The 142,330-nt window shown below is 49.1% G+C and overlaps 1 protein-coding gene and 1 pseudogene across 1 annotated transcript; one reads left to right on the forward strand and one right to left on the reverse strand.

The window, feature by feature from the left end:
• Positions 1-5,297: 5,297 nt before the first annotated feature.
• LOC140385832 (inositol monophosphatase 2-like) lies at positions 5,298-71,056 on the forward strand. The gene is given in 10 exon segments (XM_072468403.1): positions 5,298-5,484; positions 12,689-12,746; positions 12,749-12,775; positions 12,778-12,820; positions 33,642-33,746; positions 34,865-34,910; positions 40,114-40,222; positions 63,800-63,908; positions 66,242-66,393; positions 69,301-71,056. Coding segments are annotated over 10 exon segments (867 nt in total). The 5' UTR covers positions 5,298-5,397; the 3' UTR covers positions 69,432-71,056.
• A 345-nt stretch (positions 71,057-71,401) lies between these two features.
• Positions 71,402-99,701, reverse strand: LOC140385960 (cathepsin Z-like; annotated as a pseudogene).
• Between the last annotated feature and the right edge of the window lie 42,629 nt (positions 99,702-142,330).

The raw sequence follows: 142,330 nt of genomic DNA on the forward strand, positions 1-142,330 counted from the left end.
TTCTCACTGGAACGAAGGAGGTTGAGGGGAGACCTGATAGAGGTCTACAAAATTATGAGGGGCAGAGACAGAGTGGATAGTCAGAGGCTTTTCCCCAGGGTAGAGGGGTCAATTACTAGGGGGCATAGGTTTAAGGTGAGAGGAGCAAGGTTTAGAGTAGATGAACGAGGCAAGTTTTTTACGCAGAGGGTAGTGGGTGCCTGGAATTCGCTACCGGAGGAGGTGGTGGAAGCAGGGACGATCGTGACATTTAAGGGGCATCTTGACAAATACATGAATAGGATGGGAATAGAGGGATACGGACCCAGGAAGTGTAGAAGATTGTAGTTTAGTCGGGCAGCATGGTCGGCACGGACTTGGAGGGCCGAAGGGCCTGTTCCTGTGCTGTACATTTCTTTGTTCTTTGTTTGTTTATTAACACTCCGACTTAAGACAACAGGTGTATACACCCCCTCAGACCCCCCAGTGTAAATAACATAAACAAAAATAAAGTAAACCCCCCCCCCACCCCCCGAGCTGCTGCTGCTATTGACCAATGTCTATCGTTCTGCCAGAAAGTCTAAGAACGGTTGCCACCGCCTAAAGAACCCTTGTACCGACCCTCTCAAGGTGAATTTCACCCTCTCCAATTTAATTAACCCTGCCATATCGCTGATCCAGGATTCCACGCTTGGGGGCCTCGTATCTTTCCACTGAAGGAAAATCCTTCGCCGGGCTACCAGGGATGCAAAGGCCAGAATTCCGGCCTCTTTCGTCTCCTGCACTCCCGGCTCCTCTGCCACCCCAAATATTGCGAGCCTCCAGCCCGGTTTGACCCTGGATCCTACCACCCTCGACACCGTCCTCGCTACGCCCTTCCAAAATTCCTCCAGCGCTGGGTATGCCCAGAACATATGGGTGTGATTTGCTGGGCTCCCTGAGCACCTTACACACCTGTCCTCACCCCCAAAGAACCTGCTCATCCTTGTCCCGGTCATGTGTGCCCTGTGCAGCACCTTAAACTGTATGAGGCTGAGCCTCGCGCATGAAGAGGAAGAGTTCACACTCCCTAGGGCATCTGCCCACGTCCCCTCTTCGATCTCCTCTCCCAACTCCTCCTCCCACTTACCTTTCAACTCCACCACCGAGGCCTCCTCCTCCTGCATCACCTGGTAAGTTTCCGAGATCTTCCCCACTCCCACCCACCCCCCCGAGAGCGATGCTCTCTTTCTAATGCTCCCTGTTATTCTGGATGAAGCGCAGTTGAGTTAAATTGATTTATTCCTAAGCTATTCATAACTTCTCTCAATATAAACTTTGATCTTGATCTGATTGGACTTCCTTTGGTAGTCCGTATCTGGTAACAAATTTAGTTAACTCCTCTACAATCCTCTTAGCTCTCATATCTGGGAATCTAGTCGACACAGCCATTATAGTTAACAAATACTGATTCTCAGTTTTTGTCCCACAATCAATTATGACCCGAGTAAAAGGTTCCACAGATACAAGAATGGGTATTAAGAGTGGTGATTTGATTATCACTTGAGGTTTTCTTATCACCTGACACGTGTGATATATACGACAAAATTAAACCACATCCTTATGCAGACCAGGCCAATCAAAATGTTTTTTGAATTTTCCTCACTCCTAAATGCCCACACCTGGAATCTCAAGCGCTACTCACAAAACCTCCTTTCTATAACCCAGAACCTTGGTCTTTATCCTCTTTCCCCATTTTGTTGAGGCCCACCAGCATGGTGACCAGCGCTTCCATCACTGCCACCCTGACTGCTGCCTTGAATTCAGTCTTTATCTCCTCTTTCACCTTTTTCAGTTCCCTCGAGAGGAACATCTCCCATCCAGTCTCTGACTTGTTTTGTTGTTGGGGGGGAGCTTGTTTTACATGTCGCTGGTCCCCCCCCCGCCCCGTCTCGTGGGCCCGCTGACCTGCTCGTTCGCGCACCTGTCCTTTAGCGCGATTTCTGATGTCTCTGCGGCCTCTGGAGCTGCTGATTCCTGGCACCTCTGTTGATCCTTGTATTGTTGAAGGTGAGTGGATGTTTAAGTCTGGTTTATGTGGGTTAATTTCAGCCAGAAGTGCCTATTTTCTTGTCATTCGGAGGAGAGCAACCTGATGTGCGACTGCTCAGCACATCCTTGTCACCGGAAGCCTGATCTATCACTTTAATTACCTCTGCCTTCCTCATCCCTGCAGGTAAATACAACTGCAACTTGTCCGCCAATTCCAAAAGTTTTGTTTTAAGCACCTTTTGTAAACCACACGGGGTTATTTCTTCAACACCCAGGAAACTCTTTGCCTCTGAAAGAACCATTTTACACGCCACTCCTTAGCAAACTGATGGAGTATCAACACCTGAAACCAGCATCCCTTACATTCACTGGGCGCCATTCTCCACTCCCACGCCGGTTGGGAGAATCGCCTGGGCCGCCAAAATTTCCGGGGACGCCGGTCCGACGCCCTCCCGCGATTCTCCCAAGCGGCGGGAACGGCCCGGTCGAATTTCGCGGGCCGCAGGCCGGAGAATCGCTGGAGACACCCAAAATGGCGATTCTCCAGCACCCCCGCTATTCTGAGGCCCGGATGGGCCGAGCGGCCAGGCCAAATCGGCGGGTTCCCCCCGGCGCCGTCCACACCTGGTCGCTGCAGTCGTGGGCGGTGCGTGAACGCTGGGGGGGGGGGGGGGGCGGCCTGTGGGGGGGTGAGGGGGGATCCTGCACCGGGCTTCACCTGGAATGTGGGGTGGCCCGCGATCGGTGCCCACCGATCGTCGGGCTGTCCTCTCTGAAGGAGGACCCCCTTCCTTCCGCGGCCCCGCAAGATCCGTCCCCCATCTTCTTGCGGGGCGGACTTAGAGAGGACGGCAACCACGCATGCGCGGGTTGGCCTCGTGGATGACGCCCGTTATGCGGCGTTGGCTGCGTCATCTATGCGGCGCTGCTTTTACGCGGGCGACAAGACCTGGCGCATGTAGATGACGCGGCCCCGATCCTGGCCCATTGTCAGGGCCTGAATCGGTCGTGACCGGGGCCGTTCCGCGCCGTCGTGAACCTCGACGGCGTTCACGGCGGCGCGGCCACTTCGGCGTGGGAGTGGAGAATCCCGCCCCCAGTCTTTAAATTCAATAATCCCAAGAAAAACAAGGATTACACTTTTTAAATGTTGTTAGGTTTCTAAATGAGAATCCAACTACTTTCAATTTATAAAACTGTGAGGAAATGGTACTGTACTACAGGAGTGATAACACTGACCAATAGGTATCATTTATGTTAAAACAAACTTTGATTAATCACATTAGTAACAAGAAAATAGCTTTACAGTTAATAGTTACAACAGTTCTTAAGTGAAAGGAGAAACCTTAACTTATTTCCTAAATCTGCCACTATACTCCAATTAAGCAAAGCAATGTTTTTAAATACCATTCATGAATAAAGTTAACAGCCAGTGTTTTACTTACTTTACTCTGTGCTGAATCTTTGGTGGGAAGACTAAACTGAAACACCTGTGTTCAGATTAAAGTTCTAGGACCTACTAACTCTTCAGATAGACCTGACTCCTCCCATTAACTACATCGTCTGTACCCAAAGCATAAGGCATTATTTTGTCTCTTCTTACGAGATGTCCTTTGATTTTTTTTTAGCCAGGACCAAACACAATATTCCACATAGATTATCTACACTCCATGGGTTTTTAAACCTAAACAGTATTCTATTAGCTAGCTATCTGTAAAGAAGTAAATGCTTCTCAAGGTCTATTTGCAGAATATTTCATCTGAAAATCAATGATTATCTCACTTTTACAACACCTTGATCATCATTCTAGCAGTCATACTGTCTGTATGCAGCTTAGCCCACATTTTAATGACGTTATTGAAAATAAATATAAAATATGTCAATTTCTTCCATTCATCACAGTTTTTAAGAACTCCGCTGATGTAAAAGGCGAGGGTACCCCAAAACTCAGAAGGGTAACGTGGAACACCGGTTCTTAGTGGTGTGTATTTTCGATATAGTATAATGTGAGGAAAGATATGCAAACCAGTGAGGAAAAATGTTGTAATTAATAGATAAAAAAGTATTTATTAACTTAAAAGAACACATAACAGTTTCATGCACTGCAGCGCCCCTAGACGCAAGCAAAATGTCTTAAGTACATTAATGGCTGTACATACATTATATCTCATGAAGTTAACCCCTGTTATGGCAGCACGGTGCACAGTGGTTAGCACTGCGGCCTCACGGCGCTGAGGATCCCAGGTACGATCCCGGCTCTGGGTCACTGTCCGTGTGGAGTTTGCACATTCTCCCCGTGTTTGCGTGGGTTTCGCCCCCACAACCCAAATGATGTGCAGGCTAGGTGGATTGGCCACGCTAAATTGCCCCTTAATTGGAAAAAAATGAATTGAGTATTCTAAATATATAAAGAAAATGTTAACCCCTGTTCCCAGCTATCCACATTCCTCAATTCTGAGAATTGCCCCTTGCCCAAACAACATTCAATATTATATAATTCTATCAGCTAAATCCAGGTACAGTCACCATGGGATGCACTGTAAATTCTATAATTCTATGCCACTCTATCTTAATAACACCTTGGACCAGGCTTTCAGTATTTAGGTATGAATCATATTCAGTATTTAGATATGAATTATATTCTTATCTCACACTTTGAACTCGCCTCTTGTACAGTTTTCACACCTACTCAGAAGATCTGGCAGCATCTGTGGAGAGAGAAAAAGAGTTCATGCTTGGAGTTTGTGTGACTTTTTCAGAGCCTTTATTCACTTAATCCACTTGATCTGCACACAAGCTTTGTTTTGTTCATATGATAATTGCATCAAATGAAGCGTAAATTGACAGATTTTGCCCTTTCATGCACTGCAGCGCCCCTAGACGCAAGCAAAATATCACCACCACTGTCGCTCCATGTCCATGCGTTTTATTTTAGGTTCAGTTTTTGACACCAGGCAGGATTATGTTGAATGCCACCAGACAATCCTTTTGACGAGGGACCAGGGAACTCAAGAGTGTCCTTACTGAAGGATTGTCTGGCATGGATTGACTCAGCAGTGAGCTGAATTGAGCCTGCAGTAGTGCAGGAATACAGCGGCCTTTGCACTTTCTGTTCGAAGTGGCTCTGCCGGACAGATTACTCAGCGATTCCCGCAGATTTTAGTGGCGGTAAAATGCAAAGAGCTCTGTGTGTGTGTTTGGAAAGAGGGCAAACAGCAGAGTGCTGCAGGAGAGGAAGCTGTTAATTGTTCTGACTGAGAACACAGGCTGTTATTGGGATGCACACTAGAGAGCAGCAGAGAGAGAGTGCGTGAGAGTGAGAGAGAGCTGGGTCAGACGTCCAGATATTATCCACTCTAACCAAAGTGTGAGCGGAGGAAAGGGGCGATGGCTGGGTCGGAGGAGAGGAGCAGCCAGCAGCCGCTGGGAGAATGTCTGGACGCGGCAGTGAAGGTGGCGCTGGAAGCCGGCAAGGTGAATGAGCAGATTCCCGAGGTGATACTTATTCAGTGTGAGAGAAGGGGGTGAAGGACAGTCAGAGCTGACTCCCCCCACACACAGACACACACACACACAGCACCAGGCCGATCAGCAGGGCAGGCAGGACAAGACGCCTTGGTTGTTTAATCTGTTTTTATTTTAGTGGCACTTTTGAGGTCCTGCTGCTCTGGGGGCAGGTCCAAAACCACTCTTCCTGCATCAGGCGGGTTGTTCCTGTCTCTTTTTTTAAACACTGAAATGTTAAAAGGTCTACCACGTTGATAAATTAAATAATGTTGGGCGTCTGGCCAATTACCCAGTCGATCGATTGCTTAATGTAAACGAGAACTGGATTGTATCGCAAAAGTATGGGATGTGTAACCAACTGTTAGGCCAAGAAAAGGGAGGGGGGAGTTTGTTAAAGGAAATCGGATTTGTAAAGATTTGGAAATCAGTACTTGGTTTTTCACAATGCTCCTGTGAATCACCTTCAAATGCAGCTTTGTCACATCTGCAGCTGACCCCCAGTGTCTGTGTTTCCCGTAAATGTAATTGCAGATTGTCATTTCAACAGGAAGGAAATGGAATGAGCAGGTTTGAGAGAGAGAAAACATCCTGGGCGCCACAGCCTGAGGTTGAGAGCCCGGTGGGCTCACTGAGGGCTTGGTGAATGTCAGCGAGACCTTGAGATGAAACTGCAGCCTCAGATAGTGTGGGTTTCATTGATGTGCCGCCGGACAGCAGTGACGTTTGGAAAAGGCTGCATTAAATATTGGTAATTGGAGTGTGAGTGCGGAGAGCCAGGTCTCCGCATTATAAAGAGATCAAGGTTGTGGGTGAAAGTGCAAAAACAAACATTTGCAAAGATAACATCAGAACTGAGAGGCTAAAGCTTCAGGGAAGACGGACAGGCCCAGGGAAGGAGGAGGTACAACCTGACCCAGGCCTGCAAGATTATGCAAGGCTTTGATAAAGTCGACAGGGAGAATCCTCAAAGTGCTACAAATATAAAATGGTCACCGCTTAATCCAGTATAGAATTCAGGAGACATGGTTAGATTGTGGAATTTAGGACCTCAAGGAGCAGCTGAAGTGGATAACATATTTGAGTGGATGTTAGGGAGGAAGGTTATGCTGACAGTGCTGATGTAGGGGGTGGAATGAAGCTACCCTGGAGCATAAACTTTTATTTCTCTTTCTGGAGGTGGTTTGACATTGAACTCACCCACTCTAATTTACACTTCCTCCTCTGTCCCTTGTGCTGTTTATTCATTCATTCTTTAATCTGATTGCTTAAGGAGACACGTAGTTACGTGGCCCTGTCCTCCCTGGCTCTTTTACTGTGCTTTTACCAGCATCTTGTCATTTTAAAACTCTTGTCACAATAAAGATATCCCTAACTTTCACGATACAAACTTTAGTCAATGTGGACTCTTTGAAAGTGTCCCCTTTTAATAAGGAAACGTCAGTGTGCTGCAGTGATTACCAAATAATTCACTCAGGTTTCTGGAAAGTTGTTAAAATAGAAGTAAACATGGATGGAGTGCCCTCCCTTGAATAGGCATTCTCAGGAAACAGTTTAAAATAATCTAGATTCGTATTTGTGCACCTTAGAATAATTGAATGTTGGCTTTCTGTGTAAGAAAGGGGTAAAGCTAGTTAGCTTCATGGGTTTTGGTTTCATTTTAAACTGTGCCTACATTGTAATTAAAAATAAACAAGGTTTAGACCATAAGACAGAGGAGCAGAATTAGGCCACTCGGCCCATTGAGTCTGCTCCGCCATTCAATCATGGCTGATATTTTTCTCATCCCCATTCTCCTGCCTTCTCCTCATAACTCCTGATCCCCTTATTAATGAAGAACCTATCTATCTCTGTCTTAAAGACACTCAGTGATTTGGCCTCCACAGCCTTCTGCGGCAAAGAGTTCCACAGATTCACCACCCTCTGGCTGAGGAAATTCCTCCTCATCGCTGTTCTAAAGGATCGACCCTTTAGTCTGAGATGCTGTCCTCTGCTTCTAGTTTTTCCTACAAATGGAAACATCCTCTCCACGTCTACTCTATCCAAGTCTCGCAGTATCTTTAGATACGTTTAAAGAAAGGGTGTTGCTTAGGAACCAGGCGCCCACACTGAAAAGCGTAAGGACTTGTGATTCAGTTGGAACCAGGTATGTGAGAAGAAAGCAGTTCTCAGAAACTGCCAGCACAGGCAGCACAATGGAGTGAGGGGCAGAAAGCAAATTCCTAAAGCTAAAGAACAGACCGTTCTGAAATGGAAGAGGAGGCTTCTTGCGTTGGGGCGCTGGTCCTTGCCCATCTCCCATTTTCCCAGGCCAGGTATACAGCGAGCCCGATGATGGTGGCAAGCCTTAAAATTTGGAATCAGCTGAAGTGGCACTTTGGATTGGGGGGGCATGACGGTATTGTCGCCGATGTATGGAAACCATAGATTTGCACTGTTGGGGATAGACGCAACTTATAGGAGCTGGAGGAGGGAGGTGTTTGAGAGGATCAGGGATCTGTTTTTGGAGGGTAGGTTCGTGGGGCTGGAGGAGTTAAAGGAGAAATACCAGCTCCCAAGGGGGAGCGAATTTAGATATATGCAGGTGTGGGACTTTGTTCGCAAAGAGTTTCCTTCATTCCTTCAGCTGCCGGGGCATACATTGATGTATTGATTGTTATCATGCGATTAACTTGGGGAAGTGACAATCTCAGATGTATATGAGTGATTGCTGGAGACGGGGAAGGCTCTGTTAAAAGAGATAAAGGGGAAGTGGTAGGTGGAGCTGGGAGTGGCACTGGGGGGAGGTGTCTGGAGTTTTCGGGTGAACTCGACCTCCTCTTGTGCCAGGGTGAGCCTGAATCAATTTCAAGTGGTTCACAGGCCTCATATAACTAGGGCGCATATGCATGGGTTCTTTCCTGATGTGGAGAACAGGTTGAGAGGTGCCTAAGTGGGCGGCAAATCACGTGCATATGTTTTGGTCCTGTCTGAAACTGGGCAAGTTCTGGGCATCAGTGTTTGAGACTTTGTCGACAAATGTGGGGGTGGGGGGAGATTGGAGCCGATGCCTTTGGTGGCAATTTTCGGTGTATCAGGATTTGCCAGAGCTGCTGGAGGGGAAGGGGGCCGATGTCTTTGGCCTTCATCTCTCTGATTGCCCAGGAACGAATCCTACTTTGATAGTCTGGTGATGGCACCACGGGCTTCGCCGTGGTCGGGGGATGTGGCAGAGTTCCTGCAAATGGAAAAAAAATAGTTTTCCCTTAGTGAGTCAGAGGACGGGTTCCATTCGAGGTAGAGGCCGCTCATCTCTGTTTTCAAAGATCTGTTTGTCACCAGCAGTTAAAGGGGGGTGGGGGGAGAGAGGTTGGGGAGAGGGGAGAGTTTGTTTTGGGGGTAAAATTAATTTGTTTAATAGATATGAAAATGACATTGTCTGTAATATGGTTGTGTGTCTTTAAAACGATTGTGGAGAAGTTTTGGTATTGTTTGGAATAAAATACATTTTCAAAAGAAGAATAGAAACTGAAATGAAAGAGAACATAGAACATACAGTGCAGAAGGAGGCCATTCGGTCCATCGAGTCTGCACTGACCCACTTAAGCCCTCACTTCCACCCTATTCCCGTAACCCAATAATCCCTCCTAACCTTTTTGGTCACTAAGGGCAATTTATCATGGCCAATCCACCTAACCTGCACGTCTTTGGACTGGTGGGAGGAAACCGGAGCACCCGGAGGAAACCCACACAGACACTGGGAAAACTTGCAGACTCCGCACAGGCAGTAACCCAGCGGGGAATCGAACCTGGGACCCTGGCGCTGTGAAGCCACAGTGCTAGCCACTTGTGCTACCATGCTGCCCCAGTTGCTGGAAGACTGAAGTCAAAGGGACAAAGAACTGAAATCTGAACAATGCACTGTTCACTGAAGTTAAACAAAGAGGAAGGGAGAGGCACCCAGTTAAAATCCGAGATGAAATGTGCAGACCTGGTGAAGTTGGCTAGCAAGAAGCGAGATATCTGAAGTAATCCTAAGGCTGGTGATGGCTTAATGCACCTGTAAAGCAGTAGTGGTCTGTTGGCATGGCTGGGCATCTGATCGGTGGTGTGGAAGCTTGAAGGTGGCAATTCAAGACAGAGGAATACTGAAAGGAGAGATTGAAATTCTGGAAGTGGATCCTTGGTGAAGGTGTCTGAGAGAAAGCGATGTTTTGGAGAATATTCTAAGGCTGCTTTTTGGAGAGTGGAGTTTGGAAACACTCATGTGGAAGCCTGAGTTCCAGTGAGACCAATTGTTTGGTTTCAGAGTGTGGTGTGTCGGACCACAGTTGGCCTGTTGGCTTACAGAGATATATTTTGTAACTTGTATTATCCTTAAAAATCTGTGTACATCTGTGAAAATGATAGGTGGGGTGAGGGAGTATTATATTATTGTCAACATTTAATGTCTAATGTTTTATTATTATGCTAAACGTTAATTGGGAGCCCTGCGATTCTGTTCATTCACATCTTGAAACAAAATATAGAAGTTACGGTCTATTGAACTGGGGTTCCATTCTGGGGGCTGACTGTCTAGTAGTAACACCAGCTGGGATTATAACAGCATGCTGAATATGAAACCACTTGTGAACTTACACCTGTCTAAGTATGTACAGGAACTGAATTTCAATGGTTCTGCTGTTCCCGACCCCCACCCCACCCACGACTCAGTGTGGAGAAACCTGTTTATCACAAGCAGATGTGAGCAGCCACCATTGGTCTCCTATTGTGTAGCAAAGCAGCGACTTCTAACTTTAAATAATTTGTGTGGACAGCAGAAGTATTGTTTATGTGACTGCATTATTGGATTGGATTGGATTTGTTTATTGTCACATGTACCAAGGTACAGTGGAAAATATTTTTCTGCGTGCAGCTCAAACAGGTCATTTAGTACATGAAAAGAAAATACATAATAGGGCAACACAAGGACCACAATGTAAATACCTCGGCATCGGGTGAAGCATACAGGAGTGTCGTATTAATCAGGGCAGTTCATAAAGAGGGTCGTTTAGGAGTCTGGTAACAGCGGAGAAGAAGCTGTTTTTGAATCTGTTTGTGCATGTTCTCAGACTTTTGTATCTCCTGCCCGATGGAAGAAGTTGGAAGAGTGAGTAAGCCGGGTGCGAGGGGTCTTTCCCAAGGCAGCGGGAGGTGTAGATAAAGTCAATGGATGGGAGGCAGGTTCGTGTGATGGACTGGGTAGTGTTCACGACTTTCTGAAGTTTCTTGTGGCCTTGGGACGAGCAGTTGCCATACCAGGCTGTGATGCAGCCAGATAGGATGCTTTCTATGGTGCATCTGTAAAAGTTGGTAAGACTCAGTGTGGACATGCTAAATTTCCTTAGTTTCCTGAGGAAGTATAGGCGCTGTTGTGCTTTCTTGGTCGTAGCGTCGACATGGGCGGATCAGGACAGAATGTTGGTGATATACACACCTAGGAATTTGAAACTGTTAACCATCTCCACCTCAGCCCTGTTGATGTTGACAGGGGTGTCTACAGTCATTTGCTTCCTGAAGTCAATGACCAGCTCCTTAGAATTGCTGGCATTGAGGGAGAGATTGTTGTCGCTGCACCACTCCACTAGTTTCTCGATCTCCCTCCTGTATTCTGACTCGTCGTTGTTCGAAACTGACTTCAGATAACAAATCAACTAAGGCATTGAGAGACGTGCTAATTTGTCTTTAGCGGCAAAGATTTGGCTCTACACAAATTTGGTCACAACTCCATGTGGTATCCAGAAACCTTCAACTTTCATTTTTAGCTTCAAATAATCATGAGAAAGACTCTATCCAGGTCTTTAAACACACAATTTGTTAAATTTTCTAAATGCATGCTTCATTTCTAAAATTCATCCTTTCGTGTGTGTGCGTGTGTGCATGCTTCAGGGAGTGAGTGTTTACATTTCAGGGTGAATAAACGTTTCTCTGTACTTCTGAGTTAAACTTATCAGGAAATGTGTTTCACTCCTATTACTAAAAGTCACAACACTCAAAAAGGTTTTAAAACGCTTCCTCCAAATATGCATCTTATTGCGAACAACTGAGAGGTGAGGGAAAGGTCATCCCACCACCACCCCCCTTCTATCCAAAACGAATGAGACACACCATCAGAGTCACTCCCCCAGCAAATCATGGCCTAATATTTTCTGACAGATAGCAAGCAACTTCAATGGCCCAGATTTTGCTACCGCGTGACATCTAACAGCATCTCCCGTTAGATCGAGTTTCCCTTCCATGATTACAACTTTTTACAAGGAGGTTGATGAAAGTGCAAATCTAATAATGACACAGTGAGGATTGATTGTGAAATTAACATTACCAGCACGAGAAGGAAATATAAATTCGACGTGAATTCAATGTCAAATCAGGTACAGAAGAGAAATAGAGGGACAGGAAGATTATGTTGAGGTAGAGGCAGGAAAGACAGAAAGGAAAGGTATTTTTTCATTACCATTTTAACTTTAACAATCTCCATCAGCAATTAAAATCTGACAGAATGAAAGTCCACATTTGTGATAGCTTTCCATACCAGAGAGGTTGAGTAATGGTAATTAAATGTATCATATATTTAAAAAGGTACAAGACTTATATGATGAGATTAGTTTATATCTACCATGTAAATGCAGCAACTTCACACTGTTCAGTGCTGAATCTGACAGTGAGATCCTTTTCTCTGTGAAGCTAATGGTTGAGGAGTGCATCTCCGACAGGAACCTTTGGATTTCCATGTTTAACCTTGCATCTGCCCTTGCCTGCGAGCCACTGTAACAATTGTGCAGAAATAACAGCAAATGCCATTAGCCTCATTGTTCTTTTTCAACAAAATATGACCCATTCATACTGATAAACCTTATTTCCTCTTTTGAATGTTCCATGGTTTTTGACATGGAGGGTTCGACATACATGCTATCCAGCATCAGTAGGTTCATTTCAAACGAGCCTGGGGTCAGTCAAGAACTACTTTACTTCGAGAAAAGACCTGTCGCGGCTGGCAACGGAACGTTGAGTGCTGGTGCCCATCAAGAAAATACACTCCAACGAGAATCTTCAGGGGTGGGGGAGGAGTGGAATAGGAGGAAAGTAGCAAATATAACTTAATGTAACAGTACAGAAAGTGTCTGCAACAATGTTCATGCATTATTTTTATCCACAGATAATCAGGGAAGCATTAAGGATTGAAAAACGAGTGCAGACAAAATCCTCAGCAGCAGACTCGTAACTGAAACAGATCGACTTGTTGAAATCTAATTATCTCGACTCTAAGCGAGAAATTTCCTTCACACAGGTAGGTGTTTCTGAATGGCCGCCACGTACCCCATAGACATTATAATTTGGGTGGCACGGTAGCACAGCTCCAGGGTCCCAGGTTCGATTCCCGCTTGGGTCACTGTCTGTGCGGAGTCTGCACGTTCTCCCCGTGTCTGCGTGGGTTTCCTCCGGGTGCTCCGGTTTCCTCCCACAGTCCAAAGATGTGGATTGCCCTTAGTATCCAAAAGGTTAGGTGGACTGGGTTACGGGGACAGGGTGGAGATGTGGGCTTGGGTAGGATGCTCTTTCCAAGGGCCGGTGCAGACCTTATGGGCCGAATGGCCTCCTTCTGCACTGTAAATTCTATGATTCTATGATAATCTTCCCCACTTCGATACAGATCATTCTGACCAATGGCGATTAAGCATGGATTATCTGATCTCCTGCCCTTTACCCATGGAAATAAGTGGCTGGTAAATTTGAAAATGGCTGAGATAGTTGCCAATACCTAAATGCTGTGCCCCATTTCATGCTTCTATCCCATACTGGATGGCAATAACCCCACAGGACAACCCTCTCATGTCAGAAATGAACCTAAACGGAGATAGAATGGCAGAGGGATGCAATACTCTACTGTATTGCATAATATTTTCAAAGCAATAGAGTAAGCTTTCAGTACTTTATTGTCTGCTTGTTGCTGCTTGATGCTGGATTTAACAAATGACAATTGAAATGACCAATCCCAAATTGGTGTGGAATGATTTAGTTAGTACTTTCGGTGCGTATGTAGCGAAGCGGGTGCACGTGAGGAGCTCCCCCCGGGGATCGCATCTTTTCCCGTTTTTAGCTGGGAACTTGCACCCAACTTTTACAATTTGTTTGTTCAAGCCCCCCCACCCGAAGGGGATGCGGAACAGGTGTCAAACCAGACGCCAAAAGAAGAAATAAATAACTTCAAATTGGAGACCTCAGGTGCATCAAAGGAATGCAAAATGGCGGCGGAGGCGACCGCAGTGCCGGGGGCAACCCCCTAACCATAGAGATTTTGGTGGCTGAGTTACAAAAGCTGCGCTAGAGGTTTCTGGGGTCACGGAGAAAGCGGATGGAGGCAGCGATTTCCTCGATCCAAGGGGCCCAGGCCAAAGTAGACGAGGTGGTGCAGCAGCAGAGTGTGAGGCTGCAGGAGGTAGGCGCTGCTCTGCCGAGGCAGAGCGACCAGATCGTTTGCTTGGAAGAAATGGCGAAGGTGGCGACCGATAATAGGGTGTGCGGGCTAGGATGGATGGCCTGGAAAATCGGCCAGGAAGACCGGATATGAGGGGGGCTGGATTGCGGAGGGGGTTAGAGGCCCAAACCCGGTGAAATTCATAGCGCAGGTCTCTGGAGGATGGTGGGTGAGGAGGTAATGGCGGCTCATCCAGAGCTGGATCGTGCCCTTAGGTCTCTGAGACATCGGCCTTGAATTGGGGAGCCGCCTCGTGCTGGGGAGCTGCCTCGTGCTGGGGAGCCGCCTCGTGCTGGGGAGCCGCCCTCGTGCTGGGGAGGCCGCCTCGTGCTGGGAGCCGCCTCGTGCTGGGGGAGCCGCCTCGTGCTGGGGAGCCGCCTCGTGCTGGGGGGGGGGAGGCCGCCTCGTGCTGGGGGAGCCGCCTCGTGCTGGGGAGCCGCCTCGTGCTGGGGGAGCGGCCTCGTGCTGGGGAGCCGCCTCGTGCTGGGGAGCCGCCTCGTGCTGGGGAGCCGCCTCGTGCTGGGAGCCGCCTCGTGCTGGGGGAGCGCCTCGTGCTGGGGAGCCGCCCTCGTGCTGGGGAGCCGCCTCGTGCTGGGAGCCGCCTCGTGCTGGGGAGCCGCCTCGTGCTGGGGAGCCGCCTCGTGCTGGGGAGCCGCCTCGTGCTGGGGAGCCGCCTCGTGCTGGGGAGCCGCCTCGTGCTGGGGGAGCCGCCTCGTGCTGGGGAGCCGCCTCGTGCTGGGGAGCCGCCTCGTGCTGGGGAGCCGCCTCGTGCTGGGGAGCCGCCTCGCTGACCCTCGGGGGACCGCCGCCCCTCGTGCTGGGGAGCCGCCTCGTGCCGGGGAGCCGCCTCGTGCCGGGGAGCGCCTCGTGCCGGGGAGCGCCTCGTGCCGGGGAGCCGCCTCGTGCCGGGGAGCGGCCTCGTGCCGGGGAGCGGCCTCGTGCCGGGGAGCGGGGGAGCGGCCTCGTGCCGGGGAGCGGCCTCGTGCCGGGGAGCGGCCTCGTGCCGGGGAGCGGCCTCGTGCCGGGGAGCGGCCTCGTGCCGGGGAGCGGCCTCGTGCCGGGGAGCCGCCTCGTGCCGGGGAGCCGCCTCGTGCCGGGGAGCCGCCTCGTGCCGGGGAGCCGCCTCGTGCCGGGGAGCCGCCTCGTGCCGGGGAGCCGCCTCGTGCCGGGGAGCCGCCTCGTGCCGGGGAGCGGCCTCGTGCCGGGGAGCCGGCTCGGGCTGGGGAGCCGCCTCGAGTCTTCGTGGTCCGGTTCCACAATTATCAGGAAAAATAATAATTTTAAGATGGGAAGGCAACGGGTTGCAAATATATCGAAGCTTGCCAGGAGGCGCGCAGCTCTCAATGAGGCTAAGGTGGCACTGTATCACAAGAAAGTTCGGTTTGGAATGACTTACCCCCTGTCTTTGGGTGACGTATGAGAATGAACATCATTATTTTGAGATGCCAGAAAAGATGAGGTTGTCAGAATTGCAATAATTGTTGCAATAATTGTATCGGAATTGAAGGAAACTTTTTGGGAAAAGGGGGAAGGGTCGTTTGGGAGGTTTTTTTCTATTTGTCTGTACATTCTTGTTCATGGTTGAAGAGATTTGGGGTGATGTTTGTTGCTTTATATGAAGAAGTTTACTGTTTTTGCTGTTCTTACTTGGAATTTACCCCTTGGGCAAAAGGGCTTTTTGAAATGTTATGGTTATTGAAGTTTCTCTGTGCGGGGTCTACTCTGCAAGTGAGATTAATTAGTTAGTTAAAGGAAATGAGGAGTTGGGCTATCTGTGGCTCATAGCAGAGGGGTTCATTTAGTTTAAATTTAAGGGTTTATTAATGAAGTGCGGTAAGGGAGAGGGGTGTGTATTTGGGGTTTTGTCTATAGTTTATTTGGTTGTATGGATGTGGTGTTGGTGGGTGGCAGGGAGGGGGGGGGGGTAAGTTCTCTGGTGACTGGGGATTTTCTTTGTTGATTTGTGCTGGGAAATCTGGATAACTTGAGACCTAAGGTGTTATGACCTGGGATGGCGAGGGCCCTGTTGACCTTCATGGATCACATGGGGGTCTGACCCTTGGATATTTTTACACCCGGGGGGAGAGGGATTTCTTGGTCTTCTCTCTGGTCCACCAGGTCTGTTCTAAGAGTGACTTTTTTTGTGGTCGGTAGGTCCTTGCTGCCGGGGAGGGGTTTGACATTTCGCTGTTGCCGGATTAAAGCTTTTGCGACAGGATCTCCTCTGTCATCAAGACTTTAAAAGGAGTGAGGAGATTTCTCCCCCTACGCAATGGGAGGGGCTGAAGGTGGTCGTTAGAGGGGAGATTATCTCCTTTAAGGTGCATAAGGAAAAGAGCGAAAGGGCAGAGAGACAAAGGTTGGCGGATGCCGTCTTAGAGGTGGACCGTCAATACTCGATCAATCAGACACCAGAACCGCTGGCGAGTAGGAAGAAGCTGCAGTTGGAGTTTGGGCTTCTATCCGTGGACAGAGCGGTGTGCTTGCTGCAATGTTTATGGGGGACTCTTTATGAACACTGAGAAAAGGCTAATTGCTAGCTGGAACATCAGCTGGGGCAGGCAGCAGATGGCCTCTCGGGAAATAGTGCATATCTGGGGGGTGGGAGGTGTTTACGGGGGCGGGGCGGGGGGGAGGTTAGGTAGACTGGTCTCCCCACCCCTACCATGGTTAATGGGGCATTCAAAGCGTTCAATCAGAACTGTATGAGTCGGAACCCCCAGAGGATGAGTCCTCAATGTCAGAGTTTTTAGACGGTTTGGTCCTCCTGGTAGTGGAGCAAGAGGAGAGGGAGGAATTGGAAGTTCCTCTGACTCTGGAGGAGATTAAGGAGGGTATGGGTTTGATGCAGTCGGGGAAGGCACCAGGACCGGCTGGGTTCCCAAGTTAACTTGACAAAACGATTGGCGGATTGCTGACCCCAATGCTGCTCGAGATGGTTGAGGACTCTCTGATTCGAGAGACCTTGCCAGCCTCGACGGTGCAGGTGGCAATCCCCTTGATATTGAAAAAGGATAAAGACCCGGTGGAGTGTGGGTCATACCGCCCCATGTCTTTGTTGCAGACAGGTGCAAAGTTGCTAGCAAAGATATTGGTGACCCGCCGCCCAGGGATCATTTTGGAGGAGCAGACAGAATTTATCAAGCGGAGACAACTGTTGGCTAATTTCCGGCGACTGCCCAATGTGGTTCTGTCCCCTTCTCCATCTACTGAAGCAGAGATGATCATTTCTCTGGATGCAGAGAAAGCATTCGGTAGGGTGGAAGGGAGCTATTTATTTGAGGTCTTGGGCAGGTTTGGCTTTGGACTTTGGTTCATAGACAGGATATAGCTTTTGGACAGACCCCCCACTGCAAGAGTCCCTACAAATTAATTAATCTGGAAATACTTCCGACTGGGAAGAGGCACAAGACAGGGATGTCCATTGTCTCCTCTACTGTCTGCCCTGGATATTGAACCTCTGGCTATCACACTGAGGTCATCCACAAAGTGGTGTGGAATAAATAGAGGGGGTAGGGAACACAGGGTATCCTTATATGCGGATGACCTGTTACTGTATGTGACGGACCCTCTCTCCAGTGCAGAGGAGATAATAAAACTGTTTGAGAGGTTTGGCTCCTTCTCAGGATACAGATTGAACCTGGGTAAAAGCAAATGTTTTCCGGTGAATCTCCCAGGAAGGGGAGCCGACCTGAGGAAGTTGCCTTTTCGCCTGGTCAGGTTCAACTTTAGTTATCGGGGAGTCCGTGTGGCCCATGACTGGGCTTTGTTGCAGAAGCTAAATTTTGGGGCCTGGTTGAGTGGTGAGGGAGGATCTGAAGAAATGGAAGAGACTTTGGCTGGAAGGATCCAATCAACTAAAATGAATATCGTCTCAAGATTTTTGTTTTTGTTTCAGTGCCTTCCAGTTTTTTTCAGTCTGTTTTTACAGAGGTCAATAAGATGATTTCATCATTTATTTGGGTGGGTAGGACCCTGCGGATCCATAGGTTTTTTTTTACTAAGGAATAGACAATCTGGGGGCCTTGCGTTATCAACCTGTTATATTATTATTGGGCGGCGAATATTGAGTGCGGGGTGGTATAGAGGTACGGAGTCGATGTGGGGGCGGATGAGAGTAATGACTGTAAAGGTACCAGCTTCAGGCCATTGGTTATAGCTTCCTTTCCGTTTTACCCGATGAAATGGCTGCCATCTTGAAAATATGGGACAATTTAAACGGCACTTCAAACTGGGTGCTATGTCGATGTTGGCCCCAGTCTGTGGAAACCATTGTTTTGTGCCTGGGGTATTGGATCTGTCCTTCAGGGTTGGAAGGGGGAGGGGTTGAAGAGGCTTGGTGATCTGTTGTTGCTCAGGGGCTGGGGAAGTGTAAGTTCTCAGGAGCTAACCAGTTTTAATATTATCAGGCACGAAACTGCGCGCACAAGGAAATTGTTTCCTTCCCTTTGACTCCCCCCCCCCCCCCCCCCTGTTGATGGACAAAATTATTTTGGCAGTAGGGGAGAGGGATGGGTGTCGGAGATCTACAGTCACCTGATGGTGTTGACAGATCAGATCCTGTTGGACAAAATTAAAAGAAAGTGGGTGCGGTTGGGCCAGGAACTTGAGGATGGGGAGTGGAGCAAGACTCTATATAGAGTCAACTCTACCTCTTTGTGCGCTAGACTCAGCCTGATACAATTCAAGATAGTGCATAGGGTGCATTTGACCAGGGCCCGAATGAGTGGGTTTTTTGTGGATGTAGCGGCCTGGTGTGATTGACCTCCGGGAGCCCTGCCCATCACACACATATGTTCTGGTCCTACCCTGGGGTCATGAACTTTTGGGTCTCCTTCTTCAGCACCATGTCGGGAATTCTTGGGGTTGACTTGAACCATGCCCTTTGGTGGCTATTTTGGGGATCTCAAACTTGCCGGAGTTACAGACTGGAGCGAAGGCAGCTGCTCTTGTCTTTGCTTCCTTGAGAGCCCTTAGGCGAATCTTGTTTAGCGGAGGTCCTCGTCCTGGCCCAGTGCAACAGCCTGGCTCGGCGACCTGATGGAATTTTTACACTTGGAAAACATCAAGTCTCTAATGAGAGGCTCGGCTGAAAGGCAGCCGCTTATTGCCTTTTTTCGAGAGTTGGTCACCATCAGATGCTGGGTGGGGGGGGGATATTGGTGATCGGTTGTTGTTTCTTTTGGGTTTGTGGGGGGGTGAATGAAAAAGTTGGAATACTGTCAACTGTTGTACATAAATGGTTGTAATGATGGTATTCTGGAAAATTGTTCACAAAATATATATTTTTTTTAACTGAAGTGGGACGGGTTGGGCGGTGGGGGATTGTTTTGTATATTGTATGAATTTGGTTGAATATTTTGTATGTTTGCAATCTGAAAATTTGAATAAAAACATATATTTTTTAAATGTTGCATTTATATATTCCAGTTGTAATAACCCTCACAAGACCCACCGGGACACCCTAATTGATCTCCCTGTGGGACTTGCGGAGTACGAGGACCCCTGCTAGTGAGTGGAGGACCATCAGTCGGGGTTTGTAAAAAATCGCCTCATAAAAGCCGCCTGGACTGAGTCCGGTGCGACCAGTATCCCGATGACCGTGGGACTGTAAGCCATGTTGCGGCCTTTACATTTGTTGTCGAATTAAGCTTCTTTTGGATTTACCTTCTCGGGGCTTCTGAGCTTTTACAACAGTGCTGGCTAGAAAGTCATGAAGTGACTAAATGAGGCGCTGCTGCTGCTTCTGAGGTGCTAAGACCCATCTTGCAGGTAAATTACAGCTTCTGATGGCAGAGGCTGCTGCTAGCCACCATTATCCCAGCTACTGCAGCCCAGAGCTATCATCCAATGAGTACAGGAATGTGGTGTGTTTCGTTTTCAAGCAGTGTTGGCAACCATGGAGCTTCCTCCAACATGGGTTAGGCTCACACCAGGGAAAGAAAAGTGTAAATGCGACTTTTGGGCAAAGCACCATTCATTCATTGACAAAGAGTCATCGGACTCAAAACGTTAGCTCTTTTCTCTCCCTACAGATGCTGCCAGACCAGCTGAGATTTTCCAGCATTTTCTATTTTGTTTCAGATTCCAGCATCCGCAGTAATTTGCTTTTTACCATTCGTTCAGTTCTTGTTTCAGTATTACTCCTGGTGATCTACAAAGTCCGTGAGCAGTGGTAGCCTCACTATACTGTGGTAAATCCTCCACTGGACGTGGTTCTGCTCGCAAATGTGTGAAACAAGTTAGTGATAGAACAGGGGGGGGCAACTAGGGAGTTAAGTTAGTGAGACATGATCTCCCCTTCACAAAACCATATTGCCTCTCGCTAATACATGTACTTATTATTCACTCAATGGGGCTCTACAATAATATTATTTTAAGTTTGCCTTCTTGTCTTAAGTGCCTTGTACAAAACAAAGTCTTGAAGCAGCTTGTTTGGATGTTTAGTGATCTGTCATTTGTAATTTCCAATTCTGTCAAGATGTGAATGCTGTGAACTTCCATATGCCCTTTCATTCCCAAGCATCATGTCTGCTTAAAAAAAAATATTCTCAGGGTACAGCTGGCACTGGCTAGTGTCTGTTGTACTTCTCTAGTTGCCCCTGAGAAGGTGATTGTGCTCCTTGCCATTGAAACACACAGTCCATGTGAAGATTATACACCCATTAGGAAGAGTTTTAAATGGGGAATAGCAAATCAGTAGCCTGTTTCATCTCTCTTCTCGTTGATATATCCAGTCCCTTCAATAGAAATAAAAAGTGGGAGAAATATGAAACCATCCCTTACGACAGTGGTAGGGAAATTATCAGAGAGGATTCTTCGAGACAGAATTTACTTTCACTTGGAAATAAGTGCATGTATTAGCGAGAGGCAATGTGGTTTTGTGAAGGGCAGATCATGTCTCACTAACTTGATCGGGTTTGCCGAGGAAGTGACAAAGATGATTGATGAGGGTAGGGCAATGGATGTTGTTTACAGGAACTTCAGTAAAGCTTTTGACAAGGTCCTCATGGCAGACTGGCACAGAAGGTGAATTTGCACGGGATCAGAGATGAGCTGGCAAGATGGATACAGAACTGGCTCGGTCATAGAAGACAGAGGGTAGCAGTGAAAGGGTGCGTTTTTGAATGGAAGGCTGTGACTAGTGGCATTCCTCAAGGATCAGTGCTGGAACCTTTGCTGTTTGTAATATATATAAATGATTTGGAGGAAAATGTAAACGGTTTGATAAGTAAGTTTGCAGATGACACAAAGGTTGGTGGAGCTGCGAATAGCAATGAGGACTCTCAGGATACAGCAGGATTTAGATTGTTTGGAGACATGGGCGGAGAGATGCCAAATGTGAGGTAATGCATTTTGGAAGGTCTAATGCAGGTGGGAAATATACAGTAAATGGCAGAATCCTTAAGAATATTGATAGGCAGAGGGATCTGGGTGGACAGGTACATAGGTCACTGAAAGTGGTAATGCAAGTGGAGAAGGTAGTCAAGAAGGCATATGGCATGCTTGCATTCATCGGCCGGGGCATTGAGTTTAAAAATTGGCAAGTCATGTTGCAGCATTACAGAACCTTAGTTAGGCCGCACTTGGAATTGTTGCTGATTTTGCCTTAGTTCAATTGCTCTGTTTTATTACCTTTGCTCTCGAGTTGCCAGGTAAGAGCCGTGAGGTGATGATGCAGCTGTACAAAACTTTGGTAAGGCCACATTTGGAGTACTGTGTACAGTTCTGGTCGCCTCATTTTAGGAAGGATGTGGAAGCTTTGGAAAAGGTGCAAAGGAGATTTACCAGGATGTTGCCTGGAATGGAGAGTAGGTCTTATGAGGAAAGGTTGAGGGTGCTAGGCCTTTTCTCATTAGAACGGAGAAGGATGAGGGGCGACTTGATAGAGGTTTATAAGATGATCAGGGGAATAGAGTAGACAGTCAGAGACTTTTTCCCCGGGTGGAACAAACCATTACAAGGGGACATAAATTTAAGGTGAAAGGTGGAAGATATAGGAGGGATATCAGAGGTAGGTTCTTTACCCAGAGAGTAGTGGGGGCATGGAATGCACTGCCTGTGGAAGTAGTTGAGTCAGAAACATTAGGGACCTTCAAGCAGCTATTGGATAGGTACATGGATTGCGGTAAAATGATATAGTGTAGATTTATTTGTTCTTAAGGGCAGCACGGTAGCATTATGGATAGCACAATTGCTTCACAGCTCCAGGGTCCCAGGTTCGATTCCGGCTTGGTTCACTGTCTGTGCGGAGTCTGCACGTCCTCCCCGTGTCTGCGTGGGTTTTCTCCGGGTGCTCCGGTTTCCTCCCACAGTCCAAAGATGTGCAGGTTAGGTGGATTGGCCATGATAAATTGCCCTTAGTGTCCAAAATTGCCCTTGGTGTTGGGTGGAGGTGTTGACCTTGGGTTGGGTGCTCTTTCCAAGAGCCGGTGCAGACTCAAAAGGGCCGAATGGCCTCCTTCTGCACTGTAAATTCAATGATAATCTATGATTAATCGAGGTCAAAGGTTCGGCACAACATCGTGGGCCGAAGGGCCTGTTGTGTGCTGTATTTTCTATGTTCTATGTTCTATGTATCTTTATGATACCGCCACGAGGTTCAAGTCCGAGTAATGATCAATAATTCAATACACAAATTTATTATTTAGGTACAGGGGGGGATGGGTTTGGGGGGTTGCTTTTTTAGATTGTGTTTTGTACTTAACCCTGTTGGGTTCTTGTTTCTTTCTCATTTTGTTATTGATATTTTATGAAAACCTTTAATAAAAATTTTTTTTTTTTTAAATCCAATACACCGATTAGTAAGGTTTAAATCAAAGCACATTTATTATACACAGTAATCGCTACTCATGCACAAATTCTACGTCTAAGCTACTTCTGCAACTAACAGGCCTATACTTAACTTTGGACTGGCCCACCAGGTCAGGGGAACAAATGGCCTTTCGCTCGGGTTCTGAGCCTGCGGGATTCGAAGTTGGTACGGCTTGGTAGCTAGGAGCACCTATCTCGTAGCGAGCGTTGAATTAAGACTTATGATTTTGATCTTCACTGCTCCGGTCACGGTCAATGTTGGTTCGTTGTTGCTGGGTGACCCGGGCAAGAAGAAGAGCGTGAAGAGAGCGAAGAGGTGGAGAAGAAGAGTGAAGAGAGAGCGATTTGAACTTGGGGCTCAACTCTTATAGTCCCCAGAGGCTTCCCGCCTTTCGGGCCGGACCCTGTACCCGGTCCCAAGTGATTGGACTTTGTCCCAATCGCTTGGTTCGATTTTCTCCAATACTGGAGCGGTTCCCTGATCGATGGGCGGTCTTGAGGTGCTCGTTCACCTCCTTTGTGTTGGCTCCTGCTGGCGCCGGGGAGTCTGGCTTTGCTTTGTTTGTCCCAAATGTTACTTATTGCTCCTGGGGATTGCTCATCAGTATGCAGGTGGCTGTTCACTTTGTTATGCTGATGGTCGCTGGTATTGATGTTGTCTGGTTTTTTGCAGAGGTAAATACACAGCAAACCTGCAGCTGCTGGTTATTGTCTTGTTGGCTGACTTTCCCATCAGCCTTTGCCGTTCGTCATTTTGAATCGGGAGTTGGCCAATTTAAGTGGCTACAGAATAGTGTTCAATTCTGGTCGCCACACGACCAGAATGATGTGGAGGCTTTGGAGAAGGTACAGAAAAGATTTACCAGACTGTTGCCTGGTATGGAGGGCATTAGCTATGAGGAGAGGTTGAATAAACTTGGTTTGTTCTCATTGGAATGACGGAGGTTGAGGGGCGACCTGATAGAAATTTACAAAATTATGAGGGGCATAGACAGAGTGGATAGTCAGAAGCTTTTTTCCAGGGTGGAAGAGTCAATTACTAGGGGCATAGATTTAAAGTGAGAGGGGCAACGTTTAAAGGAGATGTACAAGGCAAGTTTTTTTACACCGAGGGTAGTGGGTGCCTGGAACTCGCTGCCGGAGGAGGTGGTGGAAGCAGGGACGATAGTGACATTTAAGGGGCATCTTGACAAATACATGAATAGGATGGGAATCGAGGGATATGGGGCGCGATTCTCTGCTCCCGCGACTAAGTGCCCACGCCGTCGTGAACGGAGTCGAGGTTCACGGCGGCGCAAAACGGCCCGGATCTCGACCGATTCAGGGCCCGAAAATGGGCTAGGATCGGGGCCGCGAGAAACCTGGGGGGGGCGTGTCGCTAAAGCAGCGTCGTCAGCGCGCGCTGGGCATTGGCGCCGCATTAAACCGGCGCCATGTCATCCGCCACCTAACTGGCGTCACTCGCACATGCGTGGTTGCCGTCCTCCCCGAGGCCGCCCCGCAAGAAGGTGTCGGATGGATCTTGCGGAGCGGCGGAGGAAAGGAGGTCCTCCTTCAGAGAGGCCGGCTCGCCGATCGGTGGGCACTGATCGCGGGCCAGACCCCTTTTGAGTGCAACACCGGCAAAAGTACCCCCCTCGCCCGCCCACAGGCCGCCCCCCCCAGCGTTCCTGCGCTGTTCCCGCCGGCAGCGACCAGGTGTGGATGGCGCCGGCGGGAAGCCGTCGCTTTGGGCAGGCCGCTCGGCCCATCCGGGCCGGAGAATAGCGGGTGTAGCGGAGAATCACCATTTTGGGTGTCCCGGGTGATTCTCCGGCCTGCGCTGCGCAGAACTCGACGGGGCCGTTCCCGCCGCTTGGGTGCATCGCGGGGAGGGCGTCGGACTGGCGTCGCGGTGAAAAATGGCGCGCCAGGCGATTCACCAAACCGGCGCGGGAGCGGAGAATCGCGCCCATGGTCCCCGGAAGGGTAGGGGGATTTAGTTCAGAAGGACAGCATGGTCGGTGCAGGCTTGGAGGGCCGAAGGGCCTGTCCTGTGCTCTAATTTTCTTTGTATGAAAGCTCATTCATTTTGTTCCAGTTCTGCTATTATGGATCATAAACTCATGGGTTCCAAATGATTACACAAAGTGGCTATATTTTTTGAAGGTATTTAATTTTCTGCCCTTTGTCTCTGTGGTGCTACATCAAATATTATCCTTTGCCACAAGTATGGGCTTGAACACTACCTTCGCCCCAATGCCGCAGTGTTAGTGACTGCCACATGGTGACTAAAAAAAAGTCCATTGTGATTGGCTGTAATATGTTTATCTGTCTGGTTAGTGTTTAGCACCAATCCTAGACACATGGCCTGGGACAGTGCATTGAAACGTCACTCTATTTGACATATTGAACCAACTCCTACTCTTTCTTTGTCAGGACCTCAAAATTCCCAACTACTATCTCCCTCTCTGTTTACTTCATCCTGCAATACTCAAAAACCAATCCTATTGACATTGAATTATTGATATGTCTTTTCTCATCTTTGGCGATCATAACTCTTCACCCTCACTGCTCCTCCACCCAAATGTTCAGTTTCAAAGCACCACAAGCCATTCTTTACACTGAGAACCTTGCACACCTGGGTGGTCTACAAAGAGGAAAATGAAACAATGGGCGGGATTCTTCGGCCACGCCTGCTCAGCGACCGGGAATTCCCGCCCGAGGTTCATGGACCTTTACGTGGTCTGTGTCCAGTCTGTGGCGACCTTGCAGCAGGCGCAGCCAAAGAATCCACCCCAATTTCTTTGTGGGTAAATACACACAGCTGGTTGGCATGTTACTGAGCCATTCAGAGAAAATCCATGCTTTAAGTTGCAGTCTTTGCTACGTTAGCTGGTCTAAGCCAGAGAGGGCTTCATTTGGCCCCAATTCCCTGGGCTGGGGAGAGAAAATCAGTGAAGGTTTCCATTGCTGAATATCATCAGTGACCCCTGCTGGCAGTCTCGATGATAGTGTAAAATAGCAAGAAGATATTGACAGACTAATTAAATGGGAAAATTTGTGACAGATGGATTTCAATCGAAGCAAGTGTGAGGTTATCTATTTTGGACCAAAAAAGGAGAGAGCAGAATACTTTCTAAATGGGAAGAGGTTGGATACAGTGGATGTCCAAAGAGATTTGGAGGTTCAGGTGCATTGATCCTTAAAATGCCACGAACAAGTGCAGAAATTAATCAAAAAGGCTAATGGAAAGCTAGCCTTTATATCTAAAAGATTGAATATAAAGACACCGAGGTTATGCTGTAGCTATGCAAACCCTGGTTAGACCCCATGTGGAGTACTGTGAGCAGTTCTGGGCACCACACCTTAGGAAGGATACTTTAGCCTTGGAGGGAGTGCAATGTAGCTTTACAAAAATGATACCTGGACTACGGAGATTACTAAGTCATGAGGAGAAGGGCAGCACGGTGGCTTAGAGGTTAACACTGCTGCCTCATGGCGCTGAGGACCCAGGTTCAATCCCGGCCCTGGGTCACTGTCCGTATGGTGTTTGCACATTCTCCCCTATCTGCGTGGGTCTCACACGCTGATGCACGATCAATTACACAAAGACGAGAATAGGATGTAATCGAGGCTTTATTACACTGAGATGTGTGGCCTCCTACAGCAGCTGACGAAATGGCTGCTGTACTGGGAGCACACATATTTATACTCCGCCTACTGGGCGGAGCCGGCAGGCAGGGATCTACCCCTGTACCTGTAGTACAGGGGCCTTACTGTAAAGCACCTATATATACAATATATACATCAGTGGTGACTACCACATTCACCCCCTGTTAAAAAATGAGTCCGGTGGGGGTGGTGGCGAACTATATACAGAAAGTTGTGTTTTAAAAGTACAGATAATATTACAAATTCAGGCGGTCCGGAGCCTTGATCTGTCGTTGAGAGCGCCGCAGTGCTGGTGGCGCGGCGGCTTGGTCTTCGGTGACTCCGGGAGCGTGTCGAAATCCTCTTCATCCCCGGGTGTGAGCAAGAGGAGGACAGATTGTCCCAGAGCGGAGAATGCGGTGGGGTGCGCCGGGGGGGGGCGGGGGTGGGGTGCGCCGGGGGGGGCGGGGGCGGGCGGGGGGTGGGGTGCGCCGGGGGGGGGGGGGCGGGCGGGGGGGCGCCGGGGCGGGGGGGGGGGGGGGCGGGGGGAGGGGGGGGAGGCGGGCGGGGGGGGAGGGGGGGGAGGCGGGCGGGGGGGGAGGGGGGGGAGGCGGGCGGGGGGGGGGGGGGCGCCGGGGCGGGGGGGGTGGAATCAGCTGGTGCCAGGTCCCTGAGGGAGACTGCATCTTGGCGGCCGTCGGGGTATGCTACGTAGGCGTACAGCGGGTTGACGTGAAGTAGCTGTACCCTCTCAACCAACTGGTCCGCCTTGTGGAGTCGAACGTGTCTACGGAGGAGAACGGGCCCTGGAGCTGCCAGCCATGTCAGGAGCGAAACCCCTGAGATGGACTTCCTGGGGAAGGCAAAGAGACGTTCATGGGGGGGGGGATTCATTAGTCGTGGTTCACAGGAGCGACAGAATGGAGTGAAGTGCATCGGGGAGGACCTCCTGCCAGCGGGAGGCCGGGAGATTTCTGGACCGTTGGGCCAGCTGGACAGCCCTCCATACCATACCATTTTCCCTCTCCACCTGCCCGTTTCCCCTGGGGTTGTAGCTGGTCATCCCGCTCAAGGCAATGCCCCTGTTGAGCAGGTACTGGCGCACCTCATCGCTCATGAATGAGGATCCCCGGTCGCTGTGGACTTAGGCAGGGAAGCCGAACAGAGCGAAGATGGTGTTGAGGGCTTTGATGACGGTGGCAGACGTCATGTCGGGGCATGGGACGGCAAAGGGGAATCGGGAATATTCATCGACCACACTGAGAAAGTACGTGTTGCAGTCGGTGGAGGGGAGGGGCCCTTTGAAGTCCACGTGAAGGCGTTCAAAGGGGCCGGTAGAAGTGCGGTTTACACTCCGCGCAGGCCTGGCAGTCTCTGGTGATCGCCCTGACTTCCTCGTTGGAGAACAAAGAACAAAGAAAAGTACAGCACAGGAACAGGCCCTTCGGCCCTCCAAGTCCATGCCGACCATGCTGCCCGACTAAACTACAATCTTCTACACTTCCTGAGTCCGTATCCCTCTATTCCCATCCTATTCATGTATTTGTCAAGATGCCCCTTAAATGTCACTATCGTCCCTGCTTCCACCACCTCCTCCGGTAGCGAGTTCCAGGCACCCACTACCCTCTGCGTAAAAAACTTGCCTCGTACATCTGCTCTAAACCTTGCCCCTCAAACCTTAAACCTATGCCCCCTAGTAATTGACCCCCCTACCCTGGGGAAAAGCCTCTGACTATCCACTCTGTCTATGCCCCTCAGAATTTTGTAGACCTCTACCAGGTCGCCCCTCAACCTCCGTCGTTCCAGTGAGAACAAACCGAGTTTATTCAACCGCTCCTCATAGCTAATGCCCTCCATACCAGGCAACATTCTGGTAAATCTCTTCTGCACCCTCTCTAAAGCCTCCACATCCTTCTGGTAGTGTGGCGACCAGAATTGAACACTACACTCCAAGTGTCCTAACCAAGGTTCTATACAGCTGCAACATGACTTGCCAATTCTTATACTCAATGCCCCGGCCAATGAAGGCAAGCATGCCGTATGCCTTCTGGACTACCTTCTCCACCTGTGTTGCCCCTTTCAGTGACCTTTGGACCTGTACACCTAGATCTCTCTGACTTTCAATACTCTTGAGGGTTCTACCATTCACTGTATATTCCCTACCTGCATTAGACCTTCCAAAATGCATTACCTCACATTTGTCCGGATTAAACTCCATCTGCCATCTCTCCGCCCAAGTCTCCAAACAATCTAAATCCTGCTGTATCCTCTGACAGTCCTCATCGCTATCCGCAATTCCACCAACTTTTGTGTCATCTGCAAACTTACTAATCAGACCAATTACATTTTCCTCCAAATCATTTATATATACTACAAACAGCAAAGGTCCCAGCCCTGATCCCTGCGGAACACCACTAGTCACAGCCCTCCAATTAGAAAAGCATCCTTCCATTGCTACTCTCTGCCTTCTATGACCTAGCCAGTTCTGTATCCACCTTGCCAGCTCACCCCTGATCCCGTGTGACTTCACCTTTTGTACCAGTCTACCATGAGGGACCGTGTCAAAGGCCTTACTGAAGTCCATATGGACAACATAAACTGCCCTACCTGCATCAATCATCTTTGTGACCTCCTCGAAAAACTCTATCAAGTTAGTGAGACACGACCTCCCCTTCACAAAACCATGCTGCCTCTCACCAATACGTCCATTTGCTTCCAAATGGGAGTAGATCCTGTCTCGAAGAATTCTCTCCAGTAATTTTCCTACCACTGACGTAAGGCTCACCGGCCTGTAGTTCCCTGGATTATCCTTGCTACCCTTCTTAAACAGAGGAACAACATTGGCTATTCTCCAATCCTCCGGGACATCACCTGAAGACAGCGTGGATCCAAAGATTTCTGTCAACCCTTCAGCAATTTCCTCTCTCGCCTCCTTCAGTGTTTTGGGGTAGATCCCATCAGGCCCTGGGGACTTCTCTACCTTAATATTTTTCAAGACGCCCAACACCTCGGGCGTCATTCTCCGACCCCCCGCCGGGTCGGAGAATCGCCGGGGGCGGGGGGGGAATCCCGCCCCCGCCGGTTGCCGAAGTCTCCAGCACCGGATATTCGGCGGGGGCGGGAATCGCGCCCCCCCCCCCCCCCCCCCGCTCGATTCTCCGGCCCGGATGGGCCGAAGTCCCGCCGATAAATTGCCTGTCCCGCCGGCGTGGATTAAACCACCTTTTGAACGGCGGGAGAAGGCGGCGTGGGCGGGCTCCGGGGTCCTGGGGGGGGGGGGAGTGGGGCGATCTGGCCCCGGGGGGGGGTCCCCACGGTGGCCTGGCCCGCGATCGGGGCCCACCGATCCGCGGGCGGGCCTGTGCCGTGGGGGCACTCTTTCCCTTCCGCCTCCGCCAAGGTCTCCACTATGGCGGAGGCGGAAGAGACTCCCTCCACTGCGCATGCGTGTGAAACTGTCAGCGGCCGCTGACGCTCCCGCGCATGCGCCGCCCGGGGATGTCATTTCCACGCCAGCTGGCGGGGCAACAAAGGCCGTTTCCGCCAGCTGGCGGGGCGGAAATTCCTCCGGCGCCGGCCTAGCCCCTCAATGTTGGGGCTCGGCCCCCAAAGATGCGGAGCATTCCGCACCTTTGGGGCGGCGCAATGCCCGTCTGATTGGCGCCGTTTTGGGCGCCAGTCGGCGGACATCGCGCCCTTTCGGGAGAATTTCGCCCCTCGTCTTTTTGGATCTCAATGTGACCTAGGCTATCTACACACCCTTCTCCAGACTCAACATCTACCAATTCCTTCTCTTTGGTGAATGCTGATGCAAAGTATTCATTTAGTACCTCGCCCATTTCCTCTGGCTCCACATATAGATTCCCTTGCCTATCCTTCAGTGGGCCAACCGTTTCCCTGGATACCTTCTTGCTTTTTATGTACGTGTAAAAAGCCTTGGGATTTTCCTTAACCCTATTTGCCAATGACTTTTCGTGACCCCTTCTAGCCCTCCTGACTCCTTGCTTAAGTTCCTTCCTACTTTCCTTATATTCCACACAGGCTTTTCACCTAACCTTTTTGGACACGAAGGACAATTTAGCATGGCCAATCCACCTAACCTGCACATCTTTGGACTGTGGGAGGAAACCGGAGCACCCGGAGGAAACCCACGCAGACACTGGGAGAACGTGCAGACTTCGCACAGACAGTGACCTAAGCCGGGAATTGAACCTGGGACCCTGGAGATGTGAAGCAACAGTACTAATCACTGTGCTACCGTGCCGCACTTGTGCTAACGCGCCGCACAGAAGGAGGCACAAGACGAGGCCATTCAGTCCATCATGTTTGAACTGGCCAAGTGAGAGAGATGCAGCCGAATCGCACTTTCCAGCTCTTTGGTCCATAGGTGGCAGCACTTCAAGGGCATTTAAAAACTAGTTTCTTAAATGCAATGAGAGTTTCTGCCTTTACCACACATTCAGACAATGGGCGGGATTCTCTGGTATCCGGCGGGGGGGGGGGCCATACCGGCGCCAAAGAGGGGCGTGAACCACTCCGGCATCGGGCCACCCGGAAGGTGTGGAATCCTCCGCACCTTCGGGGGCTAGGACTGGCGCTGGAGTGATTGGCGCCGCACCAATTGGCGCCGCGCCAACCGGCGGCGAAGGGCCTCCGCCAGCCGCCGCGAGTTGACGCATGCGCGGGAACGCCAGTGTTCCCAGAATCGCTGGCGTGATCCCTGCGCATGCGCAGTGCGTTTCTGCTCCGCGCCGGCCATGGTGGAGCTTTACAGCGGCCGGCACGGAGGGAAAGAGTGCCCCCACGGCACAGGCCCGCCCACAGATCGGTGGGCCCCGACCGCGGGCGAGGCCACGGTGGGGGCCATGTCCCCACGCGCCGCCCCGAGGACTCCGCAGGCCGCCTGCAGAGCCAGGTCCCACCGGTAAGAACCTTGTGTAACATACGCTGGCGGGACAGGCCGAAAACGAGCGGCCGCTCGGCCCATTGCGGAGCGGACAATCGCCGGGGGGGGGGGGGGGACTGCCGGAGAATTCGGCAGCTGGTGTTGGGGCGGGATTCACACCGCTCCCCGGCGATTCTCCGGTCCGGCGGTTGGGGGGGGGGGGGGGTCGGAGAATCCCGCCCAATGAGTTCCAGACCCTGACCGCCCGCTGGTTAAAAAACACAAATTCTCCTCAATTCCTCTCCAATTCTTTGTCAATAGCCTTAAATTTGTGATCCCTGGTTATTGATAAGACCATAAGACCTAGGAGCATAAGAAGGCCACTCTGCCCATCAAGTCTGCTCCGCCATTCAATGAGATCTCGGCTGATCTGATATAATCCTCAACTCCACTTTCCCACCCTATCCCCATAACCCTCGATTCCCTTACTGATTAAAAATCTGTTTATCTCAGCATTGAACATACTTAATGACCCAGCCTCTACAGCTCTCTGCGGTAAAGAATTCCACAGAGTCACTACCCTCTGAGAGATCAAATTCCTCCTCATCTCTGTCATAAGTGGGCGACTCCTTACTCTGAGAATATGCCCTCTGGTCCTAGTCTCTCCCACAAGGGGAACCATCCTCTCAGCATCCAACCTGCCAAGCCCCCTGAGAATCCTATATGTCTTAATAAGGTCACCTCTCATTCTTCTAAATTCTCATCAGTACAGGCCGAACCTAGTGAACCTTCTGTAGATTACCTCCAATGCCAGTGTATCTTTCCTCAGATATGGGGACCAAAACTGTTCACAGTATTCCAGGGGTGGACCAGGAGGATCACTACGCCTCAGGCAAGGGACAGGGTTGAGGACAGGGTCATGAATAACCTCCGCCGGTACGGGAATTGAACCCGCGCTGCTGGCCTCACTCTGCATCGTGAACCAGCTGTCCAGGCGATTGAGCATTTTATACAGTGCGGTAGTGTCTGTTTTGGACATAATCCGGAAATTTTCAGGTGCCTTTTTAGTCAGCGTCCAGTCATATACCTGCAAGTAACCCCGTTTCAAATAATTGAAAATGACTTTGGTAAACTATACTGAACCATTTAACAGCTTCATTGGTGTAAACTAGTCAGAGTCTTAGGAAGTTAAATACTTTTTTTGTTATGGAAATCATAAAATGTGCAGGTGGGGAGTGGGGAGGTGGGGGGGTGTTGACCAGTTTTGCATGCGAGACCTGATCCACCAAATTCAGTCTTAAATCAGTGGAAAATATAAACAGAAGTGGATTTGGGCACAATGCACTTGCATTGAAAATTCCCAAATCTTTTACACTGGTTCAGGTGGTTCTGTCCACCGATTGGTGTAAACCAGCATAAATTAGGGGCCCATTATATTTGGAAAGTGTGGCACTACTGACTGGCGTTGAAAACATTTAAAATTGACCAGCCGTCCAGGCGACTGAGCATTTTATATAGTGTTGTAGTGTCTGTTTTGGACATAATCCGGAAATTTGGTAGGGCAGAGCGCAAAGCTATTTGCTGCAAAATGGTCATGTGCTTATCTATTTGCCTTGGAGTTATAGATGCAGTATCAGTACAGTCCCAGTGTGTTTATTGTTTATTTTCCCTTCATTACTATTGGATCATATTAATAACATTAGGTGATTACTGGACAGAATTTCACTTGACCATTTCTGGCTTAATTATTGAGCTGCAGCTTTGCTGAAAATCATCAAGGAAACTATACATTGTTCATTTACTGTTCTGATTTAAGGAACTCTACCTGTTTTAACCTCAATATTGAACATCTGTATCATCCTGCTACAGAACTGATCAATACTTATACTGTTGAATGAAAGATATAATTATGTAATAAATTAATTTAGAATTGCGGCTTGACTTGGTGGCTCAGTGATTAGCACTGCTGCCTCGCGGCGCTGAGGACCTGGCTTTGATCCCGGCCCTGGGTCACTGTCCGTGTGGAGTTTGCACATTCCCCCCGTGTCTGCGTGGGTTTCGCCCCAACCCAAAAAGATGTGCAGGGTAGGTGGAGTGGCCACACTAAATTGTCCCTTAATCGGGAAAAAAAGAATTGGGTACTTTTAAATTTAGGAAAAAAAGAATTTTAGCTTGACTTAAATATTCAATTTTGGTGACTAAGAAACGGTGGTACATATGGTTTGTAGTTAAATGCTGCGGTGTGCAGCTGAATGACCACATGTTGGCTTTTCTTTCATTGAAACAAATTTGTCATTGCAGATTTATTGGGGAAGAATCAGTTGCAGACGGTGAAAAGTGCTTTCTAACCGATGACCCCACGTGGATAATAGACCCCATTGATGGAACGTGTAACTTTGTACACGGGTATGATCTGTGCTTCATAAGATTATTTCCAGCCCTTCTCGACGATGGGAAGTCTCCTTGTATACAAAACTGGATTATGCATCCTTGCTTAAATTGTACAGGAATATTATGTTATTATGCAATGATCTGAATTCCACTTAAATGTTTTGTGTTGTTATTGTCCTTTGCTGGAGGAAATGCTTGCTTTTCAATGGTGGCAACAACAAATGTTGGCTGCTTTTTAGGGGTGAGTCTTTTTGCTTTCTTAATGGAGGCTATGGCGGCAAACGCCTCGGAAACAAGTTTGGGAATTTTAAAGCTACATTTTCTTCCCACTTTGTTGGATGCTGTTTAATTACACAGCCAGAAAACCAGCATTTCCTCATTTTCTATTGAGATGAATTTCATGGCCTAGGTTTTGGGTCCAATTTCCTCACCAGGCCAAGCAATTGTTTTTCTCTCTTTCAGTTTCTAAAGTGTGGGGATGCCGGCAATGGACTGGGGTGAGCACAATACGAAGTCTTCCAACACCAGGTTAAAGTCCCAACCAGTTTGTTTTGAATCACTAGCTTTCGGAGCACTGCTCCTTCCGTAGGTGAGTGGGTTCCAGAAACATTGATATAGACAAAGTCAAGGATGCAAGACGATACTTTGAATGCGAGTCTTTGCAGGTAATTAAGTCTACAGGTCCAGGTGGAGCAACTGGAGAGAAGGATAATCACAGGTTAATGAGGTGTCATCGATGTATCTGGTGTATAATGTCAGTTGAAGGTCCTGTGCGGTGAGGAGGTCTTATTCAAGACCTGGGCTTGCAAAATCCTACCAACTGCCTGGCTTGAGACAATTCACACCTCTTTAACCTGTGATTATCCCTCTCTCCAGTTGCTCCGTCTGGACCTGTAGACTTAATTACCTGCAAAGACTCGCATTCAGTGTATCGTCTTGCATCCTTGACTTTGTCTACATATATGTTTCTGGAACCCACCTCTTCATTCACCTGAGGAAGGAGCAGTGCTCCGAAAGCTAGTGATTCGAAACAAACCTGTTGGACCTTAACCTGGTGTTGTAAGACTTCTTTCAGTTTCAAAAGTGACATTGCTACATCAAGCAGAATAATGACACTGACTTCTCTGTTTTAGAGCACCGGTGGTGGCAGTTTCTATTGGACTTTCTGTCAAAAAAGAGGTAAAGAATATTGTGTGATGAACTGGCCTTCTGCATTTCAATTTCTTCAGTTGCCTTCCCCTCCTTGCTTTCCGCCTCTCATTCAGAAATTAACTCATCCCTGGGTTGCGATTCCAGATTCACAGCTTACCTGCCCCAAATAACCAGTTATTGAGAATGGATGGCGAGTGTTCCAAGCGGTCATTTGACTGCGCCGAGCATCACAGCCAGGCCTGATCTGAAAACTTGCCTGCTATATGTTCATTGGATAGCAATGAGGAGCTCTTCCCCCCCCCCCCCCCCCCGCCTCTCGGCCAGAGGTACTGAGGCTAATTGTGGCAACCATCTCCCCAAATTAGCTGAAGCCAACTAAGGAAGCACTCTGAGATAATCAAACAGGGACCTTCAGGCACTTGGAGTGGAATGAGATTTTGGTTAAGCATGAAATCATTAAGAGAGTTGGAGCTGTGTCAGTATAGAACTGAGAAATTGCTCTAATTTAAAGCAAAACATTCTTTGCCTTAGATCTGTGTCGAGATGGCTTTAATGGATGCGAGGCTTACAGTGGGCGGGATTCTCCGGCCGTGCCGCCCAGCAACCGGAAATTCCCACCCGAGGTCAAAGAACCTTTACATGGTCCGCGTCCCGCCCGTAGCGATCTTGCAGCGGGTGGGGCGGGAAGAATCCAGCCCAATGTGTGTGACTTGAATAATGTGGACCATCTTGGGCGGTTAATGATGGAGTATGTCTGCATGAAGTGCTGACCAGTTGAATTGCCAGGCTTGAGGAGCAACTAATTACACAATACTACATGCAATGAGAAAAAAGACCTTTCTAGAATTTGTGACCATTGGGATCGAGGGCCACAGAGCTGCAAAGATTGAGAAGATGTTGGCAGCAGCTTCTAGAGCATTTGGGAAGTGTTGAGGAGGATGGAACTTAAGGCTGTGGGAACCACGAGCAGGGCGACTGACACTAGGCCACAGCTGGATGTTGAAGGAGAACAGGGAATGGCTGAGAATGAAGGTAGGCTTTTAGTTGCCCAGGACTCCATGGTTATAAGGATTGATAGCAACTTTGGAAGCTTGTGTGGGAGGTGACAGCGTTTGGGACAGGACTAAGTGGGTGGGTAAAATTGATGCCAAGAAGATAAGAAATCTGAGTTCATAGTTCATGTGAGAACCAGCCACATAAATTAAGTGTAGAATAGAGGCCCTCACAAAGGGAATTTCAGAAGCTAAGATTGGACAAAAACAAAACGACTTTCAGTAATCTGGCTGCTGTCGTGTGCTAAACCTAATGTTTAGGCTATTCTGTGTGTGGCTGAATGCATTGTGTAGGCACAAAGATAAGGTGGCAGCTTCTAGAGCATGTCAGCACTGTAGTGAAATCCTTGTCCCACAGTGGAAAGGGTGTTTAGGGGGTGGAGGGGATAAGTTAGTATCAGTACTGGTGACTGCAAAGCTATTGCACTGTTGTAAATACCCAACTGGTTCCCTTCAGGAAGGCAATGAACTGCCCTTTGCCAGTATGGCTCATGCGTGACTTAAAAATGTTTGATTCTTGACGTTCCTCTGAAATGGCCTAGCAACCACTCCACTTTTGCTGCAAATCTCAGTCTGTGTCAGAAGGTTCAAAATGCCCCACAGTTACATCTTGGGATGTAGCAATAGTCTTTATGATGTCCCATAGTTCAACATTTTCAATTTACAGTGTTTTGTAACATATGCCTACAACTCTCTATTTCCTAGATGCCTACAAACAGACACTATGTCGATGCCTAGTTCCTTCCCGAGCCCAGTTTAAACCGTCTCTCATTTGTCAAGAAGGCAGCTTCACTGATTTTTTAAAAAAGGGACAGTGCCAAGTGAAGACAGCAAAGGGAATGAGGCATGATCTAAGATGTATATATCTGAACACTGGGAGTAATAAAGTAGATTAGACATGATAGTTAGGGAAGTAATATCAGAGGAACTTCTGAAACCTGTCTTCAGCAAGAGAATACGATTGAAGCACTGAACTGCAAAGTTACATAGAATTGAACAGGAATGAATGGAGATGAAGTGATGTTGTTTAGAAGTGAAGGTTTAAATGTGGCTCAAAGGAAAGAACTCAGCATCGTCAGAGTCTGTTTGCAATATGTTACAAACCACTGTAAATTTAAAATGTTGTACCTCCGGGTGTTGCAGTTTGCTCCCACAGCACCACAAGGCCGTCCTCCATTAAAGGTTAGGTTGAAGAATAATGCAATAACTTGCATTTCTATCGTGATCCTTGTGGAAAAGACAGCTCCTCAGAGTGAAAAAGCTGGTGTGAAGTGGAAAATGTAAATGGTAGAGCGTCCTGGATGAAGGCAAGGTCACTTAGAAATCCATTCAGGAGTGTTTTCAAAGCAAGGTGGAATGTGGCACAATATAGATGTTTAAGAATTTAGGAGAGCCAACATGAGCACATGATTGGTGTATGATGGCTGAACTGCCGTCGACCTGTCTTTTATCGACCCTCTTTCTGAGTGTAGTTTACTGACTGGAAGCACAGGATTGTGGAATCACCTCAATATACTTTTACTGATGGGAAGAAAAAGTAACATTTTATCAGGAACAGGTGCAAATTACCAGGCCAAAAGTGCAATAATGAAAAAGAAAATTTAATCCACAAGAGGCCATTCAGCCCATTGTGCTGTGCCAGAAGATTATAGGTACGTGTCTGGTAAAAGGATTAAAAATTCTGAAAAAGCCAAGAAGGATTGTTTTGCTGTAGTACACAGAGGGTAGTGGGTGCCTGGAACTCGCTGCCGGAGGAGGTGGTGGAAGCAGGGACGATAGTAACGATTAAGGGGGATCTTGACAAATATATGAATAGGGTGGGAATAGAAGGATACGGACCCCGGAAATGTAGAAGATTGTAGTTTAGTCGGGCAGCATTGTCGGCGCAGGCTTGGAGGGCCGAAGGGCCTGTTCCTGTGCTGTACTTTTCTTTGTTCTTTGTTCGAAACAGAGTTGAGGAGAGGCCGACCTGGGGGTGAATTTACTGCCAGACCCCATCGGAGGCCCCCCCCCGGTGAAGGAGCGCTTTTCCCCGCCCCACAGGCTGCCCCCCCGACCCTTCGTGCAGAGTTCCCGCCGGCAGCGACCAGGGGTGAACGGCGCCGGTGGGACTCTGCCGTTTCCGTGTGGCCGCGCGGAGAATCGGCGGCCCCCGCCAATTCCAGCGCCGCGACGGCGACAATGGCGCCGATTCTCCGCGCCTCGGAGAATCGCGCGCCGGCGATGTGGCGCGGTTGCGGCGATTCTCCGGCCCGGCTCGGAGAATCGCTCCCCACATTGCTGTTTGCAGAACTTTACTAGGTAAAGATTGGTTGGCACATTTTCTACATTATAACAGTGATTACAACCAGTCTTTGGCAGCTTGTACAGACATTTGGAACCATCAAGCTTTTAAAGACTGGCTCTAAAGTGCTCTGGGATATCCTGAGACCAGGCGCTATATAAATGCAAGTCCCTTCTTTGTTAAGAGTCAGTTCTAAAATGTTGGGTTGCGAAATATACACGAGTATATATGCATGTTCCTAAAGACTTTCGCAATGCTGAGAGTTCAGGAGTGACATTTGGGAGGTACCCTGCATCTTATCTTTCCCTCTCCCGCTCAAATTTATTCATTCATTTTCTAAAATGTTTAATTTTTCCGAGTAGTTTGATATTAAATAACTCCTTCTGCCTTCATTCACTTCTGAAAAGAAAACTCCAAATTTCAATGACAGCCTGTGGTTTTTGCACAATATCAAAGCACCATTGGGCGTGTGCAGAAACTGCTCACTTCTCCAGAATCATCTTAGATTGCGAGAGTGATTGCAGCTGCTTTACTCCGCAAACCGTCATCTTAAACCCCCGTCGACTGCCTGCTCCACCGCCTAGCATTCTGGCTTCTGAGTCACAACTTGGAAGTCCCACTCCAGGGCTTGAGCACACAGGTCAAGGCTGCTACTCCAGTGCAGTACCAAGGGAGGGAGCACTGCACTGTTGGAGGTGAATGGGTGAGATGTTAAATCTAGGCTCCATCTGCCTTCTCGGGTAGATGTAAAGACCCCATGGCTCTGTTTCAGAATGTAGCGTCCCTCAATCAAAATCAGAAAAGACAGTTTCTCTGGTCATTATCTCATTACTGTCTTTGGGAGCTTGCTGTGCACTGATTGGCTGTCGTGTTTGCCACATTATAACCATGAGTCACATTTTACTTTAAAAATTGTTCATTGATTGTAAAATGCTTTGGGACATTGGTGGTCATGAAGAGCATTATATCAATGCAAGTCTGGCTTTCTTAGTGTGAGGAGCTCCTGGGTATTTTTGTTGCTAAGATGAAGACTATCTGATCAGCTGCCCCTACCACTTCCTTCCCTTCCCTTGGCACACCGGGCAAAACGTCTTTGGAAACTGGCCTCTGCCTCAGCCCTGGACTTGTGTCTTTCTCTCGTTTCTCTCCTATCTCCCAGCATGCCCCCTCTGAGCTCACCTTGTTCATGAGATCCATCTCCAGCTCTCTCGACTAGACTGCTGACCATCCAACTTCCCTTCCTAGCCCCCCACCTTTGCTGATATTGTCAATGATTCCGTCTCCTCAGGTACTGCCCCCATTACTTCAAAACAGACTCAGCCCTCTCTTCAAAAAACCAACATTGTCCTTGGAAACCACAGCCCTGTCTCCAACCTCTCTTTCCCCTCAAGTCCATGAACATGTTGTCGCCTCCCAAACTCCTGTCCATCTTTCTCGGAACCCCATGTTTGAATTTTGGCTCTAAAACAATAACTAAGCGGTCTTGTCAAAGTGATCAACTACATCCGTTGTGACTGTGACAAGGAGTTTACCCCAGGTCCTTCTCGACCTGCCTGTTTGACAAGGTTGGCCACATCATCCTTCTTACAACACCTCTGCGTTGACTTCCAGCTGCATGGGACTGCACTCACTTGATTCTGTTCTTATCTGTCTAATCATAACCACGCAGTTTAAGGGTGATTGGGGATGGACAACAAATGCTGGCATTGCCAGCGATGCCCACAGCTCATGAAATATATTTTTAAAATGTTTGTCTGATCTCCTATTTTGTTTTATAGTGCTCCTATGAAGCACCTCATTATGTTAAAGATGCTGTATAAAACTATATTACTGTTATTGTCGAAGGGCTCCAGATTGCTGGTGACATTATTTTCCCCCATTTCTTTCCCAATAGCTTGAACTTGGTGTAATATATAGCTGTGTTGAAGAGAAGTTATATACTGGCAGAAAAGGTCACGGAGCATTTTGTAATGGGCAGAAACTTCAGGCATCTAATCAGACAGGTTTGTTCATTTTCTCTGTCTCCTATTTTCAGATGTAAATGTGAAACGGCGATTTGATAAGAGTTTGAATTCATGGCACAAGAAAAAGGAAATTCATTGAATTGCTTTTGACAATGGTTAGTTACTGCTAACTTCATTCCTTTCCCAACCCCATTCACATGGATTGCTCCCAGTTGATGCAAGATAGACAGTTGCATCTTTGAGCACCTCACATCTCCGAGATCTTCACTGGGGCAGAGGCAGAAGGATCGGCAACAAAAATGGTTTTCCTTAAGGGGCTGTTAGAAAGGGTGTCGGTTTAGCTCAGTTGGCTGGACAGCTGGTGTGTGATGCAGAGCGAGGCCAACAGCGCGGGTTCAATCCCCGTACCAGCTGAGGTTATTCATGAAGGCCCACCTTCTCAACTTTGCCCCTAGCCTGAGGTGTGGTGGCCCTCAGGTTAAATCACCACCAGTCAGCTCTCACCCTTAAAGGGGAAAGAAGAGGCCTATGGTCACCTGGGACTATGGCTACTTTACATACTTACTACAAAGGTAACATTGCTTTGAATGTGAGTTCTAACTACCAGAGGACCTGGAGGACCAACATCTGACAGTGGGGTGCAGGATGAGTAATTAATCCTGAGTTACAGGAGTGGTGAGTACAGGTTAGAGAGGAAATTGGCAATGGCGTGAGTGCAGGGTGTGCAGGTTTCTGTACAGCAGCCTGCATCTATCACCCTTAACATAGTAAAACGACAGGACCAGTATCCAATTAAATCTGACATACTGAGCGATTAGATCGAGTGACCAAAAACCTGGTCATTGATGTATGTTTTAAGGAAAGTCTTTAAAGGGTCAGCAGAGAAGCAGAGAGATTTAGGAGAGAGCTCCAGAGCTCGGGGCCTAGGTAACTGCAAGCAGGCAGCTGAAGACAGAGCCACGAATGGTCTAGTGATTAAAATCAGGGGTGGCAAGAGGCCAGAATGGGAGGAGTATCAAAATCTCGGAGGATTGTAACTCTGGAGGGATTATGGAGATTGGGAGGAGGTGAGGGATTTGAGAACAATGATCAGAATTTTAAAATGGAGGCTTTTAATTTATTCTTTCACAGGGTGTGGGCATCACTGACTAGGTCAGCATTTATTGACCATCTTTTTATTAAATTAAAGGGCAGTTCAGCATGGCCAATCCACCTAACCTGCATATATTTGGGTTTTGGGGATGAAACCCATGCAGACACGGGGAGAATGTGCAAACTCCACACGGAGAGTGATCTGGGGCCGGAATCGAATCCGAGCCCTTGGCAACTTGAGGCAGCAGTGCTAACCACTGAGCATCTCTTTCATCACCTGGCCCATTCCCAATAATTACTGATTAACACAGCCACACCATCATGGTATAACCTGTAATGTTTAACCTGCCAATCTTGTCTGCAGCCATGTTTCCAATATCCCTCTTACATCTAAATCCTCACTTTAGATTATTAAGACTAATTTTATTGTTGATTTTGTGTCGATTGCTAGACGGGTAATTTAATATGCCATGTTTTTCATCTTCCTGTGTTTTACATCAGTGTTTTTATTGTTTTTCTTTATTCATTACATTTAAGTTAGACAACGTATAGATAGCAGATTTCCTTACCTCAATGACAGAAAGAAAAGGAAAAATTGTTCAGCAGGTCAGGCAGCAATTGTGGCGAGAGACTTGATGTTTCAGATCAATGACCTTAGTGAATCAGATGGGATTTTACGAGAATCCACTCGTTTCATGACTATTTCTAACGAAACTAGTGCATTATTCTGGATTTATTAACTAATGAGATTTAAATTTCCTCATGGTGGGATTTGAACTTAATTCTCTGGAGTGTTAGACCAGGCCTCTGGATTACTAGTCTAGTAACATAGGGCAGGATTTACCGACCACCCCGCTGTGTATTTTCCGGCAGCGAAGGTGGCCCGCCAGTGGGATCTACCAACCCCGCTGTTGTCAATGGGATTTGCCAGTGACAGCTCCCCTCGACGCTGGGAAACATGTGCGCTGGCGTGGGATGGAATTTCCCACCGGTAGATCCCGCCCACAGTCACTATGCTACTGCCTCCATGAACCTAAACTCCTAAAACCTTTGTTCCCCGAATAGTTGTTATCTTTTCTCTTCTTATGACCTTTGCTTTCAACATTTTTCTTGTTGTTAGGTTGCCAGCAATTCCACCAAATTCTACACACTCCCAACCCCTTACTGGTTTAAAGTCCTTTTGAGACCTTGTGTCGGCTAGGGCTTTGGTCCCAGCCTGGTCCAGCTGCAGTCTGTCTCAGCTGTATAGCTCCTTCCTGTCTGTCAGCAGTACACACGGGAAGATCCCTCCTCTGTTGTAAAATGGCCCCTATCGGGTCCGATAATTGTGTAATTGGTTGCCCACCTTGTTGGAGTGTGTTGGCAATTTTCTCCCCCACCCTCTCCTGGGAAAGTTCCTTGGAGGTGAGAATCCAATGCCCTTGCCTCAAGTGCCATCACCTCAAGTGCCATCGCCCCAAACGCCATCGCCCCAAACGCCATCGCCCCAAACGCCATCGCCCCAAACGCCATCGCCCCCATCGCCCCCAGCCCCATCGCCCCCAGCCCCATCGCCCCCAGCCCCATCGCCCCCAGCCCCATCGCCCCCAGCCCCATCGCCCCCAGCCCCATCGCCCCCAGCCCCATCGCCCCCAGCCCCATCGCCCCCAGCCCCATCGCCCCCAGCCCCATCGCCCCCAGCCCCATCGCCCCCAGCCCCATCGCCCCCAGCCCCATCGCCCCCAGCCCCATCGCCCCCAGCCCCATCGCCCCCAGCCCCATCGCCCCCAGCCCCATCGCCCCCAGCCCCATCGCCCCCAGCCCCATCGCCCCCAGCCCCATCGCCCCCAGCCCCATCGCCCCCAGCCCCATCGCCCCCAGCCCCATCGCCCCCAGCCCCATCGCCCCCAGCCCCATCGCCCCCAGCCCCATCGCCCCCAGCCCCATCGCCCCCAGCCCCATCGCCCCCAGCCCCATCGCCCCCAGCCCCATCGCCCCCAGCCCCATCGCCCCCAGCCCCATCGCCCCCAGCCCCATCGCCCCCAGCCCCATCGCCCCCAGCCCCATCGCCCCCAGCCCCATCGCCCCCAGCCCCATCGCCCCCAGCCCCATCGCCCCCAGCCCCATCGCCCCCAGCCCCATCGCCCCCAGCCCCATCGCCCCCAGCCCCATCGCCCCCAGCCCCATCGCCCCCAGCCCCATCGCCCCCAGCCCCATCGCCCCCAGCCCCATCGCCCCCAGCCCCATCGCCCCCAGCCCCATCGCCCCCAGCCCCATCGCCCCCAGCCCCATCGCCCCCAGCCCCATCGCCCCCAGCCCCATCGCCCCCAGCCCCATCGCCCCCAGCCCCATCGCCCCCAGCCCCATCGCCCCCAGCCCCATCGCCCCCAGCCCCATCGCCCCCAGCCCCATCGCCCCCAGCCCCATCGCCCCCAGCCCCATCGCCCCCAGCCCCATCGCCCCCAGCCCCATCGCCCCCAGCCCCATCGCCCCCAGCCCCATCGCCCCCAGCCCCATCGCCCCCAGCCCCATCGCCCCCAGCCCCATCGCCCCCAGCCCCATCGCCCCCAGCCCCATCGCCCCCAGCCCCATCGCCCCCAGCCCCATCGCCCCCAGCCCCATCGCCCCCAGCCCCATCGCCCCCAGCCCCATCGCCCCCAGCCCCATCGCCCCCAGCCCCATCGCCCCCAGCCCCATCGCCCCCAGCCCCATCGCCCCCAGCCCCATCGCCCCCAGCCCCATCGCCCCCAGCCCCATCGCCCCCAGCCCCATCGCCCCCAGCCCCATCGCCCCCAGCCCCATCGCCCCCAGCCCCATCGCCCCCAGCCCCATCGCCCCCAGCCCCATCGCCCCCAGCCCCATCGCCCCCAGCCCCATCGCCCCCAGCCCCATCGCCCCCAGCCCCATCGCCCCCAGCCCCATCGCCCCCAGCCCCATCGCCCCCAGCCCCATCGCCCCCAGCCCCATCGCCCCCAGCCCCATCGCCCCCAGCCCCATCGCCCCCAGCCCCATCGCCCCCAGCCCCATCGCCCCCAGCCCCATCGCCCCCAGCCCCATCGCCCCCAGCCCCATCGCCCCCAGCCCCATCGCCCCCAGCCCCATCGCCCCCAGCCCCATCGCCCCCAGCCCCATCGCCCCCAGCCCCATCGCCCCCAGCCCCATCGCCCCCAGCCCCATCGCCCCCAGCCCCATCGCCCCCAGCCCCATCGCCCCCAGCCCCATCGCCCCCAGCCCCATCGCCCCCAGCCCCATCGCCCCCAGCCCCATCGCCCCCAGCCCCATCGCCCCCAGCCCCATCGCCCCCAGCCCCATCGCCCCCAGCCCCATCGCCCCCAGCCCCATCGCCCCCAGCCCCATCGCCCCCAGCCCCATCGCCCCCAGCCCCATCGCCCCCAGCCCCATCGCCCCCAGCCCCATCGCCCCCAGCCCCATCGCCCCCAGCCCCATCGCCCCCAGCCCCATCGCCCCCAGCCCCATCGCCCCCAGCCCCATCGCCCCCAGCCCCATCGCCCCCAGCCCCATCGCCCCCAGCCCCATCGCCCCCAGCCCCATCGCCCCCAGCCCCATCGCCCCCAGCCCCATCGCCCCCAGCCCCATCGCCCCCAGCCCCATCGCCCCCAGCCCCATCGCCCCCAGCCCCATCGCCCCCAGCCCCATCGCCCCCAGCCCCATCGCCCCCAGCCCCATCGCCCCCAGCCCCATCGCCCCCAGCCCCATCGCCCCCAGCCCCATCGCCCCCAGCCCCATCGCCCCCAGCCCCATCGCCCCCAGCCCCATCGCCCCCAGCCCCATCGCCCCCAGCCCCATCGCCCCCAGCCCCATCGCCCCCAGCCCCATCGCCCCCAGCCCCATCGCCCCCAGCCCCATCGCCCCCAGCCCCATCGCCCCCAGCCCCATCGCCCCCAGCCCCATCGCCCCCAGCCCCATCGCCCCCAGCCCCATCGCCCCCAGCCCCATCGCCCCCAGCCCCATCGCCCCCAGCCCCATCGCCCCCAGCCCCATCGCCCCCAGCCCCATCGCCCCCAGCCCCATCGCCCCCAGCCCCATCGCCCCCAGCCCCATCGCCCCCAGCCCCATCGCCCCCAGCCCCATCGCCCCCTGCCCCACCGCCCCCTGCCCCACCGCCCCCTGCCCCACCGCCCCCGGCCCCACCGCCCCCGGCCCCACCGCCCCCGGCCCCACCGCCCCCGGCCCCACCGCCCCCGGCCCCACCGCCCCCGGCCCCACCGCCCCCGGCCCCACCGCCCCCGGCCCCATCGCCCCCGGCCCCATCGCCCCCGGCCCCATCGCCCCCGGCCCCATCGCCCCCGGCCCCATCGCCCCCGGCCCCATCGCCCCCGGCCCCATCGCCCCCGGCCCCATCGCCCCCGGCCCCATCGCCCCCTGCCCCATCGCCCCCAGCCCCATCGCCCCCAGCCCCATCGCCCCCAGCCCCATCGCCCCCAGCCCCATCGCCCCCAGCCCCATCGCCCCCAGCCCCATCGCCCCCAGCCCCATCGCCCCCAGCCCCATCGCCCCCAGCCCCATCGCCCCCAGCCCCATCGCCCCCAGCCCCATCGCCCCCAGCCCCATCGCCCCCAGCCCCATCGCCCCCAGCCCCATCGCCCCCAGCCCCATCGCCCCCAGCCCCATCGCCCCCAGCCCCATCGCCCCCAGCCCCACCGCCCCCAGCCCCACCGCCCCCAGCCCCACCGCCCCCAGCCCCACCGCCCCCAGCCCCACCGCCCCCAGCCCCACCGCCCCCAGCCCCACCGCCCCCAGCCCCACCGCCCCCAGCCCCACCGCCCCCAGCCCCACCGCCCCCAGCCCCACCGCCCCCAGCCCCACCGCCCCCAGCCCCACCGCCCCCAGCCCCACCGCCCCCAGCCCCACCGCCCCCAGCCCCACCGCCCCCAGCCCCACCGCCCCCAGCCCCACCGCCCCCAGCCCCACCGCCCCCAGCCCCACCGCCCCCAGCCCCACCGCCCCCAGCCCCACCGCCCCCAGCCCCACCGCCCCCAGCCCCACCGCCCCCAGCCCCACCGCCCCCAGCCCCACCGCCCCCAGCCCCACCGCCCCCAGCCCCACCGCCCCCAGCCCCCCCCAGCCCCACCGCCCCCAGCCCCACCGCCCCCAGCCCCACCGCCCCCAGCCCCACCGCCCCCAGCCCCACCGCCCCCAGCCCCACCGCCCCCAGCCCCACCGCCCCCAGCCCCACCGCCCCCAGCCCCACCGCCCCCAGCCCCACCGCCCCCAGCCCCACCGCCCCCAGCCCCACCGCCCCCAGCCCCACCGCCCCCAGCCCCACCGCCCCCAGCCCCACCGCCCCCAGCCCCACCGCCCCCAGCCCCACCGCCCCCAGCCCCACCGCCCCCAGCCCCACCGCCCCCAGCCCCACCGCCCCCAGCCCCACCGCCCCCAGCCCCACCGCCCCCAGCCCCACCGCCCCCAGCCCCACCGCCCCCAGCCCCACCGCCCCCAGCCCCACCGCCCCCAGCCCCACCGCCCCCAGCCCCACCGCCCCCAGCCCCATCGCCCCCAGCCCCATCGCCCCCAGCCCCATCGCCCCCAGCCCCATCGCCCCCAGCCCCATCGCCCCCAGCCCCATCGCCCCCAGCCCCATCGCCCCCAGCCCCATCGCCCCCAGCCCCATCGCCCCCAGCCCCATCGCCCCCAGCCCCATCGCCCCCAGCCCCATCGCCCCCAGCCCCATCGCCCCCAGCCCCATCGCCCCCAGCCCCATCGCCCCCAGCCCCATCGCCCCCAGCCCCATCGCCCCCAGCCCCATCGCCCCCAGCCCCATCGCCCCCAGCCCCATCGCCCCCAGCCCCATCGCCCCCAGCCCCATCGCCCCCAGCCCCATCGCCCCCAGCCCCATCGCCCCCAGCCCCATCGCCCCCAGCCCCATCGCCCCCAGCCCCATCGCCCCCAGCCCCATCGCCCCCAGCCCCATCGCCCCCAGCCCCATCGCCCCCAGCCCCATCGCCCCCAGCCCCATCGCCCCCAGCCCCATCGCCCCCAGCCCCATCGCCCCCAGCCCCATCGCCCCCAGCCCCATCGCCCCCAGCCCCATCGCCCCCAGCCCCATCGCCCCCAGCCCCATCGCCCCCAGCCCCATCGCCCCCAGCCCCATCGCCCCCAGCCCCATCGCCCCCAGCCCCATCGCCCCCAGCCCCATCGCCCCCAGCCCCATCGCCCCCAGCCCCATCGCCCCCAGCCCCATCGCCCCCAGCCCCATCGCCCCCAGCCCCATCGCCCCCAGCCCCATCGCCCCCAGCCCCATCGCCCCCAGCCCCATCGCCCCCAGCCCCATCGCCCCCAGCCCCATCGCCCCCAGCCCCATCGCCCCCAGCCCCATCGCCCCCAGCCCCATCGCCCCCAGCCCCATCGCCCCCAGCCCCATCGCCCCCAGCCCCATCGCCCCCAGCCCCATCGCCCCCAGCCCCATCGCCCCCAGCCCCATCGCCCCCAGCCCCATCGCCCCCAGCCCCATCGCCCCCAGCCCCATCGCCCCCAGCCCCATCGCCCCCAGCCCCATCGCCCCCAGCCCCATCGCCCCCAGCCCCATCGCCCCCAGCCCCATCGCCCCCAGCCCCATCGCCCCCAGCCCCATCGCCCCCAGCCCCATCGCCCCCAGCCCCATCGCCCCCAGCCCCATCGCCCCCAGCCCCATCGCCCCCAGCCCCATCGCCCCCAGCCCCATCGCCCCCAGCCCCATCGCCCCCAGCCCCATCGCCCCCAGCCCCATCGCCCCCAGCCCCATCGCCCCCAGCCCCATCGCCCCCAGCCCCATCGCCCCCAGCCCCATCGCCCCCAGCCCCATCGCCCCCAGCCCCATCGCCCCCAGCCCCATCGCCCCCAGCCCCATCGCCCCCAGCCCCATCGCCCCCAGCCCCATCGCCCCCAGCCCCATCGCCCCCAGCCCCATCGCCCCCAGCCCCATCGCCCCCAGCCCCATCGCCCCCAGCCCCATCGCCCCCAGCCCCATCGCCCCCAGCCCCATCGCCCCCAGCCCCATCGCCCCCAGCCCCATCGCCCCCAGCCCCATCGCCCCCAGCCCCATCGCCCCCAGCCCCATCGCCCCCAGCCCCATCGCCCCCAGCCCCATCGCCCCCAGCCCCATCGCCCCCAGCCCCATCGCCCCCAGCCCCATCGCCCCCAGCCCCATCGCCCCCAGCCCCATCGCCCCCAGCCCCATCGCCCCCAGCCCCATCGCCCCCAGCCCCATCGCCCCCAGCCCCATCGCCCCCAGCCCCATCGCCCCCATCGCCCCCAGCCCCATCGCCCCCAGCCCCATCGCCCCCAGCCCCATCGCCCCCAGCCCCATCGCCCCCAGCCCCATCGCCCCCAGCCCCATCGCCCCCAGCCCCATCGCCCCCAGCCCCATCGCCCCCAGCCCCATCGCCCCCAGCCCCATCGCCCCCAGCCCCATCGCCCCCAGCCCCATCGCCCCCAGCCCCATCGCCCCCAGCCCCATCGCCCCCAGCCCCATCGCCCCCAGCCCCATCGCCCCCAGCCCCATCGCCCCCAGCCCCATCGCCCCCAGCCCCATCGCCCCCAGCCCCATCGCCCCCAGCCCCATCGCCCCCAGCCCCATCGCCCCCAGCCCCATCGCCCCCAGCCCCATCGCCCCCAGCCCCATCGCCCCCAGCCCCATCGCCCCCAGCCCCATCGCCCCCAGCCCCATCGCCCCCAGCCCCATCGCCCCCAGCCCCATCGCCCCCAGCCCCATCGCCCCCAGCCCCATCGCCCCCAGCCCCATCGCCCCCAGCCCCATCGCCCCCAGCCCCATCGCCCCCAGCCCCATCGCCCCCAGCCCCATCGCCCCCAGCCCCATCGCCCCCAGCCCCATCGCCCCCAGCCCCATCGCCCCCAGCCCCATCGCCCCCAGCCCCATCGCCCCCAGCCCCATCGCCCCCAGCCCCATCGCCCCCAGCCCCATCGCCCCCAGCCCCATCGCCCCCAGCCCCATCGCCCCCAGCCCCATCGCCCCCAGCCCCATCGCCCCCAGCCCCATCGCCCCCAGCCCCATCGCCCCCAGCCCCATCGCCCCCAGCCCCATCGCCCCCAGCCCCATCGCCCCCAGCCCCATCGCCCCCAGCCCCATCGCCCCCAGCCCCATCGCCCCCAGCCCCATCGCCCCCAGCCCCATCGCCCCCAGCCCCATCGCCCCCAGCCCCATCGCCCCCAGCCCCATCGCCCCCAGCCCCATCGCCCCCAGCCCCATCGCCCCAGCCCCATCGCCCCCAGCCCCATCGCCCCCAGCCCCATCGCCCCCAGCCCCATCGCCCCCAGCCCCATCGCCCCCAGCCCCATCGCCCCCAGCCCCATCGCCCCCAGCCCCATCGCCCCCAGCCCCATCGCCCCCAGCCCCATCGCCCCCAGCCCCATCGCCCCCAGCCCCATCGCCCCCAGCCCCATCGCCCCCAGCCCCATCGCCCCCAGCCCCATCGCCCCCAGCCCCATCATCTCAAGCGCCATCATCTCAAGCGCCATCACATTAAGCACCATCGCCTCCAGCCCTATCACCTCTAATCTCATCTCACAGGGGCTGGGAAATTTGAGTCCCACATAATTACTTCATACGGCATTTATTTATTCTAGTGTTAACTGATTTGCCTTTTCTGGGAATTCTTTAGCTCAATTTGGTTCGATGGTTAAAGCATGTTGCAGAATGACAGCAACAGCACGGTTTCAACCCTCGTATCGGCTTTGGTAGTTCATGGAGGCCTGTTTCCTCACCAGATGTGGGGCCCCTCAAGCTATCTAACCACTCTCTGTAATGGAGAGAGATGTTTTTGGTCCTTCATGGACTATGGCTGATTTCCGTGATTAACAACAGACATAATTTGATTTCTATTAGTTACTTTGGGTGCTCAGTTTATTTATATTTTGTTTGTCATGTATCTAATTATTTATTTATACCTAATAGTTAGATACTGTTGGGTCTTGTTCGCTAGTTAGATTTTAAAAGAAGTGGCCACTGAGGTAGTAGATGTTTTGATTTTGCAAAATTCCATAGATTCTGGAAAAGTTCTGTCAGATTGGAGCATGGTGAATGTAATTCCTCTATTCAAGAAAGGAGGGAGATAGAAAGTGGAAAACTACAGGCCAGTTAGCCTAACATCTGCCTCAGGGGAAATGCTAGAATCTATCATTAAGGTGGTTATAGTGGGGCATTTAGAAAATCTCAATCCAATTGGGCAGAGTCAACATTGTTTTGTGAAAGGGAAATTTATTTGATTTCTTTTGAGGAAGTCACAAGCAATATGGATAAAGGAGAACCTGTGGATATACTGTATTTAGAATCCCAGAAGGCATTTGACAAGGTGCCGTATCAAAGATTAATATACAAAATAACAGCTCATGGTGTAGTGGCTAATATATTAGCATCCATAGAGGATTGGTTAGCGAACAGGATACGCAAAGTAGGCAAAAATGGATAATTTTCAATTTGGTTGACAAGATGTTATCAGTAGAACAGTGCTGGGACCATAACTGTTTACAATCTAGATCAATGAAATAGTTGAAGGGACTGATTGTATTGTTGCTAAATTTGCTAATGATACAAAGATAGGTAGGAAAGTGAGTTATGAAGAGAACATTGGAGTCTGCAAAGCTAAATAGATAGGATAGGCAAGGGGGCAGAAAATTGGCAGATGGACTGTAATGTTGAAAAATATGAACTTGTCCACTTTGGCTGGGAGAATAGAAAACCGGCGAATTACCTCAATGGAGAGAGATCGCATAACTCTACAATAAAGAGGCACCTGGATGTCCTGGTGTATGAATCTCAAAGTCGGTAAGCAAGGACAGCAAGTTATCAGGAAGGCAAATGAAATGTTGTTGTTTATTGCAAGGGCAATTGAATATTTTGGGGATATTTTGCTAGGTTGTACAGGGAGTTGGTGAGGCCACTGTAGAGTACTGTGTACGGCTCAGGTTTCCTTATTTAAGAAAGGACTGAATTGCATTGGAAGCAAATCACAAAAAGTTCAACTTGACTGAGGGGGGAGGGGGGTTGGGGTCATCTTATCAGGAAATATTGGACAGGCTGAGGCTTGCACAAGTGGGTAGCACTGTGGCTTCACAGCGCCAGGGTCCCAGGTTTGATTCCCCGCTGGGTCACTGTCTGTGCGGAGTCTGCACGTTCTCCCCGTGTCTGCGTGGGTTTCCTCCGGGTGCTCCGGTTTCCTCCCACAGTCCAAAGACATGCGGGTTAGGTGGATTGGCCATGCTAAATTGCCCTTCGTGTCCAAAATGTTAGGAGGGGTTATTGGGTTACGGGGATAGGGTGGAAGTGAGGGCTTAAGTGGGTCGGTGCAGACTCGATAGGCTGAATGGCCTCCTTCGGCATTGTATGTTCTATGTTGAGTTTAGAAGGATGAGATTGATCTTATTGAAACATAGCAGATCCTGAGAGGGGCTGACATGGTGGATGCTGATTTATCTTATGGGAGAGTTTTGAGCGAGGGGGCAGTGTGAAAATAAGGGGTCTCCCATTTAAGACTGAGATGAGGAAAAATACTTTTCCCTGAGGGTCATGCGTGTGTGAAATCCTCTCCTTCAGAGAGTGATAGAGGCAGGGTCATTGCATATTTTTAAGGCAGAAGTAGATAGTTTCTTGACTAACGAGGGAGTGAAGGAGTATTGGTGGTCAACAGGAGAGTGACCTTGAGGTCATGGTCACATTGGCCTTGATCGTATTGAATGACAGAGCACGCATGAAGGGATGGATGGCCACCTCCTCCTGATTCGTATGTTCATATGTATTGCTCTGGAATATTAATTTCTTCAAATTTAAACTGCCTTTGATCTATTATTAATCTAAATATTAAAGTGCCAGGAAGTCACTGAATAATTAGCTTTTATTTCTCATATTCCGAAGTTTCCTGTGCCTCCGCTATGAAGACAAAATATCGAAGTCTTCCCATTGTTTGTTTCAGTCTATCGCTGCTCCTGAGTTCCAGCAGTGTTCCAATCCCTGGGGTGAATTCTCCGCTGGCGGGATTCTCTGTTCCGCTGGCAGTGCACCCCTGCCCGCGAGACATTTCCCAGCGGCATGGGGTGGCTATATTGGGAAGTTACATTGGCCGGTGGCGAGAACGGAGAATCCGCTGCCAGCAATGGCGCGCGGCACCGAGGAACACGCGGCTGGGGAGTTTTTTCATTCATTCATGGATTCTGGGCGTTGTTGGCAAGGCCAACATTTATTGCCCATTCCCAATTGCCCTACGACGAAGGTGGTGGTAGTGAACCATTTTCTTGAGTTGTTGCTGTCCATGTGGTGTAGGTACATCTACAGTGCTATTACGGAGTTACAGGATCTTGATTCAACAACTGGGAAGGAACGGCGATCTATTTCCAAGTCAACATCGCGTGTAGCTCCGAGAAGAACTTGGAGATGATGATGTTCCCGTGCATCTGTTGTCATTGGTTTCTTTCACAAAGTACCAGGTAAAAGGCTTATTAACAAAATTGAAGCTCCTGGAATAAACAAGATCCTTTTGATTAAAAAACTGGCTTAAAGACAGAAAGTAGCGAGTAGTGGTAAATGTTCAGACTGGAGGATGTTAGACAGTGGTGTTCCCCAAAGACCAGTGCCAGGACTGCTTTTTAAAAAATATCTATAAATGATTTGGATTTCAGAATACAGAGTAAAATTTCAGAATTTCCTGATGATACTAAACTTGGAGAAGCGGCAGACAGACGATGATATCAATCAACTGCGGTCAAGACTCGCAGAATAGGCAGACGAGTGACGGATGGAATTTAATACAGAGAAGGGCATGATCTTGGGCAGGGGCAGCCATGCGAGCAGGTTATGCTGGTGAACGGAAGTGAGGTGGCGGGGAAGAAGGCCAAAAGGGATGGCTGGGGGAGGGGGAAAGGGGAAGTGGGGGGGGAAGAAGGAGAAGGGAAAAGCGGGGGGGTGGCGGGGGGAGGGGGAAAGGGGAAGTGGGGGGGAAGAAGGAGAAGGGGAAAAGCGGGGGGTGGGGGGGCGGAGTTTTGCAACGTGGCAGGGGGTGAGATGACATGGTCAAGGGGGAAGAAAGGGGCCATCTGGGATGGGCTAGGTACAGGGTGGAATTAAAGGGGCAGGAGTTAAGTGGGGAAGATGACGGATGGTGGAGGGGATTGGAGGCGCAAGCCTCCGGTAAGGTTGGTAACGTGGAACGTCCGGGGACTGAATGGGCCGGTTAAAAGGTCGCGGATATTTGCGCACCTCAGGAGCTTGAAAGCGGGGGTGGTCTTTTTGCAGGAGACACACCTCCGTGTGAAGGACCAGGTTAGGTTAAGGAAGGGGTGGGTCGGGCAGGTTTTTCACTCGGGGTTTGATTCAAAAACGAGGGGTGTGGCAATTTTAATGAGGAAAAAAATGGGATTTGTGAGTGCGAAGGAGGTGAGGGATCCAGGTGGGAGATATGTGATTGTGAGTGGGGTATTGGAAGGGGCACCGGTAGTGTTGGTAAATGTGTATGCCCCAAATTGGGATGATGTAGATTTTATGAGGGGGTTGCTGGCAGCAATCCCGGATTTGGCCACGTACCAGTTGATCATGGGAGGAGATTTTAACTGTGTCCTGGAGCCGAGGGTGGATAGATCGAGCCCCAGGTCGATGGGTAGGGTACGAATGGCAAGGGTGCTGGGGGGGTTTATGGATATGGTGGATCCTTGGTGCTTTCAGAACCCAGGGGGAAGGGAGTGTTCCTTCTTTTCACACGTCTGTAAGGTGTATTCGAGGATTGATTGCTTTGTAGTGAGTCGGGAGATTTTGGTTGGGGTGGGGGGGGGCAGAGTATGCGGGGATAGTTATCTCGGACCATGCACCCCACTGGCTGGATATTTGGTTCAGTACGGGACGAGAGCAGAGGCAGGGGTGGAGGTTTGAATTGGGGTTGTTGGCGGATGGAGCTTTTTGTGACCAGGTGCGGTTGGCGAATGGGGATTGTGTGGGGTTCGGTCGGAGTGGGGAGGTGACGGCGGGCATTTTTTCCAAGGTGCTGGGGGCAGTGGTCCGGAGAGAAATTGTCTCGTTTGCGGTTCGTGCAAGTGGGGGGGGCGGAGAGGGGGTACATGGCCATCTAGTGAGCGAGATGGTGGAGGTGGACAGGGAGTGTTCAGGGATGCCCATCGTGGAGGGATTGGCGGGGGGAAAGGGTTGCAGGGGCAATTTGGCGGGCTGGCAACAGGGAGGGCGGTGGGGCAGCTGTGTGGCGCAGGAGGGGTGCAATACGAGTATGGGGAGAGGGCAAGCCGCATGCTGGCGGAGACAGGCTGCACCCGGGGAAATATTGGGGATCCGGACTGGGGCTGGGGATGTGGTGTAGGAGCCAGGGAAGATAAATGAGGCATTTAGAGAGTGTTGCCGGGGACTTTGTGGAGCAGACCCAGGGGGAGAGGAGTGGGACATGGGGTGGTTTCTGGAGGAGCTGAAATTTCCCCAAGTGGAGGAAGCAAAGAGGAAGGCGTTGGAGGAGCCCCTGGGGCTGAGGGAAGTGCTGGATAGTATCAGGGGTATGAAGTCAGGGAAGGCCACAGGGTCGGATGGGTACCCGGCAGAATTTTATAAGGAATTGGCACCACATCTGTTGGGGGCGTTCAATGAAGCACTGGAGAAGGGGGAGTTGCCGGAGACGATGAAGCTGTCAGTAATCACACTAATCCCCCAAAAAGGGAAGGATCCGGTGGAATGTGGGTCGTATAGACCCATATCACTATTGAACACGGATGTGAAAATATTGGCTAGGTTGTTGGCGGGGAGGATGGAGGATTGTGTCCCGAGGGTGGTTGCAGAAGATCAAACTGGCTTCGTGAAGGGCAGGCAGCTCGCGAGTAATATAAGACGGCTGTTGAATGTGGTGATGAATCCGTCAAGAGCTCTGGTCCCAGAGGTGGTGGTGTCCATGGACACGGAGAAAGCATTTGATCGGGTGGATTCGCGGTACTTGTTCAAAGGTTTGGGTTTGCGCCGAGATTTGTGGCATGGGTGCAATTGCTGTTTGTGGCGCCAAGAGCGAGGGTGAGGACTAATGATATGAGCTCACGAAGCTTTGACTTACACAGGGGTACGAAGCAGGGATGTCCGCTGTCGCCGCTGCTGTTTGCGCTGGCCATAAAGCCATTGGCGATGGCTCTCGGGGGATCGGCAGAGTGGCAGGGGATAATGAGGGGACAGAGGGAGCATCGGGTTTCGCTCTATGCCGATGACCTCCTGCTGTATGTTTCGGATCCGTTGGAGAGTATGGGAAGGATTATGGGCCTGTTAGGGAGGTTTGGAGGGTTCTCGGGATACAAGCTGAATGAAGGGAAAAGCGAGGTATTCCTGGGGAATGAGTTGGCACAGCGGGCTAATTTAAGGGGGATGCCATTTACAGTAGCGAAGGAGAGGTTTAGGTACTTGGGGATTCAGTTAGTGAGAGAATGGACGGGGCTCCATAAGTGGAACTTACGAAGCTGGTGGAGGAGGCCAGGGAGGATCTTAAGAGGTGGGATACACTGCACTTAACATTGGCGGGCAGGGTCCAAGTGGTGAAAATGAATATTCTGCCGAGGTTCTTGTTTATTTTTCAGGCTCTCCCGATCTTTATATCAAAGGCCTTTTTTCGGAAAGTGGACACAATCATCTCTGACTTTGTATGGGTGGGGAAGGTGCGGAGGGTGGGGAGGACCCTGCTACAGAGGCAGAGGCAGCAGGGGGGGTTGGCGTTGCCAAACTTGCTTCATTATTATTGGCTGGCGAATGTGGGAATGAGAAGGGGTAGAGTGGGTTAGGATGGAGGAGGAATCTTGTAAGGGGTCTAGTTTGAGGGCTATGGTGATGGCCGCATTGCCAATGGCTCCGAGTAGGTATCCAGGGAGCCCAGTGGTGCAGTCCACGGTGAAGATATGGAATCAGCTGAGGAGGCATTTTAGGGTGGAAGGGATGTCTGTGCTAACGCCGCTGTGCGAGAATCATGGGTGTGAGCCGGGGGGGATGGATAGTGTATACAGGAGGTGGAAGGAAGTGGGGCTGGTCAAGGTGAGAGATCTGTATTTGGAGGAAGGGTTCGCCGGTCTGGAGAAGCTAAGGGAGAGGGTAGAGCTGCCGAGGGGTAGTGAGTTCAGGTATCTGCAGGTTAGGGACTTTGCACGAAAGGTCTGGAAGGGGTTCCCTAGGTTGCCGGGATACACCCTGCTGGAGCAACTGCTGCTTCTGGATGTGGAAGGGGAGGGAAGAATTGGGGATATATATAAGTGGCTGGCGGAGCAGGGAGGCGAGTGGGTGGTGAAGATCAAGGTGAAATGGAAAGTGGAATTGGGACGGGAGATCAATTGGGGAGTATGGAGTGAGGCACTGCGAAGGGTAAATGGGACCTCCCCTTGTACAAGGATGAGCCTGATACAGTTCAAGGTGGTGCACAGGGTGCATATGACTCGGACGAGAATGAGTGGGTTCTTTCAGGGGTATCAGATGAGTGTGAGAGGTGTGGGCGGGGGCCAGCGAATCATGCGCACATGTTTTGGGGTTGTGCAAAATTGGGAAGATTCTGGGCGGGAGTGTGTGGTGATATGCATCACTGTAAATACACAAGGGGTTAATGCAAATACACATAGACTAGATAAACACTAGAGGGGGCACCAGAGACATCATGACACACAGACATTCAACCAATAGGTCAGGTAAGATAGGGCATGACCAATGGGCATTCAAGACACATCCAGACATGACACTACCACAGGGATGCATTACACCAACCCATATAAAAGGATACAGCACACATGCTCAGTCTCTTTCCAGTGGAGACACTTAGTGAGTACAGACAGGGTTCATTGAAACATATCACACCCACCACGTGGATTGTAGCAGACTGGTTAGTCAGTCTGAGTAGCTATAGCAGGATTAACAGGAGAGTCGAATCCAAGTACGAGAATTGTTAATAGTTTAATAAATGTGTTAAAGCTATCTCCAAGTCTGAACCTTCCTTTGTCAGAGTGCACATCAAGGAAGCAGCTTTTGCTACGACAAGAGCATAACAAAACAGTGTTCGCGGTCTTAGCCAGGATAGTGGAGGAGGGAGTGGACCCGGACCCTTTGGTGGCGATATTTGGGGTTTCAGAGAAGCCGGAGCTCATGGAGAGGAGGAAGGCCGATGTCTTGGCCTTCGCCTCTCTGATTGCACGGCGACAAATTTTGCTGGCGTGGTGGTCGGCATCGCCACCGGGGGTCGCAGCATGGTTGGGTGACCTGTACGACTTGCTGCGGTTAGAGAAGATAAAGTACGAGTTAAGGGGCTCTGCAGGGGAGTTTGAGAGAAGGTGGGGGATGTTTGTGACCGTGTTTGAGGAGCTGTTCATCGCGGGGGGGGGGGTTAAAAAGGTGGAAAATCTGTACAAACTGTATAGTTGATTGTTGGGAAGAATGTTTCCCGGAGTGTTTATTTGCTGTAACCTACTTTGATACAAGTTTGAATAAAATGCATTTGTATCGAGAAGGGCGAGGTGATGTGTTTTGGCAGAAGGAATGAGGACAGGTGATACTGTAAAGACTCAATAGCACAGTGTGCAGGGACAGAGAACCCAGGGCTGCGGGTACATAAGCCTTTGAATGTGGCAGGATATATTGATGGCCTATTTATTTGCGTGGCTGAGTAAGCAGTTACAGTTTGATGTTAAGATAACAATTTATTCAAAGGCTTCAGCTGACGCAGTGTGAACGGTTGTGAGGCCTCCAGGACTGATTGGGAATAATATTCCGACACTTACTCTAATTGCTGGCTCGGGTGAGGAAACCGTTGTGCAGCTCCCGGGCAGCACAGCCCGATTTTCTCATCAGATAATGGAGCACTAAAAAATCAACAGAATGACAGAAGTGTACGCTGGTAAGAGAGCATTTCTTCATGTTTTCTGCTCTTAGTTCAGATATACCCTGTGTTAGATTCTGGGTGAAATAGAAGGAGATTTTCAAACCACTGCTCTGGCTTGGATTTCGACCCAAGCCACAGAAGTGAAATGGTCAGTGCTTACGTTCACAGTGATCGCCAGGTCCCCCGTCACTCCAGAGTTACACCGGACGTTTCGACAGGACAACTCACTTGTCCCGAGACGAGCGGACCTGTGCCAGCAATGTGGAGAGGACACTTCAGTGCAAAGGGACCTTGGGCCTGTCGTGTTGGGTGTTCTGCTATACAGACGAACCAACTCGGTTGTAGATGGTACAACTCTGTTTTATTACTCTTGATAACAACATCTGTAAACTTATGACTGTGGTTCGTAATTTACCCGTTAACCTGTGGACCCAGCCCTAACACTATCTTAGAGAGGCACTCAGCACATGGTGTCTGTCTGAGTGGCACGCTGTGAGCTCTGTGCCCTGAGCTGTCTCCTGCTGGAATGAGCGGGAACTGTGGCGTTCCCCGTTTTATAGTGCGTGTGCTGTCACTGGTGATTGGCTGTGATGTTGCGTGTGTGTTGATTGGTCCATTGATCTGTCCATCAGTGTGTATGTGTGTTTGCACCATGATATGTTTATCTGAATATCATGATCTCCCCCCTTTTTACAAGAATATGTGCCTTTGTGGTAATAAATATTGGTGTGTACTGAGTGCAGCTGAATATGTGTGTGCAATATCTACAACATGTACATGAGGCTAAACTATGTACATAGGAAGGTGTCAGGTGCAACAGAGCAACGAGGTTGTACCATAAACAAAACAAGTGCAATCATCAAACATCGAAAACGAACTCCTGTAACGACAAAAAGAGAAACACATTAACATTGCGGCAGAACATTTAGTGTGTCCACTGTGCAAACAGGCTCATAAGTCCAGCCTAGCAGGTGGGCGACGAGTTCGGGTTGACCGCCTCAAGGGTGGGTCAGGATCCACCGGCTGAGGAATGGGCATAGTGGCAGGAAGCTCCACGAAGTCGACATCAGGGACAACAGGAGGGCGTGACACCGGTGCACGATCACGTAGCGAGCACGGAAGCAGCCGAAGAGCCCGGCGATTACGCCGGCGAATGGAGCATCAGGCATGCGAACCAGGAACGAGCGGGGAGCCACGCGGCGGAGAACTTCGGCAGTTGCCGACCAGCCACCCTCTGGTAGGTGGATACGGACGTTGTCTCCAGGCGCCAAGGCAGGAAGATCAGTTGCCCGAGTGTCATGTGCCACCTTCTGCTGAGCACGCTGCTGTCGCATTCTCTGCAGTACTGGAGCATGGCCGGGTTTAGGAACATGAATGGACGGTACATTGATCCTGAGGGCGCGACCCATCAACAGCTGGGCTGGTGAGAGGCCAGTGGACAGTGGGGCCGAGCGATATGCCAGCAGGGCTAAACAGAAATTTGATCGGGCATCAGCAGCCTTGCAGAGGAGCCGCTTGACGATATGGACGCCCTTTTCCGCCTTGCCATTTGACTGGGGATGCAGAGGGCTGGACATCACGTGTGTGAAGCCATACGAAGCGGCAAAAGACCATTCTTGGCTCGCAAAACAGGGCCCGTTGTCAGACATGGCGGTGAGCGGAATGCCATGGCGAGCGAAGGTTTCGTTGCATGCCCTGATGACAGCTGATGATGTCAAGTCGTGCAGGCGTACGACCTCTGGATAATTTGAAAAATAGTCAATTATAATGACGTAGTCCCTGCCGAGCGCATGAAAGAGGTCCACACCCACCTTCGCCCAGGCACCGTTACCAACTCATGGGGCTGAAACGTCTCAGGGGGTTGTGCCGGCTGAAACCTTTGGCAGGTGGGGCAGTTGAGCACCATGTTAGCGATGTCGCCACTGAAGCCCGGCCAGTATCCAGCTTTTCGGGCCCTCCGCCTGCACATCTCGACCCCGAGATGGCCTTCGTGTAATTGTTCGAGGACCAGCCTGTGCATGCTGTGTGGAATCACAATCCAGTCCAGCTTTAGGAGGACACCGTCAATGACGGCCAAGTCGTCCCGGACATTGTAGAATTGCGGGCACTGTCCTTTGAGCCACCCTTCCGTCATGTGGCGCATCACACGTTGTAGAAGGGGATCAGCCACAGTCTCCCGGCGAATACGGGCCAGACTTGCATCATTAGCTGGCAGATTGGCCGATGTGAAGGCCACATGCGCTTCGACCTGACATACAAACCCCCCCGATTCGGGCGGGTTGCTCACTGCTCTCTGGACAGGGCATCCGCGATGATGAGGTCCTTTCCCGGGTTGTAGACCAGTTGGAAGTCGTACCTCCGGAGCTTGAGCAGAATGCACTGGAGGCGAGGGGTCATCTCATTCAGGTCCTTATTTATGATGCTGACCAGGGGGCGATGGTTGGTTTCCACGGTGAACTGAGGGAGACCATACACGTAGTCATGGAGCTTATCTATGCCGGTTAACAAACCCAGGCACTCCTTCTCAATCTGCGCATAGCGCTGATCTGTGGGGGTCATGGCCCGCGAGGCATAGGCGACCAGGGCCCATGATGCAGTGTCGTCTCGTTGCAGGAGTACCGCCCCAATGCCGGACTGGCTGGCATCAGTCGAGATCTTCGTATCTCGAGAAGTGTCGAAGAACGCGGGGCTGTGGTGAGCTTAATCTTGAGCTCCTCCCATTCCTTCTGGTGTGCGGGCAGCTACTGAAACTCTTCACCAGGTGGCAAAGAGCCATTGTGTGGGAGGCAAGGTTGGGAATGAACTTCCCCAGGAAGTTGACCATCCCAGGAAAGCGTAGCACTGCCTTCTTGTCTCCCGGCTGCGGCATGGCTGTAATAGCTGTCACTTTGTCTGCATCCGGACGCACTCCTGACCGGGATATGTGGTCCCCCAGAAACTTTAGCTCAGTTTGGCCAAAAGAACACTTGGCTCGGTTGAGGCGCAGGCCGTGTTCTTGTATCCGAGCAAAGACGCGCTGGAGACGACTGATGTGCTCCTGTGGTGTGGTGGACCAGATGATGACATCATCAACATAGACGCGCACCCCTTCGATGCCCTCCATCATCTGTTCCATGATTCTGTGAAACACCTTGGATGCCGAGATGATGCCAAACGGCATTCTATTGTAGCAGTACCTGCCAAAGGGAGTGTTGAAGGTGCACAGCTTCCTGCTGGACTGATCCAGTTGAATCTGCCAAAAACCCTTTGAGGCATCAAGCTTTGTAAAAATTTTAGCCCGGCCCATTTCGCTTGTGATCTCTTCCCATTTGGGTATAGGGTAGTGTTCCCCCATGATGTTGTTGTTCAGGTATTTCGGGTCGATGCAGATCCGGAGTTCGCCAGAGGGCTTTTTTACGCACACCATGGAGCTGACCCATGGCGTGGGCTCTGTGACCCGGGCAAGCACTCCTTGGTCCTGGAGATCCTGCAGCTGCTGCTTGAGGCGGTCTTTGAGTGGTGCTGGGACTCTACGAGGTGCGTGAATGACCGGGGTGCCATCCGGTTTGAGCCGTATTCTGTAAGTGTAGGGCAGTGTGCCCATGCCCTCAAAAGCCTCCTGGTTGTGGGCGAGGAGCGAGTGGAGCTGTGCCCTAAAGTCTGCATCCGGGAAGTCGGACGTGCCTTCTGGAGACAGAGTGTGTACCCGCTGAACGAGGTGGAGAACCTTGTGCGCCTAGCAAGGAGTCCTTCGATGATCCAACTATCTCAAAGGACACTGTGGCTGTGTATGCATTGTGTGTAACTTCGAGCTGGCAGGATCCCATGGCCGGGATAACATTTCCGTTGTAATCGACCATCTGACAGCGGGATGGCTGAATCGGTGGTTTGACCTTCAAGGCATAGAAGGCTGACCATGCAATAAGGTTGGCGGAGGCACCAGTGTCTAAACGGAATGTGATTGGTGATCGGTTCACCATTACGGTGGCACACCATTCATCACCCGGATTAACCCTATTCACTGGCATCAGCTGGTGGGTCCTACTTGGGGACATCCGATTCCTGTCAATGACCGCAATGCGGAAGGCTTCCCGGTTGTCAGTATCACCGGTCTGTACATCGTCAGGGTATGACTCGGTGTATGGAGGCTAAATGGCCCGCACGTCCCTGCAAGGCTGGCGGAATTGGGGAGCGTTGGCAGGTTGAGCTGCTCGACAGCAGGCAGCGTAGTGGCCCATCCTGCCACAGCGGAGGCATTGTCGATTCTTTGCTGGACATTGCCGCTTTAAATGTGCGGATCCACAGTTGCCGCACGTCGTGACGTCATGGCGTTCGTTGCGCCACCGCGCATGCGCAGCTCGGCCCTGCGTAGAGCGCGCTTGTGCATCATGTCCCTCTGCGCCGACGTCTCTTTTGGCGCGTACAAGCGTGGGAGGCCGCGGAAAGCGCGCGAAATGGCCGCCCTCGTCCGGGCCGCAGGCCGGGAGGAACTCGATCGACTGGACCCGCTCGGCCTCGTAGGACCCCTGCCGTGCCGATTCGGCCGCCTGGAATTGGGAGTACCGGCTGGTCGCTTTTTCATGGATGACGCAGGCTTCGATGGCGGTGGCTAGGGTGAGCCTCTTAATTTTGAGGAGCTGCTGGCGTAGGGTGCCCGAGGTGACCCCAAAAACTATCTGGTCCCGAATCATGGAATCGAAGGTGGCCTCATAGCCGCAGGACTGCGCGAGGATACGGAGGTGTGTCAGGAAAGATTGAAAAGACTCATCCTTACCCTGCAGGCGCTGCTGGAAGAGGTACCTCTCGAAGCTCTCGTTCACCTCGGCGCTGAAGTGTTGCTCAAGTTTTAGAAGGACCATCTTTTACTTTGTCTTGTCCTCGCCTTCCGTGAACACCAGGGAGTTGTAGATGTGGATGGCGTGTTGCCCTGCCGTGGAGAGGAGGAGGGCGATGTTCCTGGTGTCCGATGCATTCTCCCTTTCTGTGGCTTCTAGGAAGAACTGGAAGCGCTGTTTAAACAGCTTCCAGTTGACGCCGAGGTTTCCAGCGATTGGGAGCGGCTGCGGCGGGCTGATGGTGTCCATGGCGCAGGATGGCGGATCCCTGAAGATGTGCAGGTAGGTCTCACAGTTGCTGGGTTCCAATCCTGGTACTATGTCGTGTTGGGTGTTCCGCTATACAGACGAACCAACACGGTTGTAGATGGTACAACTCTGTTTTATTACTCTTGATAACAACATCTGTAAACTTATGACTGTGGTTCGTATTTTACCCGTTAACCTGTGGACCCAGCCCTAACATTATCCTAGAGAGGCACTCAGCACATGGTGTATGTCTGAGTGGCACGCTGTGAGCTCTGTGCCCTGAGCTGTCTCCTGCTGGAATGAGCGGGAACTGTGGTGTTCCCAGTTTTATAGTGCGTGTGCTCTCACTGTGGCTGTGATGTTGCGTGTGTATTGATTGGTCCGTTGATCTGTCCATCAGTGTGTATGTGTGTTTGCACCATGATATGTTTATCTGAATATCATGACAGGGCCCGCCTTCTCAACTTTGTCCCTCGCCTGAGGTGTGGTGATCCTCTGGTCAAATCACCACCAGTCAGCTCTCACCCTTAAAGGGGAAAGCAGCCTACAGCAAAGGGGCCTTGGAGCTAATTCCTGAAGTGCTCTTTTGTTGGCAATGCTGTTTCTGACTGGGGTCAATGTAAGTTCGCTGAACAATTTGACGTCTTCTCTTACAGACTTGTCAAAGGCTCTGATATTAACTGAACTTGGCTCAATTCGAGATCCTGTGGCAGTAAAGAAGCTGTTTAACAACATGGAGAGGTTACTGAAGGTGCCAGCACATGGGTGAGAAAGTCTAAATCTTCGAAAAAGCTGTAAAATGATTTGTTTTTTCCAATTAAGATGTTACTTGCTCCTAATGCAATGATTTCCAGATGATCACAGAGCCCTATACGTACAGTGTAGATTCTGAGATGTTTAGATTGAATAATAAAATGATAATTTATTCAGGGGAATTAGAAAGTATAAACAGAAATTAAGCTCTTTTGTTCTGAATATCACTTAAATAGGCCCCAGGTGGCAGAGTGGTTAGCACTGCTGCCTCACAGGCAATGGACCCAGGGTCGATTCCAGCCTTGGATGACTGTGTAGAGTTTGCACTTTCTCCCTGTGTCTGCATGCATGGGATTTCCTCCTGGTGCTCCGGTTTCCTCCCACAGTCCACAAATATGCAGGTTAGGTGGATTGGCCATGCAGGTTAGTTGGGGTTATGGAGAAGTAGTGGACAAGGTAGGGTACTTCTTAAGAGGGTCGGTGCAGACTCGATGGACCGAATGGCCTCTTTCTGCACTTTAGGGATTCTGTGGATTAAATTCTACATTTTTACTGACCACTATTTATTGTTTTTCTTCTGTTGAACACTAGGATTTTACCACACACAAATCAGCCATTGAGTGTATCACCTCCCTATGCTCTAACACTTTTTTGTGGTGTATTTTCACACACAGCATAATCAAGCCAGATTTAATAGAAATAAAAATAAATGGCAGATATTAGGCGAATGGTTTACCGACCTCGTTGCCATTGACTTGGTGACGTGACAAGGCTGGTGATTTGCGACACCGGAGATGTCTTGTGAGATTCACCGAACCCTGTGAGACATCACGATGTGGATCTCGCTCCCCCCCCCCCCCCCCCCACCCTCCCATGGCGGCCCACCCCTGAGGAGGGTCCCCCCAAACCTCACTGATCACTGGGGTGGCAAGTCCGGCACCCCCGGGCTCTTTGCCTGTGAGCAAAGAAAGCTACTCACCTCCTCGGCTCCCCGCAGAAGCCCTCCCAACAGGTTCACGTTTTAAAAGGGCGTACTAATTGGCACCAGCGTGACCACTTGCTGGGGAGGCCGATGAATCACAGGAGGCCGTTGGATATGGGGTGGCTCCCGTTAATTGCATGGAAATGGGGCTTAAGTGGTGATAATTGGTTTTTCGCCACGCTACGGCGAGATCCCGATTTCGCCTACGGGAGTGGGCCGGTTGCATCGCAAACCGTTTGGCACCAGGCGCAGTTCTTGTTTTCAGTCTCTCCCGCTATTCACCAGCCTTGTTTTGCTTGAGCAAGAGCGTAACAAGGCCGGAGAATCATAGAATTTACAGTGAAGGAGGCCATTCAGCCCATCGAGTCTGCACCGGCTCTGAGAAAAATCACCCTACCCAAGCCCACACCTCCACCCTATCCTCGTATCCGTACCTAACCTTTTTGGACACTACAGGGCAATGTATCATGGCAATCTTCCACAGACCTGCACATCTTTGGACTGTGGGAGGAAACCGGAGCACCCGGAGGAAACCCACGCACACACGGGGAGGACGTGCAGACTCCACTCAGCCAGTGACCCAAGCCGGGAATCGAACCTGGGACCTTGGAGCTGTGAAGCAACTGTGCCAACCACTGTGCTACCGTGCCTCACATGTTCATCATCATGTTCAAATCCCTGTATGGCCTCATCCCTTCCTATCTCTGTAATCCTCTCATGTATAACTCTCAGAATTCTGCATTTGTCCAGCTCTGATCCTGCTGTACATCCCTGCATGCTCTTTGCCTAATCATTTTGGCCATGTCTTCAGCTGTCGAGGCCCAAAGTTCTGGAACTCTTACCCTGGGCCTTTACCTCTAACTCCCTCTCTTTCTTTGAGGCCTCCTTGAAACCACATGTTTGAGGCAGCTTTTAATTACCTCCTAATATTTCCCGCTTGAGCTCAGTGATGATTTATCTCTGATTACACTTCCTCAAGGCTTTGGGGGTTACTGATCCTACGTTAGAGGCATCATTGTAAACGCAAGTCGTTGTTTTTTGTGTTATGTCGCTTTAATGAGGGGCAGTGAGTTATTTATCAGAAACAATCTCAGCCCAACTTTGAACCTTTATGTATAATCCTCTTTTTAAGATCCCGCCTTACCATCCATGGTTTGAAACTATGGGTAGTCAGCTGAACAAGTCTGTACATAAGAATACTTCAAATCCCCGATTTGTTTTAAAAACAGGGACTTCCTATTTTCCAATAGCCTTAAAGTAAGAATAATATTCCTTGAAGTCTGGAAGACAGTGAATGCAATTAGTGCAGATTTTTGATCATAATTGTACTGATTTTTTTTCTTGCTGTTTCTACGATTCCCAGGATCAGGATAATAGGAAGCGCGGCTCTTGACTTGTGCCATGTTGCAGCTGGTGATGTAGACGCCTTTTACCAGTTTGGCCTCCATTGCTGGGATATGGCTGCCGCCGCTGTGATCGTGAGGGAGGCCGGAGGAATCATGATGGATACAACAGGTAGGTGCAGCTGGCTCGTAAATTCTGGCTGATAACGCCACACGCAAGAACCCGATAGACATTTGTTTCCTGTAGGGTTTGCACCATGGAACAGTCCAACCCTAATCCCAAAGTATGTTTTAATCCCCCGAGAGTATTGTTCAACTGTCTTCTAACCGACCTAACAAGCCTGGTCCACACAGAGCTGAAAGTAGAACATCCTCCTGCGTCAGAGCCAACCCAGAGGCTCTGCATAATGAACCAAAGTCTGGTGATGATATTCCCTCTGCTAGATGCCCCCCCTCAGTCCACAGTTGAGATTAGATACAGTGTGGGGAGGTTTGCCAGAAAAACAGATGGGCTTGGGTTGGGTGGCTAGGTGGCAGGACCAGTGTGACTGGCAACCCAGCTTGCCCAGGAAGTGGGTTGGTAATTTAAATATTATAATGAGGCTACGCACCTTCTATTTAACCACAAGACTATCAAAGAGTGCTGATGGATCCAGGCGGTAAATGCGTTTCCACTTTCCTGCTGAATTTAGTTTTACCCGCTTCATCCCTCATCCTTTCCTTCCCCCTTCTGATCGTCACCCGATGTTTCTCATCTCCACACCAGGCCTCTGTTCTCTCCCTTTCTCCCTCCCACGCCTCCAGCCCCCAACTGCAGCCCCGTGCTGACCGCCAGCCATCCTCTCAATCTGACTGGCTGCAGCAGGGAAATGGAGGCAACAAATTGCTAATCCCATCCTCCCGTTAAACGCAGCAGGACTGGAGGGAAACCCAGTTTTCCCGACCTCAAAACTCCTACCCCGCTTCCGAGTTAATATCCAGCCAGCAAGCCGCCATCCAACCCATATTCCCTCCATTCAAGGTACAATGCAGTGAAGCCCCAAATATGCCTCCCATCTGATAACTTCTAATGGATAGAAAGCAGAACTGTTCCAGTGATTGGATGCTTTAGGTGGAGCAATCATGACTTGAGAGCAGTGACCCTAATAGAACATAAAGGAGAAAGCTTGTTAATAAGGACACTAGGATTCATTTCATTTGGGAAAACTCAGTAAACCAGTGATAGGCACCCTAGGCTAGTGAGTGCTTCATCTTAGTGGACCATGAGATTGAAATCAGGTTTGTTCACTAACCATAGAATCCCTACAGTGCAAAGGAGGCAATTCGGCCCTTTGAACAAACACACTACATAGGCCCAATCCCCCATGGTATTCCTGAAACCCTACCTTAAGAGGCAATTGATCATGGCCAATCCACCTAACCTGCACACCTTTGAACTGTGGGAGGAAATCGGAGCACCCGGAGGAAATCCACGCAGACACGAGGAGAAAGAGCAAACTCCACACATACAGTCACCCAAGGCCGGAATCACACCCGAGTCAATGATGCTGTGAGGCAGCAGTGCTTACCACTGTGCCTCCCATGACCCCATGAACAAGATTAAATATATTTAATACGTGTCGAATATTTCATAATGAGTTATAGAAAATACTTAATCATTTATCTATTAACTATCATTAACTTCAAATGATAAAAGCAAAATAAATATTTACACTTTGAATGCAGAGGGTGTGTATGGCCCTCAGAATGAATGTTGTGAGCAATCAGAATGCTCCTCACTGAACTTGCCCTTGCTTTATGTGCAAATGACTTCAGTCACATTGGTATGAGGTAAAAGCATGGACAGAAATCAGCAGAATGCGGCAATGGTCAACAAAATGTCTTGTGAGTCACAATCAGAACCCAGATGGGCTGCATGTGGCACCAAGGCTGCAGGTTGCCCACCATTGCGGTAAACCCATGTCCTAATATGTAACATGAGGCGTGGCACGGTGGCACTGGTTAGCACTGCTGCCTCACAGCACCAGGGACTCGGGTTTATTTCCAACCTTGGGTAAGTATTGATGTGGAGTTGGCACATTCTCCCCGTGTCTGCGTGGGTTTCCTCCCACAGACCAAAGATGTGATGGTTCGGAGGATTGGCTAAACCCTAAATTGCCCCTTAGTGTCCAGGGATGTGCAGGTTAGGTGGGGTTACGGGAATGGGCCTAGGTGGGGATGCAGGTTAGGTGGGTCGAATGGCTTCTATGATTCTAGCTGGACAAGCAGCATGGAGCTTACTAATGTTCCAGTTGTTAGGTTGTAGCTGGGTAAACTACAGCAGTACACCTGTGCATGTTGGGAAATCCTTCAACTTTAGACCTACTGAGGTGCAAACGGCCTCTCTAAATTGGAAGTGGCTCTATGGGAACCATGTTTGATCTTCATAAAGGGCAAACTGAAAATCTGTCTTTTACAATACCTTGACGATATTTAAAGATAAGCTATTGGTTGTTAGTGGAAACCATCTTCCTTTGCGTTGGGTAGGACTCCAGCCATTGGAGAGATTTCCCTTTGAACGCCATTGAATGAGTTTTACTGGGCGGTGCCTCAATCAGAGGGCAGTTGCTGTCACTGCCCCTCCTGCAGTATTCAGCACGTGTCTACATTTGCATTGAGGTGATGCAAGGCCGAGAGACTGCAGCAGCATTTGAACCGAGTGCTGGTGAGTACATCGGGTGCTGGCTTTTCCTTTCAGACCAGATGAAGAAGTAAACTGTGCCACTGCTTGGCAGGCTGCTTGCTCTTCGATGACTTGTGGCAATAAATGGAATGGAGAGAGAGTGAGGAATACCATCATAGATATATAGCCAACGTATGGTCAGATTCTTGACCCAGATCTCCACCCCAGTTTGTCTCTTCTTGGTTTTGCTGCTTTGTGGAAGTCATTGAGCAAAATTGAGCGTTAATAGCAAACAGGTTGATATTTGTACCAGTTACACCTCATTGAATCTTACAATGCCCAATTGTTATATGGATTTATGAAAAGTTGATCCTGCTTTTACTGAGCCGACATCAGTTGTAGTTATCTTGTTTCTAGGAGAATCGTTAGACCTCATGTCTCGGAGGGTGGTGGCTGCTGGCACTTCTGAGATGGCTCATAAGATTTGCAAGGAACTGCAGCCAGTGGTGTACGAACGGGATGACAGCACTGAAGGCACAAGTAACTGACTGTTTAAATAAAGACAAATTCGGAGTGTTCACTGGTGGAACCGTAGCAGAACTGCACTGTTGAATCTTAAACCTAACTTACAGTGACAAGCTGCCATGATCTCCACACTGCTCCTTGCACTGTGACTGATGGCAAAAAAAATGTAACAGTGAACTGGCCGAATAATGTCCCATTCTCCATGCAGGAACCAACAATGTGCATCTTCTATTGAGTTGTGTTGGTCTAATTTTCTACTGTTACCATTTAATGTTTGGACAGATTGATGGGGATAAATGATCATTGTAACCCAACTGGCTGGTGAGCGAGCAGGGTACATGGAATTCGGTGCACTGCTGCCTTTACACTGACTACAATGGACAATTAAACCAGACGAGCTGTAAAGTCAAGATTGCACCTACTCCTATCAGTTCCTCCATAAACATATTGGCAGGAATTTTCCAGCCGCTCACCAGCGGTGGGATTCTCCGGCACCCCCACCCACGGCATTCCCGGTAGCGTGGAGTGGCTTCAATGGGAATTTCCGTTGATAGCGGCAGGAGCAGAGATTCCCGCTACCAATGACCAGTGCGCCACCTCCTGCTGCCAAGAAACACGTGGCTGGGGAGGGTCTGAGAATCCCGTCCATTGGCCCAACCCCCCCCACGTAGTCTGTTGGGTTGGAGCTGACACAGTGACTTACTGAAGTGTGATGGGAGTGTGCAAAAACCTGGAACTAAAACTGTGATTCTGCAAAATATCAGTAAAAGATTAATCTCTCATCCTTTATCCAATATTTCAACCAATTCAACAATAATTCATTACTAACGGAGAAAATAAAAGTCAGGTTTAACATGTGTGTTCTCTTACTTAAACTACTCTCTGATTAAATGGGTCTTTGATGGGAGAGCAAAATGTGAGTGATAATGAGCCCGCTGTCCATTATCAACGATGCTTTTGTCTTATTCTTTCATGAGATTTGTGTGTGATTGGCAAGATCAGCATTTATTCCCCACCTCTGATTGTCCTTGAAGTGAGCAGCTTGCCATTTCAGAGGGCAGTTAAGAATCACCCATATTCTTGAGGATCTAGAATCATGTCGGCCAGACCAAGTAAGGATGGGAGATTTCCTAAAGGGCATTATCAAACCAAGGTTTTCACGTCAATCAATCAATGATAGTTATCATGGTCAGCATTACTGAGACTGGTTTTACATTCCAAATTAATGAATAGAATTTTAATTCCATGGTGGGATTCAAACCTACATCCCCAGAGAATGAGCCTCTGAATTACTAGTCCAATGACATAACCACCACACCACCATCTCCCCATCTCCCCTATCACACTGAGTGCGGCCTAAACAGGCTCCGTATTGATCAGCATACATTACTGTCAAAGATCAATTTGACCCTCCAAAATGTTTGAATCCAAACTCAAATGTTTTTGTAACTAGTTTTCATTTTAATTACTGTTGAGTGCATCACTGAAAGTCTAACAGTCTGTAAACAGAGACATACTCCGACTGCTTTTAAAAAATGTCCTATTTTTTAAACCAACTTGTATTTCAGGGTTTTATTAATTTTACTGAGAATGCATCGTTGGCATAGAAATAAAATTTAAGTTCATTAATAAATAGTTTTATATTGTTGTCTCATCTCATGTCATTTCAAATCTGAAACATATTTGAACACACATTCCTGCTCTTTGACACACACCGGTTCCGGGGGGCACGGATCTTAACCAATTCAATCAAAATGACGAGTAGGTTCAATGTAGGGGGCGGGATTCTCCGCCGGCGGGATGCTCCGTTTTGCCGGTGCCCGGGGGTTTCCCGATGGCGTGGGGCTGCCCCACAATGGGAAATCCCATTGACCAGCCGGCAAAACGGAGCATCCCGCCCAGAGTTTTAAGAGGGACTTGGATTGTTAGTTGACAAGGGCGAATGTGCAGGGTTACAGGGAGAAGGTGGGGAGAATGGCACGAGGTACATTGTTCATTCAGGGAGCAGGCACAGATATAACCCATCCGTGTGATTTTTTTTAATGTAGTTTTTCAAGTTTTTACAAGTGTTGCTTCAAAATAAAAGAAAAAGAGGGGGGAAAAAGCCATAAATATCAATGCAAAACAAGTACAGCACATAACAGAGGTCATTGCAAAAGCAGGGACAAATAAAATCGGATGAATCGGGGACAATATTCCCAACGTATTCCTTCCCCAGATACCGATCCGTCTGTATCACAGCAGGACACAGTTACATCCTACCCAGAGCTTCAAAAGAGAATAACAGGAAAAACATACCCTGAAAACCCCAGAGTTAAAGGAGAATTATACTGACGCCCACAACGTAATCAAACTCCCCTCCAGGCCCAGGTCAGAGCAGACAACCAACACAGAACTCCAAGAGTACAAGGAGAGAATCGGGCACCACCGGTTCAAGGAAATCCCAAACCCAGGGGGAGCGATTCAGCAATCGTGATGTGCCTGGCGCAGATCCAGGTGCTTCCCTGGAGAGCCCCAAATTGGGTTTTGTGCTGGGCGCCAGGCCGATTGTGAGTCACCTGACTCGCTCCGTCCGATGCGATCTGGACCTCGCCCTCACTTGGTGAAATTCAGATCAGCATATTTAAATGAGCCATTCGGCTTATTTAAATACTCGGACGCCAGATGAGTTAACGACCACGCGTGTGAGACCTCACTAGGGTGCCATTTAGTACTGCTCTACACCAACGTGGACCAGGTGTAACAGCATCTCATGGCATCTTGCAGGCCATTAGAGACCCCCAGGTGGTCAGGGACGGGCAGTGTGGTACGCTGGCACCTTGGCACTGTCAGTCTGACACCCTGGCAGTGTGCCAGGGTGTCCAAATAGCAGTGCCAGGAAGCCAAGTGCACTGCCTGGTGCCAGGTTGGCACTACCAGGGTTCAGGCCCATTGAAGGAGAGGGGAGTTCCTAGAGGTTTTGCCAATGCTGGGGGGGTGGGGGGTGACGAAGGGGGTCAATAAAGTGAGCTTGAAGCAGGGGGAGAAAGATCAGAACTGCTGTTCAAAATTGCGCCCCGATCTGAAAGCAGCCATTCCTGCTGGCGAGATCAGCATGCCAGCAGGAAAAGTCTCGGAGTGTGGTCTCAGCAGGGAGGTGAAGTGCTGTTGAATAATGAGGTGGTTTTCGGCACTGCAGCCGCCAAACGTGCCCAAAAGCAGACTTTAAATTTTGTGTACTGAATCGCACCCAGGGTCACCGACAAAAAATTAAGAGAAGAGTAAAGAGCAAGGACATGAGCTACCAAACGCCATCCATCCGGTCCCAGGTCCTAGGGAAGGAGAGGCCACCGGACAGTCGAACCACATCTTCCCTCAGGGCACGTCAAAATAGCCTTTCTTGTGAAAGACTTTCCAACTTAAAGGTCGGAATTTTCCAGCGAGCCATTCAAACGTCTGATTACTTTGCCGGGATCAGAAGATTTCTAGGGAGAGGGGCCAGAAAATTCTGGCTAACATATCCAAGCCTCTAATGCTTGGACTACTGACGGAGCATCAAGTGATTAAATTCCACATTGTTCTGGTAAATTAACTTGCAAAATGGTTGGCACTACATCCGGAAGTGCAATTTGTTTCTAGTCTGTTTACCCTGGTAGCGCCTGTGTCCGTGCAGGACGTCCAGGTGTGCGCACTTTTGTTGTCTTTGGTTATGCTTTGGTCTCCTTGGATCCAATTTAATTGAGGTATTCAAAATCATGAAGGGTATTGAAATAAAGAGAAACTGTTTCCAATGGCAGAATGATCAATAACAAGATTGCAGATTTGCGATTAGTAAAAGACCCTGAAGCAATTTGGGGAGACTACAATGAGTTGTTGTGATCAAGAATTCACAGCTTGGAAGGAGATTCAACAATAACTTTCAAAAGGGAATTCCATAATTATTGGAAGGGCTTTGGGTGAAGAGCAGGGCAGTGGGGTTAATTAATTAGCTCTTTCAAAGGTCTAGTGTAGACACAATGGGCTAAATAGCCACCTCGGGTATTATTCTATCATTCTATATATTGCAAAGTGCCAGGCTGGTGTTGCAAAGTTATTTAACAGTGAAGAATAAAGGAATATCCCTCCCCTTGGGACAGGAAAGGCAGATGGAGTTTAATCCGGACAAATGCAAGGTGATGCATTTTGAAGGATCAAATCTAGGTATGAATTATACTGTAAATGGCAGCACCCTTAGGAACATTAACATCCAGAGGGGTCTGGGCGTGCAGGTCCACAGTTCTCTAAAAGTGGCAACAGAGGGGGCCAAGGTGATTAAGAAGGCATAGGGCATGCTTGCCTTCATCAGCCAGGCAGCAGTATCACAGCTGTGAGCACTGCTTCTTCACAGTTCCAGGTCCCCAGGTTCGATTCCGGCTTGGGTCACTGTCTGTGCGGAGTCTGCACATCCTCCCCGTGTGTGCGTGGGTTTACTCCGGGTGCTCCGGTTTCCTCCCACAGTCCAAAGATGTGCAAGTTAGGTGGATTGGCCATGCTAAATTGCCAAAAAGTGTCCAAAAAGGTTTGGTGGGGTTACTGGGATAGGGTGGAGGTGTGGGCTTAAGTAGGGTGCTCTTTCCAAGGCACGGTGCAGACTCGATGGGCTGAATGATGTAAATTCTATGATTGAGTACAGGAGTTGGGAAATCATGTTGCAGCTTTATAAAACCTCGGTTAGGCCGCATTTGGAGTATTGCGCGCAGTTCTGGTCACCACATTATCAGAAGGACGTGGAAGCTTTGGAGAGAGTGCAAAGAAGGTTCACCAGGATGTTGCCTGGTCTCGAGAATGTTGGCTCTGAGGAGAGGTTGAATGAACTAGGATTGTTTTCACTGGAAAAATGGAGGCCGAGGGGAGACCTGATAGAGGTCTACAAAATTATAAGAGCACAGACCAGGTGGATAGTCAAAGGCTTTTTCCAAGAGTGGAAGTGTCAATTACAAGAGTTCAAGGTGAGAGGGGGAAAGTTTAAGGGAGATATGCAGGGTAAGTGTTTCACACAGAGAGTGGTGAGTGCTGTACGCGCTGCCGGAGGATGTGATGGAAGCAGGCACATTGGCAACATTTAAGAGGCATCTGGGTGGGTACATGAATAGGGAGGAAATAGAGGGATACGGACCGAGCAAGAGCAGAAGGTTTTGTTTTAGTTAGGGCATCATGATCAGCACAGGCTTGGAGGGCCGGAGGGCCTGTTGCTGTGCTGTACTTTTCTTTGTTCTTTCACTATCCAGTGACTACTACTGGGAAGTGCATGTGTGACTAGGCATTGGATGTGAACAGGATCGGGCCTCTTCGTCCAGACCATCTCAACATATACATATCAAACAGCAACTTGGATGGTTACATGTGACTGTGGATCTATAGCTATAGGAAGAGGAGGTACAGGGGAAAAATAACGGGATTGAATTGCAACAAACCTCTTTGAAAGGTTAAAACAAAATTGCAGATTTTCAGTCACCCAGTTCAAGTTATAAATCATTTGTTTTATTTTGCAGATTTATACAATGGTTACATTAGCAGCCACTCCAAGTTTGTACCAAGGTAAAATACCTTGTGGTAGCAAAGGCAGCTCCCCATTCTAATACAGGATCTCCATAGCCCCACAGTCCTTCAAAGGCAAGGTTATAATGATTCCCCTTCCCCTCTTTGTAGGCACTGGTGACAATCCGTAGTCACCAGGACTCTCTCTGTGGGGATTATATACAGAAACAATAAATCATAGAATCATAGAATTTACAGTGCAGAAGGAGGCCATTCGGCACATCGGGTCTGCACCGACCCTTACAAAGAGCACCCAACTGAAGCCCACGTCTCTACCTTATCCCCATAACTGAGTAACCCCCACTTAACCTTTTAGGACACTAAGGGCAATTTAGCATGGTGAATCCACCTAACCCGCACATCTTTGGACTGTGGGAGGAAACCACGCACACACGGGGAGAACGTGCAGACTCCGCACAGACAGTGACCCAAGCTGGAATCGAACATGGGACCCTGGGGCTGTGAAGCAACTGTGCTAACCACTATGCTACCGTGCTGCCCAGTAAACAGGTAAATCATTCTTTTCAAATTATTCCAATGTTTTGTAGAAAGTAAATATTAATTTTCCAATGCTTTGTGGCATCAACCATCAATAAATTTACAGTTTGAGCTCTCAAAGGCCGTTTTAGGCAACCAGATAGCAATGAAAGTTGCTTAAAAATAAATTACAATGGAGTCTCTTTGCTTAAGAAGGCTTCATCTTCACAGAACCCGTCCATTTTAATTAACCATTCTAATTCTGAGAGCACTAGATTTTTGTATGCAAGGGTATTATGGGATATGGAGCCAAGGCGGGTAGATGGAGTAAAGATAAAAGAGCCACAATCTCACTAAGTGTTTGAACAAGCTGGAGGGGCTGAATGACCCACTTCTGTTCCTGTGGAAGAAATTAGATTTACCAATGAAAATAATCTGCTGAATTTACATTCAGAATTTACTTCTGCCACTCATTCTGTCCCAGCAGAAGAGGAATATAACAGATAGAGGCTGTCGCTGATCTCAAATTGAATGTATACGGTCGACAGGGAATTCTTCTCATTAACAGGTGACTCAGAACAAGAGGACATGACGTCCAAACGAGAAGTAACTAAATATGAATCCAGAAAAGCATTTCTTCATGAGAATATCTGGCCCAAAATACCGTTGCTGCAGAAGGACTAGTCCTGGCCAATATGTATCCCTCAATCAGCATCATTAGAACAGACTACCGATTATTATCATATTGCTGTTTGGTGGGGGGGGGCGGGGGGGAGTTTCCTGTATGCAAATTGGATGTTGCGACTTGGGGGCTGGATTCCCCACTGTCGGGATTCGCCATTGCGTCGGCAGCGCACCCACGCCTGGGGATTTCCCGATGGCGTGGGGCTGCCCACAATGGGAAACCCCATTGGCCAGCTGGCAGGACAGAGAATCCCGCTCCTGCGGGGCGCACCGCACTAGAAAACTAATGCAGCGGGACGGAGATTTCCAATATTTCAACAGTGACTACGCGTCAAAAATACTCCTTTGGCTATAAAGGGAAGATATAGGAGGGATATCAGAGGTAGGTTCTTTACCCAGAGAGTAGTGGGGGCATGGAATGCACTGCCTGTGGAAGTAGTTGAATCGGAAACATTAGGGACCTTCAAGCAGCTATTGGATAGGTACATGGATTACAGTAAAATGATATAGTGTAGATTTATTTGTTCTTAAGGGCAGCACGGTAGCATTGTGGATAGCACAATTGCTTCACAGCTCCAGGGTCCCAGGTTCGATTCCGGCTTGGGTCACTGTCTGTGCGGAGTCTGCACGTCCTCCCCGTGTCTGCGTGGGTTTCCTCCGGGTGCTCCGGTTTCCTCCCACAGTCCAAAGATGTGCAGGTTAGGTGAATTGGCCAATGATAAATTGCCCTTAATGTCCAAAATTGCCCTTGGTCTTGGGTGGAGGTGTTGAGTTTGGGTAGGGTGCTCTTTCCAGGAGCCGGTGCAGACTCAAAGGGCCGAATGGCCTCCTTCTGCACTATAAATTCAATGATAATCTATGATTAATCTAGGACAAAGGTTCGGCACAACATCGTGGGCCGAAGGGCCTGTTCTGTGCTGTATTTTCTATGTTCTATGTTCTAAAGGGCGGGATTCTGTGATCCTGAGGCTAAGTGTTGACGCCGTCAGAAACGCCGTCGCGTTTCTCGACGGCGTCAACACGGCCTCAGGATCAGCATTTCTGGCCCCTACAGGGGGCCAGGACGGCACTGGAGCGATCCACGCCGCTCCAGCTGCTGATCCTGGCGTAAACTGAGAGCCGCGAGGTCCGCGCAAGTGCAGTGATACCGACGCCAACGGGCGCATGCGCAGTGCCTCCCTTCTCCGCGCCGGCCCCAACGCTTCATGGCGCAGAGCTACAGGGGCCAGCGCGGAAGAAAGGAGGCCCCAACCAGAGAGGCCGGCCCGCCGATCGGTGGGCCCGGATCGCAGGCCAGGCCACATAGGAGGTCCCCCCCTCCCTCCCCCCCGGGGTCGGTCTCCCCCTCCCTCCCACAGGCCGCCCCCGGACCATTCCATGCCGAGGTCCCACCGGCTGAGAGCAGCTGGGAACGGCCGGCCCCGGGCTGAGAGAATCCCGCCCAAAGTGTTTTGAGAATCCTGAGGTTTTGCAGGGTGCCATCATGAACCATTCCTTTAAAGGGAGAAAGACACTCGGAAAATTAAGATGTTAAGGAATATAAAGATTATATAATGTAAGAGAGCTGCCATTCCTCACAAGTTCAATGGGAAGACATTCCTTTAGATTCACCTTTCATTAACAACTTCCTGTTAATGATGTTTTAGCAATGCCTTGTACTGGCTCTCACTGAAGAGACTGCCAGATGTACCAGTTGAACTAAAGTCAAGTGGGCAGGTTTTATGTTGCACTGCTGAGGAAAGGTACGCCCCTCTGTTAGGAAAATAAAGGTAGTGTTAAGGAATTTATATTTCTATTTGTAACATTAGAAATAATGTATCGTTTTAAGTGGGTTTAATTTAATGTTTCTGTGCCTGGAAGGGTAAAACCTATAGTTGGATCTGTGGTGATGTGCATCACTGTAAATACATGTAAGCTAGACAGACACTAGAGGGAGCACCAGAAACATCACACACACACACACACTCAACCAATAGATAAGTTAGATGGGAGGCGACCAATGGACATTCACGATACACAAGGAGGTGACACGACCACAGGGGGGGCATTACACCAACCCATACATAAAGGACACCACACACAAGATCAGCCCTTTTGGCCAGTGGAGACAGTCAGTGAGGAGAGGCACAGGGTTGATTCAAGATTACACCCACCACGTGGAAGACAGCAGCTGGTTAGTCAGTTAGGTAGCTACAATATGATTAGCAGTAGTGTCGAACTCAAGTTATAAAAGTGTACATAGTGTAAATAAATGAGTTGAAGTTATTTACACGTCTCGACCTTCCTTGACAAATGCACACAAGGAAGCCGCTTATGTTACAAAGGAAACATAACAAAACATAGTACCAGGAGTGAACTGCTTAAATCCAGATAGCCATACCTCAGCGTACAGTGACAACCAGCAATACCCAGGCAAGATGTACAGGCTCCCGATTCCGCAGCCGCTCCGGTGCCACGGCGATCTCCGCGAAAACTGGCAGCGATTCCGGCAAACGTTTGAATTCTACCTGGTGGCAGCCGAACTTAAAGACCTGGCCGATAATGAAAAAATAGAGTTTCTCCTCACCATCGCCGGTACAAAAGCAGAGGAAATCTTTAAAAAATTCAAGTTCTCCAAGGGGCAAAACAGGTCTGACTTCCAGACAGTCCTGGATAAATTCGACAAATACTGTGAGGAAGACACACTCCAATCGGCAAGGAAAGGTAGGAGAAGCACCAGTACTCACCTCGAGGCCGAAATCCCGGACCAGAGAGCGATTTGTTGGGTCGAGGTCGGCGGCCATCTTGCTAAAGGGACTACACTAGCGCAGTTGCGCGAGAAGTGCGCAGAACCGGAAGGTGCGTTTGCGCATGCGCGAGACGGCGTGCATGCGCAATCAAGAAAACGGCCATCGGTAAAGGAACAGCGATCTGCGCATGCGCAATCGCTTCCTACGTGCTACGTCACGCGCGTCATGACATCAGAGGCCCCAGACCGCACCAATTTAAAGGGGAAACGTCCCAAATCCAATTTAAAGGGGAAACGTCCCAAATCAAAGAAAAAATCTTTTAAAGCTGTAAAACAACCTTCCTTCACCTGGAATGACAGCACAATGCCTCAAATTGAGCCAGGAAATGAATTTAACCTCTGAAGAACCCTGCAACAAGCAGTTACCTACGCACAAACCGATGATTCCGACCTCGAATACTTCGATACCGATCTTTACATTTTTTCTGGACCTCGCGAGCCCAATGACAGCTCCATGGTCCTAGATGACTACGACCCGGCCAAACCTTTCGTGTTGCACATTGGCGACCCCTGCATTGAATCCGACGCAGATGCGGAGTCATTTTTCGGATTTGAGGATCTTCAACCCAGCAGCTATGATGTTCCAACTCATCGGTGCAGGATGATGCTGCAGCCTGAAATTAAGAGACAGAAAGCGGTACAAGCCCACAGAGAGCGGCCTGCTGCCACACAGAGCGTGGTCCATGCTCCGCTCAGGGTTCCCGACTCTACGAAAGAAGACATGCAAGACTCCACACCGCAGTCCTTGCAGGAACAAGACGTGACTCCAGTGTCACAAGACTCCACAGCAAGCTCGTGGACAGACTCCACAATGGCAGAAACGCATGACTCTGATGCGCAGTCCTTGCAGGAACAAGACCATGAGGGTCTAGCAACCTCCTCTGACCAACTAGCGGCAGACGATGCAAGTCTGCCATGCTCACGTAAACAGCAAGAAGACTATAACAGTCTACCATGCTCCACTGCACAGCAGGACGACCATGATGGTCTATCATGCTACAATGAAGGGCACAGCGCTGATGACTGTTCAAGCCCAAATTAAGACAAGCCAAAGGAATCGCCTCTTCCAAGCCCAAAGAAAAAAGGATTATGCGCTGACCGTCAGGATCATTCTAGCCGAAGAGATATTAATAATGCTGCACAGTCACAGAAGGATGCTGAGGATTTGCTAAAGAAATTGCTTGTATGTCTAACTTGCAAGGAGCAGACTGAAAATTGTCATTGCTTTAGTACGGATCGAAAAAATGGACAAGACATTGATTCTCATTTAATGGAAATAACACAACCTGAATCATATCTACAGCAGGGACAACTGTCTCCCTTCAACACAAAACCGCAAAGTCCCAACTACAGAGACCAGCAGTTAGTCAGTAATGACTCTTCAACCCCTGATGGGAATATTAATCGCATTGAACCTCTGCACACTCCACTGATAAATGAGCAGAACATTGGAGCAAGAATCCTGAGGACACCGACATCGAGTAGCCAGATAAAGCACTTAAAACCCGCAGCAGTTTCAAGTGAACCAATTGTGCTTTCCAGTGATGGTGAAGATGCAGATAAGGTCGACCCGATTATCCATTGTACCACATTAACTCCAGAGATTAAGCATTTATGTCTGGGGAGTAGTATGTGGGCAATTGAGAACAGTAAAAGAGAGACTGTGACTGTGTCAATCCCAGCAAAATCAGAGCCAGAGACTATGAAGGCATGTACATTAGAAAAGGATGCATATGAAGTAACTGAGAAGAAAATTGAAACGGACTGTTCTTTGGAAACTAGTACAATGACGAAAGAAACATTGGATCTAACATTTGATGCCCTACATATGGGAGAAATTGAGGGAAATGAACAAGGTTCTGTAATGTCTGGGGGAAGATTTAAAATTCCAAAGAAGAAAAGCCCAAATGAAGGACAACGGCAAGACAATGACAGTCCACCCACATTGTTTGCACCACCAGATGAAAACTCTGACAATTTACCCAACCCTAGTGAACAGCAAGCAGCTACTGAGGATCTACCCATGGTATGTGAAACGAGTGACGACAGCATCCCACTTCCCTTGCAAAAGGTGCAAAGTGACAGACCTCAGCTAGTGCGTACAGAGGCACTCGACGATCACGGTGAGACCACTGGTGACTACGGTGACACCACACTACTTCCACCCTCAATTGCTCGAACCTCTCCACTAGTCAATGCATTCCTGCATGTTCCGACTCCAGACGTGCAGCTTCAAGAAATCTCAGCTGACTCCAGTGAACCTGCTAAGACTCCGGACGGGGAGCATCAACAAAAAACAGGCGAGACTCCAGATGGGGAGCAACCAAACGCCGACTCTGATTCACGTAAGCCGGACTTTACTCCAGACAGGCAGTGTCGCAACCTCAGTGATGGCATGCTCAGGGCGACAGCAGATGCCACAACGACAAGAGATGGATCACGTGACAATCACACTGGGTCAGCAATAACAAGCAGCAGCTACAGTCCAAGAGGAATACACCAATTCTCACCACAGCTATGTCCACACATTTGTTCCACACCGACAGTGCGGCCAATAACAGCTCATGCTGGACAAGCCCAGGATTCAAGTCTGCAGCAGCCAGCAGTCTGTGCAGCATATTCTCAAACAGGCCAGCACTACGGATTGCCCACTAATGGAATCAAGACCGAAGGAGGACTACCGCCAGCGCAATCTGCACTACAGACTGGATGCCTTAGTTACAGCCCAGGATTTGCTGCACCACAGCCTGGCCAGATAGCATATTCCTATCAGATGCAAGGTTCTAGTTTGACACCATCACCAGACATTGATGCGAGCAGCAATTCTGTCTCCAAATCGACATGGTTCAACGGTTCTCAGCAGGATCACCCTTCCAGCACAGCATGTGGCCAGAACCAGTATGCACAGTCTCATCCGACTTCAACATCTGGCACATCCATGACCTCGAATGATACTGTTGATGGTACCTCTTCAATGTCAACGACCTATTAGCTACAAGATGCCATCCGACAGCACCACCACAAACATTAAAAAAAAGAAAAAAAAAGACTCCAAAGCGGACAGCACAGTGATTCGACAACTTCTTGGTTCCTGTTGATGGCGTTCATAACCAAGAGAGACATTTGACCATGATGATTGATGGTTTATGGACTCACATGAATGATTTGGACTTATTGTTTACTCACAGTTCCCATGACTTGTATATACCTTACCTTCTCTACCTGTTCTTTGTTCAGTTTTTCTTAAAGTGTACAGAAAATATGAACATATAAAAAGGGGAGGATGTGGTGATGTGCATCACTGTAAATACATGTAAGCTAGACAGACACTAGAGGGAGCACCAGAAACATCACACACACACACTCAACCAATAGATAAGTTAGATGGGAGGCGACCAATGGACATTCACGATACACAAGGAGGTGACACGACCACAGGGGGGCATTACACCAACCCATACATAAAGGACACCACACACATGATCAGCCTTTTTGGCCAGTGGAGACAGTCAGTGAGGAGAGGCACAGGGTTGATTCAAGATTACACCCACCACGTGGAAGACAGCAGCTGGTTAGTCAGTTAGGTAGCTACAATAGGATTAGCAGTAGTGTCAAACTCAAGTTATAAAAGTGTACATAGTGTAAATAAATGAGTTGAAGTTATTTACACGTCTCGACCTTCCTTGACAAATGCACACAAGGAAGCCGCTTATGTTACAAAGGAAACATAACAAAACAGGATCCATGTTGGACAATGGTGCTTGTATGTGTGGGGTAAATAAATCAGCAGTGATTGCTTAGCAACTGGGGCCTCGTAAGGGAGAGAAGTTTTTAAGTTTTAGTTTAGCTAATTTGTGAGCAGTTGGAGATAAGCAGTGAGAAAGAAGGCAGCTCTCACAACTCGGCTGGAAGCAGTTGATTTTAGAAGGCTAAAGAGCGAACATCTTCCTCAGCCTTTCAGATTATAATGGAATAATGGTTAAGAAAAAAAATGCCAGGAACATAAAGTCCAACTAGTTAAGGAAATTAAGAGAAATTATGAGAGGTTTCCAAGAAGTCTGGAGTTAACAGGACAGAGGGAATTGGGAACCAGAACAAATTACTGTTCAGTAAAGTCACAGAGAGTTGAAAAGGCATTCTGTTGTGAGCGACCAGAAAGATACCTACAGTAGGGCTGAGGCTTGTGAGAAATTACTACAGTTCGGGAGACATTATTTGAAATAATTGCAGAAATTGGCAACTGGAATCCAATCCAGATATGTGTGAGATGATGCTCTTGGGCAGGACAAACAAGACAAGGGAATACATAACAGTAGGACCCTAGGAAGCACCGAGGATCAAGGGGATGTCAGTGTGATCCCTTAAGGTAGCAGAGCAAGTGCATACAATGGTTAAGAAGGCATATGGTATACTTGCCTTTATTAGCCAAGATATGGAGATGCCGGTGTTGGACTGGGGTGAGCACAGAAAGAAGTCTTACAACACCAGGTTAAAGTCCAACAGGTTTCTTTCAAATCACTAGCTTTCGGAGCGCTGCTCCTTCCTCAGGTGAAGGAAGGAGCTGCGCTCCGAAAGCTAGTGACTTGAAACAAACCTGTTGGACTTTAACCTGGTGTTGTAAGACTTCTTACCTTATTAGCCAAGGCATAGAGTTGAAGAGCAGGGAGGTTCAGCTAGAACCGTATAAAATGTGGGTTAGGTGGGAATCTGGAACTCGCTACCTGAAAGGGTGCTGGAGGCAAAGACCCTCGTAACAATTAAAAAGTATTTAGATCTGCACTTGCGATGCCAAGGCATACAAGGCTACCGGCCAAGTGCTGGAAAATGGGATTAGAATAGATGGTTGTTTTTGGCCAGTGCAGATACAATGGGCCCAAGAGCCTTTTCTGTTCTGTAGACCACTATGACCCTATGACCTTGGAGACAAAGGCAATCTGAAGGGAGAGGTGTAAAACCTGAAAGCAAAACCTTGATGGATGCAATCAAGGGAAAGCATAATTTAAAAGAAGATTTGAAAGTGTGACTTTTGAAAGCGGAATTTGAAACCGCTCGTGTGGAAGCCGGAGTTTAGTGAGACAAGGCGGCTCAGGGTATAAAAATCATCGGGGAGGATTTTGAGGTGGAATTCACAGACATGCACTTGGCTTCAGAGAGGAGCGTGCCTTACCACAGTCATATTGGGTGCTGAAAAGGGACTTTGTGTGTTAATGAGACCATTGTAGTTTAAAATGTACTTTGTAATCAGCATTAATCTTAAAATCTGTGTGTAATTGTTAAACTAAGGGGGGGGAGTAAAGGCGTATCATCGAATTTACAGTGCAGAAGGAGGCCACTCGGTCCATTGAATCTGCACCAGCCCCGGAAAGAGCACCCCAACCAAGCCCACACCTCCACCCTATCCCAGTAACCCCAACTAACCCTTTTGGATACTCAGGGCAATTTAGCATGGCCAATCCACCTAACCTGCACCTCTTGATTAATTGATATTTATTGTCACATATACCGAAGTACAGTGAAAAATATTTTTCTGCAGCCAAGGGAACGTACACAGTACGTACATAGCAGACAAAATAATAATCAACAGAGTCGTTGAGGAGTCTGGTTGCTGTGGGGAACAAGCTGTTCCTATGCCTGGATGTGCGCACAGACAGCGACCCAAGTCGGGAATCGAACCTGGGACCCTGGAGCTGTGAAGCAACCGTGCTAACCACTGTGCTACTGTGCCACCCATGTATCATAATCCAATTTTTCGTGTTTAATAAATGCTTTTTTCTTGTTGTTTAAACTAGCGATCCTGTAGCTCTTCATCCATGTTTTATAAAGGAAAAGTAAAGGAGCCAGGGTTCCATTCTGGGATCTTTCCATCCAATTATAACATCAAATGGGATCTGAACACCTCTTGACATTGTGTTCTAAAATAGAGCCAGCACCATTCAATATCTGCAATGGTTTGGCCTCTCTCCGCTCCGCTTTGCAATGACCCCAATCATTTTTTTCCAAAGGGACTTTGTGGCCATGAAAATCCCTACCCTGCATTACATGGACAAGCAGCACACTCACCCATGGTTCACCTCAAGAGTTTCAGACTATCCAATACTCTCTTCCATTTTCATCCACACCCCAGCCTGCCGCTGTGTGATTGGTGATAGCTAGCGGCTCATATTCTGCAAACATTCCTCCGCGGTAAGCATCCGGTTTCTTTGTTGCCAGTATACCACAACTGGAACCCAAACAAACACAGCAAGTTACAATTCCTGAGCGGTTTTGGTCAAGCGGATAGAAAAGGAGAAATTTTATACCGCTGACACACACACAGACTGACAAACAATTAGAAAAACAATCCAAGGGAAAGAAATGGGAAGTATCGTTTTTTAATGCTGTGAGTTATTACAATCTAGAATGTAATACCTGATAAGATTGTGGGGACAAAGTGAATAATAATTTTCAGAAAGGAGTTGGATAAATACTTGAAAAAAGAGTAATTTTTCAGGAGAAAGGCCGAGAAGTGGGATGAATTGGAAAGCCCTTGCCAAGAACCAGCACAGATACAATGGAGTGTAGCTTCTTTGGGTGCCTATGATTCGATATTAAAACATGAGCCAACTTCTTTTTAATCTGAGTATTCTTCCTTTTCGACAAATGTCAGCAAGGCGACCGAGTGATATAACTATATTCCCTTCTTTCATTCCTTTTGGATTTTCCCACTAACGGGAAAGTCCAAAGATGTGCGGGTTAGGTGGATTGGCCATGATAAATTGTGCCTTAGTATCCAGGGACGTGCAGGTTAGGTTATGGGGTTACAGGGATAGGGCAGGGTGGACAGGGGAGTGGACATGAGTAAAGTGCTCATTCGAAGGGTCGGTGCAGACTCGCTGGGCCAAATGGCCTCCTTCTGCACTGTAGGGATTCTATGATTCTGTGATACTTTGACTGGCCAAATGGACATGCAAGGCACTTTCTCAGTTCCTATGCATTGCTCACATGCAGCTGGTGTTAGTGGCCATGGTGGTGTCATGAGGCTAATGTTACCTTTTGGTAAAGAAATGCTCTTGTGAAAATCACACATGACCTAATTCAATTTCATGTTGTCATAGTCCCCCGCTATCAACATCCTGGGGTTTATCACTGACCAGAAACTTGAACTGAACATGCCATATAAATACCGTGGCAGGTGAGAGGCAGGGAATCCTGTGCTGAGTAAGTCACTTCCTGACTCCCCAAAGCCTGTCCACTATCTACAAGGCACAAGTCAGGATGAATGCAGCTCCAACAACACTCAAGAAGCTTCACACCATCCAGGACACCACTTGATTGGCACTTCCGCAAACATTCACTCCCCCCACCACCAAAATAGAAGTAGATTGAATGGATGTATGAATTTATTATGTGATGTCCACTCATACCAATGTAGATTTCTTTTTGCTGCAAGCATTTTAAGTTATATGATGTTTGCTGATCTATGATTGAGTAACTGCAAGTTTGAGTGTTGAGTTTTTTTATTCACTGATGGGATGTGGGCATTGCAGGCTAGGCCAGAATTCATTGTCAATCATTAATTACCCTCGAGTAGGTGGTGATGAGCTGTCTTCTTGAACCGCTGCAGTCCACGTGGTGTAGGTACACCCACACTGCTGTTAGGAAGGGGGTTTCAGGATTGTGACCCAGCAACAGCGAAGGAACAGTGATATATTTTGAAGTCAGGATGGTGAGTGACTTGGAGGCGAACTTCCAGGCAGTGGGATTCTCATGTATCTGCTGCCCTTGTCCTTCTAGATGGTAGTGGCTATGGGTTTGGAAGGTGCTGTCTAAGAAACCTTGGTGAGTTGCTGCAGTGCATCTTACAGCTGATGCATACTACTGCCATCTTGTGTTGCTGGTGGATGGAGTGAATGGTTAAAGTGGCAAATGGGGTGCCAATAAAATATTGGATGGTGTCTAGTTTCTTGAGTGGTTTGGAGTTGCACCCATCCAGGCAATTGGAGAATATTCCATCACAATCCTGACCTGTGCCTTGTAGATGGTGGACAGGCTTCGGGGGCTGGTCAGGAGGTGAGTTACTCGCCGCAGGATTCCTAGCCTCTGACTTGCTCTTGTAGTCACAGTATTTATATCATAGTCCAGTTGAGTATCTGGTCAATGGTAACCCCCAGGACATTGACAATGGGGGATTCAGTGATGGTAATACCCTTGAATGTCAAGGGGCGATGTTAGATTCTCTCTTGTTGGAGATGTTCATTGTCTAGCACTTGTGTGGCGCGAATATTACTTGCCATTTGTCAGACCAAGCCTGGATATTGCCCAGGTCTTGACACATTTGGACATGGACTGCTTTGTTTTCTGAGGAGACATGAATGGTGCTGAACATTTTGTAATCATCAGCGAACATCCCCTCTGCTGACCTGATGATGGAAGGAGGTCATTGATGAAGCAGCGGAAGATGTTTGGGCCCAGGACACTGAAAACAAACCCTTTTGCTTTTTCCAAGCAGAAGGCTATATTTGCCTCCACCACATATTCCAACATGGAGGCCATCTGTCCTCTCCTTTATTGGACTGGGTGGGATTCTCTGCAACCTCCCCCAGCCCTGCAACTCTGACATCTCTCAGTTCTTCCAATTCAGGTCTCCTGCCAACCCTGATATCAGTCACTCCACCAATTGCCTTTAGCTGCCTAGGCCCTACACTGGAATTTCTCCCCGAGACCGATGTCGCTCTCTCACTCTCTCTTCCTGTAAAATGCTCCTTAAATCCTTTGGTCTTCTGGCCTGAGGTTTCCCTATCTGGCTTGGAGTCAAATTTTGTTTGCTAACATTCATCGTGAAGCCTCTTAACACCATTAAATGTCTGGTGGGTGCATTATAAATGCAGGTTTTTGTGTCATAGGTCAACCAGCTGTATTCTGGCCAGACAACTTGAGAAATCCTTGCCTTGGAGACTGAATTCCTTGCTTCTCGAAAGGCTCGTTGCAATAACTGGAATTGAAAGAGTGGCAGGGAGGGAACTAGTAAAGGAAAACTAACATTTTCAAGCAGCAGCACTTTTGTCAAACACCTGATAGAGGCACCAATAACTGGCAATACCCAAAACCTCCTTTTCTTTTTTCAGCCCACTTCATCCACACCAGCCAAATAACTGAGTTCGGACAAATAACCAACAGAGAAAAGTCTTAATGAAATAACACAGGTTGGACAAGGCAGTAACAACCAAGTCCATTACCTGATAGGCCCATTGGTGTAGATCTCTGCCTTTATCTGGTCACCATAATCCCCAACTTTCCACAGGGTATAGTTCTGGAACACATTGCAGACACCAAAGGTAGTGCATGTACCACACTGGTTAAATGAATACAAATGAATATAATAGTCAAAAAGTGCATGTCAGAAGCTAAGTGACTAAAACTGACCTCCAATAGAGGTTTACGAATTATGATCTGGAGGCCGTTACTGGATGCTGTCTCAGTGGACAGAGCGAGGGTCAGGAAAAGGCCAGTACTCCCACAAAGTGTACTTCATCCAGCCAATAGTGTAACCACCAACACTATTTACCTACTCCCTAACAACACTGTGGAGCTGACAACTGCAAGCCGGCCCAAAGCGATTGTTAAACTTTCTCATGTCACAGGCTGGCACTATTTGAAGCGAATGACCAACGCAGCACTATCATTGTTTGCTTCAGCTACCCAGCTTAAGCAGCTTTGAGTTCAGTACAACTGAATGCTTAAACTTCAATCTTTTCCGGCACTGTACAGGAATGTACACTTACTCTGCAACACCTGTAACCATTTTAAATAGCATTTCCCCATCAATGTGACACCAAAATACTTCAAGAATTGCTTTGGGTCTGCATTATCTTCCTGATAGTATTTTTATTATTTTCTTTCTTTTATGCATTGCTCTTATCGGATGGCGGATCAGGCTTAAAGTGCCAAATGGCCTACTCCTGCTCCAACAATCTATGTCGCTCTGTAGTTATCAAATGTGGCCACTTGATGACAGCGCAGAGCACTTTTCACAACTCTGACTTCCATGTTGAATTTCTGATGTAGAAGGTGATTTTTTTTAATTTTAACTTTTTACATTTATACTTTAAGGATATAAATGGCACTCAATAGCCTAATTTTCACATTTCAGGTGATACTTGCACCCCAAATTTATGTTTAGCCACCCACAGTCACACAAATCTGTAACAATCTCAAACACCAGCCTTAATAGCCAAGCAGTTAACACTAAGGGGAAATGGTCGGTTAGCTCAGTTGGCTGGATGGCAGGCTTGTGATGTGGAACAATTGGGTTCAATTCCCGTATCGGCTGAGGTTAATCCATGAAGGTTCTGCCTTCTCAATCTTGCCGGAGGTATGGTAATCCTCAAGTTAAATCACCACCAGCAGGCAACGTGCCTCAATGACTACCGTCCGGTGGCCCTGACTTCAGTCGTAATGAAGTGCTTCGAGAGGTTGATCATGACGCGCATCACCTCCATACTCCCAGAACGCCTTGATCCACTGCAATCCGCATACCACCGCAACCGGTCCAGCTCAGACGCCATTTCCCTGGCCCTACACTCATCCCTAGAGCATCTCGTAAAACAAGGCATCTCCTACATTAGACTCCTATTTATTGACTACAGCTCCGCCTTCAACACCATAATCCCAGCCAAGCTCATATCAAAGCTCCAAAACCTAGGACTTGGCTCCCCACTCTGCAACTGGATCCTCGATTTTCTGACCCACAGACCATAATCAGTAAGAATGAACAACAACACCTCCTCCACAATAGTCCTCAACACCGGGGCCCTGCAAGGCTGCGTACTTAACTTCCGGTTGCGGCTATACCTAGGTACGTCGCACGTTCGGCAGCTCCCACCGGGAACGGACTTTTGGGCTCTTCAGAAGGGCCCCAACGTCAATTGTTCGACAGCTTCCAGTGTGGGAAGGTGACAGCAAGGTCCCCCCGACACTATATGGATTGGACCAGGAGTGGAGCGGTTAAAAAAGTGATCCTGGTGCAGCGGAAAGTGCGAGGGAGGAAAAGCAAGATGGCGATGGGTGGAGACCAAGCAGCGTGGGCGCAGTGGTCGCAGGAGCAGCAGGAGTTTCTTAAACGCTGCTTTGCGGAGCTGAGGACAGAAATGCTGGCACCAATGAAGGCGGCGATTGAGAAGCTTGTGGAGACCCAGAAGGCCCAAGGGGCGGCAAAAAGCCTCGGAGAACGAGGACGAGATCTTGGGCCTGGCGGTGAAGGTGAAGGCGCACGAGGTGCTGCACAAGAGGTGGGCGGAAAAATTTGAGGACCTGGAGAATAAGTCGAGGAGGAAGAATCTTCGGATTCTGGGTCTCCCTGAAGGAGTGGAGGGGCCCGATGCCGGGGCATATATGAGCACGATGCTCAATTCACTGATGGGCCCGGGTGCTTTCCCGAGGCCCCTGGAGCTGGGTGGGGCTCATCGGGTCCTGGCAAGGAGACCCAAAGCCAACGAGCCGCCAAGGGCTGTAGTGGTGAGGTTCCACCGCTTTATGGACAGAGAGTGAGTCCTGAGATGGGCAAAAAAAGAGCGGAGCAGCAGGTGGGAGAACACGGAGATCCGAATTTACCAGCACTGGAGTGTGGAGGTGGCTAAGAAGAGGGCTGGTTTTAACCGGGCTAAGGCGGTGCTCCATCGGAAGGGGGTGAAGTTCGGGATGCTGCAGCCAGCGCGATTGTGGGTCACGTTCCAAGATCGGCACCACTATTTTGAAACGCCTGATGAGGCATGGAACTTTAGCCAGACTGAAAAGTTGGACTCAAACAGAGGGTTTGTCGTGGGGGGATGTTTATTATGTTTACTGCATTTGGGGAATGTTCTTTTTGTTTTGGTGCTGGGTGGGGATGGGTGAATGGATTTGATGTGGGGGCTGTGGGAGAGTTTGGGTTCTGAGCCTGCGGGATTCAAAGCTGGTACAGATCGATAGATAGGAGCTCCTTTATCGTAGCGAGCGTTGAAGTAAGACTTATGATTTGAGTGGCTGTTGCAGAAGGCTAGCAGAAGGGTGCGGAAGGGTGGCAGAAGGGTCGATTTGAACTTGGACTGTATTCTTATAGTCCCCAGGGGCTTCCCGCCTTTCGGGGCGGACCCTGTACCTGGTTCCAAGTGATTGGACTTTGTCCCAATCACTTGGTTCGATATTCTCCAATGCTGGAGCGATTCCTTGATCGATGGGCGGTCTTGGGGTGATCGTTCACCTCCCTTTGTGTAGGCTCCCGTTGACGCCGAAGAGTCTGGGTTGGCTTTGTGTGTCTAAATTGTTGCACATTGTTCCCAGGGATTGCTCATTAGTATTCAGATGGCTGGTGTTTTGTTGTGCTGATGGCTGCAGGTATCGATCTTGTCTGGCCTTCCCAGTGGTGAATACACAGTTTACCTGTAGCTGCTTGTTTTAGTCCTGTTGGCTGATTTTCCCATCAGCCTTTTCCGTTCGCCATTTTAAATGGGGGTTAGCCATTCTAAATCGGGAGTTAGCCATTTTAACTGGCTACAGTGATCAGGGGAGAGCTAATCCCCATTAGGACCCACAGGGAGAAGAGAGAGAGGAGGGAGAGAGAAGGTTGGTGGGGGACATTTTAAGGGTGGACAGGAGTTATGCAGAGGCCCCCGAGAGGGGCTGCTTAGGGAACGACGGAACCTCCAGACGGAATTCGACCTGATGACCACGGAGGAAGCAGAGGCACAGTGGAGGAAAGCGCAGGCGGCGGCGTATGAGTATGGGGAGAAGGCGAGTCAGATGCTGGCACATCAGCTTCATAAGAGGGAGGCAGCGAGGGAGATTGGTGGAGTTAAGGATAGAGGGGGGAATACGGTGCGGAGTGCGGTGAGAATAAACAAGGTATTTAGAGACTTCTATGGGGATCTGGACAGGTCTGAGCCCCCAGCGGGGGAGGAGGGGATGCGACGATTCCTGGATCAGCTGAGGTTCCCGAGGATGGAGGAGGAGGAGGTGGCTGGTTTAGGGGCGCCGATTGGGCTGGAGGAGCTGGTTAAAGGATTGGGGAGCATGCAGACGGGGAAGGCCCCGGGGCCGGATGGGTTCCCGGTTGAATTTTACAGGAAATACGTGGACCTGCTGGGCTCGTTGCTAGTGAGGACTTTTAATAAGGCGAGGGAGCGGGGGACCTTGCCCCCGACAATGTCCAGGGCGCTGATTTCTTTGATCTTGAAGCGGGACAAGGATCCATTGCAATGTGGGTCGTATAGACCGATCTCATTCCTCAATATTGACGCTAAGTTGCTGGCGAAGGTGCTGGCTACGAGAATTGAGGACTGTGTCCCGGGGGTGATTCATGAGGACCAGACGGATTTGTGAAGGGTAGGCAGCTAAATACAAATGTGCGGAGGCTCCTCAATGTGATTATGATGGCCTCGGTGGAGGGGGAAGCGGAGGTAGTGGCAGCTATGGATGCGGAGAAGGCCTTTGATCGTGTGGAGTGGGAGTATCTTTGGGAAGTGTTGCGGAGGTTTGGGTTCGGGGAGGGGTTCATCAGTTGGGTCAGACTGCTATATAGAGCCCCGGTGTCAAGTGTGGCTATGAACTGGCGGAGGTCGGAGTACTTTCGGCTGTACCGGGGACGAGGCAGGGGTGCCCCTTATCCCCCTTGTTGTTTGCACTGGCAATTGAGCCGCTGGCCATGGCACTGAGGGAGTCCAGGAAATGGAGGGAATTGGTCCGGGGGGGGAAGAGGAACACCGGGTGTTGTTGTATGTGGACGACCTGTTGTTGTATGTTGCGGATCCAGTGGAGGGGATGGTGGAGGTCATGCGGATCCGTAGGGAGTTTGGGGACTTTTCGGGGTATAAACTGAAGTAGGGAAGAATGAGCTCTTTGTGGTGCATTCAGGGGACCAGTGAAGGGGGATAGACGAGCTACGACTAAAGAGGCGGAAAGGTGCTTTCGGTACCTAGGGATCCAAGTAGCTAGGAGTTGGGGGGCCCTGCACAAGCTCAATTTGACTTTGTTGGTGGAGGAGGATTTTAAAAGATGGGATATGCTGCCACTCTCACTAACGGGTAGGGTGCAGTCGGTCAAAATGACAGTCCTCCCGAGGTTTCTCTTTGTGTTCCAATGCCTTCCCATTATGATCCCCAAAGGTCTTTTTCAAACGGGTAAGCAGGAGCATCATGGGATTTGTGTGGGCGAATAAGACCCCGAGGGTGAAGAGAGTGTTTCTGGAGCATAGCAGGGACGGGGGGGGGGGGGGGGGGGGGGGGCTGACACTGCCGCATTTGTGTGGCTATTATTAGGCAGCCAATGTGGCGATGATCCGTAAGTCGGTAATGGAGGGAGAGGGGGCGGCGTGGAAGAGGCTAGAGATGGCGTCCTGTGTGGGCACGAGCCTGTGGTGGCGGCGACGCTGAAGATCTGGGGGCAGTGGAGGCGACACAGGGGCAAGGTGGGAGCCTCGGTTTGGTCCCCGATTCGGGAGAATCATCAGTTTGTCCCAGGAAGGATGGATGGGGGGTTTTGGAGCTGGCATCGGGCAGGGATTAGAAGAATGGGGGACCTGTTCATCGATGGGACGTTTGCGAGCCTAGGGGTGCTGGAGGAGAAGTTTGGGCTACCCCCGGGAAACGCTTTCAGGTACATGCAAGTGAGGATGTTTGTGAGGCGGCAGGTGAGGGAATTCCCGCTGCTTCCGGCACGTGGGATTCAGGCCAGGGTGATTTCGGGTGTATGGGTTGCAGAAGGCAGGGTTTCGGCGATTTACCAGGAGCTGAAGGAAGAGGAGGAGGCCTCGGTGGAGGAGTTAAAGGGCAAGTGGGAGGAGGAGCTTGGGGAGGAGATAGATGAGGGTCTGTGGGCTGATGCCCTGAGTCGGGTTAATTCTTCCTCCTCTTGCGCCAGGCTCAGCCTAATACAGTTCAAAGTTACTCACAGAGCGCATATGACAGGGGCGAGGTTGAGTAGGTTCTTTGGGGTGGAGGACAGATGTGGGAGATGCTCGGGCAAATCACGTCCATATGTTCTGGTCGAGCCCGACGCTGGATGGGTTTTGGAGGGGTTTTGTGAGGACTATGTCCAAGGTGGTGAAAGCCCGGGTCAAGCCGAGCTGGGGGTTGGTATTATTTGGGGTAACGTACGAGCCGGGACTGCAGGAGGCGACAGAGGCCGGTATTCTGGCCTTTGCGTCCCTGGTAGCCCGGCGGAGGATTTTGTTACTATGGAAAGATGTGAAGCCCCCCAGTGTGGAAGCTTGGATCAATGACATGGCAGTGTTCATCAAGCTGGTGAGGATAAAGTTTGCCTTGCGAGGGTCTGTGCAGGGGTCCTCAGGCGGTGTCAACCGTTCCTAGACTATCTCGCGTAGCGTTAGGAGGAGGTCAGCAGCAGCCCAAGGGCGGGGGAAGGGGTGATGGTGGGAGGGAGGGGGGGATTTCTTTTGGGGTGGCGTTTGGGTGAAGGTGGGGCGGGCGGGGGGGTTTCCCTATTTGTGTTTTAAAATGTTATATGGGGGGGTTTTGTATATGGGGGAAATCCAATGTATAAATTCTTCTTGTTGTGTTCTTGTTTCTTTCTTCTTGTGGGGGGGGAGGGGGGACTTGTTGAAAATTTGTTGAAAAATTTGAATAAACATATTTTTTTTAAAAGGCTGCGTACTTAGCCCCCTACTCTACTCCCTGTACACACACGACTGCGTGGCAAAACTTGGTTCCAACTCCATCTACAAGTTTGCTGACGATACGACCATAGTGGGCCGGATCACGAATAACGACGAGTCAGAATACAGGCGGGAGATAGAGAACCTAGTGGAGTGGTGTAGCGACAACAATCTCTCCCTCAATGCCAGCAAAACTAAAGAGCTGGTCATTGACTTCAGGAAGCAAAGTACCTTACACACCCCTGTCAGCATCAACGGGGCCGAGGTGGAGATGGTTAGCAGTTTCAAATTCCTAGGGGTACACATCTCCAAAAATTTGTCCTGGTCCACCCACGTCGACTCTACCACCGAGAAAGCACAACAGCGCCTATACTTCCTCAGGAAACTAAGGAAATTCGGCATGTCCACATTGACTCTTACCAAATTTTACAGATGCACCATAGAAAGCATCCTATCAGGCTGCATCACAGCCTGGTATGGCAACTGCTCGGCCCAGGACCGCAAGAAGCTTCAGAGAGTCGTGAACACCGCCCAGTCCATCACACAAACCTGCCTCCCATCCATTGACTCCATCTACACCTCCCGCTGCCTGGGGAAAGCGGGCAGCATAATCAAAGATCCCTCCCACCCGGCTTACTCACTCTTCCAACTTCTTCCATCGGGCAGGAGGTACAGAAGTCTGAGAACACGCACGAACAGACTCAAAAAACAGCTTCTTCCCCACTGTCACCAGATTCTTATGGACTGACCTCATTAACACTACACCCTGTGTGCTTCATCCGATGCCAGTGCGTATGTACATTGTATACATTGTGTTGCCCTATTATATATTTTCTATTATTCCCTTTTCTTCTCATGTACTTAATGATCTGTTGAGCTGCTCGCAGAAAAATACTTTTCACTGTACCTCGGTACACGTGACAATAAATAAATCCAATCCAGTCAGCCCTGGGGAAAGGGGGGGAAAGCAGTCTATGGTGCTCGGGGACTATGGCGACCATCATTTTCAATGTGATATAACCTCTATTTATTTCATCATTTAACCCCATCCATGAATTATTTACATGCTCACAGTTTAAGTGCTGTTAATCACGATTCCAAGATTTAAACAATAATTAAAAAATCTTAGCAGACTTTGCTGCCTGACGGACTGATAACTGACCAAAAAAATGGATTAAGGCGCACATTCAGAAGCGTGTTTGCTTCCTGATGGGAGATTGGTTATTGCTAACATCATCTGAAGCAGTTGATGTACGAAAATTCAATGAGCCAATCTTAATTCATCTTTCAAACATTAATTCTGAGGCGTAGACTGGGTGGTTCTTTCCGATGGTTCTTGAGTGAAGAGTAAACAGAGAACAGTCCAGCACAGTACAGGCCCTTCAGCCCACGATGTTGTGCCGACCACTTATCCTAATCTAAGATCAACCTAACCTACACCTCTTCAATTTACTGCTGTCCATGTGCCTGTCCAAGAGTCGCTTAAATGTCCCTAATGACTCTGACTCCACCACCTCTGCTGGCAGTGCATTCCACACACCCACCATTCTCTGTGTAAAGAACTGACCTCTACCTGAGTAAAGGTGAAGAGGTTCCTTCCTGATGTCCCTGATGAATATTCTTGTTGGAGCATCACTCAGCCAGCTCTTACACAGGGAAGGAGGTCATCTAGAGACATTCACAATTCTAAGTAGTTCTGATGAGGTAAATAGGAAAGGACAATTGTTGAGCCTGTAACCAAGAGAACATTAATTTAAGACAAACACTAAAAAAATGGAAGGTGGGGTTGGAAAATTACCGTGGAACGCTGTACCAAAAACATTGGGGGAAACAAAATGCAAGGTAAGTTCTAAAAGGGAATGGATAAAAATTTGAAAGAAGAAAAAAAAGAGATGGGATTAAGAGTAGGGCAGGAAAATGGGATATGTAGGCAACTATTTTACGAGAGCTAGCATGGGCATGAAGGGCCAAATGGTTTTCCGCTGTGATATAAAACTCTGTGTGGGTGAGTTACAGATTAAATGGGGACTGCAAATCCACCCACTGCCCAAAGGCTGAATTGCAATCTCAAAGAGGTATTTCAGTAAGGAGTAGAGGGATAAATTTATTATAATAATAATCTTTATTGTCACAAGTAGGCTTACATTAACACTGCAATGAAGTTACTGTGAAAATTCCGCATTCCTGTTCGGGTACATGGAGCGAGAATTCAGAATGTCCAAATTACCTAACAGCACGTCTTTAGGGACTTGTGGGGGGAAACCGGAGCACCCGGAGGAAACCTCGCAGACATGGGGAGAGCGTGCAGACTCCACACACACAGTGACCCAAGCCGGGAATCGAACCCGGCTCCCTGGTGCTGTGAAGCAACAGTGCAACCACTGTGCTGCCGTGCTGCCCTTGATGCGTTAGATGAAGTAAGGTGTGTGGGTAATCATTTGCCGCATCAACACCAGCATGGACCAGTTGGGCCGAGTGGCCTGCTACTGAATTGCAAACTCTATGTAATTCTATGTAACATTGATGGCCATCCTTGGTTTTCAGGTGTGACAAAGGGATCACATGCAAAATGTTTATTGTCCCGTGGATCAAGAACAGCTCCAATGAAACATAACAGTAATATTAAGACTGACATTTAAGTCTATTTAAAAGTATTTGTGCACACACAAAGGAGGTTCAGGTCTTAAGAGTTAAGAGAGGATCGTACCTTGGTCCTTCGCCTGGTAGTTGTTGCAGGTTTCATCTGGAATTCCGTTAGCATGAGCGTAACTCCGAACCTCCAAGTGGTCTCCCCCGTAGCAGGAGCCAGAATGACCACAGTCTAGGACATTCTGGACAGACAGGTATGCAGATGGCCAAGCACCTTTCCTATTGATGTTGATACAATCTGAGGACACTAAGTAAAAGCAGACTTTTATCCCAAAGCCTTTTTCTCAGACATTACAACACTGACTTACAGGTCACTGGCTGTGAAGTACTTTGAGACGAGTTAGGGTTGTGAGATCCGCTGTATAAATTCTAGCCTTTCTTTTATTAGTTTACATTATTAAGTATGTAATCTCCCAGGGCAAGTTACCCAGACATCAGGGTATTTCAGGCAAGATAGCCGGAGTGAAACACATTGCTATTGGCTATTTGAAATGTCGTGCAGTGTAAACCACTGGGCTCCAATCTAAACGATCTCAATCTTCACATCCTATAACTCCAGGTGGCTAAATATTCGGGGAGTTCAGTGGTGGTGGCCACGTTGAACATTTGGAGGAAATTTTGGCAACACTTTAGGTTAGGGGCAGAGTCGAAGCTGATGCCGATCCGAGGGAAACATGGGCGGGATTCTCCGAGCTTGCGTCGGGTGGGAGAATCGCCAGGGGCGCGGGAAATTCCCACCGTGCCGCTCCGACGCCGGAGCGCGATTCTCCGCGGGCGATGGGCCGAACTCCCGCCGAGTCCCGCCGGCGTGGTTCAAACCTGGTGCCACCTGGCGGGAGGTCGGACCCACGGCCGCGGTGAACGTCCTGGTGGGGGGGAGCGGGGGGATCTGACTCTGAGGAGGGCCTCCGCGGGTCCAGGCCCGCGATCGGGGACTTCCGATCATCGGACGGCCACGATCTGGAGGTGGCCTACCTCCTTACGCGCAGCCCGCTGTAAGTTCCCCGACATGTTGCTCCGCGCCGGTGCGGAGATGGCAACCATGCGTATGCGCTGGCGCGGGTCCGGCGGGACTCGGCGGGAGCAGCAGCGTGCAGCACTCCGGCGCCATGCTAGCCCGCTAAAGATGAATTGTTGGGCCAGGAGGCCTGTTTTCGCCGGCGTACCACACTCCGGTGTTTAGGCTGGCGTCAACACTTGGCCAGGTGTTCGGAGAATCCCGGTCCAGGGGCGGGATTCTCCGACACCCCGCCGGGTCGGAGAATCCCTGGGGAACAGTGCGAATCCCGCTCCGCTGTTCTGACACCGGCTGCCGTATTCCCCTGGTGGGGGTGGGGTTTAGGGCCCCCCCCCGGCAATTCTCCGGGCCCCGATGGGCCAAGCGGCCGTCGTTTCCTGGCCAGTCCCGCCGGCGTGAAATGGACATGGTCCATCACAGCGGGACCTGGCTTGTAGGCCGGCACGGTGAGTTCTCAGGGGGCGCAGGGGGATCCAGCCTGGGGGTGCCCCCACGGTGGCCTGGCCCGCAATCGGGGCCTACCGATCTGCGGGCAAGACTGTGCCATGGCGGCATTCTTTCCTTCCGCGCCGACCTCTGTAAACGCCATGGCAGCACAGAGAAGAACCTCCCTGCGCATGAGCAGGAAACACGCTGGCCGGTCTGCACATGCGTGGAACCACGCCGGCAGTTCTACGCAAGCGCCGGCCCTTCGGCGCTGGTTGGCGCGGCGCCAACCTCTTTGGCGCCGTCCTAGCCCCCAGAAGTGCGGAGGATTCCGCACCTTGCAGTCGGCCCGACGCCGGAGTGGTTCGCGCCACTCTTGGCGCCAGCGTCGGGCCATCCGGCCAGTTGCGGGAGAATCCCGCCCCATGTGTTTGAGCCAACGAGGCTGGATGCGACGTTTCGGAGTTGGGAGGAGTGGGGCCGATGGAAATTAAGGACTTATTTCTAGAAGGGCGGTTTGTGAGTTTGGAGGAGTTGACGGAGAAGTTTGGGATTCCGCGGCGGGTGGCCTTTAGGTAGATGCAGCTGCGGGACTTTGCGAAGAATGTTTTCCCGATGTTTCCGTTGGCAGCGCCCTCCTCATTTTTAGAGGGGGTGTTGTTGGTGATGGCATTGGAGGGGGGGTCATCTCGGTGATCTGCGGGAGGATTTTGGAGGAGGTTAGGGCATTGTTGGAGGGGATTAAGGCCAAGTGAGAGGAGGCGCTCGGGAAGGAGCTGGAGGAGGGATTGTGGTGTGAGGTGCTGCAGAAGGTGAATGCCTCAACCTTGTGTGCGAGACTGGCTAAAGGTGGTACATAGAACGCACCTGACAAAGTCGAGGATGAGCCGGTTGTTTGAGGGGGTCGGAATGGAGGACATTTGTGAACGGTGTGGGATGGGCTTGGTCATTCATGTACATACATTCTGGTCCTGCCTGAAGTTGGATAAAGTTTGGAGGTAGCTTTTAAGCACGATGTCGGTGATGCTGCAGGTAGACCCGGAGCCCAGAACCCCGGGGGCCATATTCATGATGTCGGACTTGCCGGAGCCGTGGACGGGAGCGGGGGCAGATGCTCTAGCCTTCGCCTTGCTAATTGCTCACAGGCGGGTCCTGTTGGGGTGGAGGTCTCTGAACAAATACAGGAGATCCTGACGGAGGAGGGTGAACAGCCAGAGGTCATAGTACACATAGGTACTAACGACATCGGCAGGAAGAGTGATGAGGTCCTGCAGAAGGAGTTCAGGGAGTTAGGCAGTAAGCTGAAAAGCAGGACCTCTAGGGTTGTAATCTCAGGATTACCCCCTGTGCCACGTGCCAGTGAGGCTAGAAATAGGAGGATAGTGCAGCTAAACACGTGGCTAAACTGGTGGTGTAGGAGGGAGGGTTTCAGATTTCTGGACGGGTTGCATCTAAACTGGAGGAGCACCAATATCCTGGCGGGAGGTTTGCTAGTGTCACTCAGGAGGATTTAAACTAGGATGGCAAGGGGGTGGGAAACAGAGCGTTAGCTTAGAAGGTGTAATAACTGAAGGGGAAATAGAGAACCAAAATAAGAGAACAACATCACCCTCAGGCAGAGCAAAAAAGGTGACAAGTGTGAGAAAGGAGGTGGGCAATGCAGGTCTGAGTGTGTTGTACCTTAATGCGCGCAGTATACGGAACAAGGTGAATGAGCTTGTTACGCACATTGAAATTGGTCGTTAAGATGTTGTGGGCATCACAGAGACATTGCTGCAAGGGGATCAGGGCTAGAATCTAAATATACAAGGATATGTGTCCTATCGAAAGGACAGGCAGATGGGAAAAGGGGGCGGGGTTGCATTGTTAGTAAGGAATGAAGTTAAATCGATAGTAAGGAGCGATATAGCATCAGAAGGCATAGAATCTCTGTGGGTAGAGTTGAGGAATCAGAATCACCCCGTGTTTAAGGGGCAGCACGGTAGCATTGTGGATAGCACAATTGCTTCACAGCTCCAGGGTCCCAGGTTCGATTCCGGCTTGGGTCACTGTCTGTGCGGAGTCTGCACATCCTGCCCGTGTGTGCGTGGGTTTCCTCCGGGTGCTCCGGTTTCCTCCCACAGTCCAAAGATGTGCAGGTTAGGTGGATTGGCCATGATAAATTGCCCTTAGTGTCCAAAATTGCCCTTACTGTTGGGTGGGGTTACTGGGTTATGGGGATAGGGTGGAGGTGTTGACCTTGGGTAGGGTGCTCTTTCCAAGAGCCGGTGCAGACTCGATGGGCCGAATGGCCTCCTTCTGCACTGTAAATTCTATGTAGATGTAACGATATTACGATTAAATAAGGGTAACTACAAAGACATGAGGGAGGAGCTGGCCAGAGGTGATTGGAAAAGGAGCCTAACAGGGAAGAAAGTGGAACAGCAATGGCAGGGGTTTTGGGGGGTTATTCAGAAGGCACAGCAGAAATGTATCCCAAGGAGGAGGAAACATGCTAAGAGGAGGACAAGGCATCCATGGCTGACGAGGGAAGTCAAGGACAGCATAAAAGCTAAAGAAAAAGCAAATAAAGTGGCAAGGATTAGTGAGAAGCCAGAGGATTGGGAAGCCTTTAAAAGCGAGCAGAGGACAACTAAAAAAGCAATAAGGGGAGGGAAGATGAAATATGAGTGCAAGCTAGCTAACAATATAAATGAAGATAGGAAGAGTTTTTTCAATATATAAAAGTTAAGAGAGAGGCAAAAATAGACATTGGACCACTGGAAAACGTGGCTGGAGAAGTGATAATAGGAAACAAAGAAATGGCAGATGAAATTAATAGTTACTTTGCATCAGTCTTCACGGTGGAAGACAACAGTGGGATGCCAGATCTCCAGGAGAACCAGGGGGTAGAGGTGGGTGTAGTGGCCTTCACGAAGAAGAAGTTTCTGTGGAAACTGAAAGGTCTGAAGGTGGATAAGTCACCTGGACCGGATGGACTACACCCCAGGGTCCTAAACGAGATAGCTGAGGAAATTGTGGAGGCATTGGTGGTGATCTTTCAGGAATCACTGGAGGCAGGAAGGGTCCCAGAGGACTGGAAAGTGGCTAATGCATCACCGCTGTTTAAGAAGGGAGGGAGGTAGAAGACGGGAAATTATAGGCCAGTTAGCCTGACTTCGGTCATTGGTAAGATTTTAGAGTCCGTTATTAAAGATGAGATCGCGGAGTATTTGGAAGTGCATGATAAAATAGGACTGAGTCAGCACGGCTTCGTCAAGGGCAGGTCAGGTCTGACAAATCTGTTAGAGTTCTTTGAGGAGGTAACAAGGAAGTTAGACAAAGGAGAACCAGCGGATGTGATTTATTTAGATTTCCAGAAGGCCTTTAACAAGGCGCGACATAGGAAACTGTTAAATAAGTTAAGAGCCCATGGTGTTAAGGGTAAGATCCTGGCATGGATAGAGGATTGGCTGACTGGCAGAAGGCAGAGAGTGGGGATAAAGGGTTCTTTTTCAGGATGGCAGCCGATGACTAGTGGTGTGCCTCAGAGGGCTGTGCTGGGACCATAACATTATACATTAATGATGCAGCATGGTAGCATAGTGGTTAGCACAGTTGCTTCACAGCTCCAGAGTCCCAGGATCGATTCCCTGCTGGGTCACTGTCTGTGCGGAGTCTGCACGTTCTCCCCGTGTCTGCATGGGTTTCCTCCGGGTGCTCCGGTTTCCTCACACAGTCCAAAGATGTGCGGGTTAGGTGGATTGGCCATGCTAAATTGCCCTTAGTGTCCAAAAAATATTAAGTGTGGGTTACTGAGCTACAGGAATAGGGTAGATATGTGGGCTTCAATAGCGTGCTCTGTGTAAGGGCCAGTGCAGACTCGATGGGCCGTATGGCCTCCTTCAGCACTGTAAATTCTATGATTCACTGAATGATCTGGAAGAAGGAACTGAAGGCACTGTTGCTAAGTTTGCAGATGATACAAAGATCTGTAGAGGGACAGGTGGTATTGAGGAAGCAGGCGGGCTGCAGAAGGATTTGGAAAGGCTAGGAGAGTGGGCAATGAAGTGGAGATGAAATATAATGTGGAAAAGTGTGAGGTTTTGCACTCTGGAGCGAGGAATTTAGGCATAGACTATTTTCTAAATGGGGAAATGCTTAGGAAATCAGAAGCACAAAGGGACTTGGGAGTCCTTTTCACGATTCTCTTAAGGTTAATGTGCAGATTCAGTCGGCAGTTAGGAAGGCAAATGCAATGTTAGCATTCAAGAGGGCTAGAATACAAGAGCAGTGATGTACTTCTGAGGCTGTAAAAGGCTCTGTTCAGACCCCATTTGGAGTATTGTGAGCAGGTTTGGGCCCCATATCTGAGGAAAGATGTTCTGGCCTTGGAAAGGGTCCAGAGGAGATTCACAAGAGTGATCCCTGGAATGAAGAGCTTACAGTATGTGGAATCGTTGAGGACTCTGGGTCTGTACTCATTGGGGTTTAGAAGGATGAGGGGGGATCTTATTGAAACTTACAGGATACTGCGAGGCCTGGATAGAGTGGACGTGGAGAGGATGTTTCCACTTGCAGGAAAAACTAGAACCAGAGGACACCAACTCAAACTAAAGGACGATCCTTTAAAACAAAGATGAGGAGGAATTTCTTCAGCCAGAGGGTGGTGAATCTGTGGAACTCTTTGCCGCAGACGGCTGTGGAGGCCAAATCACTGAGTGTTTTTAAGACAGAGATAGATAGGTTCTTGATTAATAAGGGGACCGGGGATTAAGGGGAGAAGGCAGGAGAATGGGGATGATTGAATGGCGGAGCAGACTCGATGGGCCGAGTGGCCTAATTCTGCTCCTATGTCTTATGGTCTTATGGTCTTAAGGCCAGCCTCTTCGCCCTGTGCCTCGGTATGGCTGGCGCACTTGGTGGAGTTTCTGTATTTGGAGAAGGTTAAGTTCATTTTGAAGGGAGTGAGTGAGGGGTTCCACATGAGATGGTTTTTTTTTTAAATTACGCTTTAAGGTGTTGGTTACCATCAGCTGCAGGGGGGGTGGGGGGGTGAGGTGGGGGTGCAGGGAATCGGGGGGGGGCTTGTTTTGAGTCACTGGGATGTTGGGGGGCTTTGCTTTTCAAATTCGAGGGGCTTTGCAGGGGGGTTTGAGAAAGGTGGGGGATGTTTGTGACCATGTTTGAGGAGCTGTTCATCGCGGGGAGAGGGGGAGGTGGGGGGGAGGGTGAAAAAGGGAAAGAATTTGTACAGACTGTACAGTTGATTGCTGGGACGTATGTTTCCCGGGGTGTTTATTTGCTTTGATATATGTTTGTATTAAAATCCATTTTTTTTAAAACTCTCGTGGATACAAATCTAACCTTGCCAATCTTTCCCCATAAGAAAACCCACCCAATCCTGGTATTAGGCAAGTAAACCTTCTCTGAACTGTTTCAAAAACATTTACATCTTTCCTTAAAGAAGGAGCTCAGTCATGTACAGAATGCTCCAGATGTGGTCTCATCAATGCAACTGAAGTATAACCTTTGTGAACAATTTTACTCACGATAAACTATAATATTCACGGGGCACCACGGTGATGCAGCAGTTAGCACTGCTGCCTCATGGCGCCGTGGTCTCAGGTTCGATCCTGGCTCTGGGTCACTGTCCGTGTGGAGTTTGCATATTCTCCCCGTGTTTGTGTGGATTTCGCCCCCACAACCCAAAGATGTGCAGGGCAGGTGGATTGGCCACGCTAAATTCATCCTGCTAAAATTAACAATTTCACATTTGCCCACATTATATTCTATTTGCAAGCTTTTCTTCTCACCCACTTAACCTATGGATGTCCCTTTGTAGCCTCCTTACGTCTTCTTCACAATTTACTTTCCTACCTGAAATGAAAATGGCTTGTTGTCACAAGTAGGCTTCAAATGAAGTTACTGTGAAAAGCCCCTAGTCACCACATTCCAGCGCCTGTTTGGGGAGGCTGTTACGGGAATTGAACCGTGCTGCTGGCCTGCCTTGGTCCACTTTCAAAGCCAGCGATTTAGCCCTGTGCTAAACAGCTAGCTTTGTGTGGTTAGCAAATTTAGCAACCCTACCTTCAGTCCCTTCATCCAAATACCAGGGTGCTGCACTGTCGGTGGTGCCGTGTTTTAGATGAGATGTTAATCCAAGGCCCCAGTTGCCTGCCTGGTCGATATGAAAGATCCCATGGCAGTATTTTGATAAAGGGAGCTTTCCCCTTGCTAATATTTATCCATCAGACCAAAATCAAATTGATCATTGTCACATGCTGTCTGTGGGAGCTTACTGTGCACAGATTTCCTGACAGATTTCCCACATTACCAACAGTGAGAACACTGCAAAAAGTAGTTTAATGACTGCAACGAGCTTTGAGATGGCAGTGGTTTGGAAACAACTAAAAGTTTTTAAAAAACCATCCCAACCAATTTACTTCCACACCTCCACATAAAAGACAGTTCTTAAAAGTGTTCTCCTACCAAGAGACTTTATCTATCCGTGTATTTCAATTTTTCCCACACTCAGTCTTAATAATATTATTAAACCATCAGAGGCTGAGTGATACACTTCAAAAGCAATTGGTTGTCCCTGATGCACTGTGGGGTGGTTGAGTTTTTGAACTCCCTCTCACAAACAGCAGTTGAAGCTAGATCAGTTGTTAAATTGAAATCCGAGATAGAGAAGACGTTTTTTAAGCAAAGACATGAAAAGATGTGGGCCAAAGGCGGGTATATAGAGTTAGGTCACAGATCAGCCATGATCTCATTAAATGGCAGGACAAGCTCGAGGGGCTGAATGGTCTACTCATGTTCCTGTTTTCCTATGTAATAATCCAGCCAATTACTGCCCTATCAGTCTATTCTCAATCATCAGTAAAGTGATGCAAAGGGTCATTGACAGTGCTATCAAGTGACACTTACTTTGCAATAACCTGCTCACGGACACTCAGTTTGGGTTCCGCCAGGGTCACTCAGCTCCTGACCTCATTACAGCCTTGGTTCAAACATGGACAAAAGAGCCGAATGCCAGAGGTGAGGGGAGAGTGACTGCCCTTGACATCAAGTCAACATTTGACCGAGTATGGCATCAAGGAGCCCTTGCTCCTTGAAGTCAATGGAAATCAGGGGGGAAACTCTCCGCTGTTTGGAGTCATACCCGGCACAAAGGAAGAAGTTTGTGGTGGTTGAAGGTCAGTCATCTCAGTTCCAGGACATCACTGCAGGAGTTCCTCAGGGTAGTGTCCGAGGCCCAACCATCTTCAGCTGCTTCATCAATGATCTATCGTCCAACTGAAGGTCAGAAGTGGAGATGTTCGCTGATGACTGCACAATGTTCAGCACCATTCGCAACTCCTCAGACACTGAAGACCTGGACAATATCCAGGCTTGGGCTGACAAGTGGCAAGAAAGATTCATGCCAAAAACGTGCCAGGCAATGACCATCTCCAATAAGAGAGAATCAAAGCATTGCCCCTTGACATTCAATGGCATTATCATCACTGAATCCCTCACAATCAACATCCTGGGGGTTACCATTGACCAGATTATATTCTATTTGCAAGATTTTCTACTCACTCACCTAACCTATGGATGTCCCTTTGTGCAGTGTGTCCAGGAAGCTTTTCTAACACAGTATGTAGATTGTCTGACCAGAGGGGAGGCCATATTGGATTTGGTACTTGGTAATGAACCAGGGCAAATGATAGATTTGTTAGTGGGGGAGCATTTTGGAGATAGTGACCACAATTCTGTGACTTTCACTTTAGTAATGGAGAGGGATAGATGCGTGCAACAGGGCAAGGTTTACAATTGGGGGAAGGGTAAATACGATGCTGTCAGACAAGAACTGAAGTGCATAAGTTGGGAACATAGGCTGTCAGGGAAGGACACAATTGAAATGTGGAACTTGTTCAAGGAACAGATACTACGTGTCCTTGATATGTATGTCCCTGTCAGGCAGGGAGGAGATGGTCGAGTGAGGGAACCATGGTTGACAAGAGAGGTTGAATGTCTTGTTAAGAGGAAGAAGGATACTTATGTTAGGCTGAGGAAACAAGGTTCAGACAGGGCGCTGGAGAGATACAAGATAGCCAGGAGGGAACTGAAGAAAGGGATTAGGAGAGCTAAGAGAGGGCATGAAAAATCTTTGGCGGGTAGGATCAAGGAAAACCCCAAGGCCTTTTACACATATGTGAGCAATATGAGAATGACTAGAGCGAGGGTAGGTCCGAACAAGGACAGTAGCGGGAGTTTGTGTATTGAGTCTGAAGAGATAGGAGAGGTCTTGAACGAGTACTTTTCTTCAGTATTTACGAATGAGAGGGGCCATATTGTTGGAGAGGACAGTGTGAAACAGACTGGTAAGCTCAAGGAGATACTTGTTAGGAAGGAAGATGTGTTGGGCATTTTGAAAAACTTGAGTCCCCCGGGCCTGACGGGATATATCCAAGGATTCTATGGGAAGCAAGAGATGAAATTGCAGAGCCATTGGCAATGATCTTTTCGTCTTCACTGTCAACATGGGTGATACCAGGGAATTGGAGAGTGGCGAATGTCGTGCCCCTGTTCAAAAAAGGGAATAGGGATAACCGTGGGAATTACAGGACAGTTAGTCTTACTTCAGTGGTAGGCAAAGTAATGGAAAGGGTACTGAGGGATAGGATTTCTGAGCATCTGGAAAGACACTGCTTGATTAGGGATAGTTAGCACGGATTTGTGAGGGGTAGATCTTGCCTCACAAGTCTTATTGAATTCTTTGAGGAGGTGACCAAACACGTGGATGAAGGTAAAGCAGTGGATGTAGTGTACATGGATTTTAGTAAGGCATTTTCATAGCATTTACAGTGCAGAAGGAGGCCATACGGCCCATCGAGTCTGCACCGGCTCTCGGAAAGAGCACCCTACCCCAAATGCCAAAATGGCATTTGATAAGGTTCCCCCTTGTAGGCTTATGCAGAAAGTAAGGAGGCATGGGATAGTGGGAAATTTGGCCAATTGGATAACGAACTGGCTCACCGATAGAAGTCAGAGAGTGGTGGTGGATGGCAAATATTCAACCTGGAGCCCAGTTACCAGTGGCGTACCGCAGGGATCAGTTCTGGGTCCTCTGCTGTTTGTGATTTTCATTAATGACTTGGATGAGGGAGTTGAAGGTTGGATCAGTAAATTTGCAGACGATACGAAGATTGGTGGAGTTGTGGATAGTGAGGAGGGCTGTTGTCAACTGCAAAGAGACATAGATAGGATGCAGAGCTGGGCTGAGAAGTGGCAGATGGAGTTTAACCCTGAAAAGTGTGCGGTTGTCCATTTTGGAAGGACAAATATGAATGTGGAATACAGGGTTAACTGTAGGGTTCTTGGCAATGTGGAGGAGCAGAGAGATCTTGGGGTCTATGTTCATAGATCTTTGAAAGTTGCCACTCAAGTGGATAGAGCTGTGAAGAAGGCCTATGGTGTGCTAGCGTTCATTAGCAGAGGGATTGAATTTAAGAGCCGTGAGGTGATGATACAGCTGTACAAAACCTTGGTAAGGCCGCATTTGGAGTACTGTGTACAGTTCTGGTCGCCTCATTTTCGGAAGGATGTGGAAGCTTTGGAAAAGCTGCAAAGGAGATTTACCAGGATGTTGCCTGGAATGGAGAGTAGGTCTTACGAGGAAAGGTTGAGGATGCTGGCCTTTTGGAGAAGGATGAGGGGCGACTTGATAGAGGTGTATAAGATGATCAGGGGAATAGATAGAGTAGACAGTCAAAGACTTTTTCCCCGGGTGGAACAAACCATTACAAGGGGACATAAATTTAATGTGAATGGTGGAAGATATAGGAGGGATATCAGAGGTAGGTTCTTTACCCAGAGAGTAGTGGGGGCATGGAATGCACTGCCTGTGGAAGTAGTTGAGTCGGAAACATTAGGGACCTTCAAGCGGCTATTGGCTAGGTACATGGATTACGGTAAAATGATGGGGTGTAGATTAATTTGTTCTTAAACTAGGACAAAGGTTTGGCACAACATCGTGGGCCGAAGGGCCTGTTCTGTGCTGTATTTTTCTATGTTCTATGTTCTAGATACTCAACTGGACTAGCCACATTAATACTGTGGCTACCAGGGCAGGTCAGAGGCTAGAAATCCTGTGGTGAGTAACTCACCGCCTGAACCCCCCCCCCCCAAAAAAAAGCCTGTTCACCACCTACAAGGCACAAGGCAGGAGTGTGATGGAATCGTCTCCACTTGCCTGGATGATGCAGCTCCAACAACACTCAAGAAGCTCAACACCATCCAGGACAAAGCAATCCTCTTGACTGGCATCCCTTCCACAAAATTAATTCCGTCCACCACCAATGAACAGTATTAACCGTGTGTACCATCTACAGAATGTACTGCAGGAACTCACCAAAGTGCCTTAGGCAGCCCCCTTCCAAACCCACAACTACTACCATCTAAAACGACAAGGACATCAGATACCTGGGAACCCCACCACCCACCACCTGGACGCTCCGCTCCAAGTCACTCACCACCCTGACTTGGAAATATATCGCCGTTCCTTCACTGTTTCTGGGTCAAACTCCTGGAACTCCCTCCCTAACAGCACAGTGGGTGTACCTATACCACATGGACTGCAGTGGTTCAAGAAGGCAGCTCACCACCACTTTCTCGAAGGTGGCATATTGGTATTGTCACTGGACTAGTAAACCGGAGACCGGAGTAATGCTCTGGGATCCAAGGTTTCAATCACGCCACTGCAGATGGTGAAATTTGAATTCAATAAAAACCTGGAATTAAGTGAGATTGTGTTTAAATGAGTGAGTGAGATTGTGTGATTGTGTTTAAGTGAGTGAGTGAGATTGTGTTTAAATGAGTGAGTGAGTGTGTGTGATTGTGTTTAAGTGAGTGAGTGTAATTGTGTTTAAGTGAGTGAGTGTAATTGTGTTCGAGTGAGTGATTGAGTGAGTGTGATTGTGTTTATGTGAGTGAGAGTGTGTAATTGTGTTTAAGTGAGTGAGTGTGATTGTGTTTAAGTGAGTGAGTGATTGTGTTTAAGTGAGTGAGTGTGATTGTGTTTATGTGAGTGAGAGTGTGTAATTGTGTTTAAGTGAGTGAGTGTGATTGTGTTTAAGTGAGTGAGCGATTGTGTTTAAGTGAGTGAGTGTGATTGTGTTTCAGTGAGTGAGTGAGATTGTGTTAAGTGAGTGAGTGTGATTGTGTTTATGTGAGTGAGAGTGTGTGATTGTGTTTAAGTGAGTGAGTGAGATTGTGTTTAAATGAGTGAGTGAGTGTGTGTGATTGTGTTTAAGTGAGTGAGTGTAATTGTGTTTAAGTGAGTGAGTGTAATTGTGTTCGAGTGAGTGATTGAGTGAGTGTGATTGTGTTTATGTGAGTGAGAGTGTGTAATTGTGTTTAAGTGAGTGAGTGTGATTGTGTTTAAGTGAGTGAGTGATTGTGTTTAAGTGAGTGAGTGTGATTGTGTTTATGTGAGTGAGAGTGTGTAATTGTGTTTAAGTGAGTGAGTGTGATTGTGTTTAAGTGAGTGAGCGATTGTATTTAAGTGAGTGAGTGTGATTGTGTTTCAGTGAGTGAGTGAGATTGTGTTAAGTGAGTGAGTGTGATTGTGTTTATGTGAGTGAGAGTGTGTGATTGTGTTTATGTGAGTGAGTGTGATTGTGTTTATGTGAGTGAGTGAGTGTGATTGTGTTTAAGTGAGTGAGTGTGATTGTGTTTATATGAGTGAGTGAGTGTGATTGTGTTTAAGTGAGTGAGTGAGATTGTGTTAAGTGAGTGAGTGTGATTGTGTTTATGTGAGTGAGAGTGTGTGATTGTGTTTAAGTGAGTGAGTGTGATTGTGTTTATGTGAGTGAGTGAGTGTGATTGTGTTTAAGTGAGTGAGTGAGATTGTGTTAAGTGAGTGAGTGTGATTGTGTTTCAGTGAGTGAGTGAGATTGTGTTAAGTGAGTGAGTGTGATTGTGTTTATGTGAGTGAGAGTGTGTGATTGTGTTTAAGTGAGTGAGTGTGATTGTGTCTATGTGAGTGAGTGAGTGTGATTGTGTTTAAGTGAGTGAGTGTGATTGTGTTTATGTGAGTGAATGAGTGTGATTGTGTTTAAGTGAGTGAGTGTGATTGTGTTTATGTGAATGAGTGAGATTGTGTTTATGTGAGTGAGTGAGATTGTGTTAAGTGAGTGAGTGTGATTGTGTTTATGTGAGTGAGAGTGTGTGATTGTGTTTAAGTGAGTGAGTGTGATTGTGTTTATGTGAGTGAGTGTGATTGTGTTTAAGTGAGTGAGTGTGATTGTGTTTATGTGAGTGAGTGAGATGGTGTTTAAGTGAGTGAGTGAGATTGTGTTAAGTGAGTGAGTGTGATTGTGTTTATGTGAGTTAGAGTGTGTGATTGTGTTTATGTGAATGAGTGAGATTGTGTTTATGTGAGTGAGTGAGATTGTGTTAAGTGAGTGAGTGTGATTGTGTTTATGTGAGTGAGAGTGTGTGATTGTGTTTAAGTGAGTGAGTGTGATTGTGTTTATGTGAGTGAGTGAGATGGTGTTTAAGTAAGTGAGTGTGATTGTGTTTATGTGAGTGAAAGTGTGTGATTGTGTTTAAGTCAGTGAGTGCGATTTAGTTTAAGTGAGAGTGAGTGTGATTGTGTATAAGGGAGTGAGTGAGTGAAATTGTGTTTAAGTGAGTGTGAGTGAAATTGTGTTTTAGTGAGTGAGTGTGACCGTGTTTAAGTGAGTGAGTGAGTGTGATTTAGTTTTAGTGAGTAAGTGAATGATTGTGTTTAAGTGAGTGAGTGAGATTGTGTTTAAGTGAGCGAGTGTGATTGTGTTTAAGTGAGTGAGTGAAATTATGTTTAAGTGAGTGAGTTTGATCGTTTTTAAATGACTGCGTGTGTGTGATTGTGTTTAAGTGAGTGAGTGTGATTGTGTTTAAGTGAATGAGTGAGTGAGTGCGATTGTGTTTCAGTGAGTGAGATTGTGTTTAAGGAATGAGTGAGTGAGTGCGATTGTGTTTAAGTGAGTGAGTGAGTGTGATTTTGTTGAAGTGAGTGCGTGTGTGTGATTGTGTTTAAGTGAATGAGTGTGATTGTGTTTAAGTGAATGAGTGAGTGAGTGCAATTGTGTTTAAGTGAGTGAGTGTGATTGTGTTTAAGTGAATGAGTGAGTGGGTGCGATTGTGTTTAAGTGAGTGAGTGTGATTTTGTTTAAGTGAGTGAGTTTGATCGTTTTTAAATGAGTGCGTGTGTGTGATTGTGTTTAAGTGAGTGAGTGTGATTGTGTTTATGTGAGTGAGAGTGTGTGATTGTGTTTAAGTGAGTGAGTGTGATTGTGTTTATGTGAGTGAGTGAGTGTGATTGTGTTTAAGTGAGTGAGTGAGATTGTGTTAAGTGAGTGAGTGTGATTGTGTTAAGTGAGTGAGTGTGATTGTGTTTATGTGAGTGAGAGTGTGTGATTGTGTTTAAGTGAGTGAGTGTGATTGTGTTTATGTGAGTGAGTGAGTGTGATTGTGTTTAAGTGAGTGAGTGTGATTGTGTTTATGTGAGTGAATGAGTGTGATTGTGTTTAAGTGAGTGAGTGTGATTGTGTTTATGTGAATGAGTGAGATTGTGTTTATGTGAGTGAGTGAGATTGTGTTAAGTGAGTGAGTGTGATTGTGTTTATGTGAGTGAGAGTGTGTGATTGTGTTTAAGTGAGTGAGTGTGATTGTGTTTATGTGAGTGAGTGAGTGTGATTGTGTTTAAGTGAGTGAGTGTGATTGTGTTTATGTGAGTGAGAGTGTGTGATTGTGTTTAAGTGAGTGAGTGTGATTGTGTTTATGTGAGTGAGTGAGTGTGATTGTGTTTAAGTGAGTGAGTGAGATTGTGTTAAGTGAGTGAGTGAGATTGTGTTAAGTGAGTGAGTGTGATTGTGTTTATGTGAGTGAGAGTGTGTGATTGTGTTTAAGTGAGTGAGTGTGATTGTGTTTATGTGAGTGAGTGAGTGTGATTGTGTTTAAGTGAGTGAGTGTGATTGTGTTTATGTGAGTGAATGAGTGTGATTGTGTTTAAGTGAGTGAGTGTGATTGTGTTTATGTGAGTGAGTGAGATGGTGTTTAAGTGAGTGAGTGAGATTGTGTTAAGTGAGTGAGTGTGATTGTGTTTATGTGAGTTAGAGTGTGTGATTGTGTTTATGTGAATGAATGAGATTGTGTTAAGTGAGTGAGTGTGATTGTGTTTATGTGAGTGAGAGTGTGTGATTGTGTTTAAGTGAGTGAGTGTGATTGTGTTTATGTGAGTGAGTGAGTGTGATTGTGTTTAAGTGAGTGAGTGTGATTGTGTTTATGTGAGTGAGTGAGATGGTGTTTAAGTGAGTGAGTGAGATTGTGTTAAGTGAGTGAGTGTGATTGTGTTTATGTGAGTTAGAGTGTGTGATTGTGTTTATGTGAATGAGTGAGATTGTGTTTATGTGAGTGAGTGAGATTGTGTTAAGTGAGTGAGTGTGATTGTGTTTATGTGAGTGAGAGTGTGTGATTGTGTTTAAGTGAGTGAGTGTGATTGTGTTTATGTGAGTGAAAGTGTGTGATTGTGTTTAAGTCAGTGAGTGCGATTTAGTTTAAGTGAGAGTGAGTGTGATTGTGTATAAGGGAGTGAGTGAGTGAAATTGTGTTTAAGTGAGTGTGAGTGAAATTGTGTTTTAGTGAGTGAGTGTGACCGTGTTTAAGTGAGTGAGTGAGTGTGATTTAGTTTTAGTGAGTAAGTGAATGATTGTGTTTAAGTGAGTGAGTGAGATTGTGTTTAAGTGAGCGAGTGAGATTGTGTTTAAGTGAGTGAGTGAAATTATGTTTAAGTGAGTGAGTTTGATCGTTTTTAAATGACTGCGTGTGTGTGATTGTGTTTAAGTGAGTGAGTGTGATTGTGTTTAAGTGAATGAGTGAGTGAGTGCGATTGTGTTTCAGTGAGTGAGATTGTGTTTAAGGAATGAGTGAGTGAGTGCGATTGTGTTTAAGTGAGTGAGTGAGTGTGATTTTGTTGAAGTGAGTGCGTGTGTGTGATTGTGTTTAAGTGAATGAGTGCGATTGTGTTTAAGTGAATGAGTGAGTGAGTGCAATTGTGTTTAAGTGAGTGAGTGTGATTGTGTTTAAGTGAATGAGTGAGTGGGTGCGATTGTGTTTAAGTGAGTGAGTGTGATTTTGTTTAAGTGAGTGAGTTTGATCGTTTTTAAATGAGTGCGTGTGTGTGATTGTGTTTAAGTGAGTGAGTGTGATTGTGTTTAAGTGAATGAGTGAGTGAGTGCGATTGTGTTTAAGCGAGTGAGTGAGTGTGATTGTGTTTAAGTGAATGAGTGAGTGAGTGAGATTGTGTTTAAGTGAGTGAGTGTGATTTTGTTTAAGTGAGTGAGTGAGTGTGATTGTGTTTCAGTGAGCGACTGTGATCGTTTTTAAGGACTGCGTGTGTGTGATTGTGTTTAAGTGAGTGAGTGTGATTGTGTTTAAGTGAGTGAGTGTGATTGTGTTTAAGTGAATGAGTGAGTGAGTGCGATTGTGTTTAAGCGAGTGAGTGAGTGTGATTGTGTTTAAGTGAATGAGTGAATGAGTGAGATTGTGTTTAAGTGAGTGAGTGTGATTTTGTTTAAGTGAGTGAGTGAGTGTGATTGTGTTTAAGTGAGCGACTGTGATTGTTTTTAAGGACTGCGAGTGTGTGATTGTGTTTAAGTGAGTGAGTGTGATTGTGTTTAAGTGAGTGAGTGAGTGTGATTGTATTTAAGTGGGTGAGTGAGTGTGATTGTGTTTAGGTGAGTGAGTGAGTGAGTGTGATTGCATTTAAGTGAGTGAGTGAGTGAGAATGTGTTTAAGTGAGCGACTGTGATCGTTTTTAAGGACTGCGAGTGTGTGATTGTGTTTAAGTGAGTGAGTGTGATTGTGTTTAAGTGAGTGAGTGAGTGTGATTGTATTTAAGTGGGTGAGTGAGTGCGATTGTGTTTAGGTGAGTGAGTGAGTGAGTGTGATTGCATTTAAGTGAGTGAGTGAGTGAGAATGTGTTTAAGTGAGAGTATCTGACTTTAACTGAGTGAGTGGGACTGTGTTTGAGTGAGTGAATGAGATTGTGAGTGTGACTATGAGTGAGTGGGATTGTGTTTAAGGGAGGGAGTGAGTGAGTGTGATTTTGTTTAAGGGAGTGAGTGAGCGAGTGTGATTGTGTTTAAGTGATTGAGTGAGTGAGTGTGATTGTGTTTAAGTGAGTGAGTGAGTGGGATTGTGTTTAAGGGAGTGAGTGAGTGTAATTGTGTTTAAGTGATTGAGTGAGTGGGTGTGATTGTGTTTGAGTGAGTGAGTGTGACTGTGTTTAAGGGAGTGAATGAGTGAGTGTGATTGTGAGTGTGATTGTATTCGATTGGGTGAGATTGTGAGTGTGATTGAGTGAGATTGTGTGTGTGACTGAGATTGAGAGGGTGAGTGTGATTGTGTTTGATTGAGTGAGATTGTGAGTGTGATTGTGTTTGAGTGAGTGAATGAGATTGTGTGTGTGACTGAGATTGAGAGGGTGAGTGGGATTGTGTTTGATTGAGTGAGATTGTGAGTGTGATTGTGTTTGAGTGAGTGAGTGTGATTGTATTTGATTGAGTGAGATTGTGTGTGTGATTGTGTTTGCATGAGTGGGTGTGATTGTTACTGTGGTTAAGTGAGTGAGTGAAAGTCTGAGTAAGTGAGTTTTTGAGTGACAGTGTTTGAGTAACTCCTTTTGTGTGATTTGAGTATGAGTGTTTTAGTATGTGTGTTTGAGTGAGTGAATGAGTGAATGTTTAAATGAGCGAGTGAATAAATGAATGAGTGAGTGTTTGAGTGAGTGAGTGAGTGTGTGAGCGAGGGAGTGCTTGAATGAGAGAGTGTTTGAGTGAGGGAATGAGTGAGAGAATGTTTGAGTTAGCGAGGAAGTGTTTGAGTGAGGGAATGTTTGAGTGAGTGAGTGTTTGAGTGAGTGAGTGCGTAAGTGAAGGAGTGTGTGAATGAGGGAGTGTATGAGTGAGGGAGTGTGTGAGTGAGTGTTAGAGTGAGTGTTTGAGTGAGTGTTTGAGTGAGTGAGTGATTGACTGAGTTAGTGAGTGTTTGAGTGAGTGTTTGAGTGAGTGAGTTGTTTGAGTGAGTGAGTGTTTGAGTGGGTGTTTGAGTGAGTGAGTGTTTGAGTGAGTATTTGAGTGAGTGTTTGAGTGAGTGAGTTGTTGGAGTGAGTGTTTGAGTGGGTGTTTGAGTGAGTGAGTGTTTGAGTGAGTGAGTGAGTGAGTGTTTGTGAGAGTGAGAGAATGAGTGAGTGTTTGACTGAGTGAGTGAGTGTTTGAGTGATTTAGTGAGTGTTTGAGTGAGTGTTTGAGTGAGTGAGTTGTTTGAGTGAGTGAGTGTTTGAGTGGGTGTTTGAGTGAGTGTTTGAGTGGGTGTTTGAGTGAGTGAGTGTTTGAGTGAGTGAGTGATTGTTTGAGTGAGTGTTTGACGGAGTGAGTGAGTGTTTGAGTGAGTGAGTGAGTGTTTGAGTGAGTGTTTGAGTGAGTGAGTGTTTGACTGAGTGAGAGAGTGTTTGAGTGAGTGAGTGCGTTTGAGTGAGTGAGTTGTTTGAGTGAGTGAGTGAGTGTGTTTGAGTGAGTGTTTAGGTGAGTGAGTGAGTGAGTGAGTGTTTGACTGAGTGAGTGTGTGAGTGAGGGAGTGCTTGAATGAGAGAGTGTTTGAGTGAGGGAATGAGTGAGAGAATGTTTGAGTTAGCGAGGAAGTGTTTGAGTGAGGGAATGTTTGAGTGAGGGAGTGTTTGAGTGAGTGAGTGCGTAAGTGAAGGAGTGTGTGAATGAGGGAGTGTATGAGTGAGGGAGTGCGTGAGTGAGTGTTTGAGTGAGTGTTTGAGTGAGAATGATTGTCTTTTAGTGAGTGAGTGAGTATGATTGTGTTTAAGTGAGTGACTGAGTGAGCTTGTGTTTTAGTGAGTGAGTGAGTATGATTGTGTTTGAGTGAGTGTGTGATTGTGTTTAAGTGATTGAGTGAGTGATTGCTTGACTGAGTGAGTGAGTGTTTGAGTGAGTGAGTGATTGAGTGAGTGAGTGCTTGACTACGTGAGAGATTGAGTGAGTGAGTGATTGAGCGAGTGAGTGATTGTGTTTTAGTGATTGAGTGAGTGAGTGTTTGAGTGAGTTTTACACTGTGTGAGTGAGTGTTTGACTGAGTGAGTGAGTGTTTGAGTGAGTCCGTGAGTGAGTGAGTGAGTGAGTGCGGAGTGAGTGTGTGATTGTGTTTAAGGGGCTGAGTGAGTGAGTGTTTGAGTGAGTGAGTGACTGTTGATTGAGTGAGTGACTGTTTGAGTGAGTGAGTAAGTGTTTGAGTGAATGAGTGTTTGAGTGAGTGAGTGAGTGTTTGAGTGAGTGAGTGTTTGAGTGAGTGTTTCACTGAGTGAGTGAGTGTTTGAGTGAGTGTTTCACTGAGTGAGTGTTTGAGTGAGTGTGTGTTTGAGTGAGTGAGTGAATGAGTGTGAGAGTGAGAGAACGAGTGAGTGTTTGACTGAGTGAGTGAGTGTTTGAGTGAGTGAGTGAGTGAGTGAGTGTTTGACTGAGTGAGTGAGTGTTTGAGTGAGTGAGTGAGTGAATGTTTAATTGAGTGAGACAGTGTTTGAGCGAGTGAGTGAATGTTGGGTGAGTGAGTGTTTGCGTGAGTGAGTGTTTGAGTGAGAGAGTGTTTGAGTGAGTGAGTGTTTGAGTGAGTGAGTGAGTGTGTTTGAGTGAGTGTTTGACTGAGTGAGAGAGTGTTTGAGTGAGTGAGTGAATGTTTGGGTGAGTGAGTGTTTGAGTGAGTGAGTGTTTGAGTGAGACAGTGTTTGAGTGAGTGAGTGTTTGAGTGAGTGAGTGTGTTTGAGTGAGTGAATGTTTGGGTGAGTGAGTGTTTGAGTGAGTGAGTGTGTTTGAGTGAGTGAATGTTTGGGTGAGTGAATGTTTGAGTGAGTGAGTGAGTGTGTTTGAGTGAGTGAGTGTTTGAGTGAATGTTTAATTGAGTGAAACAGTGTTTGAGTGAGTGAGTGAATGTTTGGGTGAGTGAGTGTTTGAGTGAGTGAGTGTTTGAGTGAGTGAGTGTTTGACTGAGTGAGAGAGTGTTTGCGTGAGTGAGTGAATGTTTGGGTGAGTGAGCGTTTGAGTGAGTGAGTGTCTGAGTGAGTGTTTGACTGAGTGAGTGTTTGAGTGAGTGAGTGTTTGAGTGAGTGAGTGTTTGAGTGAGTGAGTGTTTGAGTCAGTGAGTGTTTGAGTGAGTGTTTGACTGAGTGAGAGTGTTTGAGTGAGTGAGTGAATGTTTGGGTGAGTGAGTATTTGAGTGAGTGAGTGAGTGTGTTTGAGTGAGTGAGTGAATGTTTGGGTGAGTGAGTGTTTGAGTGAGTGGGTGTTTGACTGAGTGAGTGAGTGTTTGAGTGAGTGAGTGAGTGTTTGAGTGAGTGAGTGTGTTTGAGTGAGTGAGTGTTTGACTGAGTGAGAGAGTGTTTGAGTGAGTGAGTGAATGTTTGGGTGAGTGAGTGAGTGTTTGAGTGAGTTTTTGAGTGAGTGGTTGACCGAGTGAGTGAGTGTTTGAGTGAGTGAGTGTGTGTTTGAGTGAGTGAATGTTTGAGTGAGTGTTTGAGTGAGTGTTTGAGTGAGTGAGTGTGTTTGAGTGAGTGAGTGAGTGAGTGTTTGAGTGAGTGAGTCAGTGAGTGTTTGAGTGACTGTTTGAGTGAGTGAGTGTTTGAGTGAGTGAGTGAGTTTGACTGAGTGAGTGAGTGTTTGAGTGAGTGAGTGTTTAAGTGAGTGAGGTGTTTGACTGAGTGAGTGAGTGTTTGAGTGAGTGTTTCACTGAGTGAGTGAGTGTTTGAGTGAGTGTTTCACTGAGTGAGTGTTTGAGTGAGTGTGTGTTTGAGTGAGTGAGTGAATGAGTGTGAGAGTGAGAGAACGAGTGAGTGTTTGACTGAGTGAGTGAGTGTTTGAGTGAGTGAGTGAGTGAGTGAGTGTTTGACTGAGTGAGTGAGTGTTTGAGTGAGTGAGTGAGTGAATGTTTAATTGAGTGAGACAGTGTTTGAGCGAGTGAGTGAATGTTGGGTGAGTGAGTGTTTGCGTGAGTGAGTGTTTGAGTGAGAGAGTGTTTGAGTGAGTGAGTGTTTGAGTGAGTGAGTGAGTGTGTTTGAGTGAGTGTTTGACTGAGTGAGAGAGTGTTTGAGTGAGTGAGTGAATGTTTGGGTGAGTGAGTGTTTGAGTGAGTGAGTGTTTGAGTGAGACAGTGTTTGAGTGAGTGAGTGTTTGAGTGAGTGAGTGTGTTTGAGTGAGTGAATGTTTGGGTGAGTGAGTGTTTGAGTGAGTGAGTGTGTTTGAGTGAGTGAATGTTTGGGTGAGTGAATGTTTGAGTGAGTGAGTGAGTGTGTTTGAGTGAGTGAGTGTTTGAGTGAATGTTTAATTGAGTGAAACAGTGTTTGAGTGAGTGAGTGAATGTTTGGGTGAGTGAGTGTTTGAGTGAGTGAGTGTTTGAGTGAGTGAGTGTTTGACTGAGTGAGAGAGTGTTTGCGTGAGTGAGTGAATGTTTGGGTGAGTGAGCGTTTGAGTGAGTGAGTGTCTGAGTGAGTGTTTGACTGAGTGAGTGTTTGAGTGAGTGAGTGTTTGAGTGAGTGAGTGTTTGAGTGAGTGAGTGTTTGAGTCAGTGAGTGTTTGAGTGAGTGTTTGACTGAGTGAGAGTGTTTGAGTGAGTGAGTGAATGTTTGGGTGAGTGAGTATTTGAGTGAGTGAGTGAGTGTGTTTGAGTGAGTGAGTGAATGTTTGGGTGAGTGAGTGTTTGAGTGAGTGGGTGTTTGACTGAGTGAGTGAGTGTTTGAGTGAGTGAGTGAGTGTTTGAGTGAGTGAGTGTGTTTGAGTGAGTGAGTGTTTGACTGAGTGAGAGAGTGTTTGAGTGAGTGAGTGAATGTTTGGGTGAGTGAGTGAGTGTTTGAGTGAGTTTTTGAGTGAGTGGTTGACCGAGTGAGTGAGTGTTTGAGTGAGTGAGTGTGTGTTTGAGTGAGTGAATGTTTGAGTGAGTGTTTGAGTGAGTGTTTGAGTGAGTGAGTGTGTTTGAGTGAGTGAGTGAGTGAGTGTTTGAGTGAGTGAGTCAGTGAGTGTTTGAGTGACTGTTTGAGTGAGTGAGTGTTTGAGTGAGTGAGTGAGTTTGACTGAGTGAGTGAGTGTTTGAGTGAGTGAGTGTTTAAGTGAGTGAGGTGTTTGACTGAGTGAGTGAGTGTTTGAGTGAGTGAGTGTTTGACTCAGTGAGTGAATGTTTGAGTGAGTGAGTCAGTGAGTAATTGAGTGAGTGTTTGACTGTGTGAGGTGTTTGACTGAGTGAGTGTGTTTGAGTGAGTGAGCGTTTGAGTGAGTGAGTCAGTGAGTGTTTGAGTGAGTGTTTGAGTGAGTGAATGTGTGAGTCAGTGAGTGAGTGTGTGTTTGACTGAGTGAGTGAGTGTTTGACTGAGTGAGTGAGTGTTTCAGTGAGTGAGTGTTTGAGTGAGCGAGTGTTTGATTCAGTGAGTGAATGTTTGAGTGAGTGAGTCAGTGAGTAATTGAGTGAGTGTTTGAGTGAGTGAGTGCTTGACTGAGTGAGTGAGTGTTTGAGTGAGTGAGTGTTTCAGTGAGTCAGTGAGTGTTTGAATGAGTGTTTCAGTGAGTGAGTGCGTGAGTCAGTGAGTGAGTGTGTGCGTAAGTGAGTGCGTAAGTGAAGGAGTGTGTGAATGAGGGAGTGTATGAGTGAGGGAGTGCGTGAGTGAGTGTTTGAGTGAGTGTTTGAGTGAGAACGATTGTCTTTTAGTGAGTGAGTGAGTATGATTGTGTTTAAGTGAGTGACTGAGTGAGCTTGTGTTTTAGTGAGTGAGTGAGTATGATTGTGTTTGAGTGAGTGTGTGATTGTGTTTAAGTGATTGAGTGAGTGATTGCTTGACTGAGTGAGTGAGTGTTTGAGTGAGTGAGTGATTGAGTGAGTGAGTGCTTGACTACGTGAGAGATTGAGTGAGTGAGTGATTGAGCGAGTGAGTGATTGTGTTTTAGTGATTGAGTGAGTGAGTGTTTGAGTGAGTTTTACACTGTGTGAGTGAGTGTTTGACTGAGTGAGTGAGTGTTTGAGTGAGTCCGTGAGTGAGTGAGTGAGTGAGTGCGGAGTGAGTGTGTGATTGTGTTTAAGGGGCTGAGTGAGTGAGTGTTTGAGTGAGTGAGTGACTGTTGATTGAGTGAGTGACTGTTTGAGTGAGTGAGTAAGTGTTTGAGTGAATGAGTGTTTGAGTGAGTGAGTGAGTGTTTGAGTGAGTGAGTGTTTGAGTGAGTGTTTCACTGAGTGAGTGAGTGTTTGAGTGAGTGTTTCACTGAGTGAGTGTTTGAGTGAGTGTGTGTTTGAGTGAGTGAGTGAATGAGTGTGAGAGTGAGAGAACGAGTGAGTGTTTGACTGAGTGAGTGAGTGTTTGAGTGAGTGAGTGAGTGAGTGAGTGTTTGACTGAGTGAGTGAGTGTTTGAGTGAGTGAGTGAGTGAATGTTTAATTGAGTGAGACAGTGTTTGAGCGAGTGAGTGAATGTTGGGTGAGTGAGTGTTTGCGTGAGTGAGTGTTTGAGTGAGAGAGTGTTTGAGTGAGTGACTGTTTGAGTGAGTGAGTGAGTGTGTTTGAGTGAGTGTTTGACTGAGTGAGAGAGTGTTTGAGTGAGTGAGTGAATGTTTGGGTGAGTGAGTGTTTGAGTGAGTGAGTGTTTGAGTGAGACAGTGTTTGAGTGAGTGAGTGTTTGAGTGAGTGAGTGTGTTTGAGTGAGTGAATGTTTGGGTGAGTGAGTGTTTGAGTGAGTGAGTGTGTTTGAGTGAGTGAATGTTTGGGTGAGTGAATGTTTGAGTGAGTGAGTGAGTGTGTTTGAGTGAGTGAGTGTTTGAGTGAATGTTTAATTGAGTGAAACAGTGTTTGAGTGAGTGAGTGAATGTTTGGGTGAGTGAGTGAATGTTTGGGTGAGTGAGTGTTTGAGTGAGTGAGTGTTTGAGTCAGTGAGTGTTTGAGTGAGTGTTTGACTGAGTGAGAGTGTTTGAGTGAGTGAGTGAATGTTTGGGTGAGTGAGTATTTGAGTGAGTGAGTGAGTGTGTTTGAGTGAGTGAGTGAATGTTTGGGTGAGTGAGTGTTTGAGTGAGTGGGTGTTTGACTGAGTGAGTGAGTGTTTGAGTGAGTGAGTGAGTGTTTGAGTGAGTGAGTGTGTTTGAGTGAGTGAGTGTTTGACTGAGTGAGAGAGTGTTTGAGTGAGTGAGTGAATGTTTGGGTGAGTGAGTGAGTGTTTGAGTGAGTTTTTGAGTGAGTGGTTGACCGAGTGAGTGAGTGTTTGAGTGAGTGAGTGTGTGTTTGAGTGAGTGAATGTTTGAGTGAGTGTTTGAGTGAGTGTTTGAGTGAGTGAGTGTGTTTGAGTGAGTGAGTGAGTGAGTGTTTGAGTGAGTGAGTCAGTGAGTGTTTGAGTGACTGTTTGAGTGAGTGAGTGTTTGAGTGAGTGAGTGAGTTTGACTGAGTGAGTGAGTGTTTGAGTGAGTGAGTGTTTAAGTGAGTGAGGTGTTTGACTGAGTGAGTGAGTGTTTGAGTGAGTGAGTGTTTGACTCAGTGAGTGAATGTTTGAGTGAGTGAGTCAGTGAGTAATTGAGTGAGTGTTTGACTGTGTGAGGTGTTTGACTGAGTGAGTGTGTTTGAGTGAGTGAGCGTTTGAGTGAGTGAGTCAGTGAGTGTTTGAGTGAGTGTTTGAGTGAGTGAATGTGTGAGTCAGTGAGTGAGTGTGTGTTTGACTGAGTGAGTGAGTGTTTGACTGAGTGAGTGAGTGTTTCAGTGAGTGAGTGTTTGAGTGAGCGAGTGTTTGATTCAGTGAGTGAATGTTTGAGTGAGTGAGTCAGTGAGTAATTGAGTGAGTGTTTGAGTGAGTGAGTGCTTGACTGAGTGAGTGAGTGTTTGAGTGAGTGAGTGTTTCAGTGAGTCAGTGAGTGTTTGAATGAGTGTTTCAGTGAGTGAGTGCGTGAGTCAGTGAGTGAGTGTGTGCGTAAGTGAGTGCGTAAGTGAAGGAGTGTGTGAATGAGGGAGTGTATGAGTGAGGGAGTGCGTGAGTGAGTGTTTGAGTGAGTGTTTGAGTGAGAATGATTGTCTTTTAGTGAGTGAGTGAGTATGATTGTGTTTAAGTGAGTGACTGAGTGAGCTTGTGTTTTAGTGAGTGAGTGAGTATGATTGTGTTTGAGTGAGTGTGTGATTGTGTTTAAGTGATTGAGTGAGTGATTGCTTGACTGAGTGAGTGAGTGTTTGAGTGAGTGAGTGATTGAGTGAGTGAGTGCTTGACTACGTGAGAGATTGAGTGAGTGAGTGATTGAGCGAGTGAGTGATTGTGTTTTAGTGATTGAGTGAGTGAGTGTTTGAGTGAGTTTTACACTGTGTGAGTGAGTGTTTGACTGAGTGAGTGAGTGTTTGAGTGAGTCCGTGAGTGAGTGAGTGAGTGAGTGCGGAGTGAGTGTGTGATTGTGTTTAAGGGGCTGAGTGAGTGAGTGTTTGAGTGAGTGAGTGACTGTTGATTGAGTGAGTGACTGTTTGAGTGAGTGAGTAAGTGTTTGAGTGAATGAGTGTTTGAGTGAGTGAGTGAGTGTTTGAGTGAGTGAGTGTTTGAGTGAGTGTTTCACTGAGTGAGTGAGTGTTTGAGTGAGTGTTTCACTGAGTGAGTGTTTGAGTGAGTGTGTGTTTGAGTGAGTGAGTGAATGAGTGTGAGAGTGAGAGAACGAGTGAGTGTTTGACTGAGTGAGTGAGTGTTTGAGTGAGTGAGTGAGTGAGTGAGTGTTTGACTGAGTGAGTGAGTGTTTGAGTGAGTGAGTGAGTGAATGTTTAATTGAGTGAGACAGTGTTTGAGCGAGTGAGTGAATGTTGGGTGAGTGAGTGTTTGCGTGAGTGAGTGTTTGAGTGAGAGAGTGTTTGAGTGAGTGACTGTTTGAGTGAGTGAGTGAGTGTGTTTGAGTGAGTGTTTGACTGAGTGAGAGAGTGTTTGAGTGAGTGAGTGAATGTTTGGGTGAGTGAGTGTTTGAGTGAGTGAGTGTTTGAGTGAGACAGTGTTTGAGTGAGTGTTTGAGTGAGTGAGTGTGTTTGAGTGAGTGAATGTTTGGGTGAGTGAGTGTTTGAGTGAGTGAGTGTGTTTGAGTGAGTGAATGTTTGGGTGAGTGAATGTTTGAGTGAGTGAGTGAGTGTGTTTGAGTGAGTGAGTGTTTGAGTGAATGTTTAATTGAGTGAAACAGTGTTTGAGTGAGTGAGTGAATGTTTGGGTGAGTGAGTGAATGTTTGGGTGAGTGAGTGTTTGAGTGAGTGAGTGTTTGAGTCAGTGAGTGTTTGAGTGAGTGTTTGACTGAGTGAGAGTGTTTGAGTGAGTGAGTGAATGTTTGGGTGAGTGAGTATTTGAGTGAGTGAGTGAGTGTGTTTGAGTGAGTGAGTGAATGTTTGGGTGAGTGAGTGTTTGAGTGAGTGGGTGTTTGACTGAGTGAGTGAGTGTTTGAGTGAGTGAGTGAGTGTTTGAGTGAGTGAGTGTGTTTGAGTGAGTGAGTGTTTGACTGAGTGAGAGAGTGTTTGAGTGAGTGAGTGAATGTTTGGGTGAGTGAGTGAGTGTTTGAGTGAGTTTTTGAGTGAGTGGTTGACCGAGTGAGTGAGTGTTTGAGTGAGTGAGTGTGTGTTTGAGTGAGTGAATGTTTGAGTGAGTGTTTGAGTGAGTGTTTGAGTGAGTGAGTGTGTTTGAGTGAGTGAGTGAGTGAGTGTTTGAGTGAGTGAGTCAGTGAGTGTTTGAGTGACTGTTTGAGTGAGTGAGTGTTTGAGTGAGTGAGTGAGTTTGACTGAGTGAGTGAGTGTTTGAGTGAGTGAGTGTTTAAGTGAGTGAGGTGTTTGACTGAGTGAGTGAGTGTTTGAGTGAGTGAGTGTTTGACTCAGTGAGTGAATGTTTGAGTGAGTGAGTCAGTGAGTAATTGAGTGAGTGTTTGACTGTGTGAGGTGTTTGACTGAGTGAGTGTGTTTGAGTGAGTGAGCGTTTGAGTGAGTGAGTCAGTGAGTGTTTGAGTGAGTGTTTGAGTGAGTGAATGTGTGAGTCAGTGAGTGAGTGTGTGTTTGACTGAGTGAGTGAGTGTTTGACTGAGTGAGTGAGTGTTTCAGTGAGTGAGTGTTTGAGTGAGCGAGTGTTTGATTCAGTGAGTGAATGTTTGAGTGAGTGAGTCAGTGAGTAATTGAGTGAGTGTTTGAGTGAGTGAGTGCTTGACTGAGTGAGTGAGTGTTTGAGTGAGTGAGTGTTTCAGTGAGTCAGTGAGTGTTTGAATGAGTGTTTCAGTGAGTGAGTGCGTGAGTCTGTGAGTGAGTGTGTGTTTGACTGAGTGAGTGAGTGTTTGACTGAGTGAGTGTTTGACTCAGTGAGTGAATGTTTGAGTGAGTGAGTCAGTGAGTAATTGAGTGAGTGTTTGAGTGAGTGAGTGCTTGACTGAGTGAGTGAGTGTTTGAGTGAGTGAGTGAGTGAGTGCTTGACTAAGTGAGTGGGTGATTGAGTGAGTGAATGCTTGACTACGTGAGTGATTGAGTGAGTGAGTGATTGAATGAGTGAGTGATTGTGTTTTAGTGATTGAGTGAGTGAGTGTTTGAGTGAGTTTTTCACTGTGTGAGTGAGTGAGTGTTTGAGTGAGTGAGTGAGTGTTTGAGTGAGTGCGTGCGTGAGTGAGTGTTTGAGTGAGTGAGTGTTTGAGTGAGTGAGTGTTTGAGTGAGTGAGTGATTGACTGAGTGAGTGAGTGTTTGAGTGAGTGAGTGCTTGAGTGAGTGAGTGTTTGACTGAGTGAGGTGTTTGACTGAGTGAGTGTGTTTGAGTGAGTGAGTGTTTGAGTGGGTGAGTGTTTGACTGAGTGAGTGAGTGTTTGAGTGAGTGTTGGAGTGAGTGAGTGTTTTGACTGAGTGAGTGTTTGACTGTTTGAGTGAGTGAGTGTTTGAGTGAGTGAGTGTTTGAGTGAGTGAGTGTTTGAGTGAGTGAGTGATTGACTGAGTGAGTGACTGATAGAGTGTTTGAGTAAGTGAGTGTTTGAGTGAGTGAGGGTTTGAGTGAGTGAGTGTTTGAGTGAGTGAGTGATTGACTGAGTGAGTGAGTGAGAGAGTGCTTGAGTGAGTGAGTGTTTGAGTGAGTGAGTGTTTGAGTGAGTGTTTGAGTGAGTGAGTGTTTGAGTCAGTGAGTGTTTGAGTGAGTGAGTGAGTGTTTGAGTCAGTGAGTGAATGTTTAATTGAGTGAGACAGTGTTTGAGTGAGTGAGTGTTTGAGTGAGTGTTTGAGTGAGTGAGTGAGTGAGTGTTTGAGAGAGTGTTTGAGTGAGTGAGTGTTTGAGTGAGTGTTTGAGTGAGTGAGTGTTTGAGTGTGTGTTTGACTGAGTGAGTGAGTGTTTGAGTGAGTGTTTGAGAGAGTGTTTGAGTGAGTGAGTGTTTGAGAGAGTGTTTGAGTGAGTGAGTGCTTGAGTGAGTGAATGTTGACTGAGTGTTTGAGTGAGTGAGAGAGTGTATTTGAGTGAGTGAGTGAGTGTTTGAGTGAGTGAGTGTTTGAGTGAGTGAGTGAGTGTGTTTGAGTGAGTGAGTGAGTGTTTGAGTGAGTGAGTGTTTGAGTGAGTGTTTGATGGAGTGAGTGAGTGTTTGAGTGAGTGAGTGAGTGTTTGAGTGAGTGTTTGAGTGAGTGAGTGTTTGACTGAGTGAGAGAGTGTTTGAGTGAGTGAGTGCGTTTGAGTGAGTGAGTTGTTTGAGTGAGTGAGTGAGTGTGTTTGAGTGAGTGTTTAGGTGAGTGAGTGAGTGAGTGAGTGTTTGACTGAGTGAGTGTGTGAGTGAGGGAGTGCTTGAATGAGAGAGTGTTTGAGTGAGGGAATGAGTGAGAGAATGTTTGAGTTAGCGAGGAAGTGTTTGAGTGAGGGAATGTTTGAGTGAGGGAGTGTTTGAGTGAGTGAGTGCGTAAGTGAAGGAGTGTGTGAATGAGGGAGTGTATGAGTGAGGGAGTGCGTGAGTGAGTGTTTGAGTGAGTGTTTGAGTGAGAATGATTGTCTTTTAGTGAGTGAGTGAGTATGATTGTGTTTAAGTGAGTGACTGAGTGAGCTTGTGTTTTAGTGAGTGAGTGAGTATGATTGTGTTTGAGTGAGTGTGTGATTGTGTTTAAGTGATTGAGTGAGTGATTGCTTGACTGAGTGAGTGAGTGTTTGAGTGAGTGAGTGATTGAGTGAGTGAGTGCTTGACTACGTGAGAGATTGAGTGAGTGAGTGATTGAGCGAGTGAGTGATTGTGTTTTAGTGATTGAGTGAGTGAGTGTTTGAGTGAGTTTTACACTATGTGAGTGAGTGTTTGACTGAGTGAGTGAGTGTTTGAGTGAGTCCGTGAGTGAGTGAGTGAGTGAGTGCGGAGTGAGTGTGTGATTGTGTTTAAGGGGCTGAGTGAGTGAGTGTTTGAGTGAGTGAGTGACTGTTGATTGAGTGAGTGACTGTTTGAGTGAGTGAGTAAGTGTTTGAGTGAATGAGTGTTTGAGTGAGTGAGTGAGTGTTTGAGTGAGTGAGTGTTTGAGTGAGTGTTTCACTGAGTGAGTGAGTGTTTGAGTGAGTGTTTCACTGAGTGAGTGTTTGAGTGAGTGTGTGTTTGAGTGAGTGAGTGAATGAGTGTGAGAGTGAGAGAACGAGTGAGTGTTTGACTGAGTGAGTGAGTGTTTGAGTGAGTGAGTGAGTGAGTGAGTGTTTGACTGAGTGAGTGAGTGTTTGAGTGAGTGAGTGAGTGAATGTTTAATTGAGTGAGACAGTGTTTGAGCGAGTGAGTGAATGTTGGGTGAGTGAGTGTTTGCGTGAGTGAGTGTTTGAGTGAGAGAGTGTTTGAGTGAGTGAGTGTTTGAGTGAGTGAGTGAGTGTGTTTGAGTGAGTGTTTGACTGAGTGAGAGAGTGTTTGAGTGAGTGAGTGAATGTTTGGGTGAGTGAGTGTTTGAGTGAGTGAGTGTTTGAGTGAGACAGTGTTTGAGTGAGTGAGTGTTTGAGTGAGTGAGTGTGTTTGAGTGAGTGAATGTTTGGGTGAGTGAGTGTTTGAGTGAGTGAGTGTGTTTGAGTGAGTGAATGTTTGGGTGAGTGAATGTTTGAGTGAGTGAGTGAGTGTGTTTGAGTGAGTGAGTGTTTGAGTGAATGTTTAATTGAGTGAAACAGTGTTTGAGTGAGTGAGTGAATGTTTGGGTGAGTGAGTGTTTGAGTGAGTGAGTGTTTGAGTGAGTGAGTGTTTGACTGAGTGAGAGAGTGTTTGCGTGAGTGAGTGAATGTTTGGGTGAGTGAGCGTTTGAGTGAGTGAGTGTCTGAGTGAGTGTTTGACTGAGTGAGTGTTTGAGTGAGTGAGTGTTTGAGTGAGTGAGTGTTTGAGTGAGTGAGTGTTTGAGTCAGTGAGTGTTTGAGTGAGTGTTTGACTGAGTGAGAGTGTTTGAGTGAGTGAGTGAATGTTTGGGTGAGTGAGTATTTGAGTGAGTGAGTGAGTGTGTTTGAGTGAGTGAGTGAATGTTTGGGTGAGTGAGTGTTTGAGTGAGTGGGTGTTTGACTGAGTGAGTGAGTGTTTGAGTGAGTGAGTGAGTGTTTGAGTGAGTGAGTGTGTTTGAGTGAGTGAGTGTTTGACTGAGTGAGAGAGTGTTTGAGTGAGTGAGTGAATGTTTGGGTGAGTGAGTGAGTGTTTGAGTGAGTTTTTGAGTGAGTGGTTGACCGAGTGAGTGAGTGTTTGAGTGAGTGAGTGTGTGTTTGAGTGAGTGAATGTTTGAGTGAGTGTTTGAGTGAGTGTTTGAGTGAGTGAGTGTGTTTGAGTGAGTGAGTGAGTGAGTGTTTGAGTGAGTGAGTCAGTGAGTGTTTGAGTGACTGTTTGAGTGAGTGAGTGTTTGAGTGAGTGAGTGAGTTTGACTGAGTGAGTGAGTGTTTGAGTGAGTGAGTGTTTAAGTGAGTGAGGTGTTTGACTGAGTGAGTGAGTGTTTGAGTGAGTGAGTGTTTGACTCAGTGAGTGAATGTTTGAGTGAGTGAGTCAGTGAGTAATTGAGTGAGTGTTTGACTGTGTGAGGTGTTTGACTGAGTGAGTGTGTTTGAGTGAGTGAGCGTTTGAGTGAGTGAGTCAGTGAGTGTTTGAGTGAGTGTTTGAGTGAGTGAATGTGTGAGTCAGTGAGTGAGTGTGTGTTTGACTGAGTGAGTGAGTGTTTGACTGAGTGAGTGAGTGTTTCAGTGAGTGAGTGTTTGAGTGAGCGAGTGTTTGATTCAGTGAGTGAATGTTTGAGTGAGTGAGTCAGTGAGTAATTGAGTGAGTGTTTGAGTGAGTGAGTGCTTGACTGAGTGAGTGAGTGTTTGAGTGAGTGAGTGTTTCAGTGAGTCAGTGAGTGTTTGAATGAGTGTTTCAGTGAGTGAGTGCGTGAGTCAGTGAGTGAGTGTGTGCGTAAGTGAGTGCGTAAGTGAAGGAGTGTGTGAATGAGGGAGTGTATGAGTGAGGGAGTGCGTGAGTGAGTGTTTGAGTGAGTGTTTGAGTGAGAACGATTGTCTTTTAGTGAGTGAGTGAGTATGATTGTGTTTAAGTGAGTGACTGAGTGAGCTTGTGTTTTAGTGAGTGAGTGAGTATGATTGTGTTTGAGTGAGTGTGTGATTGTGTTTAAGTGATTGAGTGAGTGATTGCTTGACTGAGTGAGTGAGTGTTTGAGTGAGTGAGTGATTGAGTGAGTGAGTGCTTGACTACGTGAGAGATTGAGTGAGTGAGTGATTGAGCGAGTGAGTGATTGTGTTTTAGTGATTGAGTGAGTGAGTGTTTGAGTGAGTTTTACACTGTGTGAGTGAGTGTTTGACTGAGTGAGTGAGTGTTTGAGTGAGTCCGTGAGTGAGTGAGTGAGTGAGTGCGGAGTGAGTGTGTGATTGTGTTTAAGGGGCTGAGTGAGTGAGTGTTTGAGTGAGTGAGTGACTGTTGATTGAGTGAGTGACTGTTTGAGTGAGTGAGTAAGTGTTTGAGTGAATGAGTGTTTGAGTGAGTGAGTGAGTGTTTGAGTGAGTGAGTGTTTGAGTGAGTGTTTCACTGAGTGAGTGAGTGTTTGAGTGAGTGTTTCACTGAGTGAGTGTTTGAGTGAGTGTGTGTTTGAGTGAGTGAGTGAATGAGTGTGAGAGTGAGAGAACGAGTGAGTGTTTGACTGAGTGAGTGAGTGTTTGAGTGAGTGAGTGAGTGAGTGTTTGACTGAGTGAGTGAGTGTTTGAGTGAGTGAGTGAGTGAATGTTTAATTGAGTGAGACAGTGTTTGAGCGAGTGAGTGAATGTTGGGTGTGTGAGTGTTTGCGTGAGTGAGTGTTTGAGTGAGAGAGTGTTTGAGTGAGTGACTGTTTGAGTGAGTGAGTGAGTGTGTTTGAGTGAGTGTTTGACTGAGTGAGAGAGTGTTTGAGTGAGTGAGTGAATGTTTGGGTGAGTGAGTGTTTGAGTGAGTGAGTGTTTGAGTGAGACAGTGTTTGAGTGAGTGAGTGTTTGAGTGAGTGAGTGTGTTTGAGTGAGTGAATGTTTGGGTGAGTGAGTGTTTGAGTGAGTGAGTGTGTTTGAGTGAGTGAATGTTTGGGTGAGTGAATGTTTGAGTGAGTGAGTGAGTGTGTTTGAGTGAGTGAGTGTTTGAGTGAATGTTTAATTGAGTGAAACAGTGTTTGAGTGAGTGAGTGAATGTTTGGGTGAGTGAGTGAATGTTTGGGTGAGTGAGTGTTTGAGTGAGTGAGTGTTTGAGTCAGTGAGTGTTTGAGTGAGTGTTTGACTGAGTGAGAGTGTTTGAGTGAGTGAGTGAATGTTTGGGTGAGTGAGTATTTGAGTGAGTGAGTGAGTGTGTTTGAGTGAGTGAGTGAATGTTTGGGTGAGTGAGTGTTTGAGTGAGTGGGTGTTTGACTGAGTGAGTGAGTGTTTGAGTGAGTGAGTGAGTGTTTGAGTGAGTGAGTGTGTTTGAGTGAGTGAGTGTTTGACTGAGTGAGAGAGTGTTTGAGTGAGTGAGTGAATGTTTGGGTGAGTGAGTGAGTGTTTGAGTGAGTTTTTGAGTGAGTGGTTGACCGAGTGAGTGAGTGTTTGAGTGAGTGAGTGTGTGTTTGAGTGAGTGAATGTTTGAGTGAGTGTTTGAGTGAGTGTTTGAGTGAGTGAGTGTGTTTGAGTGAGTGAGTGAGTGAGTGTTTGAGTGAGTGAGTCAGTGAGTGTTTGAGTGACTGTTTTAGTGAGTGAGTGTTTGAGTGAGTGAGTGAGTTTGACTGAGTGAGTGAGTGTTTGAGTGAGTGAGTGTTTAAGTGAGTGAGGTGTTTGACTGAGTGAGTGAGTGTTTGAGTGAGTGAGTGTTTGACTCAGTGAGTGAATGTTTGAGTGAGTGAGTCAGTGAGTAATTGAGTGAGTGTTTGACTGTGTGAGGTGTTTGACTGAGTGAGTGTGTTTGAGTGAGTGAGCGTTTGAGTGAGTGAGTCAGTGAGTGTTTGAGTGAGTGTTTGAGTGAGTGAATGTGTGAGTCAGTGAGTGAGTGTGTGTTTGACTGAGTGAGTGAGTGTTTGACTGAGTGAGTGAGTGTTTCAGTGAGTGAGTGTTTGAGTGAGCGAGTGTTTGATTCAGTGAGTGAATGTTTGAGTGAGTGAGTCAGTGAGTAATTGAGTGAGTGTTTGAGTGAGTGAGTGCTTGACTGAGTGAGTGAGTGTTTGAGTGAGTGAGTGTTTCAGTGAGTCAGTGAGTGTTTGAATGAGTGTTTCAGTGAGTGAGTGCGTGAGTCTGTGAGTGAGTGTGTGTTTGACTGAGTGAGTGAGTGTTTGACTGAGTGAGTGTTTGACTCAGTGAGTGAATGTTTGAGTGAGTGAGTCAGTGAGTAATTGAGTGAGTGTTTGAGTGAGTGAGTGCTTGACTGAGTGAGTGAGTGTTTGAGTGAGTGAGTGAGTGAGTGCTTGACTAAGTGAGTGGGTGATTGAGTGAGTGAATGCTTGACTACGTGAGTGATTGAGTGAGTGAGTGATTGAATGAGTGAGTGATTGTGTTTTAGTGATTGAGTGAGTGAGTGTTTGAGTGAGTTTTTCACTGTGTGAGTGAGTGAGTGTTTGAGTGAGTGAGTGAGTGTTTGAGTGAGTGCGTGCGTGAGTGAGTGATTGAGTGAGTGAGTGATTGAATGAGTGAGTGATTGTGTTTTAGTGATTGAGTGAGTGAGTGTTTGAGTGAGTTTTACACTGTGTGAGTGAGTGTTTGACTGAGTGAGTGAGTGTTTGAGTGAGTCCGTGAGTGAGTGAGTGAGTGAGTGCGGAGTGAGTGTGTGATTGTGTTTAAGGGGCTGAGTGAGTGAGTGTTTGAGTGAGTGAGTGACTGGTGATTGAGTGAGTGACTGTTTGAGTGAGTGAGTAAGTGTTTGAGTGAATGAGTGTTTGAGTGAGTGAGTGAGTGTTTGAGTGAGTGAGTGTTTGAGTGAGTGTTTTACTGAGTGAGTGAGTGTTTGAGTGAGTGTTTCACTGAGTGAGTGTTTGAGTGAGTGTGTGTTTGAGTGAGTGAGTGAATGAGTGTGAGAGTGAGAGAACGAGTGAGTGTTTGACTGAGTGAGTGAGTGTTTGAGTGAGTGAGTGAGTGAGTGAGTGTTTGACTGAGTGAGTGAGTGTTTGAGTGAGTGAGTGAGTGAATGTTTAATTGAGTGAGACAGTGTTTGAGCGAGTGAGTGAATGTTGGGTGAGTGAGTGTTTGCGTGAGTGAGTGTTTGAGTGAGAGAGTGTTTGAGTGAGTGAGTGTTTGAGTGAGTGAGTGAGTGTGTTTGAGTGAGTGTTTGACTGAGTGAGGGAGTGTTTGAGTGAGTGAGTGAATGTTTGGGTGAGTGAGTGTTTGAGTGAGTGAGTGTTTGAGTGAGACAGTGTTTGAGTGAGTGAGTGTTTGAGTGAGTGAGTGTGTTTGAGTGAGTGAATGTTTGGGTGAGTGAGTGTTTGAGTGAGTGAGTGTGTTTGAGTGAGTGAATGTTTGGGTGAGTGAATGTTTGAGTGAGTGAGTGAGTGTGTTTGAGTGAGTGAGTGTTTGAGTGAATGTTTAATTGAGTGAAACAGTGTTTGAGTGAGTGAGTGAATGTTTGGGTGAGTGAGTGTTTGAGTGAGTGAGTGTTTGAGTGAGTGAGTGTTTGACTGAGTGAGAGAGTGTTTGCGTGAGTGAGTGAATGTTTGGGTGAGTGAGCGTTTGAGTGAGTGAGTGTCTGAGTGAGTGTTTGACTGAGTGAGTGTTTGAGTGAGTGAGTGTTTGAGTGAGTGAGTGTTTGAGTGAGTGAGTGTTTGAGTCAGTGAGTGTTTGAGTGAGTGTTTGACTGAGTGAGAGTGTTTGAGTGAGTGAGTGAATGTTTGGGTGAGTGAGTATTTGAGTGAGTGAGTGAGTGTGTTTGAGTGAGTGAGTGAATGTTTGGGTGAGTGAGTGTTTGAGTGAGTGGGTGTTTGACTGAGTGAGTGAGTGTTTGAGTGAGTGAGTGAGTGTTTGAGTGAGTGAGTGTGTTTGAGTGAGTGAGTGTTTGACTGAGTGAGAGAGTGTTTGAGTGAGTGAGTGAATGTTTGGGTGAGTGAGTGAGTGTTTGAGTGAGTTTTTGAGTGAGTGGTTGACCGAGTGAGTGAGTGTTTGAGTGAGTGAGTGTGTGTTTGAGTGAGTGAATGTTTGAGTGAGTGTTTGAGTGAGTGTTTGAGTGAGTGAGTGTGTTTGAGTGAGTGAGTGAGTGAGTGTTTGAGTGAGTGAGTCAGTGAGTGTTTGAGTGACTGTTTGAGTGAGTGAGTGTTTGAGTGAGTGAGTGAGTTTGACTGAGTGAGTGAGTGTTTGAGTGAGTGAGTGTTTAAGTGAGTGAGGTGTTTGACTGAGTGAGTGAGTGTTTGAGTGAGTGAGTGTTTGACTCAGTGAGTGAATGTTTGAGTGAGTGAGTCAGTGAGTAATTGAGTGAGTGTTTGACTGTGTGAGGTGTTTGACTGAGTGAGTGTGTTTGAGTGAGTGAGCGTTTGAGTGAGTGAGTCAGTGAGTGTTTGAGTGAGTGTTTGAGTGAGTGAATGTGTGAGTCAGTGAGTGAGTGTGTGTTTGACTGAGTGAGTGAGTGTTTGACTGAGTGAGTGAGTGTTTCAGTGAGTGAGTGTTTGAGTGAGCGAGTGTTTGATTCAGTGAGTGAATGTTTGAGTGAGTGAGTCAGTGAGTAATTGAGTGAGTGTTTGAGTGAGTGAGTGCTTGACTGAGTGAGTGAGTGTTTGAGTGAGTGAGTGTTTCAGTGAGTCAGTGAGTGTTTGAATGAGTGTTTCAGTGAGTGAGTGCGTGAGTCAGTGAGTGAGTGTGTGCGTAAGTGAGTGCGTAAGTGAAGGAGTGTGTGAATGAGGGAGTGTATGAGTGAGGGAGTGCGTGAGTGAGTGTTTGAGTGAGTGTTTGAGTGAGAACGATTGTCTTTTAGTGAGTGAGTGAGTATGATTGTGTTTAAGTGAGTGACTGAGTGAGCTTGTGTTTTAGTGAGTGAGTGAGTATGATTGTGTTTGAGTGAGTGTGTGATTGTGTTTAAGTGATTGAGTGAGTGATTGCTTGACTGAGTGAGTGAGTGTTTGAGTGAGTGAGTGATTGAGTGAGTGAGTGCTTGACTACGTGAGAGATTGAGTGAGTGAGTGATTGAGCGAGTGAGTGATTGTGTTTTAGTGATTGAGTGAGTGAGTGTTTGAGTGAGTTTTACACTGTGTGAGTGAGTGTTTGACTGAGTGAGTGAGTGTTTGAGTGAGTCCGTGAGTGAGTGAGTGAGTGAGTGCGGAGTGAGTGTGTGATTGTGTTTAAGGGGCTGAGTGAGTGAGTGTTTGAGTGAGTGAGTGACTGTTGATTGAGTGAGTGACTGTTTGAGTGAGTGAGTAAGTGTTTGAGTGAATGAGTGTTTGAGTGAGTGAGTGAGTGTTTGAGTGAGTGAGTGTTTGAGTGAGTGTTTCACTGAGTGAGTGAGTGTTTGAGTGAGTGTTTCACTGAGTGAGTGTTTGAGTGAGTGTGTGTTTGAGTGAGTGAGTGAATGAGTGTGAGAGTGAGAGAACGAGTGAGTGTTTGACTGAGTGAGTGAGTGTTTGAGTGAGTGAGTGAGTGAGTGTTTGACTGAGTGAGTGAGTGTTTGAGTGAGTGAGTGAGTGAATGTTTAATTGAGTGAGACAGTGTTTGAGCGAGTGAGTGAATGTTGGGTGAGTGAGTGTTTGCGTGAGTGAGTGTTTGAGTGAGAGAGTGTTTGAGTGAGTGACTGTTTGAGTGAGTGAGTGAGTGTGTTTGAGTGAGTGTTTGACTGAGTGAGAGAGTGTTTGAGTGAGTGAGTGAATGTTTGGGTGAGTGAGTGTTTGAGTGAGTGAGTGTTTGAGTGAGACAGTGTTTGAGTGAGTGAGTGTTTGAGTGAGTGAGTGTGTTTGAGTGAGTGAATGTTTGGGTGAGTGAGTGTTTGAGTGAGTGAGTGTGTTTGAGTGAGTGAATGTTTGGGTGAGTGAATGTTTGAGTGAGTGAGTGAGTGTGTTTGAGTGAGTGAGTGTTTGAGTGAATGTTTAATTGAGTGAAACAGTGTTTGAGTGAGTGAGTGAATGTTTGGGTGAGTGAGTGAATGTTTGGGTGAGTGAGTGTTTGAGTGAGTGAGTGTTTGAGTCAGTGAGTGTTTGAGTGAGTGTTTGACTGAGTGAGAGTGTTTGAGTGAGTGAGTGAATGTTTGGGTGAGTGAGTATTTGAGTGAGTGAGTGAGTGTGTTTGAGTGAGTGAGTGAATGTTTGGGTGAGTGAGTGTTTGAGTGAGTGGGTGTTTGACTGAGTGAGTGAGTGTTTGAGTGAGTGAGTGAGTGTTTGAGTGAGTGAGTGTGTTTGAGTGAGTGAGTGTTTGACTGAGTGAGAGAGTGTTTGAGTGAGTGAGTGAATGTTTGGGTGAGTGAGTGAGTGTTTGAGTGAGTTTTTGAGTGAGTGGTTGACCGAGTGAGTGAGTGTTTGAGTGAGTGAGTGTGTGTTTGAGTGAGTGAATGTTTGAGTGAGTGTTTGAGTGAGTGTTTGAGTGAGTGAGTGTGTTTGAGTGAGTGAGTGAGTGAGTGTTTGAGTGAGTGAGTCAGTGAGTGTTTGAGTGACTGTTTGAGTGAGTGAGTGTTTGAGTGAGTGAGTGAGTTTGACTGAGTGAGTGAGTGTTTGAGTGAGTGAGTGTTTAAGTGAGTGAGGTGTTTGACTGAGTGAGTGAGTGTTTGAGTGAGTGAGTGTTTGACTCAGTGAGTGAATGTTTGAGTGAGTGAGTCAGTGAGTAATTGAGTGAGTGTTTGACTGTGTGAGGTGTTTGACTGAGTGAGTGTGTTTGAGTGAGTGAGCGTTTGAGTGAGTGAGTCAGTGAGTGTTTGAGTGAGTGTTTGAGTGAGTGAATGTGTGAGTCAGTGAGTGAGTGTGTGTTTGACTGAGTGAGTGAGTGTTTGACTGAGTGAGTGAGTGTTTCAGTGAGTGAGTGTTTGAGTGAGCGAGTGTTTGATTCAGTGAGTGAATGTTTGAGTGAGTGAGTCAGTGAGTAATTGAGTGAGTGTTTGAGTGAGTGAGTGCTTGACTGAGTGAGTGAGTGTTTGAGTGAGTGAGTGTTTCAGTGAGTCAGTGAGTGTTTGAATGAGTGTTTCAGTGAGTGAGTGCGTGAGTCTGTGAGTGAGTGTGTGTTTGACTGAGTGAGTGAGTGTTTGACTGAGTGAGTGTTTGACTCAGTGAGTGAATGTTTGAGTGAGTGAGTCAGTGAGTAATTGAGTGAGTGTTTGAGTGAGTGAGTGCTTGACTGAGTGAGTGAGTGTTTGAGTGAGTGAGTGAGTGAGTGCTTGACTAAGTGAGTGGGTGATTGAGTGAGTGAATGCTTGACTACGTGAGTGATTGAGTGAGTGAGTGATTGAATGAGTGAGTGATTGTGTTTTAGTGATTGAGTGAGTGAGTGTTTGAGTGAGTTTTTCACTGTGTGAGTGAGTGAGTGTTTGAGTGAGTGAGTGAGTGTTTGAGTGAGTGCGTGCGTGAGTGAGTGTTTGAGTGAGTGAGTGTTTGAGTGAGTGAGTGTTTGAGTGAGTGAGTGATTGACTGAGTGAGTGAGTGTTTGAGTGAGTGAGTGCTTGAGTGAGTGAGTGTTTGACTGAGTGAGGTGTTTGACTGAGTGAGTGTGTTTGAGTGAGTGAGTGTTTGAGTGGGTGAGTGTTTGACTGAGTGAGTGAGTGTTTGAGTGAGTGTTGGAGTGAGTGAGTGTTTTGACTGAGTGAGTGTTTGACTGTTTGAGTGAGTGAGTGTTTGAGTGAGTGAGTGTTTGAGTGAGTGAGTGTTTGAGTGAGTGAGTGATTGACTGAGTGAGTGACTGATAGAGTGTTTGAGTAAGTGAGTGTTTGAGTGAGTGAGGGTTTGAGTGAGTGAGTGTTTGAGTGAGTGAGTGATTGACTGAGTGAGTGAGTGAGAGAGTGCTTGAGTGAGTGAGTGTTTGAGTGAGTGAGTGTTTGAGTGAGTGTTTGAGTCAGTGAGTGTTTGAGTCAGTGAGTGTTTGAGTGAGTGAGTGAGTGTTTGAGTCAGTGAGTGAATGTTTAATTGAGTGAGACAGTGTTTGAGTGAGTGAGTGTTTGAGTGAGTGTTTGAGTGAGTGAGTGAGTGTTTGAGAGAGTGTTTGAGTGAGTGAGTGTTTAAGTGAGTGTTTGAGTGAGTGAGTGTTTGAGTGTGTGTTTGACTGAGTGAGTGAGGCTTTGAGTGAGTGTTTGAGAGAGTGTTTGAGTGAGTGAGTGTTTGAGAGAGTGTTTGAGTGAGTGAGTGCTTGAGTGAGTGAATGTTGACTGAGTGTTTGAGTGAGTGAGAGAGTGTATTTGAGTGAGTGAGTGAGTGTTTGAGTGAGTGAGTGTTTGAGTGAGTGAGTGAGTGTGTTTGAGTGAGTGAGTGAGTGAGTGAGTGTTTGAGTGAGTGAGTGTTTGAGTGAGTGAGTGTTTGAGAAAGTGTTTGAGTGAGTGAGTGTTTGAGTGAGTGAGTGTTTGGGTGAGTGGGTGTTTGAGTGTGTGTTTGACTGAGTGAGTGAGCGAGTGAGAGAGTGTTTGAGAGAGTGAGTGAGTGTGTTTGAGTGAGTGAGTGAGTGTGTTTGAGTGAGTGAGTGAGTGTTTGAGTGAGTGAGTGTTTGAGTGAGTGAGTGTTTGAGTGAGTGAGTGTTTGAGAGAGTGAGAGTATTTGACTGAGTGTTTGAGTGAGTGAGTGTTTGAGTGAGTGAGTGAGTGTTTGAGTGAGTGAGTGAGTGTTTGGCTGAGTGAGTGAATGTTTGAGAGTGAGTGAGTGTAAGTGAGTGAGTGTTTGAGTGAGTGAGTGAATGTGAGTTAGTGTTTGAGTGAGTGAGTATTTGAGTGAATGTTTGAGTGAGTGAGTGAGTGAGTGTTTGAGTGAGTGAGTGTTTGAGTGAGCGAGTGTTTGAGTGAGTGAGTGTTTGAGTGTGTGTTTGACTGAGTGAGTGAGTGAGTGAGAGAATGTTTGAGAGTGAGTGTAAGTGAGTGAGTGTTTGACTGAGTGAGTGAATGTTTGAGTGAGTGAGTGTAAGTGAGTGAGTGTTTGAGTGAGTGAGTGAATGTGAGTTAGTGTTTGAGTGAGTATTTGAGTGAATGTTTGAGTGAGTGAGTGTTTGAGTGAGTGAGAGTATTTGACTGAGTGTTTGAGTGAGTGAGTGTTTGAGTGAGTGAGTGAATGTTTGAGAGTGAGTGAGTGTAAGTGAGTGAGTGTTTGAGTGAGTGAGTGAATGTGAGTTAGTGTTTGAGTGAGTATTTGAGTGAATGTTTGAGTGAGCGAGTGTTTGAGTGAGTGAGAGTATTTGACTGAGTGTTTGAGTGAGTGAGTGTTTGAGTGAGTGAGTGAGTGTTTGAGTGAGTGAGTGAGTGTTTGACTGAGTGAGTGAATGTTTGAGAGTGAGTGAGTGTAAGTGAGTGAGTGTTTGAGTGAGTGAGTGTTTGAGTGAGTGAGTGAATGTTTGAGAGTGAGTGAGTGTAAGTGAGTGAATGTTTGAGTGAGTGAGTGAGTGAGTGTTTGAGTGAGTGAGTGTTTGAGTGAGTGAGTGAGTGTTTGAGTGAGTGAGTGAGTGTTTGACTGAGTGAGTGAATGTTTGAGAGTGAGTGAGTGTAAGTGAGTGAGTGTTTGAGTGAGTGAGTGAATGTGAGTTAGTGTTTGAGTGAGTGAGTATTTGAGTGAATGTTTGAGTGAGTGAGTGAGTGTTTGAGTGAGTGAGTGTTTGAGAGAGTGAGTGAGTGATACCTGGGTAGTACTCCCTGGGAAGTATTGGCCACTCTGACACAAGGGTTTTGACCAGCTGGCGGTTCAGTCTGCAGCTGGAACTCTCCCAGGTCCTGCCTCCCGACTCGGTGAGTTACAAAACAATGAAAGCAGCCATTCTAAAAGGTCGGATTTTCCTGCTCAGCACTGTGCTGTGACCATGGGCTGCTTTCCGCAGCTTCTCTGGCAGTGAACCCTGGGGCTCAGTGAGCACATGGTGTGGAGATGCCGGCGTTGGACTGGGGTGAGCACAGTAAGAGGTCTTACAACACCAGGTTAAAGTCCAACAGGTTTGTTCCAAACACTGGGCGCGATTCTCCCCCACCGCCATGCCGGGTGGAAGAATCGCCGGGACGCCGCGCGAATCGCACCACGCCGGCCCGACCCCCGCACACGATTCTCCCACCCCACCCCCCGAAACCAGCGGCGCGCGATTCACGCCGGGCGCTCGGAGAATCGCCGCCAACGGCGAGTGGCAATTCTCCGGCCCGGATGTGCCGAGCAGCCGCTACGACACGACAGATTCCCGCCGGCGCCGTCCACCCCTGGTCGCTGCCGGTGGGAACTCTGCGGGAATGCTGGGGGGGCGGCCTGTGTGGGGGGGGGGGTCCTTCACCAGCGGGGGCCTCCGATGAGATCTGGCCCGCGATCGGGGCCCACCGATTGGCGGGCCGGCCTCTCCCCCCCTCGGGCCTACCTCCTTCCGTGCGCAGCCCCAGAACACCGGCGCCACGTTGGTAAGGGACCGGCGTGCGTAAGAAGTTTCCTGCGCATGCGCAGGATGGCGTGGCCCAATTGTGCATGCGCAGGATTGGGCTGCCCCAACTGCGCATGCGCAGGTTGGCACGGCGCCCATTTGGCGGCGCGTAAGGACGCTGGTGAGGCGTGAAGCCATTGTGGAAGCTGTGCAACATTGGAGGCATTACCTGGCCGGCAGGCGATTCACTCTCCTCACTGACCAATGGTCAGTTGCCTTCATGTTCAATAACACACAGCGGGGTAAGATCAAGAACGACAAGATCTTGAGGTGGAGGATCGAACTCTCCACCTGTAACTACGACATCTTGTATCAGCCTGGGAAACTCAATGAGCCCCCAGATGCCCTATTCCGCGGTACATGTGCCAGTGCACAAGTAGACCGACTTCGGGCCCTCCACAATGACCTCTGTCACCCGGTTCCTCCATTTCATCAAGGCCCGCAACCTGCCTTACTCCATCGAGGAGGTCAGGACCATGACCAGGCACTGCCAAGTCTGCACGGAGTGCAAACCGCACTTCTATCGGCCAGACAGAGCTCACCTGGTCTCCCGCTTCCGTTTTCCCTTTGCCATCCCATGCCCTGACCTGACCACTGCCACCGTCATCAAGGCTCTGCACAGTCTCTTCACCTTGTTCGGTTTCCCCACCTATGTCCATAGTGATCAAGGCTCCTCTTTTATGAGTGATGAGCTGCGTCAGTTCCTGCTTAGCAAGGGCATCGCCTCAAGCAGGACGACCAGCTACAACCCCCGGGGAAACGGACAGGTGGAGAGGGAGAACGCAACGGCCTGGAAGGCCGTCCTTCTTGCTCTACGTTCTAGAAGTCTCCCAGTCTCCTGCCAACAAGAGGTCCTCTACGATGCGCTCCACTCCATCCGGTCTCTTCTGTGTACTGCCACCAACGAGACCCCTCACGAATGTTTGTGTGTCTTCCCTAGGAAGTCCACCTCAGGTGTCTCGCTACAATCCTGGCTGACAGTCCCAGGGCCTGTCCTCCTCCGGAAGCATGCGAGAAGCCATAAGTCAGATCCCCTGGTCGAGAGCATTCTGCTCCTCCATGCAAACCCACAGTATGCCTACGTGGCACACCATGATGGGCAGCAGGACACAGTCACCTTCAGGGACTTGGCACCTGTAGGTGCCCCAGCGACTATCACCAACCCGCCCACCCCTACACCGGCTACCACCATCACCACCACTCGGCTGCCTCGGGACTTGGCAACGGCAGCCTCCCCAGTGACCATTACCACCACCCCCGCCCCTACACCATCTCCCTCTCCTTCGGCTCATCGGGATGAAGAAGAAAACAACACACTCCCGGAGTCGAAGATCTTGACACCCGTGCCCACACCACAGCCGGGACTGAGGCGATCACGGCGGAAGGTTAAAGCTCCTGTCAAACTCAATCTGTGAGTCCACTTCACACCCTCTGGACTTTTTGTTTTAACAGGGGGTGAATGTGGTGAACCGCGTTCCACTGTTACTCACTGCTCTATAGATATATTCACTGTTATTGTTTGTTCCATTGTTACTCACTGTTGTTGTTGCGTCTGTTGGCTCCGCCTGTGGCTCCGCCCCTCGGGTTTTGTATATAGTTGGCTGATCTGTGGCCCTGCCCCCAGTGAGGGATCAGCAGCAGGCAGGCACACATCTCAGTGTATTAAAGCCACAATTTAGTTCTATAACTTGCTTCGTCTATTATTGATATTCCATCACTCTGTCCTTACAAAGCAACATTTTAACCCTGTCTTTACAATGCAGCATTTTAACCCTGTCCTTACAATGCAGCATTTTAACCCTGTCCTTACAATGCAGCATTTTAACCCTGTCCTTACAATGCAGCATTTTAACCCTGTCCTTACAATGCAGCATTTTAACCCGTCCTTACAATGCAGCATTTTAACCCCTGTCTTTACAAAGCAGCATTTTAACCCTGTCCTTACAACGCAGCATTTTAACCCCTGTCTTTACAATGCAGCATTTTAACCCTGTCCTTACAATGCAGCATTTTAACCCTGTCCTTACAACGCAGCATTTTAACCCTGTCCTTACAATGCAGCATTTTAACCCTGTCCTTACAACGCAGCATTTTAACCCCTGTCTTTACAATGCAGCATTTTAACCCTGTCCTTACAATGCAGCATTTTAACCCCTGTCTTTACAAAGCAGCATTTTAACCCCGTCCTTTCAATGCAGCATTTTTACCCTGTCCTTACAATGCAGCATTTTAACCCTGTCCTTACAATGCAGCATTTTAACCCTGTCCTTACAATGCAGCATTTTAACCCTGTCCTTACAATGCAGCATTTTAACCCCTGTCTTTACAATGCAGCATTTTAACCCTGTCCTTACAATGCAGTATTTTAACCCCTGTCTTTACAATGCAGCATTTTAACCCTGTTCTTACAATGCAGCATTTTAACCCTGTCCTTACAATGCAGCATTTTAACCCGTCCTTACAATGCAGCATTTTAACCCCTGTCTTTACAAAGCAGCATTTTAACCCTGTCCTTACAACGCAGCATTTTAACCCCTGTCTTTACAATGCAGCATTTTAACCCTGTCCTTACAATGCAGCATTTTAACCCTGTCCTTACAATGCAGCATTTTAACCCTGTCCTTACAACGCAGCATTTTAACCCTGTCCTTACAATGCAGCATTTTAACCCTGTCCTTACAATGCAGCATTTTAACCCCTGTCTTTACAAAGCAGCATTTTAACCCCGTCCTTTCAATGCAGCATTTTTACC

This window comes from Scyliorhinus torazame, chromosome 11, assembly GCF_047496885.1.
Source record: "Scyliorhinus torazame isolate Kashiwa2021f chromosome 11, sScyTor2.1, whole genome shotgun sequence".
NCBI classification, from domain to species: domain Eukaryota; kingdom Metazoa; phylum Chordata; class Chondrichthyes; order Carcharhiniformes; family Scyliorhinidae; genus Scyliorhinus; species Scyliorhinus torazame.